The following is a 105,050-nucleotide window of genomic DNA, read 5'->3' as shown; positions in this document are numbered from 1 at the left end:
TACGCCATAGGGAATCATGGTGTTAACTTAAGACACCTAAGCAGCCCCTCTTTCACTGGAACTGACAAGACAGGCATGGCTCTCTTCACCTCACAGGATCAGTCCTGCATGAAAAAATTCAGATCAATATATTATAGGCCTATAATGAGAAACTAATTTGACTTCGAGCTCTCTTTTATTCTCCTATTCCTTCTCAGAAGATTCCTCTCTCATTTAACATATATCTTAAAAGTGGAGGCACATATCTCTAGTTTGTCATTAGACCCTTTTAAGAAATTGGAATAATTACTTTCTTCTTACCAGAATTTATGCCTCTAAGTGTTCCACAAAAATGTCCAATTCATTATGGAAAAATTCTGCTTACAGGAAAGAGTCTGTACGCTCGGTCTGGCTTTGTCTACATTCTCATCAAAGAGAAAAAGAAAATATTTTTTAGAAGCATCACAGTCAACCACTGCATAAATGTTACTGCAGTAAGAAGGACTTGCGGGAGTTTTGCCCAAGTAGGACTATAGGATCAGGCCTTGTAATATGGAAAAGACACAGAATCAGAATTAGGGCATCGCAAAATGACAGTAGATGAAGAGGAGATCAGAGCAAATCAAAGTAAAGTAGGCCTCGACTCACTCTGGCAAATGAATTCCAGTAAACAGGATGCAATAGCTGAGACTGTTCCTGTCTATATGTATATACACACATATGTATGTATGTATATATGTTTCTATATAATATACAGTATCTATATAAGTGTATATATAGATACACTTATGTACAAATGCGTATTTTTATATATAAAATCAAATTGTGTATTTTCCCAGCTACAGTTAATATCGTAATAGTACAAATTGTAAATGATAGAGCTCTTCCAAGTCTTTTTCAGATGAAAAATATTTCAAGCTATTTTTAAATACATAGGACCAGATCCTCCCCTTTACATCAAGACTGTTTAGTGAGGTATGCAGGAAAGCTTGATCTCAAACATGCAGACTTCAAGGCAAGAATATGTCCAGATTTCCCAAGCCAGGATGTGGCTGGTGGCTATAACAAATGCCCCATGTCACTCCCCAGGGGTTTGCCTCCTGAATAATTGTATATAACTAGCAGTTAAGACCTCATATTGCTCCTGCCTTTGAGCAGTGAAATTTTCCATGCTTACCGATCCTGCTCAAGTAGTAGATAGGTGCCTAGCATCATAAAACTTGCCAGTGTTGCTCTACTGTATCACACCTTTTTTTACTTGTAACAGGGTTTTACTGAAGTAGTAATTGGCATTTGTAATTAATAACGAGGTTTATTAATATTAATATAGATTTTTGAGGTTGCAACTTAGATTCATTATACCATGCAATATTGCAGCACAAAAGTCTGTGTGAAATGTTCAGTCTTTTTAAGTCCTATTTTAGTTTAAAGGCTTCATGCCTCAATTTCTCTAAAAAATACTCCAAAGTGCTGGCCGCAACACAGGAAACACCATAAAGAGGAAATGCATGTGCAGCATCTGCATCTGCTACATGTCATGGCTCCACTGCACTGCCCTCCAAAGAAATGGAGGCTTGAAGAGGACAAAGCAATAGCTCCTTGAATTATATTGTTTCCCAGCTAAAATCCCTGTGTAAGCTGCTGCGTGCTATGCAGAATAACGGTAACTTTTTTGTACAATGGAGAAAAATCTTCCCCGTCCCTGAAAATTTGTTGCAGATAACCCTCCGAAAACCATTCATTCACACTCTGCACAAGGGCCACACACATGTACATTGGTGTTTTTATGCAGAGTCAGTTGCATATTCAAATATTGAAGCTTACAGAGTTCTTGATGATTATACAGGCCCCCTAGAAATACTAAGCTAATATTTATGTATGAGTTGATCAGCTGACCATTACTTAACTACATTAACTGATTGCTACATTAGCCTATAGTAAGCAATTCTGTAAACTTTTGCAGGAAGGGTATCAAGAAATAAAAAACTCCAGGAGAGCGGGTAGTTCAAGGTAAGTTATTCACAATCACTCCTCCATCCATATCTTCATGATTTTCTCACTAGATCCTGTTGAATCCACAGCAAAAAGCAACTGGGGATATACAGTCCTTTTACCTTTTTCTGCACTGAAAGAAGCCTGGGTCATCAATCACGATTGGTATCTCTTTCTCCGTTTTGGCATAGTTTACTATCTTTACACTGGCAAGTAGTTCAAGTACAAGTGAATTTCTACAGCATTGATTTAATTTACATAGTAATGTGTAACAATGGAGAAGTCTGTACTTTGAAGACAGAATAAAAAATCCTTAGGTATTATATTCTTTCTCACCTGTAAAGCAATTACCTGTTTCCAGATCCTGCTACACTGGAGAGAAAATATAAACACCTCAACTTCAGCATTTCAGGCAAGGATGCATAAAGTTGGTACCTGTTAAAACTGACCATGTTAATGTAGGAATAAGCTTACAAGACCATAATAAATCCTTTTCAGAAATAAGGGAAAGGGGAGGAAAAATAATCATAGGCTGCCACACCACCTTAACAAATAATTCCAGCAGTGCCCTGGGCAAAAATATCACAATGGGACCAAATTCTCTTTATGGTATACCATAAGGAAATATGAGGAAAACGGGAAGGAAAAGATGGAATTTGTTGTTGTCACATTCATCTGTTAGGTATTCATTGACTGTCACTGCTCCTATATGACGAGCATTCATAACAATTAAGAACTCACATTATGAAATAAAATGAGTAACCACAAGCCCTATTTGTAATCAAAAATAAAAATACCTTTGAGTCTCTGTTCGTGTTCCATATGCAAATGCACACACAAAATTATAAAGGAAAAAAGCGAGCTGCAAGACAAAACATTGGCTGGTTGAGAAATCAGCAGTCCTTCAATTTTGTACCAAGGTATAAAGGCTACAAGAATTTGTGCATTCCGGAAATTTTTTTGGGGGAAAGAGAAGATGCAATGCCAAAAGTATTCAGGAACTAACAGAAAGGGAAGTGTATTATTTGTGGTCCATAAATTACAAATTAAAAATGAGGAAGAATGAGTTTATATAAGCATATACATATATGTATATATATAAATATTTATATTATATAATTTACCATGAGGACATGCAATTATTGGTATAGCACCTATTATACAATATAATACAAAGGAATAGGACTTTCCAATGGTACAGTTTCTTCAGAAAAAGCAGGTATACCCTACTATTGCATTCATCTGTAGTGCTTGAAACCTGAATGAAATTAAGGTTCCACACTGTGCTACATTACGTATGGGAAACAATATACATATTCTTATAAGAAAAGAAAAAAAAAAATCAACATAGTCTGACAAAGCAAGTGAAATTCAGTGCAGCTCCAGGGCAGCTTTAATGCAGCATTAGAATGTGTTAGCTCAGAGACAAAATATTCCCTTTTTAATCCAAAGGTATTCATTTGGCAGAGGTTAAATAAAAAAGCACAGATGCTGGCTGGAGAGGCATATGACTACAGCAAGCAGAGCAGTAACTGACAAGTCTCCTATGCATCCAGCGTCCCCACAACAGGAATAATTAGGGAGAGCTGGCTGCATCTTTCTCAGGCTTGCGTTCTTGTGTGTTACTATTCTGACCCACTATTCTCTTCTGAATAGAGCAAAAGGTGCTGTACCGTTACGTTCCCTACAGAGATCCTGTAGAGCACATGAGATTATTAAGTAACTACCAAACAAAGTTGGGAGGAATTACACACCATGGACTTTACTGACAGACAACAAAGCTTGGCTATTGAAAAATAATTTGGGCAAAAGAATGACAAGAATCCAACATAAAAAGTATCTCAGATTGCTTTCTGTATATTTTGCTTTGATGACTAATACCCTTACCCAGATTTTGTAAGGGTGTTAAGTTTATTTCTGTCACCTATAACCTACCAAGTTCACAAAGTAGACAATCTCCTCATCTCTGTTTCATCTTTCATATTTTTGTAAAACAAATGATCAAAAAAGCAAATCTTGGTTGGTAATCATCTCTGCGTGGTAAGATCAGTGGTTTAAGTGATCCGTAACTAATGGAAAAACAAAAGCCAGCAATAACAAGGGTTCTTTTTGCAGTTGAGTTAAGAGAAAAAAGGTACTTCTGTTTTCTAACTTATTTTCTAACATACATCTGCAACATTCAGTGAAGTGCAGACATCTCCTCCTTTCTCTCGTTTCCTAGACAGGAATGCTTTTCCAAATTCTACTGAACGCGGTTTGAAGAACCCCACTATGACTCGCAAAAGAAGCATGTGATACAGAACTGAGAGTTAGCTTCTTGGATCCTAACTAGTACCAACCAAATTTCTAAAGAATATAGCTATAAAAATATCTTGGCAAATGTTAATATTAATTTTTAAAATGTCATCAGTGTCAAGAAGAGGCAAAGTATATGATACTTCCTTAGGTAAAAAATCTGTGCCATGGTAGATAGGGGACAAGATGAGTGACTTAAGAGATGTGTGCAGCTCAAAATGGAAGAGACTTATAAGGTAGAAATACCGTCGTCTTCTAAACTGTGTGTTTTTTTAAAACTGCAAAGACATGCTTGAGGACTTCTTATCTCCCAAGTGGTAACACTGTTTTGGGAATAACCGTTTCAGGTTTTTTTTTTTACATACACTTTTGAGTATGTAAGGCCTTAAATAATTAGGCCAAATCTTCTAGCTAGGTAAACTAAAAACATAGAAATAAATACCCTTTTAAAACACTCATCTTAGAGATATTTTTTTTTACTCTAAATACATTGCACCTCTTTGACTACCTAGTCATTCTTATCCTGGCCTCTACTTCCCCTCTCGCGGATCTGCTTGCTGCTTGCTCTTAGGCAATGCCTGGCCACTTATTTACACAGTATGCTTTCTCATGAATAGTTTATGATGCTTACTTTCTTCAAAAAGCGCAGATTCAACACCATTTTTTTAACATACTTTTTTTGATTATTTTTTTAAATACACAGTACACAGACACAACATGCATCAGATTTAGGAGGAGGCTTTATACCTGTCAAGGCCCAGTTCCTATCTGCTAAGCTTAGTGGTTGATTTGCTCTTTCCTGTGGGAGTCTTAGTGTTTGGGGAATGGTGGAAGGAACTGCCAGATCCTTTCAGACCATTCTTGCTTGGTTTGTTGCAGCAGTGCTCTTGTTGGCAGGATCTCCTAGAAGATGAGGAGCCTGAATGGCTTGGAGGTGATTTACTCCTCCCAAGATGTGGGGATGAACTCCTCTGATCATGATGGGGTCTCCCAGCCCGGGACGGAGAAGAACTGGCAGTACGGGGTAAAGAAGAGCTCCTAGGGGAGGCACTGGGACTGCGTCGGGGGATGACAGGGCTTTTGGGTGGTGTTTTTGGACTATGTGGAGATCCTGGACTCTTACACTGGGTAGAACTCCTTGGTCTTTGAGATCCGTTCTGTAGGATTTGAGCCAGACGAGAGATAAGATCTGAATCCGAGCTGCTACTCCCTAGGACTCTGTATCTGCGTAACCTTAAGAAGAAACGAAGAAAGATTATTTCTGTTCCCATCTATTCACTAAATTTCACATAGAAACACAGTATCACTGGAATCTAGGGATAAGCTTACGTTGCAGAACAGACATTTGGAGCTGAATTTTCCTATAAGGTAGAGGTCTTTGGATCTAGGCTTTGGCTTCTGCGTTGTTCCAATCAACACAGTATTTATATTTGCATAAACTCACTCACATGAACAGCCTAAGTGTTTACAGGGTAACTGAAATTTCCTGGTGGTGCTGGAAGAAGTGCGCTGAAGAACAGTGCTTATCGCCTCTGTTTCCGAGTGGTACGTCCATTCCTACACACCATCAATACACTCCTATACACAATTTTAAGGGATGACAAGGCCCACCACAACTTCCTTCAGAGGATTTCACACTACTGTATCAAAATTCTCCTTATCCTGATAATGTAGGCACTGAACAAACTAGATCGTGGTTGTCTATATATAGAATTGCAAAGGAGGGCTTCTAGAATTCACTCTGCCCTCCTTTAATTAGTTGTTTTTACTTAGCCATGATCTAAGCATAGCTAACTAACTCAATACTGGTCGTCGGAATCTCCAAACCCGAATACTTAAAATGTCTACAATAAGAACAGTTTAATTTTCAAAGGGGCTGGATATGACAGACCCTATTGATTTTTCTGGGTTTGTGAATAATCAACAGTTCTGGAAAAGTGACCCCACTTTAAAAAAATGTGTAAAGATTTAGTTACAGATTGACAGGTTTCAAAATACTGAACACACACGTATTGATGTATAAGGTTTAAAGGTGAAGCAGGCTCATTCTTGTTTAACAGCCTCTCCTCATTCATTCTCCAACGATGTAAGGTTTCTCAGAGAACTGAAGCCCAGTATTTTTAAAAAATTAGTTAAAGGATGGAACTTCTACAGGATTACATACTGCATAGTAACTGCAGTCTAGCTCAAATCCATTTTCAACCTGAAAACCTATTTCTATTTTCTCGGCATTACCTAGCTTCTACCCCAGGTCTAGTAGGCGGTTTTCCTGGTGGTGGCCGAGGAAAGAACTGAGCTGAACTTGAACTGGTGACTTGATCAGTGGTTGTCCAGGACACTGGCCTTGGAATCTTGCTTTTTCTGGACTGAGGGCTGCTTGGAGATAAAGAGCTATCTTCCGTCTGCCTGCTAAAATGAGAGTCCAGTGTCAATCTAGAAAATGAGGATAAGACATCATCCTCAGAGAATGGTACTGGAGTACCAGCCATTTTTTCCTCCAGTGACTTATCAGAGGCACTTGAGAGGTCACCAAGGAAAGATTTGAGCTGTCTCTTTTCCATAAGTAGTCTGACCAAGTCTGTCTGATGAGCCTTTTTTAGAAGAAGCTTTTCCTTTGCTGAAACAGGAGAAGAGGACTCTGACGTTGAGTCTATCTCTTGTGCTAAAACTGGGATTCGGCTTTGCCTGAATACAAAAGAAGATTTAACTAAGTCCTTCTTAGGTCGATGAGAATTCTCATTTTCTGAAATGCAGTGGAATAACTCTCCATTTCTGGGAGCATTTTTCTCTTTTTTGTCCTCCTGGTGCAAAAAAGTAGTAAGGGCCACTTGGTGGCATTTCAAGTCTTGGATATGGACTTCTTCCGTATTAGAATGAAAACCATTTTCCTGAACTGGTGCTATTTTGCTTGCCTGTCTATTAATGTGTGGTTTGGTAAGTTTTGAGGGAGAAAATTCTGATGTTTTAGGTGCTATCGAGTTCAGAAACTCATCTTGATTTGGCACCAAACAGACGGGCCTTGGCTTTGATTCTTCAGCAGCTTCAGTATTCATTAGAGGTTCTTCCTCTGTAGATTTTGAGTTTCCTGGCAAAGAAGAATTCTGTTCTTTGCTTAGCATTTCAATGGCGTCCTCAGAAACCACTGGAAACCTTTCTTCCTCAGCCTCCTCTACAGGAATATTTTCAAGTTCTTTCTCTTCCTGTATCCCACTATGTTGTTCAGGTAGGTCCTTTTGGCCACAGTCCAGGACGTTGACACATCCTTTGACAAGTCCTTCCCTGTCAAGCACCTCTTGGCTGATATTAAGTACCAAATCTGGTCTGCTGGCACTAGCTGGAAGTGCATCTTCTGTCACAACCAAACCTGGCAAACTTTCCTTCGGAGAGGAAAGTTCCACGGTGTGTTCCATAGACTGAGCATCCTGCTCTCTTTTCTCTAGCTGGTGGCCATAATGAAAGCTCTCTGAAGCAGACTGTGTGGATGCCACTGAAGGTCTGGGTATTGTTATCTGCATTGGAAAATTAGAGAAGAAAAAGGTGAGAAACTCCGGAATGTTATACAGATAACATTCTTTAAACAGCATTTTTGATTCCATGTCTTCAAGATAAATTATGTAATGATTCCTATGAATCACAATGTTCAAGTAATACCTAACTTCATCATTTACATCTAGATAATTAGCAAAAAAAATACTCTGTCATCCCAAAATAGAAATGTGTAACAGGTAAAAACAAACATCATCTCAGTGGAAAATGTTGCAGTTACCAAATAACCCTCCTGGAAATGAGATCCAGCTTAACAGGTAGGCTTTTTATTTATTTTACATTAGTGTGAATACTCTTAGAGTAAGTTGTATATAAATGGAAAATCTTTAACACGTACACAACAATATTTTTAGACAAGTACAGAAGACAAAGAACACAGTGAGGTCCAGACTCAGGAATGGACTTAAATTTCAATTTAGGCAGAATTTAGATACTTTTTTAACAAAACAATTAATAAAAAACTTTATTTAGCAAATTAAATACATTCATATCCATAATACCTACATTTTTGTCCAGAAAAACTTCCCTGAGTACCCAAATTTTAGCTATTACCTTCCCTATAGAAGCTTATGCCTCGTTTTAACTCAGCAACCTGGTTAGGCCATCTCCTTACCTAAGGTCATTAAGAGATTCACAAACTAAATATTCACACATCTAAATCCCCTAACGGGTCTAATCCAATAGGTACGCTTAAAGCACTCCTAAAACCTATATATTGTATTGAGTCAGAGTCCCTTTGAAAAACAGTTGATTATGATGAGTACTGCCTTTAGTACATAGCTTAATTGTTAGAGCACATGTCCAGGAAATGGGAAACCTGCATTCATGTCTCTCCCCACCTGAGGGACAAAAGCCCACTTCCCCCAGTTCCCATCGAGTACGGACAAAACCAGAATGGAGTTGCTTCTCACCTTTCCTGCTGAAGTCAGGCCACTGCACAGACAGAAATGCAAGAGTCATGAGGTCAGAGGGTGAGAGAGCACACACGAAAGTGAGGGGAGGTTCACCTCTATGGCCAAGGGAGGAAGGCACTCTCATGTGAAGAGCAGTCCTCGATTCTGCTTTACACATTATTGGATTGAGTCATTTGGTAAAACGTATAAACAGTAAAAAATCAAGGGGCTACCCTTACATCGTCCTCTACATGGACACAGAGTTCAGCTCCTTTTTTCCTGGTGTTCTTTAGCCTGGTGAATTTGACGCAGTTTGAGTTTGTAATACTCAGCAGAAAGTGGAAGACTGGAGTCTGGGTTTGGACATAAAGACTTCCTTGATGCACTGATAGTAGAAGAGACAACCAGTGGTAGCCTATTTCCAGTGTTGCCAGGATTCTGCTGTGTTACAAGACAGATTTCACTTGACCTTGTTGCAGAAATTATACATGCTGCTGAGCTTAATGGGCTTTTGCAAGAGCTAGTGTATTGGTACTACTGGGTGGTAGAAACCAAGCTCATCTGTCAGGACCCGTAACAATTTATACTGTGTACTCAAACCTTACAAATACAGAACAACTCTCCAAAATAAGAAATGGGAACTGACACTGAAGGAGATATAGTCAGATTTCCCATGAAAGTACAATAGCTTCATTGAAATTCTTGCTGATCTCTTTTTTTTGCATTTTCTTCATAGTCCTGTATAACAAAATTTTCATCATTATGGGTGCACATTTACCTCCATGAAACACAAACATTCAACTGATATTATAAACTGTTCACTAGAACAAAACATGAAACACAAATCACAAGCAGAAAGCTGAATTAAAGAGAGGACAATTATTTATGTTAAAGAAATTATTTCTAGACTATAAAACGTATTCTGAACCTCTCTAATTCACCTAATGCAGTTTTTGGACCTTAACGTAAAAATGTGGAATCATATTTTTTAAGAAATTTGGAATAAAATTGGAAGAAAAAGATTTTCTTAGTTTTATAAGTAGGATTAGCTGTTACGCTACAGAAAGTGGTATTTTTCACCAGGGGATGGGGGAGGAGGGAAAGAGCAGAAATGTAAGATAATTGAATTCTTGTTTTCCCAAACAGACCTAAGCTGTCTGTAGGATCTTCCCCAAGTTGAGATTTATTGCAATAGGGAAAAAAAACCCACCTAAACCAAAACAAAAAAACCACAGAGACCTGCAGCAAGAGGCTACTTTTTGTCTCCCTGATAATCTGTTTTCAAGTTTGGGCCAATACAGTTCCTTCATGTTTGCTGAATTAAAATGGTACATTGAGAAACTAACTGAAGTTACTTAGTTTCAGCAAAACAGTCCTCATCTCCTCTCAGTCTGGGTTCTTTCCTCTGAAAGAAACACTACTTCCCTTTTGAGTTAGAGAAGTCTTTCTTACTTCAAAAGCTTTCCTGTGAGAGAATCCAAGCACATCAGTTCAGCTACAGAAAGACCAGAGAAATTAGAATTTTTTTTAAAAGCACCTTTCCATGATTAGGTCAATTAATGCCTAAATCTTGAGTGTTAAACAAAAATAGTTTAGCAAGAACTCTGCACAGAAAGGAAAAGGGATAAATCTGGAGGAAAAAATTAAGAAAAAAGGTCTAGGAAATAGGGCAGCTATTCCATAGGTTTCCATACATCTCTAGGAAGTTGCTCTGAGGCAACACATCTCCAGGTATCATACATTGAAGGACTTGCTTTCATATGACAGAGGAACATATTTTGGCCTGTCACACAAAAATCATCAGATCTCTTAGAAATCAGATCTCTACAAGCAGGTAAAAGTGACTTCAGGAAATTTTAATGCAATATTGTCCTTGGAATAGCAAGTTCAGATTTTGGAGAGATCACGTGGGCATTTGCTGTCCACTCGGCTCTGTCTCCAGCTTGTTTCAATACGTTGTTCTCCAGGGCTGCAGACAGAGTCTCCAAAGTAAGGAAATCTGCTAAAATATGTCCTTTTCCAAACTTTTCACTTGATGAGCTAGCCTAGTTGCCAATTCAAATAACCCGGGAATCAAAAAAACAGAGTTGTCTTTCCACATATCTGAAGAAGGGTGGCTTTCCTTCGAACAGAATGGTTCTGGTGTCCTCTCAACTTTCAGAGGTAAGACAACCTTAGTTACTTGCTTTTAGGAGGATGTTTACCATTTTCGTACATTTCCAGAAGGGCTGCAATTGCATTTAAATCCTCCTTTGCTCAAATATGTTTACATGGAAAGTCTCTTTTCCTTGTGACCTCTCTCTCATATGTCAATTCTTTGGTAGTTGAAACTAGCTCTGATCTGAAATCTATTTACATTTTTCAACAGACTTCATATCCTTTGCCACATCTGGAGAGAGAATTTCCTAGTCTTTCAGGGCTATCTTGGCCAATGCAGATTTAACCCCTACACCCAAGAAATAGAAGAGTAAGCTTGTTGAACAACCTACAACAGAACAGGCAGGAGCTATTTGTGAAAGAAAAACATTGAACAAGTGCAGGGAAGAAAAGGATACTGGATGACTAAGTATCATCAAAGACTCAGTACTACTGAGTAGTTCACAGTTTTGGAAATGGCTTTTTGAACACATATATCACTTTCTTGATTTGTGTTCACTAACGAACAAAAGTTTGTTTTCTCAGATGGTCAATAAACCTCTTAGTCTTCTCAAAGCACAAGAATTAAATTATATCCCCATTGGGCTTGACATTTCACCTATATGTACAAGAAATTTAAATGGGTAATCATGCAGAAGCGCCCTTCATGCAAGGGTTACTACAACTTCAGGTGCAGCTTTAAAAGAGAAACAAAAGAGCAAGGCCAATTTTTTAAAAATCTGGGAACGTATATGAGAAAACAGAACTTGTATAGAACTGAACCCTGTTAAATCACAGAATCACAGAATGGTTTGGGTTGGAAGGGACCTTAAAGATCATCTAGTTCCAACCCCCCTGCCATGGGCAGGGATACAAATGCTTTCATTTGGAAGAACTTGGATGTAATAGTCAATTACCGAAGAAATGGAAGAAGCTTGTAGACGATCCTCCTAAGGCTCCATATAAAATTTCTTTGGGTAAAGCATCAGCTTCTTTACATGGCTGGCCACTATAGATACTTCGTGACTCACACTATGCAGGATTGTAAGTAAAAAGACTGGAGAAAGTTTTTAATTCCTTCAAACAATTAAAAAAAAAAAAGTATAATCCTGTAGCCTTAATTATCCCATAAATAGTCTTCTCACTGTCTTGTTTGTGAAACCTTGCAAGACCGAAGTCATAATCAAGGAGTCTGAGGAGGGCTGATCCTGAGACATGCAAAATACACCAATTTAAATTATCATTTAGTCTAATTCAGGGAGACAGAAATCTCAAGGTTGTTCAATACATATCTACTTACAAAACAAATAATACATGGCCTAATATGTAAAATTTAAAAACTCCATAATAATCATACTTTCTCTTCTTCTACCACTGATTAAAATCTTCTATGAGATTTCTATGGCTAATCATGTCAATTCTGTAAGACACTGAACCTGAGACACAAAGATTACAATGTGATGTGGGCAATTCATCTAAGAAGAAAAATGTGGGGAACAGAATTTAAAAAGCTGCCTCTCAGCTCACTATGATAATCAGTTTATAACATTATCTACCCGATTATCGCAATTCCCATATTTCAACAGAAGTTATGTGATACAGCAGGTTACTGAAAATGGCTGAGACAATATATGGAACAATGAATTTGAGGTCCTCCTTTCACTCCAAAATATTTGAATGAAATTATTCCCACCACGGTCTTGAATCCTTTGGCCTTCCCTAAATAATTTCTTACTTCCTTTCAAATTAGCACTTGACTGAGACAAGAAATTAGACTGCATTTTCTTCAAGAAACTTTACAAGATGGTGAGTGGGATGTTAAGAAGGAAAAAGAACAAAACAACATCAACAACATAAATATCTCTTGGACATTCTTTATGACAACTGACAAACTTTCCTCCCTTTAAACCTTTGACAGGCTGCAATAGCAAGCGATATGCTTGGATGAAATCCTCTGTGAACATATACAGCAAATTGCAGAGGAGTGAAACACTGAGTTTTGGTCTGCAAAGTTGCTAAGTCTGAAAGATCTAAAGGTGTGAATATGGATTATTTTACAATACCAGCAGGTAAACATCTGACTTTTCAGCAATAGCTTCTTCCCTCCAGCCATGCTGTCTGCTACTTCTGCAAGCATGTCAAGTGCTGTCAGGACTTCAGGCCTCTTAGAAACAAGGTGTACAGATCTGTTTTTCAGCTAATACTGTCATTATTTGTAACTTCTCACATTAATAAGCCATTATCATGTTACTTGGCATTCTGAAGACACTTTACCTAATCAGTTTACTCTTCAGAACTTCTTTCCTACCTTAGTAAAGTTTGTGTAGCTATGAGAACAAACCTCATGTCTCTCTTCTCTTTTCCCTGCTTCTCTTTTTCATCTATCATTAGCTCTATCGTCTACCAGGAATATGACCAATGTTAGTATGAGTCTGCAACTTCTGCAACACCAAACAACCTCCCTGAATCTTTCCAGTTCACCAGCTTCCTCTTACTTCATGATTTTTTCTTTACTTATGTCACTTAATTTCTATTTCCTTGCATAACTGTATGCCTCTGCAAAGACATTCGAACTGCAATCTGTATGAAAGCATACAGGGTATGTCCTTGTATGAAAGCATACAGGGTATGTCCTGTAATTTACTGCTAGTGTTATTCTCACATGAATAAACCACTGCTATGTTTACATCTCTGTAGACAACTCGCCTAGCTTACTGTTCAGAACAGCCCTCCTACTTTTCAAAATCCTCCCTACCTATTATTATCATTTTTACTGACTTTTTAGAGTCTAATCCTTTGTATCCCTTATATTCCCTTCCCCAATTAAATTGCAGCATTGCAGGCATTTGTAGGAACAGTGGTCCCCAGGATACTACCTTCTGTTGTTAAAAATTCACACATGATAGGCCCTAATCCTAAACTAAAGAGAAGTAACATATGAAGGCTTACTTATATCTATTTGAAAAGAGGAGCATGTTGCTCTCCACAGTTCTTCAGATATATTCTTTCTGCTATTCTTTAATGCTAATTTTTGCATCAATTTATATGGAGGTTGCAAGAAATGGGAAGAGGATGGAATACAGATGCTGAGCTGGGAATGTACCAGACAACTGTGTTTTCATATTCTTAATGTGAAAGGTATCTTTTGAGGATAAAGAACATATAGATCTGTGTGTACAGTCTTTCTTTAAGGCCTATTAATCATAGCTTAATTTCAGTATTCTTTAAATATCTTCCTTTTTCAGTTATTCTACGCCACTTACCAGGTAAAGGAAGATTTTTTTTGTTCTAACATAAACCCATATCCTCAAACATCCAATAGAACAAATATTGATTGCTCTAAAAGCAGTATCTTTAATTGCTTTTAGAGGAGACTGTCATTATAATAAGTGGCTAATTAGTTTGGTAACATGACTAAAACAAATAGTCATTTAATTTGAAACTTCTTCTATATAACACATAAACCAACTGAAGAATACTCTTGAAATTTACTTATGTTGTTGGAGAACTGGGAAGCAGCGGCACTTACAGACTATTACTGCATAGCACTCACACAATACTCCTGACATATACTCCTATTAAAAATGAGCCAGTATTGTAATATTTTTCTTGAGTTCCACAGAGACAGTCTTTTTCTAACAAAGAAAGCATGAATTTGCCTTAATACACAGTTCAGAGATGTGAAAAAATGGCAACTGAAGCCCGTTTCACCTTCCCATCTCATGCTGTTATTTCCCTCTTTACAGAAATTAACTCCTAACAAACCATGGTTATTTTCTAAAGTCACAAAAAACCTAGAGATTAAGGACTATTGCCAGAAGCTTGACCACTTGGAGAGGAAAGTTGGAAACTACCGATTCCATGAGGATTGTGGTTTTAGTAACAAAGCCAGTGAGTTCATATCACACTTTAAGTAGCAGCTTTTCTAAATCTAGATTTTATAAAACATCTAACAATCTTCAATAGGAGGTTAATTAGTTCTCCATGAGAGGTTATGTTCAAGTATACTTAGGGACTCTGCTGCTCTAGTATACTTCGGTACTCAGCAAAGAAGCAAAATAAACCACTACAAATTAGAAGGTTCCTCCTCTAACAGAGGACACATTAAGTACGAAGCGACATTTATTTTTTAATTAATGGTGCAACCACTTTTGGTATATAAAATGCAGTTAAAATATTTTCACAGCTATTATTATCATAGCTAATAATGATGTAAGCATCTTTAAGCAAACCTCTCTTTGTTTCAGCAGCTATCTGTGAGAAATATATTAGTATATATTTTTCTTACTTTAGAAACAATTTTTACTACTTTTGAATGATCTTTTTGAAGCTAAGCTCTATATTAATATCTGTCCCTACAGAGAGAATACCTGTGATTTTCAGAAATAATAAAAAGGCAGGCTAATACTTCCTCAGGAAACCCCTGAACTCTCATTTTCAAAGCCATATTATACCTTGTTATTAAGGACCAGTACTTTTTTTTAAAACATAGTATCTTCTTTGAAAAATTCATTTGAAATGCTCTATTCTAAACCCAAGTTCAATCCAAATAAATAGTCTTTCTTTGTCATGAAAAAAAGACACACACAGAGACTCTCAATCACATAAAAACTGCTTTCATGCAGAATAGCAGTGGGGTCTGGATACTACTGTTTAGATTAATTCTGAATATTCCTCTCCAATATATCAATTCCAATAGAGGGTCATAATGAAGTATCAGGTAATTCATACATAAGATCTGCCTTAATACCCATGTACAGATTTCAAATATGTCAATATTTTCTGTTTGTATCTGATTCCTATGAGCCACTGTCTAATTCTAGGTTACTGCTGTGCTATACTTATGCTTCAGTTTTGCTTATATACACTATATTTTTGATTTTTTGCAAAGGTAAAAGTATCTTTCATATTCAAACAGCAACACTCTTAAAAAAGCTCCAACAGCACATTAAAAAAAACAAACTAAAATTGAGTCTCCCTGACTTCTGATCCTCCAGTCAGACAGTGAATCCATCAATTTGTATGTTGTAATAAATTAAATCCAGTTCTATCCAGATATAAGATTGGCACCATATTTGCATATGTTGCCCACAGTTGTGTTATACTCGCAAGGGAGAGAATCTGTGAACACTAAAATTTCCATGGATGAATCAAACATACCAGAAGAACTGATGAAACCATGGAAGTATAATTTTAATATAAATTCTAATTTCAGCAGGATTAAAATTACTGTACACATAAAATTTCATTTTCAAACTTGAAATCCAGATTAAAATTTTCTAAAACTGTCTCCTCAGAATTTTCAGGATCTGTTTGAAAGCATTATGGGTTTTCTCATGCCCACAGTGCGCTATGACCAACACTAGTTTAATTCACATAAAGAACTAGCTGCTTTCAGTTTGCTAATAAGCATTCTTAATAGATATCCTTTAGAGCAGACAGACCCGGAGATAGGAGTCTTATATATACTAAGGGTCTTTCTCTTTACTTACAATTTGTTTTATATATTCCCTCCTCTGCACACAAGGCTTTATAGTCGCAAAGTTTGCAGACACAAAGATGTGATTACAATCCAACTTATCTTTTAAAACCAAAATACCTAAAACTTTTGGCAGCATGTTATGTTACGTAGTTTTGCCTCTGTGAACAGGAGTGATGATGAATGTAAAGCACAGCTCCATGAAGTAGTTACAACACAGCTGATTCCACCCAAGCACTCAAGTGATCTACAGTATAATACATGTTGCCAGTAAGGTGTTTAAGCTCCTTAAAAATGCTTACAACTATCAGTTTGTTCTGATTCTGTTTTGGTTACTAGCCTGGTATTATTAAGATTGGATATATCAATAAGGTAGCGTCACTTTAGGGAATTTCTGAGCTCTTTACATATATCCTGTTCTGTGTCTAGAAGCTGCCTGAAAGCAGTCGGAGCAGCTATACATTTGTAGCTAGGTAGTAAGTAAACACATCTACCTGTGGTTCATGTAGAGCAATAGTGTAGAATTGCCAAATACTAGAAATTTTAACAATTTGAAACTGAACCAGTTTTCAAAAGTTACATAGTGGTAGCTTAGAAATAATAGACCTCCACTTAGTGCTTGTCCTAATTTTAGTGGTTTCCCTATTTTAAAAAGTTCCTTCCATATGACAGATCTATCTAACCAGGAGAAAATGCTAAAATGCTGATAAATTCACAAACTTCAAGTAAAGACTTTTTTTGCCTGTAATTCTAGTTGGACTAGTATTATATGCAATTTTAATGATAGCAGACAAAAGATTTTAAGAGAGAAATATATCTTAATTAAAGGTTATCTTATGGATGATATTATAGATAATATCTGCAATTATATATATACAATATTTATTATATTAATTAGATCAATTATACCTTAATTACATGAGAAATAATCATTAGTCCTTGGGCATTATGCTCTGAATTGTAACCACCTATTTATTTCAAGAAGACTACTGTGTGAATTGTCATTACGGAAACAATTGTTGACACCAGAGTTGATCAGCTTTCCACGGGAAATCCCACAGACCATTTAGCTTTCCTGAAACACCTTTACTTCTTCTATGCTAATGAAATTATGATGCTAAAAAAACATACTAAATCACATATGTTTGGGATAAGATAGGAATTTAAAAAAAAAAAAAATGGACCACTTCAAGGACAGACAATAGATGAACCACGTGGTTATGAATTTTGCGAATCCTAAAAGTACTGTGAATTCCAGAAAACACAAACATAAAAAACAATTAATAACTTTTTATGGTTCTTTTTTTGCCTACACGATCAGTGTATGTGGACACTATCACCAAGGCTAATTTATTGTCCTGACCTTCACTATGACTTTTCTGCTGCTTCTGATAGAGAAACCTGCAGAAGGAGAACGGCCAAGAGGGTTCTGTCGCTAAAAATGGATGTGTTCTCTACAGGCAACACACTATTTGAAAAAAAATTCAGAGGTTCATACTGACTGCTTCTCCTCAACTGTTAATTCCTTAATTTACAACTTGGAAAGTTTCCATTGAAAGCACAGCTAACCTAACATGCTGTCATTTTTAATTCTTCTTTACACCGAAGGCAGATGTGAAAAAAGCACGCCTGAAGAATTTCTCTCCTTCAGACAAAAGACCCTACTAAGCCTGGGAGGCAGCATTTAGATTTTTACATGCCAAGCAATTGCCTCTGCCACTTGGATAAAAGCAACAAATAAAAAACTTTTTACTTCTTTGCATTAGAAAGAGAGTGTGTGGATGAAAATTGTTCAAGAAACATCATCATTAATATAAAATCCAGTTGCTTAAAAGACTGGGAGTAACCTGTGAGTTTATGTGTGTCTTCCAGACATCCCCTTTTTTCTTCTAAAATAATGCTTCCTGATATCCCCCATCCTATGTGTTTTTGTATGAAAAATCGACGTCCTCCAGAGAAACTTACTGATGAAGAAAATGATGACTATAGAAGTGATCATATGTCGACTGCCTTTCAAGAACCTAACAGTAACAACTGAGAACAGTAAGAATTCTGAATCTGAGCTTGCCTTTGAATCTGGTCATAAGCATTATCAAACACTTTCTTTCACTGATGATGAGTGAAAGCTCATCACAGAAACTTAATTTTCAGGCCAAAATTTATTGAAAAATTAACAGTTATTAACAGTTACCCTATCATGAATGACATGGTATAAATTCTGCACATTTTCCCTACTTAACAAAATCAAATCTATTGTGTATGAAACGGTTCCAGTAGCTGTGAGCTGGACTAACTCATTGAAATTTCTACCTTGATTAAACCCAACGTTGTAAACGGTATTAGCAGCCTCTTGGGAAAAACCTAACTTAAACCTCATGCCGACTCGATATAGTTTCCATCGGGATAGGGAACAGGGCGGCATAACAATTCTGTAAACCCTGAAATCAGAACCCTTTTCGCTACATCCAACTTTAACCATGGCAGCAGTAAAAAACCAGACTCGCTGAACAGAGAAAAGCTTTTCCCTCTTTTCCTTCCAGTACACATCTGTTTGATAATGTACCGTGTCTTGAAACTGACATTCTGAAGAGGATTTTGGACAAATATATCCATTCCTGACATTTTTAATGGATAGGTACAATGCTAAACCAGAGTTTTAACTAGCTGAGTTCTAAGGCAATCCTAATGCACATGACAACTTCAAGTTAATGCCACTGACAAATTAAAAATAATTTTAAAAGAACACTGTAACAAGAGAGGAGCATCTTTGGGGTTTTGTTTGTTTATTTGTGGTTATAAAAGGGATTGTTAAATGTGAAAACCAATGTAAACATTCATCTCTTGCTATTGCAGACTAGTGAAACCTGCCAAAATTAGTTCATAAAAAATGGCAAAATTTACAACATTTACGTGCACTCCTGGCTCATAAACCTAAAACATCCAAAATAAAATGACAATTATAATGGATATGCATTCTTTCTCTAAATACCCCTTGAACATGTCAAGAAGTCTTACCTTATTCTTCCATAGGTCCCTGAATTCCAGTGAGATGCTTAAAAATTAAGGTAAATTTTTCAACTCAGATCAGTATATTATTTCTCATCTTGGATATGAATATGAATATGATGGTTTGCATTTCCATAGCATCTTGTGTGGGAAGATTTCAGAGCATTTTGTAACTAATAATATAACTATATAACTATAAAATAATTTTTAAAATGTTGCAGTAACGTAGATTGAGAAAATTAAGACATAAGAGAAAATATTTGTTTAAGTGCCAACTAATTCCAATTGCTTAACCTGAGAGACACAGATTATCCTTCCCTAACACAATGAATAACCATAAAATCATTAAATTAAAATTAGCTGTCTTGTACATGTCTCATTAAACACATCAAAAAATGAAAATATGCCAGAATGACACACACAACTGGAATCCACTTTGTTAAGGGCTGAATCTTCTTGTAGAGCAGCCAGTTTAGAAGTATTCTAGATGGCTGCTGTGGTTAGAAGAGGTATTCACTATCTTATTGAAGGACTAGAGCTGAGAAACCATAGAGATCAAAATCCGAGGTCACTGATTTTGACTGTTTCTCAAGACACAGTTACACATTTAGCAAAATGTCTACCTAAGCAATCTCTTCATACACAGTCCTGGCCAGTAGTTGCTGCACTCACATCACCTTTTCCATTGACCTCACACAACACTCTATGCAGTCCTCTAATGAGCAGAGTTCAGAGAACTTATCTGGCTGAAAAATTCACAGAAAGAAAGGAAAAGGTTATGTTTCAAGAGGATTTGCTGTACAATTTGACCACGCTATACAGGAAAAGGATGCTAATAGCACTCTGGCCCCACTCTTCAGATTCAAGTACAGTCAAAGAATTCATTCTGGTTTTTGTTAGCTCTAATGCTGCCGGACTTTTTCTTTATGCTGCAAGTTGAATAACTAAGGAGAGTTGAACAAAATACTCCAATTCTCTTCCATAATATATGCATGGCAAGAGAGGAGTCCTCTTTATCGAACAAATAAAGGTAGACCTACATCCTATACCCTCTCTGCACTAGTGAGCAGATAATATACAGAAATTTCATGACCTCCTCAATCTGATGTCAAACTAGAGGAAGGTGGGTTACAGTTCCCGAACCCTCAACTCATCAACAATCAGGAAAGAAAATCCACTTGCTTGATTTCAGGAACAAATTTATCATTTTTGATTTTTTAATACGTGAAAATAAATTCAACAGCACAGATCCCGGACTTCTGCAATTCATTAGTTATGAATGCTAAACCAAATTGCAAACAGCAGAAAATAGATGAAAATATATTCAGTACCAAATATTTATACAGAATAATATAGAATGACATTAAAATTCTTTTTAATATTTAACCGGAGAAAAGCTTTAGGTTATTAACATGCATATTCATCTTTCATGCTGCTGGAACATCTAGCTTACTAAGTACCTAACATGACTGCACTGTAGAAAAGAGAAGGACTTGCAAAAGTATTTCAGTTCTTCAGTGAGCCATAAAGTACACGAGACCTTCATTGTTGGAATGAACTGAAGAACCACGTGCTTGTTGTTTTCATAGCAAATGAAAAACTGGAAGTTAAATTCTCAACAGAGTCGGGACTTTCAAAATCACAGCTTGAAAGGGAACACAGCAGTCATGGACTTACCAGGTAAAAAGAATGCTATATATAATCCTCACTCCACTCAGTAGCAGCACCTGGCACAATACCAATTCTTTTTCACATGACAAGAAAGTATATCACTTTGCAGCCCCTATTAATATTGCAGCTGTATTCATTTGTTGGGCACTAAGGAAGCCGGAGAGGACCCTCTGTGCCAACCTACTTAGAGTATTGTTATCAGTTTTCTAATTATACCTGCAGTACATTCTGACTGGAAAATTTAAATCGTAGATATACAGGCAAAAAAAAAATAGGTCATTTTGCATCCTGGGATACAAACTAATCCTGAAAAATACTGAAGCTTAACTTTTAATGAGTTAATTTCTCCTAAGTCCTTTTCCCTAGTCAATACATCAGTCATCATGAAGAATGTGATATTTTGGTATCCCATCAAGTTCACAATAATGAACATCTGGGAGCTACTGTTTGTCCGTTTCCATACATCAAGCGCAGAACTATTTTTTTTATATTCGGATAAAAAGCAGCCAGGAGTTGCAGAAAAAAAATCACTGCTTTTTGGGTTAACAGACAAAATCCTGACATAAGTACACTAGCTACTTTGTTTGCCTTGTTATCACTCACCACTGATCCTATGGAAGTTTGAAAGAAGCTAATGTTGATGGATTACTTTTAATATCAATACTCCTGTGCATGCTTCACTGAAAAAAAAAAATAAGTCTTTCACACACAAATATTTATACTGAAAAATACTTTGGAAATAAAAGGCAACACAAAATATAATCCAAATGAAATATTAATGGTAAAATGATGATGATATGTTATGGTCTTATGCATTAATGCTATGTCATACTGCTTTACCAGTCAATGCAAGTTCATGCTGCTTTGCAAATCTCAATATTTTTGTGACTGATACACAAATTATGGTTAACTTTAATTATAATTCTAAGCCTTCAGCTTTTTCATATTGTAATGAAACTGGAAATACAAAACTATGAAAAGTCCATTTTCTCTAGTGACAGTTGTCATTAGCTATCATCCCTGATAATCCCATCTTCACTGTCTATACTGCAAGCAGTGGAACAATTCATTAATTGTTCATTCCCAAAGTAGCAATTTGACTATCTCTAGATCCTTTCTTCTCACATTAAAATCATTTAAGGTAGTCCAAATTTTAATATGTGTTCCCAATTCAAAATCCACCTGGTAATGATTAAAGGAACACATTTTTAAAAAAAAAAAAAAAAAAAAAAAGAGAGAGATATATTTTAATCTTACTTTTGAAGGAGCAAAAATCTGTTTTCTAGATTTTATAATCCTACCTTTTTCAAGAGAAAATCCCTCTGAGGAAGTGAATCTATCTTCTAGAACATCCATAGATGCAAGGTGCTCCAGATCATAACCTGAATAACTGCTCTTTAAGTATCCCTCTCTCCAATTTTACTTCTTCTAAGTGGGACGATATATCTTCCTCAGAGAATATTCCTGACTCGATTCCTGAACAAGATCCATTCTTACTCCCTAACTTGATCTTTCAAAATATTTTTTAGAATGTTGCGTATAGCAGTATGACTAGCACATGCCTACTACCGGAGGCAGAGCAACTAAACATTTTAAACTTTGCAGATGACTGCTACAATGCAGTCACTTTTATGAAGACAAGGCTTAGTCACCTGCTGAAGTTGTGCTTTTGAGATGCGAATGACAGGGGGGAACTTGTTGCCACAGGGAATGACAGGAAGCTGCCTACGACCAGTTGAGCGGGAGGAAGAGGAGTGGCTCTCAGCTGATTGACTCCTTGGTAAACCAGCCTCTTTCAGAGGATCCGAGAGGATGGATAGATAGGCTATAGGGCTCATGGTGCGGAGGATGGGACTTGAAATTCTTGGAGTGGAGAAATGCAGCATATGAGATGAGTTGAGCTGTGAGAACAACACGGCGGGGAAGAAAATAAAGTTTGAAAATCAGTATTTTAATAATTCTTGTTTATGTCTCGTCTATAGGCATTTTCTTAGAAGACCATATGCACAACTCCTTCACAGGCTAAAAGCTGACAATTTAAGAGGTATCTTAAGTCTAATCTTCACATTTTCCATCAATTTTTAAAAACCCAGCATTAAAGTCAAAAGTCAGCATCCTTTCTCTAGCTGGCTCCTACCTTCAGTCAGTCAGTCAGTAACAATCTAGGACAAATTTAATAAACTAACACAGTCTGTTCAAGGACATTGCATACACAAACCAGTTGATTGTTGACTGGTCCTTGCAAATACTTAGCACATCCATGCAACAACACTGTTTTCTGAGATTACTATATTTTTAGCATATACACCCATTGCAGGCTTTACAAATGTGACTGTACAACTACAGCTACAGCAGCGTATATTAAGAACCGTAGCTGACAGGATTAATCAGTAAGATTAGTACTAAAAAATTTTCATGAAATTTCCCAAATATGGGATTGAACTAGAAGGATGCACTGGCCTGGAGAATCCATGAACAATTGCTTCATCTTGAACTACATCACTTAAGCATTTAGAAAAGAGGGAAAAAAAAAACCCAAAAACAACAGGGACTGTAAAGTCAAAGTGTTCCAAACTAATAATTTTAGAGAAAGTGCATTTTCAGATTGGTTATTGATGATTCTAATAAACATATAGCTTTGACATACAACTCTGAAGTCAACTGATTCTTTGCAAGATCTCTTCCAGCGCAGAATAAATATCTGATGGTGAGACATCTAAATACCTGTAAATGAGACTGCTATATACAGTTTGCAAATCTTTGTTCCAAGTGTATTTAGACAAAACCACGAAGAGTAGAGATATGGAAAATTTTTGCAAGCTTCATGAAGGTGATTTTCTGTTTCCTACAGAAAATGGTATTTGCCATCTAATCTGTATTCCTTGGAAACAGAGAGCACCTATCAAGCATTTCAGTTTCCAAGGAAAAGGTACTTTCAATCCTAAAGCTTCAGTTCCCATAATGCATAGCTGTCCCTCAACTGGAAAAAAAATAGTATTTCCAGTGTCTCATAAAAGCAGCAACTGAGGATAGAAGGTACATGAAAATTAAACAACTTAGAACTCGCAAATAAATGGAAATTTAAGAGCAGGTTTTTGATACATAATAGTATTTCAATGTACAAAACGCTAATTTCAGCAATATTTCTAAATAATAAAAATAAGTAGATTCACAAAGTCAAACCTCTTCTATAACCATGCTTATATATATATATGGTATTAGGTTGTCAACCAAGTGTGACCAGAGAAAACTGTTATTTAATTTAAACTGAAGATGAAAATGGAATTAGCTGTTACATATTGGATTACTTCAACTCCGTTATTTATTTTTTGCTGAAATATCTGCCTGACAAATATATGTTGCAAAGTTTTGTGCATGCACTGTATGGCGTTCACTGCAATTCAATACAACCACAGTAAATTAATGAGGTCATGGTTCAACAACACAGCAAGTCCAGCTTTAGGCTCTTAGTACCAGATCAAGGAAAAGAAAAATAGAGCTCTATGATGCAAAGTGCTGCTCCAGTGTAAATTCACCATTAGTCTAGATCAGTTCAAATTCTTTTGACAGATTAACGTCATACCAGCAGATATTACAGCAAACCAGGTACTGTCTGTCCTCCTGCAGCCAAAGTCAACATAAAGCCATTATGAAAGCATAAAGTCAGCATATATACCCTAGCATATTCTGAATAGTTCAACAGAAATATGACCATGTGCTCATGACTGAGCCAGATCAAACTGGTATTTGCTGGTAGCACACAGAATCTGTATTACAACTGGAAAACCATGACTGGCAATATGAAAATTAGTTCTCTTACCTGCGGGTAAGGTTTTTTTCATATTACATAGCATAATTTGCTGGAATTTCTTATGCCTGAAACTTGCTCATCCCTAAGCCAATAACTTACATATTTTTCTCTCTTATTTTTTGAGTTCAGGTTTCCTTCCTGAACTGCTACAACTTTACATTCTTATTACAATATTGATGCTGTGTGAAACAGGTAAGAAATTACATTATCATCAATTACAGGAAATGCACGTACACACACAATTTCAGGAAGAACATTTATCTACAAATGGAAGGACTGCAGACCAGCAATTTCTTTCCTTCAGGAGAAAATAAAATTATGGGTGAGTATATGAACCTTTAGTTTCTCATACAGAAACATCCTTGCTACTACTTACTACTTAAATAGTGAGCAACAAAGCCCTGAAAGAAATAAAGAAAGAATAAAGAAGAATCATCAAAGTAAAAATGAAAAATAAAAAAAAAATACATAAAACAGGAAAACATTTTGTTCATTCACCATTGAAGTAATTGCTTGTATATTTAACAAAACTATCAGAATAAGCTCAAAGAACATAAATTCATCATACGTTCTCCTAAGTGATAGTGAAGCAGGTCACTAGAAATCCATATGGGAGGTATATTCATAAGCACAATGACCATGAATGCTGACATGTCCTAGAGTTTCAGGCCGTTTGAAATGAGTAAACTGTTTCAGAAATTATATTAAGCTATTATACTACTATAATTTCAACATTTATTTTTAACCCCTTTTACTAATACTTCAGTCGTTTGATTTATGGTCCTAAACTTACATTCTTGGATCCGAGCTTGCTCTTAGTAACTGGAGCAATATAATTAAATCAGCAGAAAAGTAAAATACGACCCTTTGCCCATTATTTGTATTGTCAGGAAGGTGCTACCTAAATAAAATTACTAAAAAACAAAAACATTTGATCCACAAACAAGGATCGCATTCCAAGAACAGTTTCAGGTGAGTAAATGCTTTGAGGAAGAAGGAAAAGGACTCTACCAAACAACTCCCTAAGGTCATCAGGACTCTGGAATAGAGAGAACTACTATATGAAGAGGCATATATATACTGACTTCCTGTGAAGTGACTAGGACACTGACCTAAAAAAACAGCTAGGTTCTGGTACCACCTCAAGGAATATTTAAGTATCTTTTATGAAGTGGAATACCATCAACGAAGGACAGAAAGAACAACTCACCCCAAATATCCTCCTGGGCTTTGTTTGGCTTTCAAGGGCTAATGAAGTAGATGGAAGACTACCACAAATTGCCATCACAGTTGGAATAGATACACTGCATAGACACACTCTGTTCCCAGTTTCTAAATCGGTCAAATAATTTTCTTTATTCCCAGTTCAGTTTATATTTTGAATTCCACATGATTCACCTTCAAAACAGCAAGTTATTTCCTGCCATTCACCTTGCCCTCACAGCACTGCTTGCTCTTCCAGGATAATATAAACCATATTAATTTCCCCCATTTTTGAGGTAATGACAAATATCCCGTACCTGCTTGCAATACCAAACTAAAATAAAATCTCACCCCAGTGTCTACTTCAACCAGTATTTCTTCCAATACATCTTATAATTAATTGACCTTCTTTATAACTATTTTGGCTCCCCTGCTCAGAAGCTTCTTCCTTTCCAGATAAAGATATTGTCTATGTAGTACATGGTATTTATATCACCTCTACTTTCAGTTTTAAGTAAAATAGGTATTTCCCCAAAAAGAGCCAAGTTTGTATAAACTGAGACAGTGCATTTGCATACAAAATTGCAAGCTGTTTTTTAACGGCTTTTGAAATAAAAACACCTGATAATTAGTATTTTTTACAGGACTAAGTGTTGCTCTTTCTTGTCTCTTTTACTAAACCAATATTAAAATACAAAAATTGAACAACTGAAAACAACTAGCAATGTAAATTAATTTTTCACCTTTACAAATTTCTAAACCATCAAAAACTCTTTCATGCAACTAATATTTCAACTTAAATCTCAAAAATCTTCTGTTGTTTAACACAGTTCTGTATTTTGAATCATGCAAAATGAATTTTCTATAAACTACATAATTCACAAAGTATGATATCTAAATATAATCTTGCATGAACAATACGATCTTGCATTTTCCGTGAGAACCTAGGTATATTTGAAATTCTACTGTACAGCTATAGTTAATTATATTAAGTAGTTCATTTTCACCATATAGGATATTCCACACCTTACAATAAATGAGTGGTTGGTGACAAGTTTCTTTTTCTAATGAGCTGGCTGTAACTTTCATAAAAAGTGGTGATAAGTAAGGGAAGAGTACAGCCAGGTTTATTGCCTCAAAGGAGTTTGAAAGAATTGTCCTTTATATCATAGATGACACAATATCTACTGAGAAAAGGGGAGAAATAAAACCAGGAGCTGATTCCAATCATTTAACTATTAATCTCCCTTCCTCCTTAAGTCAAGCCAAAGAAGTCTTTGATTAGAATCAGTGACAGAGAAGAAAAAAAGTAAATGTTCAAAACCTGTGCAAATGAGAATTCTTTAGACAAGATAAAGAATGCAATGGAAAGAGAGGATGTAATGAAAGCAAACAATCTGTCTTTGTAAAGAGAAAACTCTGGGAGCAAAGCAGTAGTAGCAAAATTATCTTGGAAGTGAGAACTAGCAACAATTTATAAAAGCCAACAAGTTGTTTATATAAGAACCATTAGAAATTTCAGAAGAAACAAAGGGAATTCCAAAAGAAAACACTACACCAATAATGGTGAGAGCAAGTAACTCTGCTTCTTTAATTTCAGCCATTTAGGCTGAAACACATGAAACATTGTAGCACAGTATTTTACATATTCATTGTAATTTTATGTTTATGTACTGCAAATATAATAAACATATATTTGCATGTGTGTCTCTCACTGATCAGGAATCACTGCATAAAGAGCTTCTTTTTATATATATTTATATAAAAATATATATTTTTTTTTATTATTTTTACTGAGGCCAGTTCTGTGGATCATACCTGCAGAACTAATAGCCACTTCCATGGGAAAATGTAAACACTTATAACAGAACATGGAAGATCACTCCTCAAGAATCAAGTCCCATATCTCATGAAACCAGGAATTACTGCTACACTTTGTATTTTAGTCACTGCCTTTTCCCTTACTATCTCCTCATATAATTCTGAATAAAGAGAGGTTCAATCAAACAGCGACCGTTTCTCTTACCGGAGTGAGTGCTCCTTCTGCTTGAGCTTCCATAGGACTTGTAGGGGTGGCTGCAAGAAGCTGTCCAGCAGCTCCAGACAAAAGTTCCAATTTATCTGTAAGCTGTTCAGAAGCAGCAGGATGACACTCCATGGCTAGAACAAACTCCACCCCTGAGGTCTGGTTCTTGGCAGGGACACTGCTTCCTGCCCAACCACCCTGTCTGGGCTGCTCTTCTGGAGGGGTCTCCTCTAGAACTTGTAGTACCTCTGGCTCTTCATCTGAGGGACTTCCAGTCGTTTTGTGCCCTAAAGCCTCATTTGTCCTGAAGTCCTGCAAGTCCCGTTCCTTATCTATTATCACCCATTCCTTAGAATCAACCTCCTGCCTGCAGGAGCTTAAGTTGACAGCTACAAATCCATTGCTAACAACACCATCAACATGTTCTGGAGAACTAGCTGACACAGGCTTTGAAGCGTCTGGAAGATATTCTTCATCATAGTGCCAAACATGGTCCATGCGGGCAGTCACAGGAGCAGGAACTGGTGTTTTCTGAGAAAGAGGAGGAACGGCAGCAACAGGAGTGTCTGCCGCAGCATTCAAGTCTTTCTGCATCTTCTCCAAACTTAAGAAAAGAAGTTAATATCTGAATTAGTTAAGAATTAATTAAATAATGTAAGCCACATTTGAGTTTTTTCAGTAGAGGAAAACTAGATTTATATTAAAATTTGTTGTCATATTTTAGAACAATCTACAATGGTTGAAAGATCTGCAATTTGAGACAAATAACTCTGATGTCAAGTAAAAACGGGCGGATGCTCTTAGAAATTTGCACATATTGGAAGTGTAATTGTAATGTATTGTATTGTAAATGTAATTACCAAAAGGGAGAATAGTGAGCGGATACCAACTCAGTGGTGAGGCTACCACCAGATGTCCACTGTACTTAATTTATGCTACAAAACAGAGACTCAAAGCAGAACAGAAGAAACAGATGTCTCCAGCAGCAGTTAGTAGATGCTTTGAAGAACAATGTTATTGATTGTTTTGATTGATTCCTTATTTATGCTTTGCATAACTTGCTTAATCAAACAAACCCAAATTCCTAACCCCCCTATGATGTATTTAGAAGGATTTTGCCACTGTCAGCATCTCAGCTGTCTTCTACTGTCCCCACTCAGCCTCTGCCTTTCAGTCAGATTTCACTGTGTCCTTCTCCCCTTATTCTTTCTACACATAGGGAAATTGATTGAATCTGTTCTCATACACCTGTCTCTTCTCCACCTTCAAATTCCATTTTAAGACCCTGGTCTTCTATCAAGATTTTTTTATGTTCGTGCAACACCTTTGGGCATAACTAAACCTGCTGCATGCAGGTAGATTTCTAACTTTACTTCATAACTCCACTTCTCGTAAACTGTCCTTCTCATGTCATATAATTTAACCCCGTTACCTCTATTGAGCACTTGATGTCATCATTCTTATTTAGGATGAGTTGTACTGACTGTCAAGAGTATCCCACTGAAGAAGAAGGTAATAAACATCAGGATTACACCACTAGGTCTTGAAATAAAAAATTCTCAAGTGTGGAAGTCCAACTTCAACTGTATACTAGCACTGATCTTTTTTCAAAGAAGCTGCCAAGTGGTGAAATCCATTAATCGAGAAATATTATGAACATAGTAAATACTTTGCTGTAGCTTGCATAAGCATAACTCAGCAGCTCCATTCCTGGTTTTCACATGGTACAGGAAGGATGATAGTGTCTTAACTACATATCCTGAAAAGATCGAAGCATAAAAATAAAATAATTTCCTTACCAGGTCTCAAGAAATTTATCAGTGTCTGGCTTTGACTCCAACATCAGACGCTTCTCCAGTTCAAAGCTGTGAATTGAACGTAACTTTCGCACCAGTGGGACATCTCTGTCTAGCTGGGTGGTCTCTGAGCGAACACGAATTGGAGAACCGAGACTTGGTGCATTAAGCATTCCATTCACTGGCCCATGGCTGTTTTCTTCCTCTGTGGCAGCCTGTGCAAAAAGTAAGGTAAAAATGTAACTCGCTAAGAGTGGCAAAACAGAGGAAGACAAGGTACTACATGGTGAAATACCATCCAGGTTTTTAGCCAGTGATAAGCTAATTTGTATTTGTAATGGTTTGTATGTTCATGCCATAGTTAAGGTAGTTTAGATATGCTCTTCAGCACACACCTGCAGCAGACAGAATAGTAGTAATATACTAGTTCTGGGTAGGCCTGAGAACAGGAGTCTCAAAAACCCAGTAATACACTTACATTTACTCTAATATTTCACACCCATCTCCGATATTTTCTTTAATAGTAGTCTGAAACCCGGCACTTGGTAGCAGCTTCAGTCTGCTTTACAGTCAAGTGCTCTTATTAAAGAGAAGTTAATTTCCAAGCCGTCTTTATGATTCTCTGGAGCATGTAACACTGTTATACACTAAATCTAGTAGATATTTCTGTAACTTAGAACTATGTTTTAGTCCAACTGCATTCCATCTTGTATACAGCTGGACATAATTTAGAGCCGGGAAATCATGACCATCCCTAGTTTCAACAGGTATAACTAATAGAAAATGTCTGTATTTAAACCAGAGCAATCTCCTTTCTCCCTCTTGGACAAAAAACAAACAAACAATTTGAAAATAGGCACCATGCCTTATTATTTCCCACAACACATTTTTTTCTAGTAAATAAGAAGTAACAGCCTCAAAACTAGACAGCTCTCCTAGCTAAAGAACATTTCAGTAGCAGATCCCTCTTCATGTTCAAAACATTTTTATACCAAGAAACAGGGCTACATTTGTTGGAGTATGAAATGCTGTGATTGTGAGCAAGGGAGACAGGAACCATTTCGCAGAGACCACTTTTCAAAATTAAGCAGCATTCTCTTCTAAAGACTAGCCCATGAACCTCTATGGATTAGCACAAAGGTATCGTATCTTATGGAGACAAAAACACCAAGTGAATTAAATGGATACTGCCAATCACACTGTCAATCTGTCAATTGAAGAATAACATTAAACCTGTTTTTGTATATTCTGTATCTAACTTCTACACATGCAAGATGCAGGAAATTTGCTTTGGTTTCATTCAGTGAGCAAGAATCAAAATTATGGCTGAATATGAATAAACTACAAAGAATCTCAAATTATCAGCAATCTACTATTCATCATAAAGACCTGATAAAGTGACACAAGGCCGAAAAGCTTGTCTGCTTGTTCCAGTATATAAATCGCTCTAATAAAACATGTTAGCTTTACCGTAGATCTTGTTTTCTTAGACCATTCTGGCTAATCAGTATTAGTAAGACTGCACTATTAATGATATCTTATGTGCACTATGAGGACAGGAAACTGTTTGAAGATGGTCTTCACAATGCATATTTGTAAGTACCTTACAGATCCCTAGTTTTATTTTGTTTCTGTTTGCATCCATTTCTTCCCAAACATCTTTTTCCTGAGGACGCTGATGCCCAGGGGATCCAGGTAGTTTCTCTGGTGAGACACCAACTGGAATTCCATTCTCTCCATCACTGAGCTGTTCATCAGGAAACACTTCATCTGTGTTTTCTCGCAGCAAATCTCCTGGGATAGGAGTGGCATTGGCAATTCTACAAAAGTTGTTTAAAAAAAAGAAAAAAAAAAGAAAAAAAACCAGAAAGATAAAAATTTTGAGGCTCTAATGTGTTTCTTGAAATTATTTTCTACTCTAAATTATTTTCTACTCTACTAAAAGAAAGAAACAAGAAATTACAAGCAAAAACATGCTTCTGAGAAAACTAAATCTTGTAAATTATTTAATATAAAAAAACCTACTTCTTGGCTTTCATAATTTAGGTTTCTTTAATTTAGGCACGTAACAAAAGGTGTAAATCAAAAAACAATCACTTAAAACCTGTTTTTTTGAAAGTTTTCAAAGCAACTTCTAAGAAAATTTGTTAGAGATCAGGTCCAGGTTCAACTTCGCTCCTGACTCTTCTACACATATTTTTCTATTCAAAAAAACTAACGGCAACTTTCATAATACAGTTTCCTTTTCCCCAAAATTTGGTAAAATAACAAAACACACTGTGTGAGGAAGAGAGATCACTCAGCAAACTAAATGCAGTTTTAACCACTATTCTTATCAAAGTGCTATTTTGGTCCAATTACTGATAATCAAAACATAAGCATAACGCTAACAAGACATTACATTTTAATTAAAGTTCTATAGTCCCAGTGACTTGGGACTAAATAGGGCTAAGGCTTAGCTCATCTGAAACAAAAGCAATGCTATCCCTAAAAAGTGAATGGTCAGAAAGTCAATTAAAAGTCATTTCTTTAAAGTCACCAAAATTGTTAACTGCAGCCAAGACTATCAATAACTCCAGTGTGATGCTTAGCGTGATAACGGGACTGAACCATGTGCAAAACCCCTGTCAACTTCAGTGTGTTCAATAGTGCAGACCGCACACCTGTGTAATATTAACACCAGTTAATGTCTTGACTGACATTTATTTTAACACTTTTTTTTTTAAGTTACCTTGAAATACTGGGAATTTAATACATTCTACATGAAATTCTGGCGTTTTTCAGCCTCACTACGCTGTTAAAACTCCCAGGTCACAACCTTCGTGACTCTTAGATAAAAAGTCAAGGCCTACTCAAGGCCTAGAACAGGCACAAAGTCTTCCTCCTCACCCACAAACACCTCTTATATTCTTCAATCCCCTGAGATGAGTATGGGTATTATTAAACATCACATCTCGTCCAACTTACTTAATCACAGAAGGTCTCAAAGACTACAGTAAATATTATTTTAAACATGACTGAAATCTATTTCCAAATTTCCTATAAAGATCTATTCATTTTTCAAAGTTATAAGGAATTTGCAGCTAGTAGTTTATTCCAAACTTACAGAAAACAATGGGTTATTTCCAGGCAGTTAAACTTAGGACGCATCATTTAGTTTCACAAAATATGATTCAGCAAAGGATGGACTAGCAAATTTACTGAGCTACTATTTTTTATTGCTATAAATTTAGGACTGTAGTGCTGATCTTTCAGGATAGTATAAACAGGAACCCTAAAAAGGGAAATACTTCAAGTGCTCCCAAATCTCCATTCCTCCATTTATTCAACATCCTGCAGAAAAAACCTAAATTATGGAGATAATTTCCCTTTGGTACTCTGCGGCTGCTTTTTAAGTGACCACAATGTGCATACTTACCCAATTGCAGCCGGAGTAAGACGGGTGTGCAACTGAGGTGTGGTTGAAGTTGTTGTCGTTGTCAGAGAGCCGTCAGTTCCACTCTTCTCCCAGTCAAAAGGGTCACTTTCAATAACCCCAAACGTTTTCATGCTATTGTCAAACACAGACATGAGAAGCTAAAAATGAAGAAAAAAGTTAATAAGCTTCATTTTTGTCTAAGAGACCAAGCAACTAAGAAATATCCTCCTGTAATACTTCAACATGTCTCTTCTTTAAGACTTTGACTGACAACAATTTTCCAAAAAAAGGACACAGTTCTTTATATTAACCATTTTTCCAAGTCAAGATATGCAAAATTCTGGTTTATTTAAAAACAAATTAAAAAAACCACATCCATGTTTTTATCAGTAAAGAGACACAAAGGTACACCATAGGCTTCCATAAAAAGACAGAAAGACACACAGAGGCATGACTACAGTGCTGCAGAATAGCATTCAATGGCTCTCCAGCAGAGCAAGTTAAAAGAATGTATTTGGTAACGCCATTAGAAACCAAGGACATGTATGAGAGTACATAGGGAAGGATACTGATTTGCCAATTCATACATTTCTGTCATTTAGAACCATGTATCATTTACTTTATCTAAGGCTGACATTCATCCCACAGAAATGTCACACTGGAAGCTTTCCACCCTCATTTTATGCTATGAAAAAGCATCTAGAACAATTTGTGTCCACGACAGAGAAAGAAATTGCATCTACTTTCCTCTCCCTGTGAAAAAACTTTGTCTCATTCTAGTCACTGGTGGGAAGGCTGTGTCCATATCACATCATCTCTTACTCTGTAACATTTCTAAAAATAATCTCCTCTCCCCCCCCCCCCCCCCCCCCCCCCCAAAAGCTAAACCTCTAGTTTTCATTCTTTCGTCTAATCTAGGATGCTGAAAATTTTTCTCTGGCCTCCTTTAAAAACACATCCCCTTTGGCAACTTAAAACAGATGGGAAGTTTGCATCATTTTTCTTGTACAAAGTGGTCGTATCCTTTTAACCTTACTCAAGAACCTTCGGTGTGCCATCTATCCCAGTCAGTTCTGAAACCCTTCCGAACTGCACAAAGCCATAGGCCACTCTCTGTCCTATACGTACTCTCCTTTATTCTCCTCTTCCCATAAACCTTAAGCAGTCTCTCTGAAGTAATTTTTAAGGTCATTCTCCTTTTAATCTTTCCTACAATTTCTATTATAATGCAAATACAAACTCAAATGCTTAATGATGTCAGGAGGCTGAGGCAATGTGTGCATAAATACCTGAATAAAATAACGTATCTGACATTGCCAAATCAAATGTGGATTCTGGGCCTATGTCATGAATTTTTTAGACTGTAAACTTCTCAAAGCAGGGATCCTGACCATGTACATTCTTGTTCAGTGCCTAACCGTAAATACGAACAAAGAATGATACATATTGAAGGTATGAATAACATTGCTAAAATAAATACTAGTTAAGAGAGACCAGAGCTTAAATGACCATGAAAAGTAAAGCACTTTCACCGCTCTAAATAAAACCACCCTGCTCTGGTCTAAAGCACACAAGCAAGACCATGTCGGAAGGCTCAGGCTGCAGCTACACAACTGCAAATGTTCCATGACCAACCAGAGGACTGTAAATTACTGGGTTGTCTCTATCATGGGGAAACTCTGTCCTGGTATCACGTTAATCCCTGAGTGCATGTGCTGTGTTAGATACAAGTAGACCACAGAAAAAGGTTTTGCAAAAATATACCTGTTTATATGTTTTATCATTCAGGATATATAATGTAACTAAAACATATTTACCAGTCTACAATCAAGGTTTTTCTGTGCAACATCAAAATTTCCGCAATCAGTAATTTTTTACCATAGAAGAAAAAAATAAATCTGATTCATCTTTATAACTAGGCATACAAAACACTCAAAACTTTCTTCATCATTTTCCTCACTTAATTGTAAACTATAGAACAAATTGCATGGATATTTGTAATAGAAAAAGAAAAAAATCAAGGTATTTATTTTTCAGGAACACTGAACATTTTCTGTATTTGTAGTAAGATTTTTTCTTACATTCAAATTTTTGCACAAAATCAATTTTTTCTTTTTTGCAAATATGCAGAAGAATATACCAGTACCTTTAGAGAAATTCACTTACTAACAGGAAATTAGTTATCCCTTGAGATTTTCAGTTCTTATTTCCAATCTTATATATCTTGATTTCTCTGTTAATCTTACCAAGTAAAGCACAGGAATCATTCCTATCAAACTTACATTTCCAGAATTAGTCAGAATGATTTATTCATTCAGTTGAACCAATTCAGGTTGCACACCAGCAGAAAACCTTTCTTCTGGTTTTTCTGAGTTAGGGAGTTGAACAAATGCACAGAGGCAGACAGGTAATGCAAGTGGGAAGCTGACAGGAATGTGTGTTTCTGGGAGCCAGAGGGAAGGAACACAGGGACAACTTGTCGTGGTGTGATGTTAGATCGGTTCAACTTCTCCCACAGTTTGTGAGACTGAAAAAACTCTCAGTCTCTCCCTCCCTGCTTTTTCTGAGCATTTCTCTGCTGCTTTCCATATACCGCTATAGAACGAAGTTCTATCTTTGAGTTTTATTTATTGTTAAATCATGGGTCAACACTGAGTGAATAAGACACATATTCTACAGCATATCCTCTCAGCACCTTATCATGGAGCTGAGGCTGCCCATTTCAGCAGGTGATACTCTCTTAAACACAGAAAAATGTCTACTTTTCTGGTGATCTCTGTAAGCAATAATTCAGTCTTAAAAACCCACCGTGGCTGCATGTTGTGCTCTAGCTGTATATATTGTAGGTGCTGAGCTCTAGATTTTGGAAAACTGCCAGAATGACTATCACTGAGAAAACAAACTGATCGATTTAACTTAAGGAGCACCCACCAGAGGTTACGATACTAGGATAGCACCCGATCCTAATAGAATACTGACTGCAAAGCAACGGTCAATTGTTTTCAGAAACTTAACTGCCTTACTCTTCCCAAATGGAAAAAAATGATGTCTTTGAACCACAAAGTTTCCATGGCACTAGGTGGTCAATAAAATAATTGTGGTGGCACAATCCATAATCACTACCAAGGCTACACAATGAAATCAAAGGAAATTGAAAATGAAACATACAAATTCTGCTACTTAAAAATCAGAAAGACAAAATAGTAAAAATGTTCACCTGGTAATCAGGCTTTGTAAAGTAATCTAAATTAGAAATGTGATCCAGAAAGAGGTTGAATTCTTGAGGAAGATGTTTCAACATAAGTCTGTGCTCGTACCTTTCTTTAATGGAGCCCACTTGCTCCTAGGAATAAATAACACAACAAACATTAACACGCCTTCATTCTCCGCTACAACATATTCATCTTGCATCTTACAACCATTCAATACACTACTGGCCTGAAAGATGGGTAAGTACATTACACTGAGGAAGGCCATTCTACATCAGATAGCAAGATAAGAGATTTTGTCATGGCCCTCAGTGCACATGCAAAATAATGTACAAACTTCAAATTCAATATGAAAAGCCATTTAATTTTCTGCTGTGTTTGAATGCGGCCTGATATCAAGGACTGACATTAGACACTCCAACCCTTCTAAAAAGCATGCTTTAAAGATTTAAATATCCTGTTGCATCATATGAAGTTCAGTCACTTTTTGGTGTGTATTTGGTCATCACAGCATATTGCGTAAGATTAGTAAATCCTGTTTCGTGTAAGATGAGTAAATCAAAACCAAAAAAGAGACGCTACCTATATACCACATTGTCACCTACCAATGCATAAACCACATCAGAGAGAAACCTTGTTTCAATCTAATTTCAAAAGAAGTTGAAAGAAGTAATAATAGGCTAATTAGATGTTGTTTCTTCGCATACCTCACCTATGATACATGACTAAAGGCACTACTGCATATTGACTGATTCACTTTTGTTCATCGGCAAGTAAGAAATGCCCATTTCACAAATAATCAAAATAGATAAGAAATTCTAAATGTGTGATAGGTGAAATCAAAAAGTGGAAACAGGAAAATTAAGAAAGTGGCATATATACACTTACTTTTGCCTTTTAAAACATTTGCAAACTAGAAGCACAATCCACTTCCTGCCTAGAACAGTTCGTAAAATTTGATTCCTTTTTATACCATGACACTAGCAATGAGAACTAACACTAAAAAACACTGCAAAATGTAATGTTAAAATTAATGAATCAGTGATTCTTAGTGATTCTTTATCACAGCATTTGCTTGCAATCCAGAAGTAAACCTCCCTTGTGCTCTCTGGTTTTGCTTCTAGGTTTACCTTATCTTTTATTTTTCTCCAAGGCAGTTGCCCAACCACAAATTCCACCAACATGTAGAACAGGGACCAGAGGTCATCATGCCGACCCATTTCCTGTGAAAAAGAAATATTATTCTAATGCATCTTACAAACACCTATAAGACAAAAGGGAAGATAGATTCTTTACTGCTCTGGAGACTTAAATCATTATATATAAAAATTAATATAATCAACACTGCAAAACAAGTTCGTATAATTATATCCAGCAACTATTTTAAGTAGAAACATAAAAGTAAATTTCCATAGAAGATACAGAGAAAGAAAACAGAAGTTGAAGTATGTTAAAATAACATTGCAAATCTCTATATTCAGATTTCTTTAGCGTACGATGTTAAGACAACGTACTGGACATTATGTATTTATAAAGCTCAGCAACTTCACCTTTTTAACTTACTAACTTACAATACAATTGAACACCAAAGTTAACTATTAAAGCCACGATTATTTCTACAACAAGAACTGTTTTCACCCTCGGCTACTGTAAAGTATATTATCTTTTCCCAAAATTTATAAGTATTAATTTCTACATAATAAATGCACACATAAGAATACAAAAAAGGAAATCAACTGCATTACTGACTGCTTTCAGCTACATGAGATGGATATGATACAGATTGAGATACTCACTCTGTTTCTATGAGCGTTGATTGATGCATATCGTACTGTTCCGCGAAAACCAGCGACAGCTCGTGGCTGTCGGAAGAGAAAAAGAGAAAGATTCTCATTGTCAGAAATAAACCCTCTGACTACTTAACTTGGCATCTACAAAGTGAGTCCGGAGCCACAACAAATATCATTTGAGACTTTTTGTTTTATTTCAATTTACCATGTTTCTACAAGTTCTCAGTGGAAATCCAAGTAGGCACCACAGTGTGACATATTGTCATAGTTTTTTTAAACCATCTATTTATGTCAGTTTTTGTTCTCCACAGACATCAAGTCCTGTTTACGTCATCCCTCAAAAAAGCTATATGGCAGAACTATTCCTCTTTTTTCTCCAATAATGAAATTATTTCTTAGTTTTAACTATTAGAAGTTTGAGGTTTTAAATTATCACAGGATCTAAACCATAATGATTTCTTCCACTTCGCTAAAATATACCAATATTATGTGGTATGAACAGACAACCAGCCATCTATTGAAAAGTGCTAGCAACATTTTCACAAATTATTTTCTGAACTAGCAAACCAATCAATTTTTTGAGAAATTCCAAAAGCAGGGAAAGCCACGGGTAAGACTCAAACCTGTGGCTGAGCAATAAATAGCAAGGGCTGCACTACAGGCACCAATTAAAAATACTTCTTTCTTTTCTAGTTTCTGAACACTAGCATTTCCTTCCTAACACTCTAGATATTGTATGATCATAAGTCAATTGGTGTTTTATAATCACAGAATGTATTTTCCCATCGTTCTTTCCTTCAAATAAAATGTTACAAAAAGAATTACATAATTGATAATAGTCATAATTACTACATTTTTACAATTTAAAAAAAAAAAAAAATCAAACTGTGGTGTTATTACTTTGCCTCAGACAGATATCCAATCCATGCTAGCCCCTTAATTAATCATTCCATATAGAGAGAACTGCCAGAACTGCCAATTTTGCTTTCTTTTACACAGTCTTATCTTCCCAATCAATAATTCTTTTTGTTTCCTCTAACAGTGAATGTGAGAAACTTGAGTTATCTTCCTCACCTCTGACTTGTACTTAAAGGGGTATTGGTGATCTGTCTGCCTGCCCCAGACTCAAGACAATTCTTAAGATTTTAAAAAATTTTGCACAATACATTGAAAAGTTGTTTGATATACACACAAAGATAATCACCATACAAAATTATTACTCTATTAAGACAAAACACTTCAGTCTCCCCCCACCTATATATATATATAGGTATAATTTCTTCTTATCCACCAAAAGACACTATACTGAGAGCTATCATTTAAGTACGTCAGGAGCTGCCATTACTGTGAGTAACCCTATCAATTAAATCCAGCAGGATTACGCAGCAACATCTTTAAAAAGGATTCAACAGCCTATATAAACGATGTCTGCTAGAGGGGTACGATGGGAGCTGAACCCGTGTTAGTTAAGGTGGAGAACATTTTCTAGGATGTTCCTAACATGAACAGGTTCTCAGACAATATTCCTTAAATCTTAAGTTTTGCAAGTTATCGTAAAATTTAAATGGTGCTTGGAACACATTTTGTGTTCAGGCAGGATAGACAATTGAGTTACTATCTTAAATCTTGTAAGTATATCATATTCCATACTGAAAGTTACCCTGAAATGAAGCACAACACTGTAGTTGCAGAAATTTCACAGTACCACGCAATTATAAAAAGAATAGCTCAAAATGCTTTGGAACTGCTAAATTTCAGGAGAAACTAAATTCTTCAAAAAAAGGACGTAAGTCTCCTTCTTAGTAATTCTGAAGATTGGCAAACCATCCAAGTTAGAATAATACAGCATTGCTGCCAAGACAATCAAAATACAGGTAAATTTCCAAAAAAATGCAGTTTGATGAATAGCACTTCTTCAGAAGGGCACTGAGAGCTTAACTTTAAAACACCCGGAAATACAAATTCAGTAAATCCCAAGAGCATAAAATTTCAGAAGATGAAACCAAATGCTTACTGTCTTCAGCCTCTGGTCTGAATGTTAAAAAGGAAGGACTATATTCAGTTTTACTAAGTCAAATATTTCCATTCTTCTGAGAATAATGAAAAATATGAAAACTATGATGAAATGAGTCTTTTATTCCTAAGGTAACAACTTCAATTTCTACTTGATAACTAGCTTAAAAACATTCCAGTTGCTTGACAAGGAAATAAAAAGAGAGTAAGAAATGGCATATGGAATCGAAATTATCCCATGAAGTTTACAAAAACTAACAATCTGACCTATTCCAGTTCTGTCCTGGGGGAGAAAAGTCCGCGTGAGGAATATCGTTCTGTACCAACTCAATTGCTTTTGAATGTTAAAGTCACTGCCATCCTTAGACATTCTTATGAAATTCTTTGCCCTAAGATGATTTCAATTATCTGAGAATCACCTGGCTGGGGGCGGGAAGGGAAGAAAAAAAAAAAAGCATGAATATTGTTTTTATGTATTAGCTTACCATGAAATGAATTCTGAATTCTTTATCCCAGCAAGGATATCTAAATCCTTTTACAATCTCTTGCTTTAAAGCGCAGTTTGTATAAATCTGACTTAAGAGCATATGTAACTGTTACATTTTAAGACACAATGAAATACCTTTCAGTAATGCAGCTGGTTATTATTTAATAGTGGTATTATAATGCCACACAACAACAATAAATTCATTCTATTATGTCACTAACAACATGAATGATGGCTCTAGTAGCTCAAATCAAGTTTGCCCAATTCAGAATAGAATTTATAGACTAGTGAGCATTTGCAAAACTTCTGAAACTGTTTCAGAGCTTTTCATGCATCTCACAACAGCTCATGTAGTAAAAGAGAAATATTACAGGCAATAACAGCAACTTCCTGAATGATTCACCGCATTTTTTCAAATAAAATCCCCCTCTGCTATTACTGGTCATGTTAATTTGTTTTTAGACACCTCCAAATTTTTCTTATCTGAGCTCGCCTGTCACCAATTGAAGGAAAAAAAAAAAAGCGCCTTGCAGAAAGATTGTTTATAGTATTGTCTTCCAGAGGCCTTATCTAAGAAAGCTGCTACCACAGCAATTGAGCTTCCTTAAAGCAAAGTAGATTTCCTCGTTGAGAAAAAAGCTTAACAGGTCCATTTTTTTCTGTCATTACAGGTGACCTATTAAGACAACCAACAGAATCTATGGCATTTTTGGAGCATATAGCTGTAAAGGGCATTTGTACTAAAGAGATGGTGAATCCTACATTTGAATACATCTGTGAATTCCACTGACACCCTTGATTAAAATGGATCACATCTATGTTCCTTTCCATGAGAAATGTCATAATCAACATTCTGCTGGTTTTTCACTTGAAATTTAGTGGGGATTTTTTCTTATCAGTCACAGACTGGGAGCAACCACCACATCCAGGTGCTGTCTCAATTGCAGGGATCCATTAACAGTCCACTCAGCAGAGGATTCCATTCTTCATCTCTTCCATATTTAACAGCTTTATTTAGCTTGCATTCATTTCCATTTATTTATGGCAACTATTGTTATCATGTTTTTCCTTCAGATAGAGTAAGAAAGCTTTTGAAATAGGCAACTCTCAAATTGGCACAGGAATAAATGGGAAATTAGGGAAGAGTTCTTAGAATCTGGAGTCATACTTCTGCAGAAAAAAGAATTCCTACAAAACTTTGCCTTAAATCCCAGGTATTAAATTAGTGGTAATGCCCATACAGATCACAATTTAGTTCCTTTATTAGAATAAGCGATATAATTTCTAAGAAAGCTAGAGTTCTTCCATACTTATATTTGACACAAAACATTGTAAATCTTCTACAAAACTGTAACTTGTTTGGATCAGTTTACATTAAAAAGTTTTTTCTAATTAGCTCAAGCAGTGATCTGGAAGTCAGAGTTGTCTCAGATTTGATTACTATCACTAAATTCTTCAAATGTAAGTTAAAAAAATTATTTTGAAGAGACATGCATATGAAGCAGATCCAATGATTATGAAGAATTTTTCTACACGTAAGGGTACTTTTTAATGGAATATCAGTTTTCTTCGGAGGTGGCCCTGCCCTGGAAACACATGACAATGCCTTAGATAAACTACATGCAGGAAAGTAGGAGTTCCCAGAAAAGTGAACTATTTCCTCTAAGCACACAGGTTTGCAGATTCCTTGGAGACACTATGCTTACAAACCTGTCTGTGACTGTTGCTTCTTTGGAGGGGCTGTGGAGGAGGCAAATCACACTCCTTAGCTCAGTTCAGTATCTCTAGATACATGCTCTGGGTTTATTGCTCTGGGCGATGTTGTAAATGTTATGCAGAGCAAAATGTTAACTTTTTACTGCAGTCATGGAAACTAGATTATAAACATGAAAAAATAAGCCAATAATGATTCTTTACATTATACCTGACACACACCATGGTTCTTCCTATCCGTCAGGCAACGACTGAGAATGCTTAAGTGTCTTTAGGTTTCGGATTGAGAAACCAGCTCAAGCAGTGAACCCCACCTTCTCAGTGCTGCCTCTAAAGCAGAGTTCTAAAGCACATAGGGGGTTGGGTAGAGAAGCAGCCACCTACATTACCTCTATTTCCCTTTGTTAAAGGCAGAATCCTCCTTCCTTATCTTTTCCCTTTAAAAAGTCCATTTCCTAGTTCTTTTACCCAACAGGAATATATTTCCAGGATTGGAGCTGTACACAGTTCCAATTCTTTGGAACCTTTTTTCATACCAAATGGCTTTAACAATTCATATTCCTATCCCTCCTTTTCTGTGGATATAAGCTTTGCAATCCAATTTAATGCCTAGCATGTGTTAGCACCAGTTTAAAGTAAATGAAAAATTCAGGGATCATCTGGGTAAGGAAAGATCAAGCAGTTGAAATACAATTGCCGTTACAATTTATTATACAACTCAATTAGTTTTCACTGTATATACAGCTCTTCAAATCCACACTTTCAGCTCTATATAAAAACCACATCAGACACTAATAACCGAGTACTTGCACTTAGAACTCTTTATTGACCTATCTCCTACCAGTTGTCAGTGTGATACATTATTTGGACTCAGATCTACCTAAACAGAGGTTGTGATTTCCAAAAATTGATTGCAGCTGTCTGATCCTATGCTACTTAGTTCCAGCAGAAGCTGGGTAACAAGCTGAGTTAACATCTAACAGTACAATTAGATTTTGCTATTGTGGGTTCTAACAGACATGTGGTGACAAATGAAAATTTAACTCCAACTGCCTGTGCTATAAAGAGCATCACCATCTCCAAGACAGCAATATTTGATACACGAACCAGCTCCCGAGCTACTCAGTTTTCAATCTGGAGTATTTACTTAGCCAATGCGATGCACTAGCTGAAAACGGCAATCGTTCCAAAGCTGATTCATGAGCAGACAAAAAGTCTGGTGGGCTGGAGGTGGTAACAACCTACTAAGTGTCTGTCACAAAACTGAACTTACTGCAGTGAAAAATCACACAGGATAAATCTGCCATGTGTATGTTTGCTTTGCCCTGTGCAATCTTTCTTCTTCCTCTTATACCAGGAGCTGAAGCACAGATTACTGTAAGAGGAAGACTACCTACATAAGCCAGCTAATGCTCTAGCAGAGAATTTCCCCAGACAGCAGAATATTGTTTTACTTATCTTACTTATTTTACGGTTGTTCTGCATTATGGGAAGTCCTGTGCTCTTAGCAGTCTGGAGAACCGAGACCTTCATTTGTAATTGTTTTGTACATATCATATTTAGTATTTATAAATATAATACCATTATATACATTAAAGAGTTGCATCAATCCAGTAGTAGACTTATGCCAGTAGTAGACTGATGATGATGAGAAGCAACAGGTCTCAAGCAAGCTAATGTACATAAAATAACACACTTTCCTTCTTTTCTTTTAAACTATCCAAAATAATTTTTCATAACTCAGCAGAGAGTTTAGTCCACAGCTCAGAAAGAATTAGAAACTAAAGTTTCTGTTTTGATTTTGGTTTGCTTCTATTTTCACCAGGAAACAAATTTTACTGGACCAAACCATCTGTCTTTCCACTAAAATAGCTTTTAATTTCAAACAAATAGGACAGCTCTTGAAGACTTTCAGGTCCTGCAAGTTAAAGGAAAATTGGTGATTAAAAACAGAACCCAAATTAGTACCTTGACATAGAGGCAGACAGTTAAAATTCAATTAAAATGGCTCACATCCATCTTAAGAGACACCAATCAGTTGGTCAATCAGCATGCATTTTAGATGGCAAGTGAGCACATGCCTCGTCCCGGAACTGCGACTATGTGCTGGTCAGAAAGGTAGGGTGTAGTATGAAGCCGAAAATACTAAGAAATTTGGAGGGCATAAGGGAAGCAGTACACAAAACCATAGGAAAGCAGTAAGTTTCACCATTCATAGAATAATTTGATTTTTTTCAAAGATAATATCAAACCTCAGTGGAAAAATTATTCCTCTTTTTTTTTTTAAAGGACTGTTATGTTACGGCCCATACCCCTGAGCATCTACCAGTTTTATAGAAAATAAAGGAACTGCTGTATCAGAATATAGAACAGCTGTACAGCACACCAGGATTTCTAAATTAAATTGTTCAATGATTGTTTGTATATTATATCAGTGTTCTGCACACCACAGGAAAGGAGAGAAAAACCAATATACCCCAACAATTACAAAGTACTGTATTATGAGAATTAAATCTTTTTCATATCTCAACTATTTGTCAACCTGTTCCTTCAGGCAGGATATTAATAGATTGTGTATTCTTTTTATTTTTCACCCAAAAACCCCAAACGCCATGTCACAAAGAATCTTCCTCTCAAAGAAATAACCATACATGATTTTCTTAAGTTTTTCATTTCATTTAATTATTGCAAGAATATTCCATAGAGATGTTGCAAAATAAGATCACACGACATGAAATTTATATATCCCTTCTACTTGTGTCACCTTCTAAGTCAATTCATAATGCTCTTTTTTCATCTTTTACATTAACTCACTACCTGCCTTTTTCCCCTTGTACTATCACACACGAGACACCAGCTGTCTGTCTCTATAACACTGATTTCCTTCATTTCTTCTTTGTCAGTAATACAACCAAACTTGCAAGGATCATGTTCAGTGCATGCTGAAAATGCTACATATATACATTATAAGATTTTGCCTTAAATAATCTCCCTCTATGTTGTTGGAGGAAATTATGGCAGACAAACATAATAAATAGTGGTAGGTATAGCTCTTAGGTATATCACAGCTATGCATTACTCCAAAAACTTTTGAAACCTAACAATTTAATTGTTATTTTAATCTCTTTATTCAGAAATACTATCTGCACAAACCTCTCCAAACTAACTCCCTCCCTTGTCTTCGCCACAAAGTTATCACTAATTCAGAAATGGAGCCTCAAATGACTAATGTCATAATTCTTTCAACTCATGCAGATTCCTGCTTATAAAACCAATAAAACAAAGGGCTCTTGGCCTTTGTTATTTGCTCTCCAGCAAATAACCATTTCCATGTAGGACATTTTGGCATAAAAATCTAAACCTTCTTCAGTTTCTCCTGGGTTTTAAGGGAGGGGGAGGGGGGGAGATTAATTAGGCTCCAGTCTTTGCTGACTTAGATGACATGAGGGAAAGAATTAAGGTTTCCAAAAAATTACCCCAGTCCTCTCTTACAACACTACTTTTGAATCATTATTTATTAATTAAAATATTTATTTTAGAAACAAAGAACATACAGTAAATAGTTTCTAACTCTATTTTCAGGAGCTTACTACATTCTATTTGGCAGCTGAATTATAGAATCATAGAATCATTAAGGTTGGAAAAGACCTCTAAGATCATCGAGTCCAACCGTCAACCCAACACCACCACGCCCACTACACCATGTCCCTAAGCGCCTCATCTGCACATCTTTTAAATACTTCCAGGGATGGTGACTCAACCACTTCCCTGGGCAGCCTGTTCCAAGGCCTGACCACTCTTTCAGTAAAGAAATTTTTCCTAATGTCCAGTCTAAACCTCCCTTGGCGCAACTTGAGGCCATCTCCTCTCGTCCTATCGCTAATTACTTGGGAGAAGAGACCAACCCCCACCTCGCTACAACCTCCTTTCAGGTAGTTGTAGAGCGTGATGAGGTCTTTCTAATTTCCTCTCTGCACGACCTAAAGAGATCCCTGTACTCTTCTTGAGTTGCCTGCCCCTTCTTCCAAAGGTGGTAAACTCACATACATCTCTATTGCTCCTTCTTTTATTTTTATTTGTGCCATAATAGCTAAACTGATTTTGCGAATTGCTGTAAAAGACGCAATCAGTGCAACATTATTCAAATAAATCAAGATTTACACACTAAAGATTTAAAATATTCCTTTGTTTATAATTTCTTGTTCATTGTATGCCTTTCTGCTGATTTATAGAGAGTTCAGTATAAAACTATTACTTATTTTTAATGTTTTACAGTACAAGCTCTTGAATCTTCCCAAGAGGTGCTGAAGAGAAGTGAAGAGAGGTGGCTATTAGGAGGCTGATCTCAAAATACATGATTAAAATGCCTGTCCTATGGTTCAAGCTAAAACTGCAAAAGAGGAGTATGACATGATGGAATAAGTTGGCAAGTTGCAGTTTTAGCATACAGACCTGGGAAGAAATAAGGGAAAAATCTGAAGAGTTAAGTAGAACCCACAGTGATTTGGTAAAGATCGGTTGAAAGAATTTGATGGGGAGGAACCACCACAAGTTACATAGCCATTTAATGCCTGACATTACTTCACTGTGTTCAGTGCCTTCTTCACATTAATTTCTGTCTTCGTTAGACAAACAATGTAGAAAGTAATAAAAAGAATTCTCGTTTTAGGATTGCCCAGTTATAGATATTTCTTCCTGGGAACTTCTCATGCCAAATTTTACCACGCACACGTCTTTGCTTTGTAACCATTAGCACTGAGGTGTCCAGTACATCGTGCATAGCTTTCATGCAAATGCTGAGGAGGAAAAGTAACTTTTTGTCACTTCCCTGCTCCAAAAAATTATGTTGCAAGATAACGGCGTGTTCACTCAGAGACAACTTATGAAAGGTCTACTCTAAATTATATCACTGTGTAAAAGCCTCAGAGGACTATTATACAGATAGGAACTTATTAACACATGTTTTGCTTCCTCCATCATCCTTCCCATAATTTGAATCTTTCTACGACAGTAAGGACGAGAGGGTAATAGTGTTATTAGTCCGGTACAGCAGTAATGAAGAGAACCCTTTGCTGAGCCTGAGCAGATTAGCCCCGTGGGAGCACTGGAAGGCTCTTGAGCGCTTCTTGTGCCATGCCTGAATAGTTACGCAGCTCTTGCTCCATGTCACAGGGTGCCTCCATGCTAAGCTTGAGAATGTATGCTGAACTATTCAAGTTCTTGTGTTTCTCAGAAACAGGTTAGGAAAAGGATAAAAGGCAAGGATAAAACAGGATTATCTTAAGGTTCTTGTGACATATCATGTGCAGTACCACAGCACCTACAACTGCAGAAATACGACTTTGTCACACTCATCACTTGCAGCCCGGACAACAGCAGCCTAACTACACAGCAGTGCAATAATTAGTCAGACATGACTCCTGTAAACTCTACTCACACAAGAGTGCCAGTGAGAAGAGGAGGCTAAAAAGAAGTTATTGCAATAACTGATACGGAAATAACCTAAGGATTGATGAAAATTTTATCAGAAGAGAGAAGGCATGTGGATAAATTTTAGAGAAGTTTGCATAAGTTTCAGTGAGAAAATAACATGATTTAGTGACAACTTGAAGGTAAAAACGAAATGAAGAAAAGGAGCTCAAAAATTGTATTGCAAGTTGAAGTGACAATACATGTTAAATATGAGACAGGCAGTATAGCTGAGGAAGATGAGAAGATTTCAAGAGGAAAAATAAATATGATTTTACTTGTTTAGGTGCAAACATGCAATCCTCAACTAATCACATCCCTGTGTAATGTACTATTAGGGACTGAGAGAGAACATTACTGAGAAAAGATAGCATAAGGTAAATGCCAGCAACAAAATGCTTCTCAACAGGATGAAACAACCACTGAACAGTACATTTAACAAAATGACATGGACGATTACCCTGTAGCATCTGGCTTTCAACAGTTTTAGTCAGGTTTGGAAGAGAGGTCTTCTTAGACCAGTTAACATATTTTAGCCAATTATTTATTATATGCTTAACATGGAGCACTATGAATTGAAACAGCTCCCTGGAACTTTTTTGTACTATTTAATTATTTTTCATATAATCCACTGCCATTTAATACTGTACTCATAAAACATGTCCTAGTTGTCCTTGGATTTTGCTTTAATCTGTGTCACTCAAAGCAGAGAATGTATCAAGGAACTGCTGAAGATACAATGTATTTTCCTGCTCTTTAAATAAAACCGAAACCTGATGAATTTCACAATTTTCTGGAGTTGACCAAAGTGCTGCCAATCATTTAAATTTAATAGGCGGTCTCAACTTAATCCAAATTTTAATCCGAATACAATGTTCAGTAACTATTCTTGACCAACTTCCAGTATATGGGCTCTTATTTATAATAAATGCATGCAGTCGAGGTATTATTCAGGAGTAGTTACTGACACAAATTCTAAATCATTAGTGGCACTGGGGCAAATAAAGAAAACTGTACCGGTTTTAGTTAGTACTACCTGTGGACCACTTCTGAGACTTTTTTCTTCAAGTAATATCAATGTTTGCAGATCAGGCTATAAGAGCATTTACTTGAAAAGGAGATTGAGAAGCATATATGAGCAATCCATCTTTAAGCAGCCTGTGGGTCCTAATTGCCTTCAGAGAGGACAAAAGATTTGCAGTGTTTTTCTTACAACAACAGCGTAGCTTCACCATTGCTCCTTTAGTTCTTAAAACTATCCTACTTTTTTGCCCATTATAAAAAACATTTAATGGATATAGCTTCCACTCTTTCAGTACCATAAAAACTATGTTCTCTTCCAAACACAGAAATAAACAATCCGCAATTCTTCCACCAAGATGACAGGAGGTAAGTTAGAATAAGATGGAAGTATTCTCTAGTCCTTCTCAGCAATCAAGATAATTCAGAATATCAAAAGAAAGAAACCATGCAATCCAAATGCATAACCATTCCCAAATTTTGATGAAGTAAAAAACAAAATAAAAGAATGAATATACAAGAAATGTATACCTTCTATCCCTGTATTTAACTGAAGTACAATAGACTTTGAAAGCTTTCAAAATTTATTTAATACCCTACTTTAATATTTACACATTTCTGTGCAGCATTCTGGGGGGGGGGGGGGGGGGGGGGTGTTGTTTTTTGAGGGTTTGTTTTGTTTTGGGGTTTTGTTGGGAGATTTGTTTTTGTGGGGTTTTTTTAAGGTGTTTTTTTTTTGTTTGTTTTTGTTTTTTTTTTTTAAAAGAATTCAGCTTCTTAAAGTATATTTCCAGGACACCATCTGCCATCCTAAAGTGAAACTTGAAGATAAAAACTCATTTGCTGGAAAATCCTCAGAACCTGAGGGCACTGAACAAAGGCAAGCAGCACTTATCTGATTTTGTACACAAACACCTGAATAACGTGTTCATTGTTTGATGTGAACAGGTTTGTAACTGCTTCCATAGACAATAAAACGATCTAGACATTTGCATTCACAATTGCTGTCACTGCATTTTTCCAAGGGTCAGACTGTACAGCAGCTGGTGTATCTTCTGCTTTAGCAGGAGTCAAAGACAATTTTGTTACTGGCAGGTCACCAGTAAAGAGCATGAGTAACTCCTCAGAAAATTTTTGTGGATACTCTGTCTCCTTTGGATTTGAATACTTTTGTTAATGTTTAGAGTAAGAGTTTTGTGACTCCTTTAATGCAAAGCATATCAGAAAAAACAGTGCTACATTTCCTCGTTGACCTAAAATCAGGACTTCCCAGCTTGGTAAGGTTTAAGATTTCAAATTTCCAGGTAAAAAAAATCTAGCAAGTTAGATCTAAAATACTGTAAACCTCCTTAATGTATGTTAAAAGAATGTAATTTTGATTTTTTACTTACTTCAAATAAATACAGAAAGTTTAGACACTTGAAATTAAGGTCATGCTAAACAAACCTATGAGGGTGAGAACTCTGTGGAAGCTCTTCATTTTGTTTAAATAACAACTGAAGAATGACCTAGAATCTAGTCACTGGGAAAGGCAGGAGAAAGGTGGGGAGAGGGGGGAAAGCGGTCATTGGGGTAACTCTCCCTTTGACCTAAAAAGCCTTATTTATCAAAAATACAACAGTTCCACAGACAAAACAGAACCTCCTCAGAATACCTTTTAACCCAAAGAGGAAGCCCACGTTCCAAACTAAGCATCAAAATGGGCAAAAAGGAGTTTTCTCCTTCATTCATCTTTGCTGAGTCCAAATCACCAGACTCAGCAGACTGGCTGTTAATTTGAATAATTCTTTAGGCTGCCAATCCTGTGAGACCTGTATAGTGAGTAGAAAAACACAGATGTTTTAGAGAAAAAGGTTTTATCTAAACACCACCTTCTTATGGATAGTTTTTCAATTATGTTTTTCCCTGGCTTTGTCAGCTCAGCTTGCACACGTTATACTAAAACAAATACAATTCAGTTATTTGTAACCTGAAGTCCACATAAATAAAAGACCACAAAATTCAGGCCTGAGATAATACATGATGGTTGAATTTATGCATTTTTAAAGAATTATGACCTCAAATTCATTTTTAAAGGTTAATCTGTTTAAAAGCAAAGACTAGCAGCTTCTTTTTTCTTTTATTTTGCTTTCTTTATATTAAATTTAATAGTACCTCAAAGAACAGTTGTGGTCAACATTGACTTTAAAACAGGAGTGATGACAACTGCCCAAGACCTAGCTGTAGTACTGATGATGTTAAGAATGCAAATGTCCTTTGGATTTTGTCCCTCAAGGTTTTCTATTTCTGTACCACAGCTGACACCTTCCCTTTCCATTATCACCATGTAAATAGAGACACATAAACTGAAGGCTGTATGAAGTTAAGTTTACATGCAAAAAGAATCATTTATTCTTTGTCTCAAGAAAAAACAGATGCTAGTACTACTTACTTCAGCTATCACTAGGACAATGGGACACAAAATGGTAGGTAAAATAACCCTTTGACAACATTCAGTAGACTATGAATCTCATAAATATACTAAATTTGCATCCTGCTAAATGTATTTGCCTGATGGTTAGAGACAGTCTCCCCACAACTAAGTTCTAATTACCCTGCTTTGCAGTAATCAATTCTTATCTACATTAATTCAATCATTGGCTTCCTCTCTCCAACAATTTATTCCCCTGCTTCCTCCTTCTTTCTTTTAACAGCCTACATCATCCCCAGCAGTTTTTGTTCCTCTTCCCACGCACATTTTTCTCTCTTCTGATCTTTTCCGCCACCAGACAATGTTCCTCCCACCAATGAGTGTTTCTGTATCAACTTCCACTCTAGAATTTAATTCTACATCTACCTCAAATACCTGCACCCTAGTACTGTCCCCAACATGTAAAATTTAGTTTCAGAAGCCTGTATACACACATTACTGCCCAAGTTTCCATATTCATAATCCTATTCCCAGCTACACATGTATCATTGTTCAAGGTTTCCCAAAAGTGTATGTTGTCAAAATACGTTCCAAGCAAACAAACATAAAATGGACAAAGAGCCAGGGTTCAAACCACTGCTAACAGCAGCATAGCTGCTGAAAAACTTGTTGGTGTGCCATTTGCTTATATGTTTTTCAGTTTAGAACAGACTATACTAGAGACTGATATTTTACTCTTTAGATACTGCACTTGAACATACATTGAACATATTTTAGATGTATCAGAACAATTTCGTTCTAATAAAATAGCACTAGCTCTTCAATACACGTGAATCCATGTACAGAAAAAAAAACAGAACAAAACTACCTACTGTAAATAGTGAACTATGTGTTAATAGAGTGAATACATTTCCAAAGACCTTACCTGCAAGAGTTATACCTTTTCCTATTACTCTTAAAGTAAATATACGATATATAATAAAGTGGCAGAATAGGTACATTTCATCTGTACTCTAAGGCACATAACACTAGTACTATGTACATCTAGAATATGACATTTGCATTTGCATTCAAGATCTCGCCTGAAAAGTTTTTTCATGATATATTTAAGTCAGACTTCAAGTTCTTTAGCTAATAAACCAAGGTTAAGCAAATTGAACAGAAAGTATAAAATAACATTACACAAGCTCTCATTTTTAAACGTGCGAAATATTCTATACCCTTCCAAGCAACACTACAATACACGTTTGTCATTACTTCCTTTCTTACATCCTTTACAATCCTACAAGCTGCAATAAATGTTTGTTTGTGACTTTTAAGTTCCAACCAGGTAATAGTGTCAGATCATACAACTTAATGAACTGCAGCCCTTCACTACTCTCTTCAACATGTTTGTACATTTTACAAATATCTTATTACTGAGATACAAGGGACATATCCTTCTCTCTTTGAAGTTAGCTCCTCACAAACTCAGTCATTCAAACAGTTGCAAGACAGGACAACTTTGTTAAAATGAATCAATTTCAAAATTAGCAGTTAAAAAATACTTTATTTTACAGTAATTCTTCTCAGAGAGAACTATTCGTAGCATGAAAAGGTTTGCAAAGCATTTTTTTTTATTTTTTTTTAAATTTGCTTTAATTTTTTTTGCTTTAATTTTTACATTAATCTATTTTCCTTTCAGTTTTGAAGATTTACCAGCTGAAGCAGACTACTGTAGTAAAATGATACTATAATAAGAAAACTGCAACTATAACTATTTCATTTTAAGGCTAATACCTGGAACAAGTGGGAAACTGTCTCTGCTGACTGAATAACCCAAGAGAATCTAAAAACTGTGGGTCCTTAAAATGAGCAATAAAGGTGTTTCCTTTTGCCAGTATGTTCAGACACTGGGGCAGACTAATAAAGCTTGAACACAAACAGTTTCATTACGTAAAATTGCCTCTCAAAATACTCCTTCCCATAGTTTCCTGAAATGAACTCTTACTTCCCTTTATAAAGAGGGATGATATTTTCCCATAAGGAAAATGCTGAATTTAAAGTTACAGTCCAGATAACGATTATGGAATACCAGAAAAGATTAGTCCTTCTTTAACAGTTGCTGTATTACATTTATAATCAATTCTATCCCTTTTTACCAACTTTACAAGAGATTACTACCTACACAGTCGATGCGTAAAAATAAGACTTAGAAACTCTGCATTCACTTTGTAGGGAAGGGAATAAAGACAGCTACAACGAAAATATTTGAGAAATACACTGCAGAGCAGATGTATTATTTCATTGTTTTCTGAAAAAGAGTTCTGATATCGTTGGAGGAAGAAATTACATAGTTCTGCAGAGAGAATTAGGGGAAAAAGGCTATTTCAGCTGCAATGTGGGAAAAGAAGCTTATGCAAAAAAGCAAAAAACATGATGACAGAAGTACAAGGAAAACCAGGAAGAATAAGAAACAAATTTGATATTAGTTTTTACGAAAAAACCCATATGCTTCTATGTTTATGGCAATTTATTCCCAATTTTAAAAACTGGTGGAACTCCTCTGCTCTTTAACTCCATGCCATCCTTTGTATTGAAAGCTGGGGTCACATAGAACAGATGACCCAAACAACACATCATTGGCTAGATCCCTGAGTTAATAAATGAGGAAAATCTAACTGATAATTAAGAAGAGAAACAGACACCTCGTGTATCATTTGTGTCCTTCAGACATGTAAAACTCAGTGCATCCTGTAGCAGTAGTTCATATGAAAACTGCTGCTTACTGACTTCAAAAGCTTAAGCTTTGTGACTGTTCTGCACTTTTCTTGAAAAAGGGGGTTTGATGGATACAAAAATGTGGGAATAAAGAAGACATTAATAACTACAGAAGCAATTTCTTAGACTCCATCATATTCTTGGTGGATAAACTCCTTCAAGTCTTTTTTTTTTTACTTTCAAAATCAGCCATACTGTCATCTGGCTGCTGCAAACCAAATGAAGGTCATTTTGGATAATCTAATCCAAGGGTGAAAAATCATGCTATTGCAAATCCCATTGGGGAAAAAACAGTGAAATGGGCTGAAAACTGCTGGCTCCTCAATTCTGTAAATAGACAGTCCACATGTGACACTCCAACATGCAATGAAAAATACAATAAGCACTACAAGTGTTGAACAACCAAACTGCTCACTTGGGACTCCTCTTCCTGTTCTTTAAATATTAGTTTCTGAGAAGCTCTTTATATTAAAGCTGCATTTTTCAAAACAGTATTTAGATAGGAGCAGCTACAGCTGAATGGACTCCCCGGCTGCATGGTTTTAATGGTGCTAAATCACCATGAAGTCTGACATTAAAATGGGTAGTACGAAGAGGAACGACATCTCTGAAAATGACACTGAGATGTCTCAGGATCTGACAAGCATGACAGCAAAACTGTCCTTTAATACAGAAGTATGGCTTGAACCACTCATGGAATTAGTTGGGATGATCTTCAAGAAAGGCTTTCTCATTCTAAGCTCCCTGCCTTGACCATTCTTTCAGGTAAGAAGTCTAAGGAGACACCGTTAACTTCCCAGGAAGAAAATAACAAACTGACAACAAAAAATCCTCCCTCCAAACCTGTCTATAAGAAACAACTAATAACAGCCGAAGTGAAAATGGAATGTTGAAACTACTTTTTTTCAGTAATTCAAAATAAGAAGCCAGCAATACGTACACAGCACATGCATAAATAAGACTTCCTATCACTCATGTATGGTTTCTTGTATTAGAAGATCATCTTTTCCATATGCAGTATTATCTCCATCTTTGTGTAGTTCTATACAGACTGGCACTAAATTCTGCTTTTTGCTGTTAAGCACGCCTTCCATTTAAACCTTAAATAATAATTACAGTCATAACAGACTGTACTTGAAGGTTTAGGGTCTAACAAAGATTATTTTCAACTCCTACAGAAAATAATGATACTTTTCCAGTTTTGTTTCCAAACAGAGATTTAAAAGAAAACAGTGAGGTTTTGAGTGGTTACAGACATCTCCCTTCCAACATAAGGAACAATCTGAAATGAAGAATTAAGTTCCTTTCTTTAAAAATCCAGAAGTAGGTAATGGAGGCAGGTCACCATCTTTACTGTTGCTTATCTGTACTGTGAATGAAAGATAATAGGCTGTGTGGGCGAAGATCCTTAGGAGCCTTCAAAATGAAAATAAGTGCCTTGTTTTATGCATTTTGGAAGGGTAACCTAATCAAAATAAATTACATAAATTGTGTCTGTAGTAGCACCCTCAATTTTGGTGTTTGTCAAGGTAAAAACCTTGTATTCATCAAACTGGAAAAATGACACTGCAACAGTCAGGTCAGGGATGGTGAGCCTACACAAGAACTTCAGGTTTCTGAATGAAAAAAAAAAACAAACAACAGGAAACACTGTCAGGATATATACACTGACTGGATGTAAAAACATACCAAGACAAAACTGCCAGCCAGCCCTGGTGACAGGAAGATGGTATCACATGCAGTAATTAGGAACAGAAGGAGCGCTGAGTGGTTGGCACAGGAGAAAGGAGACCAAGAGCACGCTGAGTCCGAGTTCATCATAAGATAGTCACAAAGATACTAGAGACAGATGACACAGTTTTAGTTTGAACAGAAAGAAACAGTATTGGAACAGGGACATCAAGAATGTGAATCATGTGCCTAGAGATAAAAAAACGTGTTTATGAATGAGGCTATCTGAAGATAAAGGGGAAAAGGAGGGAACATAAAACTAGAGAGGGATAAGCTGAAAAAAGACGACTTGAATTTAAATCGTAAAAGAAGCTGGAGGCAGAGGAAAGTCAGATAAAGGAAGACTGTCACCAAAGATAAAGAGGCAGAAACTATGTGGATGCAGGTTTTAAGACTTGTATTAATGGAAAATGGAGAAAACTGAGAAAAGGAGAGAAAGATGACAGGAATCACAGAAGGTGAAAGCTAGAAATGTTGAAAAGAAAAACCAGCACAGGAAAAGAAGATGTCAATAGACAGTATGTTGTTATCACATGGGGGTGGGAAAAGCTATAAATTAGTTCTGATGGCATAATTACAGAAATTTTAAAATTCTGGACGCTAACATCTCTCAGTAAAGACAAGCTAAACATTTTCTTTCAATTGTAGACTAATCTACCTATGCAATTTTCTTTGCAAGCTTGATTATGTTATGATCCCTACATAACTTAATTAATACAGATTTTCTAACAAATAAAATAATTTCAACTTACTAATATATGAGCCACTATTAATTTCGAGGCAGACTGAACCAGAGTAGCTTTATTTGTTGTGAACTTTGTAAGAAACACTACTTACGGTAAACAACAGCAGAAGAAACAAAACAGTGAGATAAACCTTATTTTATTTCACAGTAAATCATAAATTAAAATACATTCTTATTCTAGTTAATGTGTCAAATGTCTCATTTTAAAACTTCTCTCTAGCAATAAACAACAATCAAATGAGAATTCAAGAAATCACTGCTCCCACAAAGAAGAAGAAAGATTACACTCAAGTTGAGCTGAAATAAGCAGTACTTAAACACAGGCTTGGTTTGTGCACAAAAATCCTGGGAGCAATTTTTGCTGTAATAACACCTCTTTACTGTAGAGAATAATTTATTTTATCATGAAAGATAGAGCTGCTTTTAACTTAATTCTGCAGCCATTTCGGAAAGGTAGAAAAGCATGGTAGCAAGATGAGGAAACAGACTGCAGAAATAGATCCAATGCTACCGTAAAATTTGCCAAAAAGAGTCTATGATAACTCATTAAAACCCTGCAATTAAATTCATATGGTGCATGGGAGACTTAGGTCCATACGCTATGATTTGGAGTATTATACTACGATTTGGAGTATTATAGACAGGTAAGTGCACATGAAGAAACTAACATTCAGAACGGGTCTATACACCATAGAAAAGGTGAGGGAGAACCAAGTCCATGCTAGGGAAGTGTCTGTGTCATCAATGCATTTTCTGTAATGAAACCAGTAACAATGTGAAACAAAAAAGTAATTACTACAGATAGTACGAAAAATATTTAAGTTCTCTAACCTGAATGAATCTTCATTTCTACTTTAAAGCATAAACATTTTCTATTGGGATATTGCTGGAACTTCATCAAAATTTCTCCAGACTCATTAGCACTACTGCCTGTTTATGAACTTTACTGCTAACATATCATACATGCACCTGTAGTAAAATCTATACTTGGCCACTACTAACATTGGCCACTACTTGCTATATAAGATCCTGCATTCAGCCACTTTCTGTATATTACCAATTTAAGCTGAAATTCTTCATGTTAGATGACTTTTATCATGTTTTTCTAGCTGCTTGCTTTTAATTCAACAAATCATTTCAAACTGTTCTTGAATGTAGCTGAAACAAATGTTTGTTTTATTTATTAACCCCCACAATAATTTGTAGGAAGCCTATATCCCCAGCGTGTCTTGGAATGAAGACAGACAAGGAGCTATCTGAGAGTGTACCATGATGATGTCAAGGAATATTCTACTAGCCATCCAAAACTGATTATGCCTGAGCTTTTGAAAAACCAAATTTCACGCAAACTCAATACAGCCTTGTTTGAATCAGGCATCTAAATTCTTCAAATGTTGTACCTGTCATGAGGCATAATTCAATCCAGAGCTGCAACAGCCTGAATTTCTTTTCTCTCACTCCTTCAGAATGCTTTCAGGTTTCATTGTGATACAAAGAAAAGAAACTAAGAGAAAAGAAAATTTCACTTAGTTGCATTGCACTATTCCAGTGCCAAAACTGCAAGGAGAAGAGAAATTAGTCTAACTGGAAGCGAAGCAATATGAGGAGGGGGATGTAGAAAAGAAACCAGACAGAAGAGACAAAAGAAAAGATTCAGACTAGAGTGAGCACAGGCTTAACAGAAATGCAAAAGGGTCCGCATGGATGGCTGAACATATCGGTAGCCACCAGCACATACTTCAGTCAAATACCGGAATAAAACCATGGATTCCCAAGTTTTATAATTCTTCTTCCTGTAACAGATCTGAAACAAGAACACCTTATCACACTGAAGTCATATGAAACTCTGATGCATTCCTGTGTCTTGGTACAATGTACTGGAATTAACTAAGAGTCTAATGTTGGGTAGCTTAGTGGTTTGATAAATTTCTCATTTCCTCTTTGCTTCTTGACCTGATTTCACAAAATAAAGCAGTCTTCCTCACCATAAGGACATCTTTTCAACTTCTTGTTTGAACTTCAGTCAAGTGAATACTACCTATATTAACAAGAAAATTTATACTATAAAACCGACGATAATTTATTCTTTCAGTTTCAACCCCCTTGCCAGTCTAAGTTGCATTTTGTCAAAGAACTACACAACACCTTTCTTCTCCACCAGCATTTTGTCAAAGAACTACACAACACCTTTCTTCTCTACCAGCATTTCGTCAAAGAACTACACAATACCTTTCTTCTCTATCAGTCTTGAAGCTAACTCAATTTTTTGTCTCCACCTGTTGGAATGCATATGCTAGCCAGTAGTGCTGGCCAATGATTTCCGGAGGGAAATACAGTCCTGTCATAAACTTGTCTGCTTTCAACAGTATCCATAAAAGCCTCTTCCATCTTTTTGAGTTGAACAAACAGATTTATGGCCACCAGGAATTCCTTAATGTTGGGGGAAATACAAAGCTGCCAAAGGACTAAAACCTGATACTATAATTTCCAAAACTTCTCTTCTGATTCTTTCAGAACACGCTGTGGAAATTCAAGGACTCAGCAATGATATGTAAAATCTCAATGGGACTGGATTCTTTCTGCAGAAGTTGGGTATATAGAAAATTAGGCTTGTCATAAAAATCTAATAATCAACCTTGACTACAGAACAGTTCTTACCAATAGAGTACTATGTTTTTGGAGAACATGCTTTTACATTGTTCCAGGTTATTTGCAGTATCTGCTGAAGAAATCTAATGAAGTTTAGAAGGAGGATAGCCTTAAGGAGAAGCATATAGCATGTTTAATAAAAATATTAATAAATTTTATTAGTAAGCAAGGCCAACAGTATGGTTGCTATATATACAAGAGCCATTTCTGACTATTAAGTACAAATAAAAGTACTGTCTTTTTTTGCCCCTCACTGCCACTCTACTGATATGGATTACACTGTCAGAAAATTCTAAACCGATTAAATTGAAGAATTACTTCAGTTACATTGTAGGGCACTGCAATGAAAAACAAAAGGCAAGAGCTGAGTTGTTACAGAAGAAAGAATAGCACAAATAATAAATTTTGTGTTGTTATCACCTATTTTTTCTGAAAATACTACCACTGATGTGTATATATATAGAAATTACAGAATCTTGGGAATTGTTTTCTCTTCGAAATTACAGGTCAGTTAGAAAAACACTATAAGCAGCCAAACATACATAACACGACAAAAACACTGAGAAATAAAAAAAAAAAATTTAAAAACTACTTAAAATATTTAGCTCACCTTTCCAACAGCAGCAGCCACTCTGTTGGTCTCCCCTGCTCTTTGCTTTCATTGCAGTGTCCAGCATTATGGCTGAAGGAATAGAGTACAGCAGAACCCCGCTAATTTACCTTACTAATTCACATACCTCATAATTTGCACACAAAAATTTGCCACTTTCCCAACTTCTTAGGCAAAATAAAATTGAAAATCCTGTAGAGATGGCTTCTACCACTCAAATAGCATCACATTAATAAATATGCTACACAATATTGACTAGTACATTACTCAGTATTACCATCAAAATGTAAACTAAAACCGTTTAATAAAGAAAACACATTTCTTTAAAACATCACCATGTACCATGGCACTGCCTTGCTCATTTTCAGACTTTGAATTAACAAAAGGACTGCCCACCAGTGAATTAGGGAGGCTCTACTGTACTTAAAATTGTAATGTCCTCATTGATATGCTTTTATCTACAATTTTCTTCAGACTGCATCACATGGGAATACAGCAACTACACTTAACTATGTCCTGTTATATATTATAATTAGTGTCCTATCACTGTTTTAATTATTCAGACTTTCTCTTTCAGAAGATTATATATTCAGTTTACTGTTTGACTTTTTTCTCCTACATAGATTTTTTTTTTAATGCCATATATAATACCAAGTGAAATTCACCTCTAGTGTATTACTTTGATATTTAATGAAAACCTATTTGTTGCTTGATTTTCCAAACCAAAAGATAGAATATCCAAAAAAATCATAGACTACACCTCTGCCTCAAGCCAAAAATCAGAAACCTGATTCATTCCCGACAGCCAATATTTTAATATAATCAATAAATCACATGGCATTTCTGATGTGAGATGATATTTGTCAAGTTTAGATCAGTTATCAGTTCAATGCAACTCCCATACTTCTCAAGAAAAAAAGACAGCATATTACCACATTCAATTAATCAAATTGATAACTGTGAAAAAAATCTTACTGGTCTGACATCCCCACATGAGTTGGTAAATTGCCGTGCCAAGCCAAAATCCAGCATATAACACTTCCTACAGGTGCTAGGAAAACGTCCCATTGCGAAGTTAGACTAGGAAGAAAAACAAATACACATAGATATATAGATACATACACACACGTTTCAATATGTGCATGTATTAATGCAGTAACGCAATTATAGAAAATCCACATTCTACATCTCTATCTTTCCTTCCGTATTTTCAGTTCTACTAAACTCCCATTAAAGTTGAAGAAAACATTGTTAAGAAAATCAGACATCCAACTTAGCATATCTGAACAGCAGCCTACATGGGCCAAAGAGATTGTCATCTTACTCCATCACTTCAAATATATTAATTTTTAGCGAGAATTTTCCAATCATGTCACCCACTCACATATTTTGATTTGGACATTTCAAAAAACTACCAACCTAGGGGCAACAAATTAATCTAAACAAATGCACTAATATCATATATGCAGAATACAGAATAAGGGGTGCAAACTGCCTTTCCCTCTTCATCGGAGGGGGAAGAACCAAGTTTAAAAAAACAAACAAACAAAAAACAAACAAAAAACCCAACCCAAAATAACCAAACAGTAAGAGCTGGAAAGTCAGTGAGGACTTATGGACTATTTTCTGAAAAGTTTCAGTAAATTTTCCTATTTGCCTCTATGGATTAACATTCCATGTTAGCCCTTTCAAAAAAATTCTTCAACACTGCTAGTTTCTGATGTTTGAACATGTCGGCTGAATTGGTTCAAGTCTCTCCCCACCAAATCCCCTTAAAATGGATTACGTGCTATAAAAAAAGATAAAGCTAAAAACAAGTCCTGTGAAATGGAATTAAAGTACACATCTGAGCAAGCTGGAAGCTTAACACAATTAACTTTAGAAAAAATACTTTTCTTTTTCCATTAAGTGAAACAGCAGTACTGTTCTAAATAAATCTGAAATTCACAGCTGTTTCTATGTCAAAGGTTGAGGGTAAAACCCAATCGAAACCATTAATTGAAATGAGTGTGATCAACATCATTTTTAAATGGAACAGAATTTCAGCATTGCCTAATTCATCACATGAGGCAAATAACTCACCAAGGATTTCAAGATTTCAGCTCAGCACAAAGCCTGCTTTTAGTATAATCTATCTAGAAGATACATAATAAAAGATAAAATGGACTTGTATTTTCAAGCCAGGAAAACTGCATGCTACAAAGCAATCATGCCTTCTTTGGCATGTGTAAGTCACAACATAACTCCTAAAGGGGAAGAAAAATTCTTTCTTTTATGAATCTAATACATTGCCTCACATTGCTGTTTATCCTGGCTCAATTTAATTTTCTGGGTTTTTTCCATCCCCTAACAGCATTCTCCATTTCCATCCCATTTGAGCCCATAGACTCCAAGATACAGCCAGGTAACAATGTCCCCAATCCATCCTGCCAGCCATAAAGGAACGCATTTCCTGTTCAAAACGTGAATTGTTTTCATCATTAAAATCTTGTGCTCCAGTTAACTTCTTCTCACCTATTTCACTTGATATTCACTGCCTGTGTCCTTTCCCTATTAAATGAAGTCTTGGCAATGGGTCAGGAAGAATACAAGTTTTTATAAAAAGTTGCAAGGAAGAAGTGATGGAACATTCCCTAATGCACAGAAACTTAGAGGTTTTACGTAAACATCATTCAGCTGACAGGAAATTTAGCTATATATGCCAGATATAACCAGCCATATTTGCATCTATTAGAAAACACAAGATATGCTTTTTTTTTCCCCCTCATTTACAAATTTTGAAAGTTCAGAGTTCTAATGATATTTTTAATATAGAGCAATATTAATAATACGGATGCAATTTCAGGAATAAATTCAAAGAAAAACAAAAAAAATAATAAAAACAAAAGCGTGATGCTATCAGGAAGGCACTGTCATCATGACTTTTTGACAACACGCATTGTATTAGAATTGCACAATAAAAAAATTGAGTAGTTTTCTCTTACAGTCTGTCTTTTCTTCCTTGTTTGTTATAAATATATTAAATACAAAAAAATTCCTACTGAAAAGCTTATAAATACACTCTACAGTTAGTATCTATTCTCTTACATTTATTATGTGAAGATATTAATTGCCATTAGCCAAACTCATTATATCATATCTCATGGCAAATATTCTTGATTGCATGATGCTACAGATAAGAGTCGGAAGTTTTAACTACAGAAAATTGCAAGGAGGCCTAAGTAACTGGAGGCAATGATGACAAAGACCAAAGTTATTGTTGTTGCAATCCAACATTAATTAATAGAAAAAATCTGCCCTATCTGATGAATAAAAATTCAATTTTCTGCCCCTTCTCATTTTTTCATTTTAACATCTAGTATAGAATCTATTCCTATTTATGCAGCCATCTAATGACCCCATATTTAGGTGTTTTGCCTGTTTTGATTTAATGGGCAGACTTACCGGTTTTATGTCCCTGTGCAGGAATCCCACAGAATGAATACTTTCAATAGATTCCAAAATCTGCTTCCCAAGCCGCAGAGTGGTACTAATGGTGAATGTTCCTCGAGACTGGCTCCGACGCAGGTCTGCCAAGTTCCGACCCTGATCAAATTAAAAGGACGTTTTCATAAAAAAATACTAATAGCAAGATTCACAGCGTAAAGTCTTCCTACTTCTTCTCTAGCTGTTCAGGGTTAACCATGGAATATTCTTATTACCTACTTTCATATTCAAGGATAACACATCTCACCTAAATGTAGTGAATATATGTCCCCAAGTATCTCCAACATTAAATTTAGAATCTATTTTTGAAAATACGAATCTTAGTATCTTTCTACTCCTAAATAACACGGACCAAACTAATCCCTATTAGAAGACTAGTACATACGCTGTTAGTTAATCTTATATCTGTGTCACACCTGAAAAAAGGCCACTGAGAAAATGCTCACAAAGACTTCTTTACACTCACCTCTTTAAGGAAAAGTAGATAATTTATTTAATTACACAGTGTATCTTAGATGACTTAACCAAACCAGTATATTTAGATGAAAAATATACTATGCAGGAAATGCACCCCCATGATATTACAGAACTGTTGGTCTGTCAAAATAACAGATGACCAACAGTATGAACTAGAGCACGCTTCTTTTTCCAGTATTCATATTCACCAAGATGATAAAGGACAATAATCCCATAACTTTAAGAGCTAATCACCCATTTGATCCCTTTTCACAGGAACAAGTCTTTCAGTAAAGTGAATTAAGTGTTTTCTTTTACTTGCAAAGGGTATTTTTTCACTTTCATCAAAAAAGCCAACAAAATGTACAGACTAATATATTATATTTTAGACTATCTTCAAGTGAAGACTTCAAAGGAATGTGAATTATCTCAGAAGATGTCACAGTTCACTCTTTCAATAGTCAGGTCTTTCTGAGGATGCAAACCTTCTCCTTTCTGAGAGAATTATGGAAAGGATATCAAAGGATAAAGATATAAGGATATGCTCAATTCTGGTTTGCTCACTACTGTGCGTTCATGATCTTTGGGGTTTTTTTTAATTTGTCATCCTCTAAAATTTTACTGGTATTTTCACATATGCTTAGCTAATAAACCAAAACACACAAGCAAACTTTGAGCTCCGTTTGATACACTGACCTGCAACTGCATGACCACATAGTTAAATCTGTCATTCCTTCCACATCCAATGAATCTACAGACATGATCTTTTCCTGAGAGAAAAAGAAGGAAATTAGCCAATAATAATGAAATTCTGTGGTTTATTCCTTCAAATACCTAGCAAATTACTGGAAGAGATAGTTACATTTCTTTAGAGATCTTTAATAAACTAAGCCCCCCACCCCCACAGTTCAACAGCTGTAAAACTAGTGCCAGTTCTACCCCAATTAAATAAAAGTTTTCTCCCATAAAATATGCAGCCCTACCACAGCTATCACTCTTTCATAAGAAAACATGTATGGCAACATGCCTAAATGTCCACAAATTTGAGGCATTTTGGATTGGGAAAAGGTTATTTTCTTGCAAAGCTGATGGAATATAGACAATATTCCTAGCTACCATTCTTCTTTTTCTACAAGCTGCAGCTGCCGCGATAAAAGAAAACAGTAGGAGTTACCTGCAGGTCATGTTTTGTATTAAAAAATTGTAGAAAATGTAATTCAACTAATCCGATTTATGAATATCTTCTTCTAGAATATGATCTTTGTTGTTTCGCTACAAAAGACAAATTCAGCTCAGGTACACTGAAGCAGAGATAAAAGAATTGTAGTAGTTAAAAAATCACAGTTTGGTTTAAGCCAATTTTCTTTAAAGCCTCCTCCTGTCCTAAGAGCAAACTGTGGAGAAGAGGAGGGCTGGTCAAAAATAATCTCCTTCCTATCCTGCAGTTGTAAGTCAAAACATAAGATTCCCCAGGTAAATAGAGAAAAAGGCAAGCCAAAGACTGCAGTAGGGAAACAGAAAGGGAATGCAACCTCATTGTCATTTCGGTATCCGTGTTCATCGACTTGGAGAGAAGCCGGGACCTCTTATGACCACGCTCTACAACAGAACAGGGGACTGTAGGGTTTAAGTCCCTCAGGCCATTTACCTTCCTTTTTGACAGCATGGAAGCTACAGCCAAGAGAAAGGTATGGTCGCAATTGGCCACTAAAGCTGTGTAAAATTTGTGTCATCTAAGGTTTCTTTCATGAATTTCTTTACCTTTAGGATTACCAGAATGTTATCAATAGAAAAAAAGAGGCGATGGGAGAAAAGCAATTAATAAATTCAAAAAACCATTACCGCTTTCAAAACATCATTACTACTAGCTACAGATCTGGGGGGACTTTTTGTTACTGTTGCACTCACAGCTCCATCAAAACCCTAACCCTTGGCCCTACACCTTCTCAATATTCTCACTTCTCTTGACAGAAGAGTAGTTGCCTGTTATTGCTTCCTCATCCAGCTCCCTACCACATACAATTAAAACAAAGAAAATGGTACAGGATTCATCAAAATAACTTATTTTAAAAGAAATCTCTACAACTTCTGCAAATACGTAAGTGCTAAGCTGTAAATATCACTGCTTTTCCTCCACTTTTTCCTTCCACCCATTTGTTTAAGCAGGACAGGCAATATTACAGGCAGTATAATTTTATGAAGAAAAAGATTTGCAGCAAATTTGTCAAGATGAAATTTTGTATATTCATTGCTGCAGTTTCCAGTTAATGAAGTCTCATCTCAAATATTTATGATTCATTTTACAGCCCCTGTGGGTATGAACATCTTCAGAGAAACATAGGTTAGTCAGATTTCATCTGACAAATTCAGTAGACGTCCAAATCTCAGTTTGGTCAGAGAAACCCCATTTTAATTGGAGCAGCAACTCCAGTTGTGTGGTAAATCCTCTGGAAACTAACTTTTATAAAAATCTGAGGAAACGGGAAAGGACAGAAGTAGGGACTGTACACCTTATTCAAATAGCATGATCCTCCGCCACTCCAGTGTGGCTATACACACCTACTACACCTTTGCAGATACCTTCAGTTCCTTTTCCCTCAGCGAGAAAACAGTATTTTCTCACACCTGTGAGCCACGTGGCTGGGAAGCCGAGGGAGAAGAAGATGGTAATAGCCTGCAGTGAACAACTGTGCCCTTGAAAAGCTTCCTAGGGAGGGTACGAAGCCTACATGCCACTTCCCAGGCTGCAGTGTATCACTACAGCTAGCTTTTCAGCCTACACCAGACGCAACCTATCACTAAATTATGCTAGAGAACTGCAAATGAGTGAGGGAGAAGTCTATAAGGTTGTGTGAGACGGAAACCAACTGAGTGAGTCTCACTCTCACTGAGTGAGATGTGATAAATCTGTCTTCTCCCATCTGACTGTGGGAACAGATGGCCTAACAACATGATTAAACAAAACAACCATCTGTGCAGCAGATTTCTTTTTAAAAAAAAAAAAAAAACAAAACCAGAGCTTAAAGAGTTAAACAGTATTCTGACAACAATAATTAGGAGACAACATCATTGGCGGGGGGGGGGAAATGCAATTGATGACTACACTGTAATAAATGGCCTTATCAGTGAACATACTCCTCCTCCATAATTAAGAGAGAAGTCATACAACTACTCACATATTTAAGCACGTTTCGCTAGATCAGGGTCTTAAAAGAGCTTCTTTGAAGTCTTTCATTATTCACTGTACTGCATACCTACAAAGTTATGACTCATTTCACCCCTGCAATGAATGACTACATTGTTTTAATTTTCAAAATTTCTGAAAGCAAAAATAATAAAAAATACTACATCCCTGCACTTCTGCCAACAGCTATTCTCATTTCAGTTTCACAGTTTCTGTGAAATAAGATTCTAATTCAGAAACAGTCGAAAGCATGTTTATAACCTTGAGAATGTGCCTAGCTCTAGTAAAGACTGGAAGAGCTGTTTTGCTGGATTGAAACATATTACACTTGTTTAATTCTTTCCTAAACGCCTGTTTCTTCATAATTTTCCCAGAAATTGTACATGGTAATAATTTTTTTTTTTTAAATCGATCCACACATCAAGAGAATTCTGAATGACACTGTCAGCTCACTGCCTCTCATTACATACTATTCACAGACCAAACTTTCCAAATATTTGCAAGGAAAAGGATTTTCATGACAATTACATTCCTTCCTCTGATTTATGTCCCAGGTAACTAGAACACCTTGAAAGTAAGAGCACATAAGCCCTTTGAGAAAAGGATAGTAATTATATACATACATATATATATATACACACACACACATGCCAAAAAGGGATAGAAGAACAAGATAAAAGTTGGTCTCAGAGGATGTATGCTATTAGAAGGTTGTTACAAAAATATCCTAAAAGAACTGTTTACAATTTCACCTGCTCTGAATCTGCATGAAAAAAAACTTGTCAGAAATAAGAAAAATTTCTACATGGTAAATGAAGCATTTAATAAAAAAAAAAATTCTTCAAGAAGCAATGATAAAGTTGTTTTCTACTCCGCATTTTTTTTCCATTTTTCTTGATTTTCTTTCTGCTTCAAATTTTTAGCTCTTGCAGACTGAAAACTTGGGAAGGTAGAAAATTAATGGAAATGGCTCCTAGGAGCCAAGATTTTATGTAAAACATAAAATGGTCTCTACCATAATCTTATTTAATAAAAATCCTTTAAGTATGGATAAAAATATATGCATGTAAAAATAAAGTTACGTGACTGCGCAAACTATAAATCTCAATATATGCAAAAGGTTCACCCTTGACCCATCTCTTACTGCAGTCACTTTCCTGATCACCTACAACGTTCCCTGTCTACAGCCAGAGCAGTTAGACTGTAAGGTGTAACTTGCACAGCAAGGACTAAAGGTCACTTCTAGTGTTACTATCATGGAATCACCGACTTTTTTTTTTTTTCTTTTTTCTTTTTTTTTAACGGTGCAAGATAATAATAAGAAATAAAAATTAAGGAATAATATTTAGATTGTTTTCTCATAAGGAAGATTGTCAAAAGAGCTTCTAAAGATCTCATACAAAATCAGGGTTTCAGTTATAGAAAACCTTCTATTTATTGTTTTCTCAGAGAAATAATATTGAGAAAATAAATAACTGAAAGATCTTTATTTGGATTATATATTATTTAGATTATTTGTGTCAGTGAATCTGTTGTTCAGGTGTTTCATTATTCTGTTCTTTTCATCTAGACAGCATTTCCCATGATTCAGTAGAACCAGAGACTCTTCTGCAGGAAGACTTGGGTTGGTAAAGGAATTATACTTCCAAAGGAAGACTGATAAGAAAATTGTAACTTCTGTAAGGTCTTATGGCAATTACTCACAAATCTTTTTTTTATTATTTCAGCAAACAATTTTGGTTTTCAAAAATATTTCAAAAGATAAAAGAGTTTTTACTAGGAAAAAAGCATTTTTGTAACATCTTAACTCAAACGTCACTACACTTAAATTCAGAGTAGAAACTTATCAGGCACTCCAGTTATGCAGTCATATATAAGGCTATGCTTTTACAAATACATTGGCATTGTAGTGCTACCAAATTCATAGAATGGTTTGGGATGGAAGTGACCTTAAAGATCACCTAGTTCCAACCCCCTTGCCATGGGCAGGGACACCTTCCACTAGACCAGGTTGCTCAAAGCCCCATCCAACCTGGTCTTGAACATTTCCAGGGATGGGGCACCCACAACTTCTCTGGGCAACCTGTTCCAGTGCCTCACCACCCTCAGAGTGAAGAATTTCTTCCTTATATCTATTCTAAATCTACCCTCTTTCAGTTTAAAGCCATTACCCCTTGTCCTATCATTACATGTCCTTGTAAAAAGTCCTCTCCAGCTTTCTTGTAGGCTCCCTTCAGGTATTGGAAGGCTGCTATAAGGCCTCCCCAGAGCCTTCTCTTCTCCAGGCTGAACAACCCTAACTCCCTCAGCCTGCCTTCATAGAAGAGGTGCTCCAGCCCTCTGATCATCTTCATGGCCCTCCTCTGGACTCTCTTCCACAGGTCCATGTCCTTCTTATGTTGACGGCCCCAGAGCTGAACACAGTACTGCAGGTGGGGTCTCTCAGAGTAGAGGGGCAGAATCACCTCCCTCAACCTGCTGGTCATGCTTCTTTCGATGCAGCCCAGGATACAGTTGGCCTTCTGGGCTGCAAGCACACATTCCGGGGTCACATTGAGCTTCTCACCAATGAACACCCCCAAGTTCTTCTCCTCAGGGCTGCTCTCAATTCATTCTCTGCCCAGCCTGCACCCCACAGATACAGGATTGCCCCGACCCATGTACAGAACCTTGCACTTGGCCTTGTTGAACTTCATGAGGTTCGCACGGGCCCACCTCTCAAGTCTGTCAAGGTCCTTCTGGATGGCATCCCTTCCCTCCAGCATGGTGTCGTCAGCAAACATGCTGAGGGTGCACTCAATCCCACTGTCCATGTCTCTGACAAAGATGTTAAACAGCGCTGGTCGCAATACCAACCCCTGAGGAACGCCACTCGTCACTGGTCTCCACCAATTCCAATATTTTATTTCAGTTATTACTATTTTCCTAATTACTTTAGCTGCTTCATCTATACCATTTTAAAGAGACTGGTTTTTATTAAAAATAGAATCAAGTTCATGTGTGCCAAAAAAACCCTTGAAAAATTAATTCCGAGCATTTAAAAACCCAGGAGTTACAGAGTATCTGTTTCTACAGAACTCACTACCTTTAAGATAATTTCTTTCAAGAACCCTGACAAATGGTTTCTAAATTTACAGTTGGTAATACTGAAATTTACTATTCATCTCTGGACTAGAAACTCTAAAATTCAAAGAAAGCCAATATGCTGAATCTCCTTGCTTGTCTATATAATACTAGATGTTTTTGTGAAATTCTTTAAAAAGATATAAACATAGGAACAGTTTGTTAACACTATAACATGTGACATGCTTGCCCTCTTAAATCTATAGAGGCTGTAAATTTCTGCTGCAATGTGACCTTTACAGCAGGTTAGGCAGCACCATATGTCATGCAGATTTTGTTTTATTCAGACTAAGAGTTTGGAAAAATCAGACTGCTGACAGGGACAGATATATTAGCCAAAATCTTCCAGATTAAAAATAATTTTCTTAAAGAAAAAAGTCACCCTTTAAACTTTCTTTTTATAATTTTATGTTGTGAAAAGCAATAAAGAGAAGCCATTGTATATTTCTCTGTATTAATAGCTTCAGACATTAAAGGTACATCAAAAGTGACTATTCAAAGCTGCGATTCTGAATGGTCAAGGACCTGAACCCTAAAAAGTATTTCAGGACTCTACAAGCCAATATTTTTTTTCTACAAGTTGCAGTACTTTAAAGTTGTTTTTTTATTTGTTTATGTGGGTTTTTTTGAAATTCCCATTTCAACATTAGAATTATTCTTGGCAATACTTGCAAAGGCAAAGAAATACAAATATTCTTATCTGGATGCTATGTGAAGGACCCACAAATATTCAATGCTAGATAGTACAGAAAAAAAGACACCATCTTAGAAGAGGAAATAAAAAGCTAACAACAACAACAACCACAACAAAGTCTAGAGCAAAAAAGGTAAGGAGAAGATATGGATCCAGAATAAACTACAGTTGAGCATAGGTTTTGCAGCAATTTAATTTTTTTGTTGTTCTTTTTATTTTCATGTCATTCTGTTTCAAAGAAAATGTTAACTGTAGCAATAGTTTCAGAAGCTGAAAGAGCTTCTATGCCACTTTTAATAATCATTTAGCAATAACCTGCAGAATATGGGGAATATTTATTCAAACTATGACTAAATAGAGATTATAATGATTTTTTGAGATGATACACTGACATTCTACTTCTGGCATATCCAGGGTACAGCCCTACCTTGCAATTTCTTCAACACAGCTACTTCCATTTTCAGTACTTGCTTTGGCTGCTGAGCTGATTCGACCTTCAGTGCAACATTTTCCCGAGTAAGCAAGTCCAGTGCATCGTAAATTTCTCCAAATCCTCCGCCTCCTATTTTCCTCAACTATATTGGGAAAAAAGAAAGAACAAAAACCGATTTAAAAGAGGGTAGAAGGAAAGAAAGGAAACAAAACATCAATACTTCTTTGTACTGCCTGCCATACTGCAAACGCTGTTGTATTACTAATAGGTTTTAAAATAACATAATCATAACCTTCAGTACATAAAAGAGCTACTGAATAATCTACAAAGATATGGTCAACCACAGTTCAGAAGAGAATCCTAGGAAAACAAGTTACACCTGATTTCCATCTGCACTGAACTTCTTGTATTTAATACTAGAAGAGTGCACTAGCATTCCCAGCATGAATCTGACCAAAGTCAGCATGCTGAATAAAGTCTTTCCTCAAATAGTCACATACTACCCAGAGACCTTCAAATACAAATGTGCAGTGACATTTTGAAAATATGCCATCTTTTACTTTTTTTCAGAAATATGAAAATATTGAATACTAAATACTGAATACTAAAGGTATGAAAGTTCTTGAACTTACTGAAAAGAGACAGCATTTTCTATTATATGCAGTGACTTACACATAACAGCCAAAGCATAAATGATAAGAAATGGCTAAGATTATCTTTGAATATATATTTTAAATGTTACTCACATTTCCTTATGGTTCACCAATACCATTCTAATTAACAGACATAGTAAAGAAACTTGCACCACTGAAAGTTTCATCTGTGTTAGGAAGCGGTAAAAAGAATGCTCCTGGCATATTTAGTTTGCACTACATTCAGAGCAAATATTAATAGTTGTGTTTTCACTCTGCTTTAAATGTTCACAGGGAACAGAGACTTGTCTGGTTTTCAGTATCAAAAATGTCAATGTTATTTCATGTAATGCTTTCATATAGTGATCTCCCTTGTATTCTAAAGCTGATAAAAGAGAAAAGGAGACAAAAAGAACTTACCCTAAGAAACACACAATATTGTATTTTTACTATATTTTACCTTGAAAGAACTAACATGGTTTTCTAAATGTCATTTGAAAACATACAGTTGCTAAGGTTATATGACTACACTGTATTAAATGTCATCTAAACATTCTGATGATCTAGAGATCAGCAATATGCTGACCTATCTTCAGATTCTGAAAATAAATCTAATGTCTCCTAATCCAGACGATCGGCCATCTGACTGAGAAGGAAAAACTATTTTTAAAATAGCCTAGGCCCCTAAGAATAAGGAAGAAGGTAACGCATAAAATACTCATATTGTCTACTTGTATTTTTCAAGTCATATCGCATGAAATTTTTATTCTGTATGATTACAACAATACTTAGTATTTCATCATGCACTTTCTGTCCGGAAGATCTTTTACCATCGCAAGCAACTGCTATTTCAATATTATTAAGATGAGGAAAATATAATCCAAGATACGTAGCATTACCTACATTACTCACTTCTGGCCAACTTATCGCCAATTTTAAAAAGGTGCAGGATAGACAGCACACCACATTTTCAGACCTACAGAACTAACTCACCTAAATATCTGCTTCTAGTGCAACACCTGTTGACTGCAAATTCACACGTTCATTTCTTTCTAACAAGCACGCTAGCTGTTAGCAAATGCAACGTCCTCTTCTCCACAGGCTGTATACTTTCTCTGAAGCAGCGTAACATGCATACTACCAACACAGGCTTAAGCCTGTTACTCTTTCACCTACACGTTTCAAGAACTTAACAAATTCAAGTACAGAGTATCACAAATCCTGAATAAGAAGTTTGTGTCTTTGAACATGACTTGTTTAAGGTACTACTCAGATGTAGGGTTAACTCCGAAATAACGACAAACCATGAGAATAGAAACCTTTCAAGTCCGATGAAATACTCAGTATAACTTGCTTACATTCAGATGTATTTAATATATGCAGCGTGTTAGTCCTTACAGAAAGAAAAGAATCTGTCATCTAAATATTGGGAAAAATAGCAAGTTTTAACAGAATTATATATATGTATATGTATTTTTTTTTAAAAAAAAGTATGTGTGTATCTATGTATATCTCTCAAAGATGTAGTTTCTTGACTAATTTGGCCATTTTAAGTCTGCACTTTTCCATTCCACCTCCTGGTCTGGTAATGCCATTATCTTGCCTGAGCTCTGACCTATTAACAGGGCTCCAACAGTTAAACATAGACACTGATCTGACTGTAGTTTTCAGCATAAGCACACAAATTTTCAGCACAGTAGAAGCACAACAGAAGCAGTGAGAATGCATGGTGAAAAAGGTGAGAGGGGAAAAGGAAAGAGGTGACACACCCATCCTCACCCCTATACAAACTTATAGCAGTTTATCATATAACTTCATTTACCAGCTTTGAGAAACTGCCAAAGACTGCCTCTGAAAGGTTTTTTTTTCCTGCTTGTGTGCTGAAAAAAATGTAAAAAACAAACAAAACCAAACACACCACCACACTAATAAAATAAATAGATCAATTTCTGTCCTCAGATAAAGTACACCAGAATCATTAACATACATCCAATAATGATGTCAGGCAATAATTCCAGGCACAAATGAACCTCTCTGTGATCGTAGAAAAAATATTTTCCACGCCCTTTGTCGCTGGGTCAGGTACCACACTCAGCAATGGTCTTTTCTTGGTCTTCTTTTCGCTGCCAATGTCCCCGTAGAAGCCTTTCTCGTTGCTTTTCACATCCCTCACCAGTTTCAACTCTCAGCTGAACTCTGGCTTTCCTGTATATTCATCCCAACACACAGAGGCAATGTCTCCATATTAATCCTGGGCAGCCCATCCTTGTTTCCACCTTCTGTTCGCTTGCATTTTGCTTTTAAGTTCAGACAGGAGTTGACTGTTCAATCGTACTGGCCTCCTGCCACATCTGCTCAACATCTTTTACCTTGACAAGGACCATGTCGCCCTCATTTACACCTGCACCACATTTTGTACATTAGTTTCAAGCTTCTCTTCTTTACATTCAGCATCTCACACCCCAAACTCACTCTCTCCATTATTGGGCCCTGTCCAATCAAAACTTCTGCGTACTGTAGATGGAGATAAAGTCCCTGTAGTGCAGTCTGGATTACTCCTCCCTTGGGCAAAGGAAAACCCATTCGTGGGATTGCTTTTGCTCAAGGACCTGGGTGCACTTGGTGCGTAATGCGAAAGGATGGGGAAGGCCTGTGTGTACCTCAAGGGAATTTGATTTTGGGTGAAAATACCAATGAACTGAATTGTATGATGTTAATTGTTATATGATATTGTATATCATCATTTCTGTGGTGTCTATCAATGGTATTGCAGTACAAATCGCCCAGATTAATGAAGAACGAACTCCGATGAAACCGAGCAAAGTGCAACGATGATAGAAGCGGACGAGCGCAGCAATAATGGAATCAGAATTGGCTTCAGGATGCAACAACCCAACACCATACACCATCTCTCCTGCCCTAAAAGACTGTTATGCAGATGGAGCCAAAAGTCATGGACTAAATGAACTCAGTGGACATTTTAGAGGGATGGCCCATAGACTAAGGGAATGATATCTGTATGTGTATATATATCAAAAGACAAGAAAGGTGGTGGTGATTAATTGGAATATATTGGAAAATGTGAGACCTAGGCATGACATAGATGGTATAGAATAAGGGGTGGATACTGTCCTGGTTTCAGTTGGGGTAGAGTTAAATTTCTTCTTAGTGCTGTGTTTTGGATTTAGTATGAGAAGAACGTTGATAATGCACTGATGACTCCTAGTCAAGGACTTTTCAGCTTCCCGTGCACAAGAGGCTGGGACGGAGCATAGCCAGGACAGCTGGCCCAGCTGGCCCACAGGGTATTCCATACCATGTGACGTCATGCTCAGTATATGAATGGTAGGCGTGTCCAGGAAGTAGCGATTGCTGGTTTTTTTGGGCATTGCTCGGCGAGTACACTCATTTTATACACTCTATCATTATTATTATTATTTTCCCTTCCTTTTCTGTTCTATTAAACTGTCTTTATCTCAACCCATGAGTTTTCTCACTCTTACCCTTCCGATTCTCTCCTCGTCCCACTGGGGGCGGGGAGTGAGCGAGCAGCTGTGTGGGTTAAGCCACGACACACTCCTATCTCTTTGTATGCTTCAAGTCTAAATCATACAATTTCCAACATGTTTTAACTTGGTACTTTTGCTTACACTACATATTGAATGACGTTCCTAAACCTACCTAAAACCAATTATCATTACAATCAAGTCTCTCCAAGTCAGGATTGTAATAAGTGTTTCAAAGGCAAAAAAGAGGGATGAGAAAAGGCATCAACAGAGGATAAAAGCAAATGCTAATAGATACAGAGATCAGTAGAGAGGGAGGGTGTCACTGAGGAAAAAATAGTTTATAATGTCTTTTCTATGCCTACTTTTCAAAATAGAATCACCCTAAAGAACGTTTAATTAAATTTAATTTAATTGAGCATTGTTTTTAAATTTGTTTGTGTCCACAAATTCCAGGTATGTTTTCACGATTACAAAGACCAAGGTCCTGAACAGCAAAAATTCTGAGAATTGCATTTCATCTGCAAATCTTTACATAACTTCCAGGATGTGTACTTTTTTTTTCTTAAACTAGTTACAACAGAATAATCTCATGCAATCATACTACAGAGCTGTCATTCTTCAACGGAGAAAAAAAAGCAGGATATTGGGAGAGTTACACAAGGAACAATCAGAAGTACTACTGATAATTAGGGACAGTACTCATAGTCACCAAAACTTTAAAGTCCACTGGTTTATACCATCTCGTCTTTCTACACAAGAAATTTTAAAGTATTCTACTACTTCAAGAACACTAGCAAAAAACTTCAATACTTCATAACCTACCAGGACAGTATTATGTTAATATACATGTGTCAAGCACTAAGGAATTTCTAAAATTTGCATGCTATTTTCTTCCACTGGCAGACTGTCCTATGAAATCCTGAATTCAGAAAGAAGTATATCGCCTTAGATGCCATCAAGAAACCCTTAATGTTTGCTACAGAAATTAAGAAATTGAAGAGTTACCCACAGACAATATTTGGCACTCATCTACCTGTAATACTCGATCTGGAAAACATACAAGTTAAAATGTATAATCACATGAGATGAACAACAGCCTACTCTCAAAATTTTCCAAAAGACACCGATCTGATCATCATTCTTCATTACATAGGAAAGAAAATAAACCTGATGAAAACAGCACTACTGTTGCACATATCAGACAACTGAGTAGTTTTGTGGATAGTGATATATTAGTATACCGTTATCTATTTATAAATTCTATTTTATTTTATTTGATCTGATTCAAGACTATGCTTTCAGTTTTTACTTCACTGCAATATTGAGACGCAATATAAGAAGGTATTTTACAAATACTTACATTCCAAAGATAGCCATTTAGGTTCTATTTACACAAAAGGAAATATACAGGTTTCCTACACAAAGTTAGTATCAGCTTCCTGCATTTTTAAATGAAGGATAGGGCACAAGATAGTTGAAATTATTTTCTCTATATGAATTTGAAATGAATGATGAAGCTATATTTTCTATGTTCAGTCTCACAGTTTTAAATTAAATATTGAAATACGAGAGTAACATAAAGCAAAGATGGTGCAAAAAATAGTGATTCAGTATCCATCCACAGCCTACTAAACACACAGAGATACCCAAAATGTTCTATTATGAAGTGGCTTTTTTTTTTTTCCTTTTTTTTTTAAATCTCAAAAAAATCCACAAGCAAAAAAATTCTAAAGCGATCAGGGGAATGGAGAAGGAACTATGAGAACTCAGCCTGGTTTTCCCAGAAAAAATAGTTTCAAATGGGTATTATTTCCCTCTAGATGTAAATCAAGGATATAAACACCAAAAGGGAACAGAGCTATTTATGGTAAAGCCAATACTGGCACACAATCAAATGGATATAAATCAGACAGGAATAAATCTATGCTATAAAATATAACGAACAAAAATCATTTCTAATTGGAAGAGCAGCAAGGTCCTGAAAGACCTTCCTATAAGAAGTAACAAATCTCACAACCTGACTAGTTTCAAGAGGGTGCCTGACTGATTTCCAAAACGGACCGACATAATCACTGGCTATTTGGATTCAATATACCAACAGGACTCTTCCAGTTGTGCTCTGAACAGGCATTAAGTCAGGACTTAAAAGCTTTCCAGGAAAAAACCCACCTTAAATCCGTATAACTTCTTTTTAAAGTAGGATAAAAGAAACAAGTGGTTTTAAAGTCGTTTCACCATTTAACATAAGTATTAAGCAAAATACATCCCACAAGACTTTTGAAACAGATGTCAAAGCACAAACTACTTCTTTTTAAAAACATATTTTTAAGAAGAAAAAGAATTGCAGAAAGGCATACTCACCACCTTCCATCTTTCTTTGACCAAGATTCCCACACTGAGGATATCAGGCTGCTCCCCTCCACCACTCATTGCAACCTCCTGATGCGATGGAGCTGCTATGCAAAGTCTATGTCAGTAGAAACCATCCAGATCCCAGGTGTGGCTTCCATTTAACCAGCGACTGCAGAAACAGAGCAGAACATGGGATCTCAATGACTAACAGAGTAACATGAAATACAAAAAAAGTTGTGTTTCTCACCTACCACCTTAACTAGTTTTTGTATCCCATAGTGACTTACGTTGGAATTTTAGCCAAACAACTTCCAGTACAGAAAGAAATTCAAGTATATTCTTCCTTATTTTTTTAACCTGCTTTCTCTCAAACCTCCAAGCCCAATCTCAAAATAGTACTAACGAATATAAACATTTTCAGAGTTATATTCTGCAGGCAGTTACAAATTGTTGTAAATCATAATTACATTTACATTTAATTTTAATAACAACTTTAAAATTCTAATTAATAATTTACTAAATAATTGGTTAAGTAATTAATAGTAATATATAATAATAAGCTTAAAGTAGTATTAACCAAAAAATTACAAAATTAAAAATAGATACTTAAATCGGAATTGTAATTTAATTTATTGCACTACATACAGACTATTCCACATTTTACAATGTGTTTCACGTAGCTAGGATTGCTTATGATTATGTCTACAATTTTGTTGGTTTTTGTCAGGGTACAAATAGCTAAAGGGAAAAAAACTTGTCTTGGGTAATTCTATCAGTTTAATTTTTTAATTTTCTGGCTTTAGGCAATCATCTCTAAATCGACTTTTATATAGCAATATAAAAATTTGTCTTTTGGAGATTAATCCATCCGTAATGGCTCCCATCAGCAACTACTACAACCAATTAAATACTTACTTCAATTGTTTGAAGCTTTGCTAGAATTGTGCTTATTTGTTACACTGGTATAATTATACAGGTGTAACTCTTTGTACAAACTCTTTTATCCAATGATAAGACTCTTCAAAAGTGTATTTGCTTTGGGTTTATTTCCAAAATAGCATAAACTAAAAATGAAAAATTCTTTTCTCCCTGAATCAACACACAAATGGTATGCAAAATTGGTACAATCATTCTGATTTAAATTAACAGTATGCCCTTCCATGTGGATAAATGCCAAGTTTACTACTGGGGCTAAATTATGCTTTTTAGAAAACAACCTGCTGCTTAAACAACCTGGCTTTTAAGAAAGACGTTTGTTCAACATGACAGTAACTGTGGAGTTTTTTTTCATATTCTTTCGTATTTATTTTTCTTATTTCATTTATGCCTCTCTTGCTTCAATTGTAAATTCTGACATTTAAACTAATTCCAAACAAAACAGACCTCTCTGGAAAAAAATTAATCTGGATTAGTTGAAGATCTAAATTTATACCAAATTAGAGCAGATTATATCCCTGTAAAGGAATGTTCATTCAGAATTTGTAGCCTGAATTGGTTTAATTCAAACAAATTAAGGGAAACCAAATTAAGATTGCGTATTCTGAGTAACAGCGTCCATCCTGCAATTTAATCAAGTTGAACTAAACCAATTTAAATTCTACCAGTGCTAGTAAATTCTCCCCTGCAGATAAGGTCAAAATTCCAAAGAGAGCTATAGTCATTTATGTGAACACCCTTAACATTACTAACCACTGACCATAATTATTGGCCTTTCTAACAGAATTATAACACAGCCAGGAACTAAGTCAGTCAAAGAGAAAATGAAATGAAGGGAAAAAGGTCTATTCCCAAAATTATATGCTTACAGCATGTACAGTGATTTTTCCATTTGCTCAAATCTTCGCTTCCCCTTCCACCACCCCCCAGTTACATCAGAGTAGGTGGTGGTCTTCATTAAGTAGTATGTTTACTCCTATATTGGGACTTCAAGGGCGTTTTTTTCTCACACTGGCTTAAAAAAGGTAATGGAGAAAGTATTCATCTCACCAGCGCAAAATCTAAAATTGGGAAGTATGACTTTTGCTGAAGTTTTCAAACATGAGTAAAATTCATCACCTGCAGGAAAAGTAGACGCTTTATTAAAGCAAAGATATGACAACAGTGGTTTTAGAGGTTTTTGTTAATACTGCTATCAGCCTTGATCTGATACCTGATTTGATACTTTTTTTTTTTAAAATACATTTCAAATTACCATTTATAGTCACAGCTCTGACAAACATTTCTGAGAGCTATTCATTCATGGATTCTTGAGCACATTAAAAGAGCATCAGTAACTGGCCTAGGATGCAGTGGTACAATACATACATTCACAAACCATCCCATACTTTAAGAAATATCATCAAAGTACTGTATTACTGTAGATAACATCTGCATGGCCAGGGTGACAAATCTTCTTCATTTATACACAATTCCTCAATCCTATTGGAATACACTAATTCCTTGTTAAATCTCTTGTCATCCTATATGATTACAAAGCAATAAAATCTATTCTATATCATCAGTCACTGGCATTCAAAGCACCAAAACCCCAAGATTCATTAAACTGTCATGCACAGGAGGCAAAAGTTCTCGCCTGAGCCCCTGACGGCAAGGTGCTAAACACCTCCTGAAGCTTAATAATCAACTGAAAGCACTATTTTACTCTGAAAATGTAAGTTTTAAAAACAGATTGAGGTTAACTGAAGAATCCTGTTTTCTTTAAGACCCCAAGTAAAGTAGCAGGAGGATTCAGTCACAAATTTCAAGGCCAGAAAGCTTGAAATTAGCCCGAACTTTTACCTGATCAGTCCACATAATTTCACCTCCTTCAGTGAATTAGCACACACTAACATGCAAGAGTCCAAACGATGAAGAGTCCCCTATCTTCACTGGTAATGTGTTCCAGTACATCCGTTCCCTCACAGTAAACATGACTTCCTTTGTTTCAAGGTTTAATCTGTCTAATCTTAGTTTCTTACCACAGGACTTCGTTACAGTCTTGGAAACCAAATTCCATTCCCAGTAATGTCACCTCATTTAAGCATCTAAACACATTTTTTAACCTCCTCTAAATTAATAAATTAAGCTTTAAGCCTTCCTTCCTATCCCATGGGTCTTTTATGTGCTCCTCCTTTGAAAAGCCTCTCCTTGCTCCACATTCTTCTTGTGGTATGGGCAGCAACATTGAGTTAGACAACAACACTGAATTACACTGAATCATACCAATACCTAATATGGAGAAAAGATCCATTTTTTATTTCTTTGTGTAAGTCTGAAGCTGTTTTATATTTTTGCTAAATCACAACTCCATCAGATGCTTATATACCTTCATGCTTACACTCAGGCATTGCTGCAAGAATATGTTTTCTTTAAAACCTTTATTCACGATCTGATCTAGATTGGGTTTCATTGCTCTGATGAGTTCTCTAATGACCTTAACACTGTATAACTGAAAATCTGTTAGTTATTAATGCACTGCAGTGGATAAATTTCTTTATATTCCTTATCTAATAACAGAAAACACATATTCTGGTAAGTGCAATTTAGGTTACAATCGCCTTCTCCAAATTCATGTGGAAAAAAAAGGTCATTATTGGAGAGGACTACACTTAAAGGACTTTTAGACAGACATAAATATGCATTCTTTGGAGGTGGTGCTCAGGACAAAATCGAAACTGAAACTTCTCTGAATTTTGAAGGACTTCAATTCAGTTTGTTTGGCCCATTCTAAATTCCACAGATGAATAAAAGACTCATAAAAGTACATACAGTCCTATTTGTATTACTGAAATACAGCCACATGTTGCTTTCAACATAGCTGTTTAACAGCCTACAATGCTGTTAAACAATTTAAGAAAGCTCCAGCATGTTCTGTAGCCCACTGAAGCAGATGAATAGTTAATGACATACAGTTAAGGTGCAAGCTTTCCCTTACTCATTCAACAGATGAATCCTTTAGCAGTACAGTTTTATAGGTAGCAGTACGGTTATTTCCTGCACAACTAACACTTCTTAATAATTCTCCTAAAACAGTAATAGCCATTTTAACTACAATATATCTCATAAAATTCTATATTCATTAACTCATTGGTTTCCTTATCAGACCAGTTTATCGGATCAGAGGAAATATGTAAGATAACAGAATTATCACAATTAAAGGCAATTAGCCCTCTGTCAAATTTATTTCCAGGTGACAGGTCATGGAGTAACTAGGACAACACAATGAGTACAGACTTTGTTCCATAACATAAGCCTTTGCCTGGGAACTGATCACAGTATAATATAAGAACAGATAAAGGAGGGTTAGTGCTTATATCCAGAATTTAATATTGTACAAACAGGATCCATTATTTAAAGCTCTTCTATCCACTTAACTGCTTTTAACTACATATCATTCCCGTAAAAGACTTCTTTAATTTACCCCAACCAAGTATACTAAAAGATTATATGCTATTAGAAAACAACAGTGCAAAACTTCCAGAAAAAAACAAGTCAATTTTGTAAAAACTGACTCTAGCTCAGCAAGCAAAGACAATCGTTTTATGTAATTTGTGTGCGTGTATATAATTTCCTTAGAGATGGCCCTAAACTGAAGCCAATCTCTGCTTACCAGCCTTTGTAGATGTTTAAACCCAGATCTAAGGTTGACAAGCACTGTCTAAGCACAGACAATTCTGGCTGAATGGAGGTACTGTAAGTTTCAGGACAAAACAAGTAAGGACAAACGATTACTTCTGTTCCACAATAAGGAAAAATGTATGTCCTGTTGCCTCCCATGTGGAATAGTATCAACCTTTTGCTATTAGGAACTCTCTATGCTTATTAGGAGCTCTATCTGTCTGCCTTCAGTTCATTTAAAAAACTAGTAAATCAACTGGAGTCTACCAAAGTTGCGTTCCACTTCTGCATTTTCTACTTTTGAGCAGAAGAAGAACTTAAAGGAAGAAAGAGAAATTTAACAAGTCAGCATAAAGAGAAAATCAGGGCAGGAAATGTTCAAAGGTCCTAATTCCACCACATTTATGGTAAAGTCCACTTTCTTAGACAGGCTAAGGAGCATGTTCAAATTGTAAATTCTAAGGCCAGAAATGTTTTAAGTGTGTCTATTTGAACATCCAAACTAGAAAGCTATCCTACACTTACAATCTGAATATTTTCTAATACATTCATTAGAAGCTGGGGTCCTGAAAATCATCATTCAGGATGTCAATGAGAAAACTAAATTTAAGACCTTGACCTAAATTTCCAACTGTACTGGTTGTGAAGAAAATCTTTTTAAAAATTCAACACATAACCAATGCCATTTTAGGTTTTCCTATCTCAAGCTCTTGGGTGCCAAAATACTCATCACCACTTGCAAATTCCAGGTGTGAAAAGCTCCCAACTGTCTTGTGTGCTATTGCCAAAGAGTGTAGATTTCCTGCTGGCAACTTCTGCACTTACAGCTATGTTGTTATTACAAAAGTGGCAATATTTTCTCAGTTTGAAGACAGAGTTAAAAATGTAACATTTAGTTTCAAGATAACAGTCTTATTTTAAAAACACATATTTCAAGCTACCACACTATTTCCAGTTTGCAAGAGAATTCAGCACCAAAATGTTACAAAAACCTAAGGCAAAATTTATGGAAGGAGTATATTATCTTTTACTAAAGCAACTGATACAGGTGGCAAAACCCTACAAGCTTTAGGCACACAAACCCCTCTTCAAGTCCGCGAAAGCAATTGCACTGAAATAAACTTCATTATGTTTCTTGATTAGACCAACTGAGATAAAAGGTACTCAATACCTTGCCAAAAAGAAAGGGAAGCACCTGGTTATGTGTGTGACAGGGAGAGACTATAGGGTTGTGGCTCCTATAAGAAACACTGCATGTAATTTATTACCTACAGAAAATCAGAAATTTTTGGTCAGGGAGAATTAGAATGAGTCATAAAACAAAAACTCTATTTAATCCATTAAATGTTTGCCATGGTATTTTTCAGCCGAATGAGGTAATTTCCTAATTTGATCTGTCACACAATTGCACAAAGACTTATGTCAGAAAAAGAGAAAGAATGGAAGTTAGCTGTGGGGGACAGGGAAAGGCTGGACTACTGTGGTGCTTTCAACTCAAACCAGTTGTTGAACTACAACCTCAGGTGCAGAGCCTTTAATACTAGTGTGGAAACCTAAACCTTTGGAGAGGCTAACTTAATTCCAAATAACACTGTATTATTCTCAATTTTTTTCCATAACTCACTGAGTTCCAAATCAAAAAGAGGCTTGTGAAACCTTATTAATTAGTTCAAAATTAATTTTAAAACCCTAAAAGCATCATTTCTTTAAAAAAAGGAGCTGTATTTCTGTGTCTTAGATTCACTATAACTGTTGTGATATTTACAACAAACCTAAATTGAACTAGAAGTGGGGGTTTTTGCTATTAAAAAAAGGAGCTGTATTTCTGCGTCTTAGATTCACTATAACTGTTGTGATATTTAAAACAAACCTAAATGGAACTAGAAGCGGGGTTTTTTGCTATTATAAGAATTTGTTTAACCTGTCATAAAAGTCTTCTTCAAAGAAACTAGTTCTCTGATCACTTACATGAAGTGAAAAATATTTTTAAACATGCAAATGAAAAGTCAGTTCTGCAATTACCTAAATTATACAGTGTTACAATAATTATTTTTCAAGATCCTTGTAAAATTTTCATTGCAGAAGAGTCAAGTGATAGAGAAATGTGGGTTTGAACACTGATACAAAGACAGCTTGAAGTCAATCAATTAAGATATTTTAAATAGTGACATAGTAATATAATATCAAACTATTTATAGTCTGGATTTATCAGCAAAATAAAAATCTTTGTTTCCAGTTTTTTGAAATGTTGCAATAGTCAGTTATCTTCTTAGGATACACCTAGATTATTAATAGATTACCATCAATGTCACTAACTTCCTATACCAAGGAATAACATAAATTGATCCTTTAAGACAGTTCGAACTATTTGCCCTTTCCACTAGTACTATCTATTTCTATTATTTCATAAATCAATTTTCTCAGTAAGGAAAAACATGAACGCCCAACCCAGGCATACAACACACAACTACAGAAGGCAGGAAGGCAAACAATAGACTGCTCTGAAGAATTTTTTCCAAAGCCTGCGCAACTTTTGGCAGTAGATATACAGTGATTTATAGAGGAGAAGAGCTGCTGCTTAGGACTGTGCAAGAATGATGCAAGGGCATATATACAACTAACTGCTATTAACTTCTGAATGCTTAATCCAATCAAGTAAAGCACAGGGTAAACTCTAAATATAAATGGGAATAACACTTAACTTTTTTGAAAATACAAAAAAAATCAGCAGAGGAACTTTGGTGAGATGATCAAATAGATGACATGCGAATAGCAAAATGCTGTCTGCACTGATAGTGTTCAAATGATCAACAAGGCAGCCAGTGGCAGACAAGCAGCCCAGCTGGCCGCCCACAAGACTATACTCACTGTATTGTGCCCAGGCTGCAGCACCATGCATGAAGCGATCTGGACCTCACTAACAAAAGCTGAGAATTCCCTTGGTATGTCAGCTGATAAAGCACATCACAAAAACATGGTGAATAAGGCCTGACAGTTTGCGAAGCAGAACAGGAGAAAAACAGAGGAATTATCTTTTTCTAACCTGTAATGTCTAATCTCTTAGAATCCTTATCTTAAAGGCACGTAACTGTAAATCTGCAGCAGTATTGCAATAAAGAGAGGGCACTGGCCGTGCACACATAGGTATTCCATCTCCTTAAATACCTGAAGACAGCAGCTCTCCTTTTTGCCAATGTGTGAAATGAGGTCAGTAACTGCTACACCAAGCACGATGACTCCAAAAGAGCCTAGCTGACAGGAAGATGGAATCTTGGTGAGCCCAGGCAGTGCAAGAGGTCTACCAAACTCGGACAGGCTTTGGCCTCCTCGATGAGGGGAATGCACAGGCATCCTGCCACACAATGCAGCAATCCCAGAAGAGTTGAGAAGGAAAGATCCACCATCACACCATAGTTTATGCAGGAGACACCTCAGTGTATTCAAGGAGGATTGTACTTTCCAGCAGTAGGTCAACAGTGCTACAGAAGTCAGGCACAAAAAGAAGACGAAAAACTACAGAGACCCTGTGCTGACCCTCATGCCAAGACCAACTCAGCACTGATGTCAACAACCCTAGCACCAGCGGTAGGAGACAGCCACGTTAAGTGGGCCCTTATGAACTGCCAAATGACATGAGAGGTGGGAAATGGCTTGGTGCTTGGCTATGCTGAAGGAGGGTGGCACTAAGGCAGCTAAAATAAACATACAACAAGCTATTGACAGCAGAACAGCATAAGCTATTACTTTGTCTTCAGTTTGAGATGGCTTCAGAGGGGCTCTCTACAGTGCCATGGAGTCTCCCTTGTTCACAGGATATTCCACAACGATCACATGAGCTCAGGCAATATCGAAACCAGAAGCACAATCCACAACAACAAAGCTCATCTAGGACTGCCTGACCAGTCTGCCCCTAAAAAACATTCGCGCTGGGAACTTCCAAGGTACAGGGGTTAGAGTCAACAACATGACTTGCCCAGAGCATGCACTTGCTTTGTAGCCATAGTTGAAGGCAGCTTCAAGCAACAGTGACTGAAACTTGAGCTCCTAATCAGAGGTCCTTCAAGGTTTGAAATGGGAGACAGGTATTAAAAAACTGAAATGGAACTTTGGCAAAGGCATTTAAAGTTGGGACAAATCCAAAAATACCAACTTAATTTGTAGCAGAAAAAAATTAGGTTAGACAGTAGAAAAGTAGATAGCATGGACAGCTAATCACAGGAGCAGACAGGCTGCATTAGATCAAAGATCCACCTAGCCCAATCTCTTGTCTCTGACTATTGCCAGCAGCAGACATCTAGGGAAGAATACAAGGACACAGAAAGCATATAATCACACTTTCCCAGAATATTTTCTGAGGATAGCGAGCTGGGACACAAAACAGTTTCTGAGCCAAAGATGGCATTTAAGATTTTTCACCTCTGAGTTCATCAGATCTTTTCTGAACCCATGAAAGCTTTTAGCATCCATAACACTCTACTGCAAGTAAATCATAACTTAATTCCATGCTGTGGGAAGAAGCACATCTTTGTTTCCAATTTGTCTTTTGCTACATTTGAGGTTCACTAACCCTTGTACTGGATGGTTGAGTTTACAGTTGCTCCCTGTTCACCTCTTAGTTCTACACAGGGAATACACTGCTAACATATGCCCCTCATTTACCTCTTCACCTATTTAGTCTTTCACTGATTTTGATCACCATCTGTGTGCTTTTTGCAGTTCTACTACATCCTCTCTGAGATGTGGAGACCAGCATTGTTATTAGGCACTGACCAGCTATTTTCAGAGAACCTGCAAGACCCCATTACAGAGAAGCTCATCACTGTGTAAACTTTAAAATTATTTTTCCCTACATGAATTGCTTTATGAGAATTCTCATTTATCGTTACCTCAGAGTTGCAAGGTCTTCCTCCAGCTCTTCCTTGTCTGTCTTCATCTTTACTAATTTTAATACCCTTGTATCACCAGACATTGTAATTTCAGTATTTGCATCTTTTCTAGGTCATCTGTGAATACACACTACAGCACAGAGAGCTATACTTTTTAGGCTGATGAGCTATCATTTACGAAGCTCAGTATTTACATTTTTAATTCAGGTTCCATTAAAAAAAAAAATTTTTGCACACATTATTCACATATAGAAAACCTGACTCATGATCTTCCACCTGGATCATTAATAGCTCTGCTTTCAAATTTGGAATGGATTCCTTGGATATCTAAATACAATCCTTCTTCAAAAGATCATTATTCAGCATGTGACATAATTCATGGTCACATTTTTTAGAGATACTGCCTGACCATATCTCTCTTTTCTGCTTTATTTTGGTCTTGCAAAGCAATTAGTCTCTCTAACATAGTCCAAATAGGAAGCAAAGCATAAAATGTCAATTAAGAAAGACTTGAAAAAGGTCAAAAGAAAGCCAACATGAATGAACAGCAGGTTAAGAGAATTTCTAAGTAGAAAAAAGCAAATAATAAAAGAAATTGTAAATTACAGCAAGTGCAAAAGCACAACAGGGACAAAGCCAAATAGTCTGAGGAAGAAAAATAAAATACATTAAAACTAATAATAAATCTTTCTTTCAGATAATGGGAATAGAAAGCTTGCCAGAGAATATGTAGGACCAATAAATGGTCATGGTATAAGAGGTGTATTCAAAGAAGGTAAGGCTGCAAGAGAGAAGCTCAATGATTTTTTTGCATCTGTGTTGACAGTGGGAAAAAAAATGAGAAAATATCCAGAAAGAAACAGTTCTTTTTGAAACGCATCAGAAAATTTGCCTTAAATTGAAGTGACTGAAGAAAGGAATAGGGAATAAGTAAAACAAAATTAAAAGTAATGTCACCAGTGTCAGATGATATTTAGCTAGGTTTAAAAGAAACTTAAGAATTCTATAGCTAATCAATTTCTGATGGTACATAACCTCTCATTTATACCTGTACTGGCACATAAGGATTGGAGTGTGGCAAATATATTGCCAATTTTTAAAAAGGGTTACACAGGACATCCAATAAGCTTCAGGCCTGAAATCCAATATTTGTACCCAGCAAATTAGTAGAAACTGTAATGATGAATAGAATTACTCAACACTTGAATAAAAGTGATATAGTTGAGAAGATAACATGGCTTTGATAAAACAAAGCACCATCTTCCAAATCTTGAAGTTCTTAAAAGAGACAGACAGTCACGTGGGTAAGAATGATCCCAATAAAGTCCGTTTAGATTCCTAAAAGGTATTGGACAAAGTCTTTTTAAAGAAACTAAACAGACATGGCATAAGAGTCCTTTACACAAAAAAAAAACTGGCTAAAAGGCAGGAAACAGAGGACTAAATAGACATTTCACACAGTGGAAAGAGGCTACAAGTAGAGTTCTGGAAGGAGCAGGATATGATCTGTGCAGTTCAAGAAAACAGGGTGAGAACTTAGGTAACAAAAGTTGGCTGACAATAATATGTGACTTTTTAAAAAACAGAAAGAAAAGATGAGGGACAACTGTGAGAAACTGCTGGGTGACTTTATGGTACTGAATAACCAGGCAATAAAATGGTAGGTGAGGTTCTATGTAGGTAAATGTAAAATTATGTATGTCAGAAAAATAGTCATAGAATTATAGAATAGTTTAGGTTGGAAAAGACCTTTAAGATCATCAAGTCCAACCGTTAACCTAACACTGCCAAGTCCACCACTAAACCATGTCCCTAAGCATCACATCTACACGTCTTTTAAATACCTCCAGGGATGGTGACTCCACCACTTCCCTGGGCAGCCTGTTCCAAGGCTTGACAACCCATTCGGTGAAGACATTTTTCCTAATATCCAATCTAAACCTCCCCTGGTGCAACTGGAGGCCATTTCCTCTTGTCCTATTGCTTGTTACTTGGGAGAAGAGACCGACACCCACCTTGCTACAATCTCGTTTCAGGTAGCTGTAGACAGCAATACGGTCTCCCCTGAGCCTCCTTTTTTCCAGGCTAAACAGTCCCAGTTCCCTCAGCCGCTCCTCATCAGACTTGTGCTCCAGGCCCTTCACCAGCGTCGTTGCCCTTCTCTGGACACGCTCCAGCACCTCAATGTCCTTCTTGTAGTGAGGGGCCCAAAACTGAACACAGTATTCGAGGTGTGGCCTCACCAGTGCTGAGTACAGGGGGATGATCACTTCCCTACTCCTGCTGGCCACACTATTTCTGATACAAGCCAGGATGCTATTGGCCTTCTTGGCCACCTGGGCACGCTGCTGGCTCACGTTCAGCCGGCTGTCGACCAATACCCCCAGGTCCTTTTCCTCTGGGCAGCTTTCCAGCCACTCTTCCCCAAGCCTGTAGCATTGCATGGGGTTGTTGTGGCCGAAGTGCAGGACCCAGCACTTGGCCTTGTTGAACCTCATACAATTGGCCTCTGCCCATTGATCCAGACTGTCCAGATCCCTCTGCAGAGCCTTCCTACCCTCAAGTAGATCAACACTCCTGCCCAACTTGGTGTCGTCTGCAAACTTAGTGAGGGTGCACTCGATCCCCCTCATCCAGATCACTGATAAAGATATTAAACCCCAATACTGAGCCCTGAGGAACACCACTTGTGACTGGCCACCAACTGGATTTAACTCCAAACTTCTCATTAAAAATATGAGAAACTATTAGCAATCAAGAATAAGATCTTGGTATTATGATATACAGTTACAAAAGATGGCAACTCAATGTTAAATAGCAGTCAAAAAAAAAAAATCAGATGTTAGGAATTCAGACAAAGCAGATGACAACAAGATCGTGTATATGTCCATGGTTCACTGATACCTTGAGTATTGTATGCAATGCTAGTCCTTCCTATCTCAAAAAAAAAAAAAATTGGAAAAGCTTCAGAAAATGGAACAAGATAATCAGAGATACAGACTAATTTCCACATGAAGTAATGAATGACACTTTTTTCGAGATATGATGGGAAGTAGAGAGGGGTATTTGACAGAGGTCTACAAAATTATTAGGGGCATGGAGAGGTTGTCTAGGAATCAACTATTCACGATCTCATTCAATAAAGGAACTAAAAAAATATCAAAAGAGGTCAGCAGGAGCCAGACTCAGAACAAACATGAGAAAGGAGTTCTTCATGAATTAGTAGCTAACCTGTGCAACTTCTTGCCAATGGATACTGTGAATGATAAAGGTTCAAGAGGACATTGGACAACTACATGGAAAAGAAAACTATTACGAGTTACTGAAAATACGTATTAAGCACATTCAGCTCAGGAAGTCCCTTAACAGAAAACGGAAAAGTACTAGAGGAAAGTATCATATATATTTTCTCTGTTCTTGTACTTTTCCTTAGGTATCCACTTATGACCACTGTTGAATACAAACCTTTAGTCTGCTCCAGAATTTTACGTTCATACATTCTGCTTGGGAAGATGGAGAGAGGATAGAGAAATTCTGCTCCCTGTAACACTATAAATTCAAGTGATCTGACTTCATGAGCTGTGATTGTGCATAATCTTTTGTCAGTTACTTAAAAGAAGCTGCAACCCTAAAACTAACTGTTGAGTAACTAACTGTTATAGGAATGACGACAGAAAGCAAACCATTTCAACTCAAGTAAACTCTTTTTTCCTGCCACTTCTGTGAGGTCGTTATTTTGGGAAAAAAAAAAAAGAAAAAATTATTATAAACCCTCGTATGCAAGAAACACTTAGGATCTCCAAGTACAACTTGTTCCATTATTTCAACTTCTATTTTCCACGTGCCGTCCCTTCCATTTTATGCTGGGTTAGTCTCTAGTCTCAGCGTCTCTATTTGTAACAGTCTTCCCATCAATTGCCATATTCCTTATTCCCTCCAGCACCAGCTTCTCATTCAAATGCAGATTTTCACAGGCACGTTAAAAACTAATACTGCTCACTAATATCATAAGCTTGAATTCTACGTCTAATAAAGGTGCATCAAGCCACTCTGCGAACAGCAATGAAATTATGTTGATTTAGTAACTTGCAGCTATAGTACAGGCCTGCTACTTTCAATGATCTTCCATATTCACTTATCTTTTTTCCCTTATGATTGAAGTGGAATACTCCTTTTTAAATTTGGCATCATTACACAGAGCAAGTTTGTGATCCTGTCAACCAGTAAAATTAGAAACCTACTCCTCAGCTGAAGCATCAAAATCTATTAGAAATGTATTTTTAAAAATACGGAATAATAATCCTTTTAAAAAATGAGTTTCCATGTATCTTTTACAAAATGTTAACTTACATAAAAAAGATGAAAGGAAATATGGCTTGGAGCAGTCACAGTGTAGTGTGGGATTTGAAGCATTTTTAAATACAGCAGAGACCAAACCATTCATAGGCTATTAAATACATCTCAGTTTTGGTGACAATTCATTAATGTTCATTATGTTTTAATGGTTATGATCACATTTATATTGTTACGTAAATATCAAATAGTTTCTTATAATACTGCTCTTGCTAAAATCCTGTGTGGTAATAATGTAAAGTTCTAAATTATTCTTACTGCTATAGAAAAAAAGTTAGGCTATTCATAGAATATGCTATTACAGTAAAAGGCTTTCAAACATTAAAATGTACGGTGTTATCAAAACCACTTAACATCATATAATCATACTCAAATGATATCACAGCTAAGTACTGCTACTTGAATTACAACAGCTCTTTTGATTAATAAACAAAACCAGAATCAGTTTAGAAAGTACTTTTAAAATTTTTTCCTATTTATGTTGCACTTGCAATTCACGCCACATGACAGAGAGATTCAAATTTTGGCAGCAGACATGTAGATTTTTAAAACTTTTCTAAAAGTGGAGATTCATTTCACAAAACAGACTGATATAACTAAGAGTCCATAGAAGCACATCATTTTCTGCTAATTCTATTCTACCAACAGAATTGTAGAAAAATACCTCAGCTCTTGTAAACTTCAGAGCAGCCTGCCACAGGGTCTCACCCATTCATTCTCTGAATAAGCCAAAGTCTGCTTTTCTCAAGTCTAATGTCCCTATTCTGCTTCTCACCTTCCTCACTTCCCTTTGGTCTTAACCTACTGTCTCACAATCACTGCAGCCAAGGCTGCCACCAGCCTTCACACGTGTGACCAGTTCTTCCTTGTTCCTGAGTAACAGGCCCAGTAGTGCACTTCCCCGAGTAAATTCATCCAGCACATCAAAAACTTGTCCTTAACACTCCAGACAACACAATAAACTGGACGAAGGAACATATAATACAAACCCTTTCAGAAAAGTTTAGTTTTAAGCTAGCTTAGTTCACTGATCTAAATCACTAAGTGGCAATACAAATCCTATACCAGAGAGAGGGTGAATGGGTAAAATTGCTTTCAAGGTGGCAGTGCTAGTTTAAAGTACCTACATGTATACGTAAAGTAAAGCATAGTTTGCGTTAGCTAAGCTGGACATTACTACTGTCAGTAATTTATTTTTCTCCTCTCCAGCCTAGCTAAAAGCCTTGCTTTATGCAATGCACTCTTAATAAATTTTTTGTCCCAGAGACAGAAGTTGTGCCAAAATACTCTTAATTCAATTATTTAGAACCATCTTAACAACAAGAAAAACTTGTGGAATCTGCAAAAGAATTTTAATTCAAAAATACACTAAAAACATACAGGCTTAGTCCTCTGTTAAATCATGATCACGGGGTTTTTTTGTTGGGTTTTTTTTGTTGGTTTTGTTTTGTTTTTTTAATGCCTCACCTACTTCTCACCCACCCAATGATTTTTCTCAATAGGTCTAAGCACTCCTCAGTCAGTGGGGAGTCTTATGGATGCACAGAACTGAGCTAGTAGAAGCATGGCGTGATTCAATAGTGGCGATCATGGGCAGATGAACCTCCAGAGCTGTAAGGATCATGGATGACTTCCACACATTTGTCAGGTGGAAACAGCAAATCTGTCTTATCCATGAGCTCATACATTACTTATAATTTTTCCATTACTTTATCCTACAAATGCCAAAGAAGTCATGCCAAGTGCTTCCATGTCAACCCTAAAAAGACAATTCCATTATCTCTGCTGTTATCATGTACCATGTCACTTTGTTACATAAATGGTATGTTACACAAATGACATGTTACCATGTCACTTTGTTACACAAACCATCCTCTGCAGGGATAAAAAACATACTATAGCTGATTGATCAAAGATATTGATTAGACAAGGGATGGTTTTTCCTCCCTGTATCCGGCTTCAGAAAAGACTTGGAAATGCCTCTAATCATTACACTCAAATAATTCTAAAGCTTGGATGCAGAGAACCAACACATTAATACACATCTCCTAACCTCAAGGCTATCTTTCTCTTAATAAAGCTGGTGCAGGCATCCAGGGTCAGATTTTTAACAATGAAAATTCACAGAATGCATTACAACTCACTAACTGTCAGGTACAGCAATGCTACAGTTTGAATACACAGAAAACTTTCATTTAAAAATTGGTTGTTATCTCTGGCAACAGCAAAACATATGACAGCGATTTTTATATAGGTGACAGGACAAAAATTTTAGGTTGCTAACGGTCTGACCATCAAGAGAAGCAAGGTGTCGTGGTTTAACAACAGTCGGCAACTAAGTACCACACAGCCGCTCGCTCACCCTCCCCGTCCGTGTCCTCCCCCCCCCCCCCCCCCCCCCCGACCGGTGGAATAGGGAAGAGAATCGGGGGGAGGGGGGGGAGTAAAACCCGTGGGTTGAGATAAAGACAGTTTAATAGGACAGCAAAGGAAGAGAAAATAATAATAATGATAAAAGAATATACAAAACAAGTGATGCATGATGCAATAGCTCACCACCCACTGACTGATGCGCAGCCCAGCCCATCCCCGAGCAGCGATCGCCACCCCCAGACCAACTCTCCCCGGTTTATATACTGAGCATGACGTCATACAGTATGGAATATCCCTTTGGTCAGTTTGGGTCAGCTGTCCTGGCTATGCTCCCTCCCAGCTTCTTGTGCACCTGGCAGAGCATAGGAAGCTGCAAAGTCCTTGACTTAGTATAAGCACTACTTAGCAACAACTAAAACATCAGCGTGTTATCAACATTCTTCTCATACTAAATCCAAAACACAGCACTGTACCAGCTACTAGGAAGAAAATTAACTCTATCCCAGCCAAAATCAGGACACAAGAGTATAAACAGCCACAACAACTGTGATTTTCATATCTACTTTAGGTTACTTCAGGGAACTTTCAAAACTGTATTTAATTCAGCCAAAAAAAAAAAAAATTAATAAACAGTATCTCTCATCAACAGCCAGAAACAATTGCTGTAAAACAACTGGGAACACATATGACTGTCCTTCCACAAATAAGTTACATTGTAAAACTGATGACAAAGGGGGCAATAATTCCTATAATTCTGTGGCCACTTGATACGATATTCATGCCTCTTAATGTTCTTTTCACTTCTTTAAATGGTTTTGGTTGGATATTCCTCAACATAATTTCATAAGGAATTTCTGAATTTTAGCTAAATTCTAATCTTTGCTACCTTTCCCACAGGAAACACATTAGAGAGGCAAATCCTGATTACATGCAATACCATGCAGGCTTTTTTGTTAAATTCTTACCACTGGATTAAGACTTTTTGTTTTCCTAATTACATTCAGCACATATACACTTATTTTTGGTCTGGCACTACCTGCATACAAGAAAGAATGACACAAAGATTTCTACATCGTTTGCTAGAGAAATTATCACACACTTTTGCTGACATAGAACTTCCTCCCCCAAGAGGACTAGGCTTTTACCACATTATTAAATATTTAAAACCCTGCAAGACCCTACAGCATAGGGAAAAAACCTGGGTAGAAGTACACTTTTTAATCCATTTGTTGGTCATTATCAGTTGTCAAGTCTGACAAAAGGACAACCTGTCCCTGGAAAGCTTGTTGAGCTGAGGTAGCTGGTGATGGGAACAACAAGAGAAGAGATTCGAGTCTCAGGTGCATTTTCAGAACTTTTACTTAAGTGTTGAGGGCTGCAGTATTGAAGTGTTTTTAATTTACTTCAGTCCAGGAGCTTTGCTTCAGTCCAGTAGCTAATAATAAGAATTCAATAACTACTAACAATTGTTTTGTAACAATTCGTATTTGTAAATGTGAATAACTAAAATAAGGGGGTTTATGTTTAATAATAATTAAAAATGGTGCTGTCATTAATCATCTTTAAAGTACATAAGAAATAAAAGAATGGTGTGGGGAAGAAGACAGAACACAGGAATTAGTGGGACATGGAAGAAAAAATGAAACTAATATCTGTAATAAGCTGGAAATTGTTTATAGATGTTAGTGTTATTTTCCAGGTTCATCTTTGGAGGTCGTTTTATAGGGTTCTCTTGAGATGACAAAATGGGTGTTTTGAGAAGATTGTTAAGCTACAGGCAGATTAATGTTTTTGCCCTTTATACGCTGTCTGAAAGTTCACTGTGATGGACAGTGACTGCTTAAGTTTCACTTTAGAATGAAACTTTATAGAAGTGCATTGGAAAAGTTTATATCTCTTGCTCGAGGATGGTATAGATACATTTGGTGTCATTTGAATCACAAGGAATCTGCTTCTGATGACGAGTTTAGCACTTTTGATAAATGCATCTGATGGGGCTGTTAAAACGCCAGGAGCTGTGGCTCTGGGAAAGTTTCTTTCACAGAAGAATCTTCTTCTGGTTTTCTTCTGGCAATTGCATAAAGATGTTCTGTGCAAGTCCCAGGATATAACGATACGTGAGATAAAACGAGATCTACAGTCAGTGGTAGCCCTCTTTTTGGCACGAAGTGATTCACCCCTTGCCTGGTGCCTGGGTGGCTCTCGGAAACACGGGCACTCTGTCCCGCCCTCCAGGCTCGGGCGCTAGGGTTGGCGAGCGCCGGGCCGGGCCGGGCCAGCACCCTGGCTAGCTCAGCGCGCCGGCGGCGGCCCGCGGCCTCGCGCCCCCGCCCCGGCAGGGCCCGAGCTCCCGCGGGCGGCGGCGGAGAGGCAGCGGCTCGGGAGGTCAGGGAGGCGTCACACCAAGATGATGCATCTTCTGTGGCCACGATAAATACGAGTCAGACGCTACTAAGTTAGGCGGGTTGAGAAGAAGGCATTTGAGTAACTTTTATTTTAGTAGGAATTTTCAAGGAGCTTTCTGATTTATCACTGCAGATTCCAACAGGTGCCTGAAACACGGAAAACTCCAGAAGACAGTTAATGTTTGGAAAGGATAAATAAAATTACTTTGGTAACTATGGGCCATCAGCTTGATACCAATTCCTGCAGGCAAAATAGAGGACTTGAGTATTAAAGAATTAAAGGAAGACCACATAATTACTGCCATTCAACTAAGTTCCCCTTCTTGTCAAACTAACTTTTTACAACGACATTACAAGTTTGGCCTATAAAGGTAATAGTTATTATGGCACTTACACTTCTGTAAGATATCTAAGTTTGTACCACATAGCACAGTCTGTTTTTAAGAAACTAAAAAGGCAGAAAATCAATAGATCACACATTAAATAATAGGTCCCAAAATATAACGGTAAGTTAACTGAACTAATATTTCTCTAATTAGTCCCATAAGAATCAATTCCTGACTTTATACTGAAACATTTTTTACTTGAAAAAAAATGACAAAGTTTGTAGTTGATACTGAGGTCGGGAAGTGGCATAAAACAAACTGCATCAATTGCTTAATGGACTGCAATCAAACTACACATGTTCCAACTCAGATAAAAGAAGACGTTCTACACCAAGGAGCAAAGAATAAATGGAAACATCACCTAACACGATACAGATAGTCAGTCACTTTTGATAAATGCATCTGCTGCAGCGTTAAGGCTATGACAACTACGGATGAGTAGGCAAATAAATACTAAGGGAGATCGTAATACCTCTCTATCTGCTCGCTGTAGAATTGCTGCTGGAGTATTACATCCAGTTCCGGTGTTCACGTTTCAAGAAAAGATTCTTTCTAAACAAAAAGATGCAGAAAACCAAACCATTAAAATACTGGAGAATATGTACTGAGTGTCAAATTATGAAACTCAATTCCTTCAGATTATCTAATAAAAACTGCTTTAGTCTAAGAAATTACAAGAGATCTTCACTCTGACATACAAAATCATATGAGTAAAAGACTGAACCTTTAGATTACTTACAAACATAAAAAGGTCTCCAAGGTCTTTAATTTTGGTCAATAAAGATATTCTACTATTAGAATACTTCATGAATTATTTCAGTGGATTCCTCATTACTGACAAATACTGACAACAGAACAATTTTCTACATTATATGCTCTTATTCAACTAGTGTTAGCACACGTAATTCAGAGATGTCCTAGGGAAGCTGGTGTTATGCACGAAGTTAGCCTCAATAACCACAACAGTTCCCTTGGCCTTAAAGCAGTCAGGCTGAGATAAGTGATGAGGTTTTTATCTTTGAAAATTGAGTATACAAGTATATTTCGTTATGAAAATATAATTATCCCAGGCAAATTTAGTGTGCTGAGACTGTCCTAAGTCCACAAAAGTATTTTTCAACAGTCCAGGCATCAGTTGAAAAAATAAAGCATGGCAGAATGATGAGGCATAAGAATGAGTAAGTTTATGTATTATAAACACGGGGATCAAGAAACTCTCAAAAGTTACATGAATTTCTCACACATCAGAAAAGCTAACAGTGTCAGCTCAGATTTTAGCTATCTGCCAAGCAAATGCAAAGCTATACCTAAGAACACAAGAGCAAAGTTTCCCAAAAACCATTACAGCCTTTCATTTCATCCTTACTCAAATAATAAAAAGTATTACATATTGGTATCACATGTTTTAAGAAATATTGGCTGTATGCAAATAAAGACATTCAAAACCAAATCTCTCAGAATTAAAGCTTGGGCTTTAACAATAGTCCTGGTTGTATTGTTGACCTATAACCTGCCATATTTGTATATTTTGAATGTTTAAACACTAGATCTATACAAATAAATTGTCTAAAACTAGAAGTAGTTTGACTTCAGATTGACTGAGTGCAGATTTAATTTTATAGATATGGAAACAGTAACACATGACATCATAATGGCAAAAGTGTAATAACCCTAAAATAATAACAGTATTCTATAGGTTCTTGAATTTACTTTTAAGAAATATAATTCTATCAACGCAAGTTATAAGTTGTTTTTGTTTTTGTTTTTTAAATACACCAACAGTTATTAAATTTGCTTTAAGGATATTCAATTCTAAACTGTGGTGAGATACTTCATTTTGAAATTATTATTTAAACAAAAATTAATTTCTATTCTGTAAGAGAACATGGTGCATATGCAATCATATGGCAAGCAGGGTTATGAGATTTCTACTGAGAAACAGGAAACATACAATGATATGGGTGAAATCTGTGTACATTCTTTTTAATTAATACTAGGAACTAGAATACTAATAATACAGGTAATAAATAAGAATAGTTATTACTACTCTTAAGACCAGCATTCCAGCTTTTACCTCTTTCAGAGCAAGGAATATAAGAGCACATTATAATACGTCAACACCAAATATGAGCAGTATCTCCTGCAGGGCTACTCATATGGCAGGCCCTGGTCCTGACTCAGACCATAAATCAATTCTGTCCAAACATTTACTCCAGAAAAAAAAAATATTTCAAGGAGCCATTACACATCGATGCAGGTCCTCACAACAGAATCGATGTATTACCTACCAATTCCAACAAGCCAGCCAAAGTACATTTGCTCCCTGATTGCAAAGGGAGGTCAAGGGAAAATTGACTCATCAAGGAAAGGTTAGTCCAGTCTTTGGAGATACGTACAGAAGCACAGCCACATGACTGAGGTATCCTAGGCTCAAAACTAATGAAATCCCTAAGAATAATATGGACAACAGGGAGAAATGTCCAGCCTGAATTTAGCAACCAGCCCAAATTTCCTTCTAATCAACAGAGAAAGGAATGCAACATCATTTCAAAGCAGCCTTTGGACAAAATGTTCCTCTTTCTCCTGCTTTTTCCCTGAGCTGACAACAGGCAGAAAGACCTATCAGCTGAGCACCCAGGCTACAGTAATAGAAAGGATCTGGTTATGACTATCTCAACTAGACATTCAGAGTGAAGTTGCACATAACAGCATGACCTAGCAATAGTTATAAAACTATCTCAGCAAAAAAGCACTATAAACAACTCCCTTCTTACAGTCATTCTCTGTCAAGTTAGCGAGTTGAATCAGCGCAGCTCAGAGGTCAATGGGCACTAGAAAAGGCACAGGCAGAGGACATTGTCTTCCACTTATAAACAGCAGCCAGCTGCTAGACTGGCTCAACAATAATGTGCAATTTCATCTGCAGGAGCTAACACATGAAAAATATGATTATATGTATGTACATCTATAAATAAATGACAACCAGCACCAGACAGTCAATAATGGAGCTTCTTTCCTCCATGCATCTGCTTTACAGTGGGAGGCTCACGGCTTGCTCCTCAGCTTCAGCATCAATTTCTTCGTTCTTGCCTAGTCAAGACAAGAACTGACTGGGTTACCTAGCACATTTCTCCCACAAGACCAATAAATACTTTCTTCACACTGATCTATCTTGTGATTCTTTCATGATTTTACTCCATCCAGACAAATTGTTCAACAGGTTTCCCCACTGGAAATACCATCTTGCTCAAAACTGTGAAACTGTAATTTCACCCAAATCATCATGATTATCACAATAATCTCTAGAGCTTGACAAAACAGCAGATAAACTTTATGCAGAAAAAGAATCGCGATCCAATATCAATTCCCCTCCTTCAGGTCTCAGAGTACAACATGCCAATTTGTTCTAGGCTGATTTGACTTAGGGAATTATACTTTGATTTTATAGACTACTGGAAACGGAAAATCAAAGTGTCACATATGAAGGCAGGGCATTCAATGAAACTAGAGGAGTAGCACAGTCATTCCTCGTCTAATACAATTTCAATCAGCTGATAATTCCCATTCTGGATCTATTTAACTCAGGATGCTAACAAATGGAAAGACAGGAAAATCATAAATTTTTTCAAGACAGTAAATAACATTCTTTAAACAATACAAATACATTCTAAAAAGTCACCAGTTTGATGCTGAAAAGAAGCACGCTCTATTTATAGATCACCCCCCCTTTTCTTTTTTTAAATACTTCAACACTGTGAAGCTAAACAGAATTTGCTCAGAAGCCGTACTGCTCGCCAAGTGGTATTTGAAGCATTACTATAGCAATAAACTTAACAGCTGCAACAAGACCCATCCTGCTGATACACCACACAACAAAGCAATCTCATTCTTACTACATTGCTGAAGAACATCGTATCATTTAAGTGTTGCTAAAACCTTCACGAAATGTTAATATGCTGAAAGACTGCATGACAGAAGCAACAAACATTATCTGAGAATTATCTGGGAAGTGATAGAGAGCAGAACGAACCCCTTCTTTCAGAAACAATAAGCAGCTGCTGACTGGAGACAATTCCCAAGTACTGAAAAGACACAAACTCTAAAAGGCAAGATCTCTCCTAACAGTGGATGAGTCCAGTGGAACAAGACCATTGACAAAAGATACAATTTTTGTGTAATTTCAGTTGTGAGAAGTGCATCAAAAACACAATAAAATTATTTCTATTTAAACAGACTGGGAGGACACCAACCTTGACCATTTCAGTTTTCCCCCATGTTAGCTCCAGATAATAACTTGTCCCTGCAACAAGTAACAAATCCCTTTGCAACGTCCAGATACAAAAAATGGTCTCATATTAAAGGCTTCACACCTTTTGCAAGCTCTCAAAGCAAGTTCAGCATATTTTACCCTTTCTTTATACATCAGACAGCTTTGTATCGGAAAAAATGACTTTCCTTATCAATACCATCAGTGAGCTGGTTAACTTCATCCATGAAAACTCAGCCAGCCTTCAACTCTTCCAAGTACTCAGAAGCTTCTCCTGCACCCAAATGCAAGGCTAAGCAACATACACACATTTCTCGAAAAGGAAGAATTACCGGATGGAGTTCCTCATCAGTGCAAATAACTTAATTCTCAATAATTGATTAATCCCTTCAGAGACAAAACAATAGCGATGTTGAGTGATGCTTTTCATCACAGAATTGTTCTCACCCATGCAGTACAAGAACCACAGAAAAACATGCCTGAACATAACAATGAACACATTTTTGAATTCTTAACAAGATACGGTTTTCTTAAAAACGCTAAAGACTACTTCCGTTTCCCAGTTTGCCCTCCTCTCAAATTCAACCTGGCCCTTCTCCCCAAAAAGTTCCTCAAGGTTTTCAAAGATATGTCTCCATTAATTGAAAAACAAGTTTGAAGAATAAGTTATTGGAAGTTATGACTTGCACAACGTCTCAAAAATGGGAAAAAGATACTCAATCAGATCAAGAGGTGAAGCGTCAAAAGGTCACATTTTATTGTTTGAATTTTCCACTACTTAGGTTTCAAGATGAGTGACCTATAAGCTAATAAAGAAAAATTGACTATAAATTTAAACTGCCAAGAATGGCACCTCAATTTCATAAGCAGCTTAAAAAAAATCCGCGTTACCAGATTCCCAGAAAAGCACACTACTTAACATCTAGCACTGAAGGGGTGGGGGGAAGAGAAAGAATTCATATTAATAAATATAATAAAGTTGTAAAGGGTAAGTAAAAGATTGGATGATATTTTCGAAGAAGTAATTTTGAAAGAACATACAAGATACAGTTACTAAAAGCCACATTATATAGTATTTAACGTTTCCAACAAAGAGAGGGAAGTTAACTTTTACTCTACCACTGCGTGACACAGAACACAGTACAACCATTAAAGCACTCTATTAGTGCACGCAAAGCAGAAAAATGAAACGGCTCCGTTTAGTTGTACTCTCTCATCCAACTGAAATAATTTTTATTTCCTCTTCTTAAAGTGAATATGTTTAATTCCCATTTAAGTAGCCTAGACACTAAACTGTTAAACAAAAGAAAAACAAATAAAAGATTAACCATTTGAACAAGTTTCTTTCATCCAATCATGGACAAGAAATCAGGTTGATCCTAAGTAATTTTTAAAGACAACATGATCTGTAGCCTTGGATTCCTTAAAGTACTCCTTGCAATTAGTCAATTTTGCATGTTTTAATTCTTGCCTATCTATACTTTAACCCATCAGACTGATCTGCTAGATCCACGGCGCAACACGCTGCTCTGTGAGATCAATCAAACGAAGCTCAGGTTTCTCTGCCGTGAGGAGAGAGTGCTTTAACAGTTAGAATGAGGGAGGGAGGACAGTGGCTGGTCCATGTACAACAACGCATCCCTGTGAGACCACTACGAATCCTGGTGTCTTGTACTGAGAGGGCAGCTGTTTCTCCTCCCCTCTAGCCAAACACAAAGGCTTTGTGTAGTGCTTTCCCAGAGCAGGAGAAAGAGACAACACAATGCACAGGAATACGCAGAAACTGTCAATCTCCTGTTGTAGAGTATCAATTCATTCCCACTAGATAAACAAGTCTTAGCTAACACAGAAAACACAGCCGTATATTAATATACCATATAGTGCAACTTCACACACCAAGCAAATGTGTAACCTTCTGCACACATGTATCTAGAACTGATAGAAGCTGATCATTTAGAAACCAGTTTCGAACAGGGAAAACTCCACTCATCTCCCTCTTTTGTCATACTCGGAAATCTTTCTTGATTTAATCAGTCACATTGGAAAAACCTCTTTGGAATTTGTGATGTTAGAGGTAACAGAGCCTGCAGCACGCAGCAGCAGTACGGTGACTACACTAAACCTAACCAACATCATGATATTCCAGTCGCTCAATTTGCTCTTCTCATTCTAACCCCATCATCTCCAAAATAGGAAGTTTAAAAAGATGCTGAACTTCAAGAATGGTACATCAGAAATATATCAGAGAAGAACAAAGTATTTGTCAGAGATAATTGATTCCATCTTCACATTTTTTAAACTAGGATATCTTGATGCACTATTTTCAAAATAACTTTTGACCAATGAATATACATACTACCGTAGTCAAACTTTCCTATATATAATTTTTTTGACAAGCCAAACAAATGTTAATAAGCATACTTCTGGTTTACAAGTTAACAAAGTTTTAATACCTTGTTAAACGTAATTCGCATTGTAAAACAAAGGAATCATCATCAATAAAGTATTCTGTGCAATTTAACACAGAATAAAAATGTTGGATATCTTCGTACCACGAGTTCACACCATTAAGACCCCCCAAAAAAATCTCCAAAAATCAAACAAGAGCAGCAAAATAAGCTCTAATCTTTTGTTTTCTCAGATACAACAGCTAAAATGAACTAACATACCTAAAAACACAGCATGTGTTCAACAGAGGCATGACATTAACTATGCAGAATATATGAAAATTCCACTCATTTTTTCCAGAACTACAACATGGAAAATAATCACTCACTTCAAGGCTAACACAATTTTAAAATAAATAGATTATGTTTTATTTTAGGGCTCTCAACCTTCCTGTCAATATAGCTTACTAATTCTGAACATTTAAGCTGAAATTCAACTGGTTCTGCCCATACAGTCTAAGTAAGAAAGCCATTACAACCTATTTTATAACTCATTTCCTATAGTCCTTTCCAGCTTAATTATAAACACAGTAGAAGGTTCTCAAAAGGCTGTGCTACAGTCAGGGGTCTTGCCTTTCAGTCCATTCCCCCCGCCCCAGGATAATACATTAATATTAATAATATTTGCAAATCCATCCCCAGAGCTGTTCCCAACTGCTCTGGCTCACACCAGAGGTTAGAAACCTCGTATTGATCTTTGTCCTCTCATTGCTTTTGCTCTAGAGGGACAACAGAAGTACAGGGATGCGGCTGCAGCTCCAGAGATCATCTGTAGACTTAGGAACAAGGTATTCGCCCATTTCCTTTTTTTTTAAAGCTAAAAGTATAATAATGCTTTTTAAATTTCTTCCATATGCAGTTTATATGTTTACTATTATCACCGTAGTGAGTGCATCTGCGGCCTAGCCAGGCATATCTGTATTCATATATTGATGCAACTGCTGTTAATGGCTCCAGCAGTTAAAGCGCTAGACGACAGACAGACTGATTCCCCATCCAGCCTTACCCACATATGCATCCGTTACACGCATGCCACAACTAAAAACTGGAAATATAGACGCAGTTATTTTAAAGCAGGGATGTTTCGCCATCAGAACACGTAAATGTCTGTACCGTTCGCCTTCTTGCAGCAAGTGGGAGGGACAAAAAAAATCTCGTGCCCATAAATTTGAATTTCCGTAGAGGCCGGGGCGGCGATGACTGCTGCTGGAGCCCGCCAGACCTGCCGACCTCAACTCCACAGAAAGGATCGCCCCGTCCTGCCTGCGCACCCCCCCGCTACAATAAGTCCCTCCCGGGGCGGGCCGTGGCCCCCCGGAGCTCCCGCGCCCGGCAAACTCCCTCTCCCGCGGGGAGAGAAACCGCGACACGCCTCCCACGCAGCAACCGCTGCGGCCGGGCCGGCGGCGGGGGCTCGGCCGCCGAAGCCCGAGGGCCGCGCCCCGCTGAGGCTGCCGAAGTGCCCCCCAGGGACACCTCCGCCCGGCTGCCGGGGCCCGCGCCGGCGGGCGCGCGGGGGTAACGGCGACGGCCGCCGCGCAGCGCCGCGTCTCCTCACCTGGAACGGGGCCGAGGCGGCGACGGCGGCTCCTCGGGGCGGCGCGCGGCACG

The 105,050-nt window shown here is 36.7% G+C and overlaps 1 protein-coding gene across 2 annotated transcripts; it reads right to left on the bottom strand.

The window, feature by feature from the left end:
* Positions 1 to 3,337: 3,337 nt before the first annotated feature.
* TTBK2 (tau tubulin kinase 2) lies at positions 3,338 to 77,895 on the bottom strand. 2 transcript variants are annotated; one of them, XM_075152023.1, is made up of 15 exons: positions 77,736 to 77,895; positions 71,228 to 71,375; positions 64,496 to 64,569; positions 63,302 to 63,442; positions 60,833 to 60,937; positions 38,257 to 38,322; positions 37,591 to 37,683; positions 36,469 to 36,594; positions 33,252 to 33,409; positions 31,437 to 31,653; positions 29,837 to 30,048; positions 28,038 to 28,641; positions 22,650 to 22,898; positions 6,502 to 7,775; positions 3,338 to 5,499 (listed from the first exon to the last, which is right to left on the bottom strand). In XM_075152023.1, exons 1-15 carry the CDS (start codon positions 77,802 to 77,804, stop codon positions 5,031 to 5,033), a joined length of 4,005 nt encoding a protein of 1,334 aa, XP_075008124.1. In that variant the 5' UTR covers positions 77,805 to 77,895; the 3' UTR covers positions 3,338 to 5,030. The 2 variants fall into 2 exon arrangements, with proteins under 2 accessions (XP_075008124.1, XP_075008125.1); XM_075152024.1 differs by lacking the exon at positions 22,650 to 22,898.
* Positions 77,896 to 105,050: the final 27,155 nt, after the last annotated feature.

Source organism: Calonectris borealis, chromosome 5, assembly GCF_964195595.1.
Source record: "Calonectris borealis chromosome 5, bCalBor7.hap1.2, whole genome shotgun sequence".
NCBI lineage: Eukaryota > Metazoa > Chordata > Aves > Procellariiformes > Procellariidae > Calonectris > Calonectris borealis.
Note: the sequence above shows the minus strand (reverse complement) of the source record. Positions and strands in the feature narration are given on the sequence as shown.

What these genes read in the sequence shown, in the direction of transcription:
- TTBK2 (XM_075152023.1), bottom strand. Translation starts at nt 77,804, where the DNA reads ATGAGTGGTGGAGGGGAGCAGCCTGATATCCTCAGTGTGGGAATCTTG. An exon ending in TAAAACTAGGGATCTGTAAG is followed by an intron (nt 30,049 to 31,436) that starts GTACTTACAAAT and finishes CTTTTTGCACAG; the next exon opens with GCTGCCACAGAGGAAGAAAA. An exon ending in CAAAAGCACAACTTCAGCAG is followed by an intron (nt 7,776 to 22,649) that starts GTGACTAAGCCT and finishes TTTCCAATGCAG; the next exon opens with ATAACAATACCCAGACCTTC.